Source organism: Aethalodelphis obliquidens, unplaced genomic scaffold (assembly GCF_003676395.1).
Source record: "Aethalodelphis obliquidens isolate GAN/ISIS:26980383/991018 unplaced genomic scaffold, ASM367639v1 scaffold18, whole genome shotgun sequence".
Lineage (NCBI taxonomy): Eukaryota > Metazoa > Chordata > Mammalia > Artiodactyla > Delphinidae > Aethalodelphis > Aethalodelphis obliquidens.
This window is the reverse complement of record NW_020837962.1, coordinates 30,090,420-30,234,598: the sequence shown is the minus strand read 5'-3', so window position 1 is coordinate 30,234,598 and position 144,179 is coordinate 30,090,420. Positions and strand designations below refer to the sequence as shown.

The 144,179-nt window shown below is 38.2% G+C and overlaps 1 protein-coding gene across 3 annotated transcripts; it reads right to left on the bottom strand.

Annotated features, from left to right (window-relative positions):
- Positions 1-44,115: 44,115 nt before the first annotated feature.
- GPCPD1 (glycerophosphocholine phosphodiesterase 1) lies at positions 44,116-107,381 on the bottom strand. Of its 3 annotated transcripts, XM_027118220.1 has the most exons (20): positions 107,208-107,381; positions 101,542-101,618; positions 98,240-98,336; positions 93,643-93,727; positions 87,826-87,901; positions 85,909-85,950; positions 83,786-83,909; positions 79,999-80,230; positions 77,701-77,863; positions 77,264-77,396; positions 76,443-76,497; positions 71,986-72,078; positions 68,066-68,143; positions 67,316-67,355; positions 65,599-65,660; positions 62,892-62,957; positions 61,376-61,512; positions 60,774-60,909; positions 60,189-60,349; positions 44,116-47,512 (listed from the first exon to the last, which is right to left on the bottom strand). In XM_027118220.1, exons 2-20 carry the CDS (start codon positions 101,588-101,590, stop codon positions 47,323-47,325), a joined length of 2,019 nt encoding a protein of 672 aa, XP_026974021.1. In that variant the 5' UTR covers positions 101,591-101,618; positions 107,208-107,381; the 3' UTR covers positions 44,116-47,322. The 3 variants fall into 3 exon arrangements, with proteins under 3 accessions (XP_026974021.1, XP_026974023.1, XP_026974024.1); XM_027118222.1 differs by lacking the exon at positions 71,986-72,078 and having other exon boundaries at positions 107,208-107,322; XM_027118223.1 differs by lacking the exons at positions 87,826-87,901; positions 93,643-93,727 and having other exon boundaries at positions 107,208-107,259.
- Between the last annotated feature and the right edge of the window lie 36,798 nt (positions 107,382-144,179).

Here is a 144,179-nt window from a genome sequence, read left to right as displayed (position 1 = left end):
TTTCCAGAGCTGAGGGATAGCTACATTGGGAAAGCTTCGGTAATTAGTTCCCTTTCTGTTTGTTTATTCATGTTAGCTACTGCATCTTATGTCTTCAAATAGAGAAAAACAACCACACACAAAAACCTTGGCTTCTAGTAATTTATGAGAACCTAGGCCACAGCACTCAATCCTCCTTTGGATGAACTTCCTGCTAAAAACCAATCTGGGAAAAAAACCTCATTCAAAAATAAGTAAAAAGAAGCTGGGGAGAAATATCAAGAAACTACAAAAAGCAGTGGAAAGAAAAGGCAAAGCAAGGCTTACTGAAACACTCACCAGAAAAACACTGCTTTAGAGCAAAGATACTATGACCCAAAATGTTGGAACAAATGGCAGTATAGCAATTGTGAGATCTAAGTGCTCACACACAGCAGACTGGAGACAGCAGGAGTCCTTGAGCTAGAGCTGACCATGCTGGGGTGTGAGGAGAGGGAGGGAATATAAGAGAGTATCTTTGTGGCTCAGCTCAAACATGAGAAAATGGCTTTCTAAGGGGGCAGGCAATGGGGACAGTCCAGGGAAGGAAGTGGCTATTTCCTTAAATAAAACCTTTTAGAGGTTATTTGTTCAATCTATGCTGAATGAATAAGTTTGATGTAAAAAATAGAAAATAATAGAAAGGAACCTCTGGGAATTCCCTGGCAGTCCAGTGGTTGGGACTCTGCACTTTCACTGCCAAGGGCTCAGTTTCAGTCCCTAGTGGGGAATTAAGATCCCACAAGCTGGATGGCATGGTCCAAAAAAAAGAATAAAGAAAGGAACCTATTTCCTGGCCATTACCCAGTGATGACTCACAGATGGTGTTCCCTGCAGGAGGAGTCTCAGACTTCTCTTCACACAGCCAGAGCACCCACCACCCCACCTTCCTGGTCGCTTCCAAGACAACCCCATCAAGCACCAAGGTCTTCCAAAGACAGAGCACACCCCCCCCCCCCCCACCTCTCCCAGTGTATCTTCCTCAGGCTGGTTCTAGTGCTGGCCACCAAGGACCCAGGAACATATGGGCTCCTTCAGTCAAACCTCACCCATGTTCCCCAAAGCTGCTGAGACCCTGATTTCCTGTGTTCCCTGTCACTGCCACCCTGATACTCGGGTCCAATATCTCAAGTCCTCAAGGCTTGGCACTCTCCTGGAGGATCCATTTCTCTGTGTTCCTGCTCATCACATCTGTACATATGGGCTATAAACCTGTGACGATATTATACTCTTTGCACCTCAGTTATTTTTTTCTTGTGCAAATTTGGGATGTGTAGTCAATTTCACTCTGGACAGATGGGGGTGGGATGGGGTAAGATGGAAACAAGAGCTAGAAAAAGGGAAGCTCTGTTGCTGGATTGGTACCTCTGAGAATGGGAGTTGGGCTGGGGCAGGTTGGAAGGCAATTCCCAGAATAAAGTAACTGGGGTAGGGGCAGTGATGTCATGAAGGTCCCATTGTGACACCTACCCACACACCAGGAGGGGAGCTAGGATTGGCCAGGAGGGCATAGAAGGGAATGAAAGACATTTGCCCAGCTATCAAACTAGAAATTCATAACAAATAACAAGAAAATCTCCAAAGTACTTGGAAACTAAACCATACATTCTAAATAATCCATGGATCAAAAAGGAAGTCTCAAGGAAAAAAATTCTAAATAGAGTGAAATAATAAAAATGGTAACACAACATATCAAAATTTATGGAGCACAGTTAAAGTTGTGCTAAGAGGGGAATTTATAGCACTAAATGCTTACATTAGAGAAAAGAAAATATCTCAAATCATTTACCTAATCACTCCCTCAAGAACCTGGGAAAAAGCTAGCACAAGGAAGGAAATAATAAAAAACAGAAATCAATGAAATTGCAAACATAAAAATAGAGAAGATCAATGGAGCAAAAAGTTTGCTCTTTGACAAGGTTGGTAAAATTGACAGACCTCTAGCAAGAGTGACAAAGGGAAACAAAGACTACTAATATCTCTCTGATAATAGTTCTTAGAGATTATAATACATAAAAATCTAATACTGCAGTAAAACAGAGGATATCACTGTTACCAAGCTTGTTCTGCTCACCGCATGACAGGCCAATAAATTGGGAGACGAGTTGTGGCAAGGAATAACAACTTTAATCAGAAAGCTAGCAGACCAAGAAGATGGCAGACTAGTGTCTCAAAAAAACCATCTTCCCTCAGTCCAAATTTGGGTTCCTTTTGTATAGAGGAAGGGGAGGAGGAGGGGCCCACTGTGATTCCAACCAATGGCTGAGCAGGACTGTTAATAGTTACTCACTAACAGCTGCTCCCTAATGGTAGCTCACTAATGGTCACTCACTTGGGGGAGGGGTCCACTGCAACCCCAACCACTGGCTGAGGGGAACTGCTACTGGCTGCTTACTAACAGCCATGCAACTGTCCCGCCCCTATTACAATTCCCCACTGTCAATGTCCATTTCACAATCTTGTGGGGAAAGGGGTGATGATCTTTCTGGCTACTTCCTGCTGAGCAGGGGTGAGGAGGGGGTGATTGTGAAATGGAATTGACCAACTTTGTGTTGGGAATATTCCTTAAAATTTTTAGTAAGTAATATAATTCTTTCTTTATCTACAACTATTTGAACCTGATGAAGTTCCTTCTACAATGAAATTTTTATCTCAATACTTATCCTTTTTGAAGAGCAACCTTAACCCTTCTAAGAGTTCACAAACCCATTGCTGTCTAGGCCTCTCAGTGTAATAGAGCAGGGTAGTGAGCAGCCCTTAGCACGTGGCCATCACTGGGTGCCATTACTGGGCAACCCATTACAATGTCTGCCCAAGAGGGACGTTGAGTGACAAAGATAGAAGTGAAAAGTTCAGTCATGCAGAGGGGGTCCTCTTGGTAAGTAGGTTTATGATTTTTACAATTAAACCAATCTGAAATTGAGAATGGCTTGTACACCCATAGAAACCCAGCTGGTTGGCCATCTGCATTAAGACCTCTTACAGGATATTGGCGCAAGGGAAATTGCCCTGCTCTGGAAGTGGGTCCCAGTCCAAATTGGGTGCCCTGTCAGGTCTTAGATGGTGACACCAAACCAGGCCCCTGTGCCCTGGAGGTTAACACAGAAACTTCTAATTGAGCCCCATAAGTAGGGGAAACAGGAGATGGTGAAAGGAGTGAGTATATTGGTGGCATGAGGGCAGTTGGAACAACTGCCAATGCAGCGTGCTCAGCCAGTGGGAGAGCTGGGTTTGCTGGAGGGGGGTTTAAGTTTTGAAATAACATGTCCTCAGTCTCATTTTCTCCCTCTCCCTCTTGCAGAACAGGTTTTCCCTTTAGACTGCTGTACCATAAGACAACAGCCATCTGACTTCTTTTCCTCCTGATGCAATAGCATAAATGCTTCTACGTATTGGAATCTCATTTTAACCTGCTCTTTCACAAAACAATTCTAATTTCAAGATCGTATAATAATTAGGTGAGCCATTCAAGGTCCATCGCTCTCCTGATCCTAACATATATTTGGACCACACACTATTACAATAGAATATCATCTCTTTCTTAGTCACAGGCCCACAGCAATATTTTGTCCACTTGTTTAAGATATGTCCCAAAGGCCTTTCCTTAGGGACATATGGAGTATTTCCCAAATTTATAAGTTCAAAAACAGCAAAACACAAAAAGCACAAGCAAATTCTAGTACAAAAAGCACAGATCCCATCATGAATGAATACAAAAGAAAAGCAAATAAACCAGTTCACAAATCAGGTAGAGTCCAACAACGATTCCCCTCTCCAACAGTGTACCCCAATCAAATGCAAAACGAATTGGCTTTTCTCCTAAAGAAAAAGCGAATACCCTAATATATGGAGCCCATTGGCTCCCAAATGTTGATTCCTTGCTCCAACTGCCAAGCGCTGGGGCAGCAGGTGCCACTTCAGGGAATTTTGAAGGGAAAAGCCTCAGGACAAGTGGTCCAGGCAGCTGCTAGGGCCTCACCCCAAAATTCTCCAACCAGGGCAATTGGCCCCAAGAAGCAAGGCTCCTGGCTGTCTTTGCCAAAATTGTTACCAAGCCCAGCCTCACTCTTCTCGCTGCATGACAGCCCAGTAAATTGGCAGACAAGTTGTTGGGGCAAGGAATAATGACTTTAACCAGAAACTTAGCAGATGGAGAAGATGGCAGACTAGTGTCTCAAAAAAACCATCTGTGATAAGGGCAGATCAGGCACAACTTGTAACATCCCCACTCAGCCATTGGTCAGTGTCACAGTGGACCCCTCCCCCAAGTGAGCAACTGTCAACAAGCAATGATTAGTGGTCCTACTAAGCCATTGGTTAGCACTGCAGTGGGTCCCTTCCACTCCCCCTCCTCTGTATAAAAGAAGCCTGAATTCAGACTCGGACAAGATGGTTTGGGGGACAAGAGTGAGCTTGGGCTCAGTAACACATCTTCCCTTCGTCCAAATTCAGCCTCCTTTTATACAGAGGAAGGGGAGGGGAAGGGGCCCACTGTGATTCCAACCAATGGCTGAGAAGGACTGCTAACGTTTGCTCACTAACAGTTGCTAGCTTGGGGGAGGGGTCCACTGTGACGCTGACAATGGCTTAGCAGTACCACTACTGGTCACTCACTAACAGCCATGCACCTACCCTGCCCCTATTACATCACTACAGACCATGCAGACATCAAAAGATAATAATGGAATACTATAAGCAACTCTACACACATAAATTTAACAACTATTACTACAAAAGTACAAACTACCACAACTCACCCAATTGAAACAGATAATTTGAATAGCCACATAACTATTAAATGCATTGAATTTATAATTAACCTCCTGAAAAAGAAATCTCCAACCCAGATGGTTTCACTGGAGAATTCTAGCAAACATTTAAAGAAGAATTAAATTTAACTCTACAAAGTCTCTTCCAAAACAGAATAAGAGGGGTGAACATTTCCTAACTCATTATAGGAAGCCAGTATCACCCTCATACCAAAGCCAGATAAAGACTACACAAAAAAAAAAAAAAAAAAAAAGAAAGAAAGAAAAAAGAAAAAAAGAAAAGGAAAGGAAAACTATGGGCCAATAGTCCTCCTGAATATAGATGCAAAAATTCTTAACAAAATATTGACTAATAGAATTCAGCAAAATATAGGGAGAATTATATATCATGAACAAGTAGGGCTGGTTCCAGGAATGCAAGACTGATTCAATATTTGAAAATCAATTATACAATGTAATCCACCATATCAGCAGGCCAAAAAAAAAAAAATCACATAACTATATCAGAAATTTCCTAGCAAAATAAATGGGTCCTCTTTGTGGATGACATGATGTTATACCTAGAAATTTCCAAATAATTTAAAAAAACAAAAATAAAGAAAATCCTAGAACTAATAAGTGAGTTCAGCATACAAGATCAACCTATGCTATCAACAAATATGTGAGCACTAAATTTGAAAATACAATACCATTTACAATTACTTAAAAAGATATACTTACATGCAAATGTAACATAACTTGTACAAAACTTACATGCTGAAAACTACAAAACACAGATGAAAGAAATCTAAAGAGGTCTAAATAAATGGAGGAACATACTATGTTCATGGATTGAAGACCCAATATGGAAAAGAGATTGATTATCCCAAAATTGGTATACAGGTTTAGCAAATCATATAAAAATCTCAGCAGGACTTTTTTGTAGATTTAGAAAATATTATTGAAAAATTTATAAGGAAAGGCAAAGGAACTATGATAGTTAAAACAATTTGAAAAATAAGAATAAAGGGGAGAAATCAGTCTGATTTCAAGGCTTATTATATAGCTATAATTAAGACTGTGTTGTATTGGCAGAGGAATAAAGATATAGATCAAAGGAACAGAATAGAAAACCCAGAAATAGCCCCACACAAGTATAGTGAATGAATTTTTGACAAAGGTGCAAAAGCAATTCAATAGAGGAAAGACAGCCTTTTTCAAGAAAGGGTGGTAGAACAATTGGGCATCCATAGGCAAAGAATAAACCTTGACCCAATGCTCACACCTTATACAAAAATTAACTTGAAATGGATCATGAACTTTAATGTAAAATGCAAAACTATAAACCTTTCAGGAAGAAAAACAACACAAGAGAAAATGTTTATGATCTAGGGCTAGAAAAGAGTTGTTAAATTTTATACCGAAATCCTGATAAATAAAGGGCAAAATAATAAATTTAACTTCATCATAACTAAAAACTTTTCCTGTGCAAGAAATTCTTTAAAGAGGATGAGCATCTCTAGATAGGGAGAAAATATTTGCAAACTACATATCTGAAAAAAATGACATATCTAGATTATATAAAGAACACTTAAAACTCAATAGTTTGGGACTTCCCTGGTGGTGCAGTGGTTAATAATCCACCTGCCAGTGCAGGGGACACAGGTTTGAGCCCTAGTCTGGGATGATCCCACATGCCGTAGAGCAACTAAGCCCGTGTGCCATAACTACTGAAGCACATGCACCTAGAGTCTGTGCTCTGCAACAAGAGAAGCCACCTCAATGACAAGCCCATGCACTGCAATGAAGAGTAGACGTCGCTCACTGCAACTAGAGAAAGCCCACATGCAGCATCGAAGACCCAATGCAGCGCCCCCCCCCCCGAAAAAAAACTCAATAGCTTGAAAAAAACCCAAACCAATTACAAAATGGGCAGAAGACACACTCACTGAAGGGGCTATACAGATGGTAAATTGACACATAAGAAGATGTTCAACATTATGAAACATTAGGGAAATGCAAGTTAGGACCACAGTGAGATATCACTATATAGTTATCAGAATAGCTAAAATAAAAAATAGTGACAGGAAGAGATCAAGATGGTGCAGTAGGAGGAGGCTGAGCTCACCTATCCATGAACACATCAAGAATACCTCTACATGTGGAACAATTCTCACTGAAAACAAACTGGAGACTGGCAGAAAGACTTCTATAACCAAGGCTCCCACACAGAGTTGGGTAGGAAGGGAGAAGTGATCAGCCAGGACCTGAGTCCCTAGCAGCAGACACAGAAGAGGAGGGGGACTACACAGGCTTGATAATCCTCCCTGGGGAGTCAGTATTTAGAACCACATACTGGGAACCCCAGTCCTGGGGTCCAACACACAGAAGACAAGTCCTCTTCACTGGTTTGAAAACCAGTGGGACTTAGAGGAGGGCTGTAAGAAACCTAGACTTTTCTCATGAAGTTCATGCACCTACTTGCTTACTCCCAAGAAACAGATGAAACTGCCCAGGGCTCTAGCTGGTTTCCTGCCACCACCCCAGTGTGTCCCCAGCCCATGATGAGCATCCTCTCAAGGCACTCTGGCTCCAGCACAGCTCCCTGCTAGGGTGGCTGCCATTGCTGAGGAGAGTACACAGTTCAAGGGGACAAAGCAGGGACTGCATCTGAATGGAGCAAGGGACCATTGCTGGTGCTCACAGAGGTGGTGGAAAGGGAGCTGTCCCAAGTTCTGACTAGAATTCTGGGACCATCCCAATGCACAGTGGGCACACACTCTTGCCCCTTTTGATCCAGCACTGCTCCCCCCTTGGGCAAAGGTGCTATTGCTGGAAGGGGGGGAAAGTGTACACTTAGAGGGAATGGAACTAGCTCAAACATGACCCTCAGGGCTTCTGCTCCAATACCTTGGAAACCACCCCTGCCCCCAATAGGGTGGTGATGCTGCTGAGCAAAGGAGAAGCCCTGGCTCCCACCTGGCTCTGGCTCTAGCTCCTCCTTCTCTAGCCCCACCTCTCACCAAGGTGATAGCTGCCAACACACCCTAGGAGAAGATGCAACCCATGCTCACTTCACATCAAGCTCTCCCACCAAAGCCACTGGGCACTTGTAGACTACATAGAGACACTCCCACACAAAGACACCCCTTCAAGACCAAAACAGGTAACTGTTTCACCTAATTTTATAGAGACAGAGAAAGTTAAACAAAATGAGAAGACAGGGGTATTTGTTTCAAATGAAAGAACAAGGAAAAAAACTTGAAAAAACAACTGATGATACAGAGAGAAATAATTTACCAGATAAAGAGTTCAAAGTATTAGTAATAAGAATGCTAACTTAACTTGGGAAAAGAACAGATGAGCACAGTGGAAATTTTAAAAAGGAACTAGAAAATATAAAAAGAACCAGTCAGAGCTGAAGAATACAATAACTTAGATGAAAAATACAGTAGAAAGAATTAACAGCAGACTAGGTGATACAGAATTCATAAGTGATCTGGAATATAGAATAGTGGAAATAATCTAATCAGAACAGCAAGAAGAAAAACAAATTTAAGAAATGAGAATAGTTTAAGGGACTTCTAGGACAAAATCAAGTGTACTAACATTCACATTATAGGGGGTCCCAGGAGATAAGAGAAAGGGGTCAAAAATCTATTTGATGAAATTATGACTGAAAATTTCCTGAACCTGAAGAAACAGATACCCAGGTACAGTAAGAACAGAGAGTCCAAAACAAGATGAAACTAAGAGACCCACACCAAGACATAACATAATTAAAATAGCAAAAGTTAAAGATAAAGAATTCTAAAGGCAACAAAAGAAAAACAAAGAGTCACATACAATGGAATTCCCATAAGGCTATCAGCTGATTTTTCTATAGAAAATCTGTAGCCAGAAAAGAGTGGCATGATATATTTTAAGTGCTGAAAGGGAAAATCATAAATCTAGGATACTCTATCCAGAAAGAATATAATTCAGAATTGAAAGGGAGATATCGAATTCCTCAGGCAAGCTAAAATAGTTTGTCAATATTAAACTGACCCTAAAAGAAGTGTTATAGGGGCTTCTGTAAGTGGAAAAGGCTACAAGAAGTAAGAATTTATAGGAAATGAAAAATCCCACTAGTAAAGGCAACTATATAGTAAAGGCTGTGGATCGACCACTTGAATAAGCTAGTAAGACTAAAAGATAAAAATTGTAAAATCAACTATAATTACAATAAACAGTTAAGGGATAAACATGAAGAAGTAAAATATGACATTAAAAACACAAAACATGAAGAAGGAGATTAAAAATGTAGATCTTTTAGAATGTGTTTGAACTTAAATGATTATCAGTTTAAAACAAGTAGATATAGTCAACATATATGCACCCCATGGTAACTACAAATCAAAAACCTACAATAGATACATAAAAACTAGAGGCAGAGGAACACAAGCATACCACTAAAGAAAGTCATCGAACTACATGGAAAAAATGAAAAGGAGAAGAACTACAAAAACAACCAGAAAACAAGTAGCAAAATGGCAATAAGTACATACCTATCAATAATCCCTTTAAATTTCAATGAACTAAATGCTCCAATCCAAAGACTTAGGGTGGCTGATCAAATTTAAAAGCACAAGACTGAGTACTGGCACAAAAATAGACACATAGATCAATGGAACAGAATAGAGAGCCCAGAAATAAACCCACACACTTACGGCCAATTAATCTATGACAATGGAAGCAAGAATATACAATGGAGAAAAGACAATCTCTTCAATAAGTGGTGCTGGAAAAACTGGGCAGCGACACGTAAAAGAATGAAATTAGAACATTCTCTAACACCATATACAAAAATAAACTCAAATAGATTAAACACCTAAATGTAAGATCAGAAACCATAAAATTCCTAGAAGAAAACATAGGCAGAACATTCTTTGACATAAATAATAGCAATATATTTTTGGATCTGCCTCCTAAAGCAAGGGAAACAAAAACAAAAATAAACAAATTGGACCTAATTAGAGTTAAAAGTTTTGCACAGCAAAGGAAATCATTGACAAAACAAAAAGACAACCTACAAAATGGAAGAAAATATTTGCTAATGATATGACCAATAAAGGGTTAATATCCAAAATATACAAACAGCTCATATAATTCAACAACAAAAAACAAACAACCCAATTTTAAAATGATCAGAAGACCTGAATAGACATTTTTCCAAGGAAGATACACATATGGCCAACAGACACATGAAATGATGCTCAACATCGCTAATCATTAGAGAAATGAAAATCAAAACCACAAGCTATCACCTCACACCTGTCAGAATTGCTACCATCAAAAAGAACACAAATAACAAATGTTGTCAAGAATGTGTTAAAAAGGGAACCCTTGTACACTGTTGGTGGGAATGTTCATTGGTGCAGTCACTGTGGAAACAGTATGGAGTTTCCTCAAAACACTAAAAATAGAAGTACAATATGACCCAGAAATTCCACTCCTGGGAACATATTAGAAAAAAACAAAAATGCTAATTTGAAAAGATACATGCACACCAGTGTTCATAACAGCATTATTTACAATTGTCAAGATATAAAAACAATCCAAGTGTCCATCAACAAATTATATGGATAAAGATATACATACACACACACACACACACACACACTAAATGGAATACTACTCAGTCATAAAAAATAATGAAATTTTGTCATTTGTAACATGGATGGACTTAGAGGGTATTATGCTAAATGAAATAAATTGGAGAAAGACAAATACTATATGATATCACTTATATGTGGAATCTAAAAAATAAAGCAAACTAGTGAATACAAAAATGAAGTAGACTCACAAATGTAGAGAAAAAACTAGAGGTTACCAGTGGGAGAGGGAAGAGGGTAGGGGAAGACAGAGGTAGGGAATTAAGAGGTACAAAATATTATGTAAAAAATAAGCTACAGGGATATACTGTACAACGTAGGAAATACAGCCAATATTTTATAATAACTATAAATGGAGTATAACCATTAAAAATTGTGAATTACTATGCTGTATACTTGTAACTTATATAATATTGTACATCAATTATATCTCAATAAAAAAAAGACCCATCTATATGCTGCTTACAAGAGACTCAGAGGTAAAGACACACACAGATTGAAAGTGAGGGGGATGGGAAAAAAATTTCATGCAAATAAAAATGACAAGAAAGCTAAGGTAGCAATACTCATATCAGACAAAATAGACTTTAAAATACAACAAAAGACAAAGAAGGACATTGTGTAATGATTGAAAGATCAATACAAGAAGAAGATATAACATTCATTAACATATTTGCACCTAATATAGGGACACCTAAATATACAAAGCAAATATTAATAGACATAAAGGGAGAAATTGACAATAATACAATAAAAATAGGGGACTTTAAAACCTCACTAACATCAATGGACAAACCATCCAGATAGAAATGAATAAGGAAAGAGTGGTCTTAAATAACACATCAGACCAGCTGAACTTAATAGATATCTACGGAACATTCCATCAAAAAGTGCAGAATACACATTCTTTTCAAATTCACATGGAATGTTCTCCAGGATAGATCACATGCTAGGCCACAAAACAAGTCTCAATAAATTTAAAGGGATAGAAATTATATCAAGCAGTTTTTCCAACCACAAGGGTATGAAACTGGAAATCAATTACAAGAAGAAAAACGGGGAAAACACAAGCATGTGGAGACTAAGCAACATGCTACTAAAACAGCAACAACAATGGGTCAATGAAGAAATCAGAAAATACCTCGAGACAAGTGAAAATAACAACACAACTTTCCAAAATCTATGGGATGCAGCAAAAGTAATTCTAAGAGGGAAGTTTATAGTGATACAGGCCTACCTCAAGAAACAAGTAAAATCTCAAATAAACAACCTAACCAACTATCTAAAGGAATTAGAAAAAGAAGAACAAAGTCCAAAATCAGCAAAAGGGAGAAAATTAGTAAAAAAGAAAAAAAAAAAAAAAAAAAAAAAAGAAAATATCAATGAAACAAAGAGCTGTTCTTTTGAAAAGATAGTTTTAGCAAGGCTCATTAAGAAAAAAAAAAGAGAGTACTTGCTTTGGCAACACATATACTAAAATTGGAATGATTTTCCATGTGCATTTGAAAAGAATGTGTATTCTGCTGTTTTGGATGGAATGTTCTGTACATATCTATTAAGTTCAACTGGTCTGATGTGTTATTTAAGACCATTTTGGCCCCTGCACAAGGATGACATGCAAATTCATGAAGGATTCCATATTTTAAAAAAGAAAGAAAAGAAAAAAAAGAGAGAGAGAACACAAATAAACAAAATAAGAAATGAAAGAGGAGAAATTACAACCAACATCACAGGGAAAGAAAAAATCATGGAAGAATACTACTACAATTATATACCAACAAATTGGACAACCTAGAAGAAATGGATAAACTTCTAGAAACATACACTCTTCCAAGACTGAATTGGAAGAAATAGACAATCTGAAGAGACCAATCACTAGTAGTGAAATTGAATTAGTAATAATTAAAAAAAAAAAAGCCTGCCAGCAAACAAAAGTCCAGGACTGAAAAGCTTCACAGGGAAAGTTTACCAAACATGTCGAGAAGAGCTAATGTCTATTCTTCTCAAACTATTCCAGAAAATACTGAAGAGGAGGGAACACTCCCAAATACATTCTATGAGGCCACCATTACCCTGATATGAAAATCAAAGACACTACAAAAAAAAAAAGGAAGCTATAGACCAATACCTCTGATAAATATAGATGCAAAAATCCTCAACAAAACATTAGGAAACCAAATTTGGCAATATATTAAAAGGATCATGCACCACAATCAAGTGGGATTTATTCCAGGGATGCAAGAATGGTTTGATGTCTGCAGATCAATCAACGTGATCCATCACATTAATAAAAGGAAGGATAAACTCACATGATCGTCTCAACAGATGCATAAAAAGCATTTAAAAAATTCAACATCCATTCATGATAAAAGAAACTCTCATCAAAGTGGTTATAGAGAGAACATATCTCAACATAATGAAGATTATATATGACAAACCCAAGCTGACATCATACTCAATGTGAAAAGGTGAAAGCTTTTCCTTCAAAGTTAGAAACAAGACAAAGATACCCACTTTCACTACTTCTATTTAACATAGAGTTGGAATTCCTAGCCAGCAGTTAGACAAGAAGAAATAAAATGCACTCAAACTGGAAGGGAAGAAGTAAAACTGTCACTATTTGCAGATAACACAATAGAAAACCCTAAAGTCTGTAAACTAAAAACTATTAGAACTAATAAATGAATTCAGTAAAACCATGGGATAAAAGATTAATATACAGAAATCTTTTGCTTTGTTATGCACTAGTAATGAGCTATCAGAAACAGAAAGCAAGAAAACAATTTCATTTAAAATCACAACAAAAAGAATAAAATACCTAGGAACAAACTTAGCAAGAGAGGTGAAAAACCTATACTCTGAAAACTATAAAACATTGATGAAGGAAATTGAAGATGATACAAAAAAATGGAAAGATATCCCGTGTTCATGGACTGGAACAATTAATAGTGTTAAAATGACCATACTTCCCAAAGAAATCTACAGATTTAATGTAATCCTTATCAAAATACCCATGACATTTTTCACAGAACTAAAATAAATAATCCTAAAATTTATATGGAACAATAAGAGACCCCAAATAGCCAAAGCAAACTTGAGAAAAAAGAACAAAGCTGGAGGTTCATACTCCCTGACTTCAGACTTTACTACAAAGCTATGGTACCCAAAAGAAATGAGAACTTATGTTCACAGATGTTGATAGCAACTTCATTCATAATAGCCCCAACCTAATAGCACAATCCAGATGTCCTTCAGTGGGTGAATGTCCAGAGAAGTTTGAGGGCAGATACTGCAGAAGTTTAGACTTGGATTGTTTGTGACTTTCCAGAGAACGAGTACATGACTGGGGCAGAGTTAGGGTGTGTGCTGGGAGGCTGGGAAAGAACAATGATGACACACTAGCAGAACTGAATACTTCAGTCTATAATTGGTAAATATTGAACTACATCTCTAAGGCCTTAGGTTTCCCAGATCTGCTTCAGTCCAAAGCACTTAGGAAACAGAGACTCAATAGGGCAGCCTCCTAGGCCTACGGAGGGACATGTGGTTTTCCTTCTTTGGAAGAGATGTGTCTTGTCATCTGTTCTCCTAAATTTAGAACAACCTGTGAATAACTTCATGGGCAAAGTGGCCCACTTTTTGGAACACAATTTTTGTGTGGGGATTTATGGGTGTTAATGTAAGAGGTATGTGTATGTAGTATGCAGTATGCAATGCTCAGAAAGATTAGACCTCACCAAGTGAGCTAACAGTGCCAGAACACATCAGAGAAATGTTCCTCAAAAGACCACTAGATGGCAGCACATGCACACAGCAGTTAATGCTCCTTCACCCAGAGAACTTTGCAATTAAACTGTCCTCCGGTAATACCCCTGCCACCCTGGAAAATCCTGCCCTTGAATAGACATTTCTCCAAAGAAGATATACAGATTGCCAACAAACACATGAAAGTATGCTCAACATCACTAATCATTATAGAAATGCAAATCAAAATTACAATGAATTATCACCTCACATCAGTTAAAATGGGCAACATCAGAAAATCTACAAACAAATGCTGGAGAGGGTGTGGAGAAAAGAGAACCCTCTTGCACTGTTGGTGGGAATGTAAATTGATACAGTCACTATGGAGATTCCTTAAAAAACTAAAAATAGAATTAACATACGACACAGCAATCCCACAACTGGGCATATACCCTGAGAAAACCATAATTCAAAAAGAGTCATGTACCAAAATGTTCATTGCAGCTCTATTTACAATAGCCAGGAGATGGAAACAACCTAAGTGCCCATCATCAGATGAATGGATAAAGAAGATGTGGCACATATATACAATGGAATATTACTCAGCCATAAAAAGAAACGAAATTGAGTTATTTGTAGTGAGGTGGATGGACTTAGAGTCTGTCATGCAGAGTGAAGTAAGTCAGAAAGAGAAAATCAAATACTGTATGCTAACATGTACATATGGAATCTAAAAAAAAAAAAGGTTCTGAAGAACCTAGGGGCAGGACAGGAATAAAGATGCAGATGCAGAGAATGGACTTGAGGACAAGGGGAGTGGGAAGGGTAAGCAGGAATGAAGTGAGAGAGTAGTATTGACATATATATACTACCAAATGTAAAATAGCTAGTGGGAAGCAGCTCCATAACACAGGGAGATCAGCTCGGTGCTTTGTGACCACCTAGAGGGGTGGGATAGGGAGGGTGGGAGGGAGATGCAAGAAGGAGGGGATATAGGGATATATGTATACATTATAGCTGATTCACTTTGTTATACAGCAGAAACTAATACAACATTGTAAAGCACTTATATTCCAATAAAGATGTTAAAAAAAGGTTTATGATGAAGTATATTTTTATGATAATGTGTTGCAAACATGAAGAATTCCACAGGCTCTGTACGCGCAGGCCCAGCGGCCATGGCCCACGGGCCCAGCCGCTCCGCGGCACGCGGGATCCTCCCGGACCGGGGCACGAACCCGCATCCCCTGCATCAGCAGGTAGACTCCCAACCACTGCGCCACCAGGGAAGCCCACAAACATGAAGAATTTTGAGGTAGGAACATAGATTCAAAGGATGACAAGAGATCGTGTAGTTAGAATTCTTCACCTTTTGGCGAAAAGTATCTTTCTTGCACCTGAAGCCAGAAAGTAATTATACCAGATAAAAGGTTTTGTTTTGTTTTTTTTTTTGAAGTATAGTTGATTACAGTTTTGTGTTAGTTTCAGGTGTACAGCACAGTGATTCAGTTATACACACATATATATGTATCTATTATTTTTCAGATTATTTTCCCTTATAGGTTATTATAAAATATTGAGCATAGTTCCCTGTGCTATACAGTAGGTCCTTGTTGGTTATCTACTTTATATATAGGAGTGTATATATGTTAATCCCAAATTCCTAGTTTATCCCTTCCTCTCCCCTTTCCCTCTTGGTAATCATAAGTTTGTCTTCTATGTCTCTGGGTCTATTTCTGTTTTGTAAATAAGTTCATTTGTATCTTTTTTTTTTGATTCCACATATAAGTGATATCATATGATGTTTGTCTTTCTCTGACTTACTTCACTTGGTATAATAATCTCTAGGTCCATCCATGTTGCTGCAAATGGAATTATTTCATTGTTTTTTATGGCTGAGTAATATTCCATTATATATATATATATATATATGCCACATCTTCTTTATCCATTCATCTGAGATGGACATTTAGGTCACTTCCACATCTTGGCTATTGTAAATAGTGCTGCAATGAACACAGGGGTGCATATATCTTTTTGAATTAGAGTTTTGTCAGGATATATGCCCAGGAGTGGTAATGTTGGATCATATGTTAGTTCTATTTTTAGTATTTTTTAAGAAACTAAAAACTGTTCTCCATAGTGGCTATACCAATTTACATCCCACCAACAGTGTAGGAGGGTTCCCTTTGCTCCACACCATGTCCAGCATTTATTGTTTGTAGACACTTGGATGATGGCTATTCTGACCTATGTGAGGTGATACCTCATTGTAGTTTTGATTTACATTTCTCTAATAATTAGTGATGTTGAGCATTTTTTCATGTGCCTGTTGGCCATCTGTATGTCTTCTTTGGAAAAATGTTTATTAGATCTTCGGACCATTTAAGAGGATTTGTTCGATACAGGTATCCCTCTTGGGTTCATGGTTCGAGGCTGGCTGTGCCATACACTATCCCTGCATCTCATAATTGCTACTCTTCATTTATTGAGAATTTAGCTTGATGCTGGGCATGTGCATTATGCATTAAACTTTACTGCAGCTGTCTGGTGTAGCAATTGTTATCCTCATTTTACAGATGGGAAAACTAACTATTAGAGCCACTAAGAATCTTGGTAATGGAACAGAGCTAGTAAAGACTGAGGTGCACCCTTAATCCTATGAACTTCCCAACATTCCCCCAGTACTCTTCCAGGTGGTGCTCATGTCTAAGCTTTTACTGCTTCATGATGGCTGAAGTCTAGGACAAATACTCTAACTGAAGGTGTCTTCTTTCTCTTCCACCAAAAATATCTTGGCAATCCCTATCAAGATACCAATGGCATTTTTTGCAGAACTAGAACAAATAATTCTAAAATTTGCATGGAAATATGAAAGACCCCAAATAGCCAAAACAATCTTGAGAAAGGAGAACAAAGTTGGAGATATCACACTCTTGGATTTCAAACTATACCACAAAGCTACAGTAATCAAAACAGTATGATACTGGCACAAAAACAGACACATAGACCAATGGAACAGAATAAAGAGCCTATAAGTGAATCTGCACTTACATGGTAAATTGATTTATGACAGAAAAGTCAAAAATATACAGTGGGGAAAAGACAGCCTCTTCAATAAATGGTATTGGGAAAACTGGACAGCTACTTGTAAAAGAATCAAACTGGACTACTTTCTCACATCATATACAAAAATAAACTCAAAATGGATTAAGGAATTAAATGTAAGACCTGAAACCATAAAACTCCTTGAAGAAAACATAAGTAGTAATGCTTTCACAATGGTCTTAGCAAATTCTTTTTTTTGATATGTCTCCTCAGGCAAGGGAAACTAAAGCAAAAATAAACAAATGGGACTACATAAGACTGAAAAGCTTTTACATAGCAAAGGAAACTATCAACAAAACAAAAAGGCCACCTACTGAATGGGAGAGGATACTTGCAAATGATATATCTTATAAGGGGTTAATATCCAAAATATACAAAAGACTCATACAATTCAACATCAGAAAACCAAACAATCCAATTAAAAAATGGAAAAAATAAATAAATAAAATAAAAAATGGACAGAAGGGCTTCCCTGGTGGCGCAGTGGTTGAGAGTCCGCCTGCAGATTTGTGCCCCGGTCCAGGAAGACCCCACATGCCGTGAAGCGGCTGGGCCCGTGAGCCATGGCCGCTGAGCCTGTGCGTCTGGAGCCTGTGCTCCACAACGGGAGAGTCCACAACAGTTAGAGGCTCGCATACCGCAAAAAAAAAAAAAAAAAAAAAATTGGACAGAAGATTTGAATACACATTTCTCCAAAGAAGATATGTAGATTGCCGATAGGCACATGAAAAAATGCTCAACATCACTAATCATCAGAGAAATGCAAATCAAAACCACAATGAGATATGATCTCACACCTGTTATAATGGCTATTATCAAACAGACAACAAATAACAAGTGTTGGTGATGATATGGAGGAAAGGTTACCTTCATGCACTGTTGGTGGGAATGTAAACTGGTGCAACTACTGTGGAAAACAGTATGGAACTTCTTAAAAAATTTAAAAATAGAACTACCATGCAATCCAGCAATTCCACTCTGGGTATTTTTCTGAAGAAAATGAACACTAATTCAAAATAATATATGCACCCCTATTTTCATTGCAGTATTATTCACAATAGCCAAGATATAGAAACAACTTAAGTGTCCATCAATAAATGAATGAATAAATCAGAGAAGAAAAAGAAATAAAAGGAATACAAACTGGAAAAGAAAAAGTAAAGCTGTCGCTGTTTGCAGATGACATGATACTATACATAGAAAATCCTAGAGATGTCACCAGGAATCTACTAGAGTTAATCAATGAATTTGGTAAAGTTGCAGGATACAAAATTAATGCACAGAAATCTCTTGCATCCCTATACACTAATGATAAAAAATATGAAAGAGAAATTATGGAAACACTCACATTTACCATTGCAATGAAAAGAATAAAATACCTAGGAACAAACCTACCTAGGGAGACAAAAGACCTGTATGCAGAAAACTATAAGACACTGATGAAAGAAATTAAAGATGATACCAACAGATGGAGAGATATACCATATTCTTGGATTGGAAGAATGAATATTGTGAAAATGACTATACTACCCAAAGCAATCTACAGATTCAATGCACCCCTATCAAATTACCAATGGCATTTTTTACGGAACTAGAACAAATCATCTTAAAATTTGTATGGAGACACAAAAGACCCCGAGTAGCCAAAGCAGTCTTGAGGGAAGAAAACAGAGCTGGAGGAATCGGACTCCCTGACTTCAGACTATACTACAAAGCTACAGTAATCAAGACAATATGGTACTGGCACAAAAACAGAAATATAGATCAATGGAACAAGATAGAAAACCCAGAGATAAACCCACGCACCTATGGTCAATTAATCTGACAAAGGAGGCAAAGATATATGATGGAGAAAAGACAGTCTTCTCAGTAAGTGGTGCTGGGAAAACTGGACAGCTACATGTAAAAGAATTAAATTAGAACACTCCCTAACACCAATACAAAAATAAACACAAAATGGATTCAAGGCCTAAATGTAAGACCGGACACTATAAAACTCTTAGAGGAAAACATAGGAAGAGCACTCTTCGACATAAATCACAGCAAGATCTTTTTTGATCCACCTCCTAGAGTAATGGGATTAAAAACAAAAATAAACAAATGGGATCTAATGAAACTTCAAAGCTTTTGCACAGCAAAGGAAACCATAAACAAGACGAAAAGACAACTCTCAGAATGGGAGAAAATATTTGCAAACGAATCAACGGACAAAGGATTAATCTCCAAAATATATAAACAGCTCATGCAGCTCAATATTAAAGAAACAAACAACCCAATTCAAAAATGGGCAGAAAACCTAAATAGACATTTCTCCAAAGAAGACATACAGATGGCCAAGAAGCACATGAAAAGCTGCTCAACATCACTAATTATTAGAGAAATGCAAATCAAAACTACAATGAGGGGGCATCCCTGGTGGCACAGTGGTTGAGTGTCTGCCTGCTGATGCAGGGGACGTGGGCTCATGCCCCGGTCCGGGAGGACCCCACATGCCACAGAGCGGCTGCTCCTGTGAGCCATGGCCGTTGAGCCTGCGTGACCGGAGCCTGTGCTCCACAACAGGAGAGGCCACAGCAGTGAGAGGTCCGTGTACCACAAAAAAACAAAACAAACAAACAAAAAAACTACAATGAGGTATCACCTGACACTAGTTAGAATGGGCATCATCAGAAAATCTACAAACAAATGATGGAGAGGGTGTGGGGAAAAGGGAACCCTCTTGCACTGTTGGTGGGAATGTAAATTGATACAGCCCCTATGGAGAACAGTATGGAGGTTCCTTAAAAAACTAAAAATAGAATTACCATATGATCCAGCAATCCCACTACTGAGCATATACTGAGAGAAAACCATAATTCAAAAAGACACATGCACCCCAATGTTCATTGCAGAACTATTTACAATAGCCAGGTCATGGAAGCAACCTAAATGCCCGACAGACAAATGGATAAAGAAAATGTGGTACATATATACAATGGTATATTACTCAACCATAAAACGGAACGAAATTGAGTCATTTGTTGAGATGTGGATGGATCTAGAGACTGTCATACAGAGTGAAGTAAGTCAGAAAGAGAAAAATAAATATCGTATATTAATGCATGTATTTGGAACCTAGAAAAATGGTACAGATTAACCGGTTTGCAGGGCAGAAGTTGAGATACAGATGTAGAGAACAAACGTATGGACACCAAGGGGGAAAACCGTGGTGGGGTGGGGATGGTGGTGTGCTGAATTGGGCGATTGGGATTGACATGTATACATTGATGTGTATAAAATTGATGACTAATAACCTGCAGTATAAAAACAAACAAACAAACAAACAAAATCAACTAATACTAAACTTTCTTTTTGTATTTGTATGGAAATATGTTAATATAAATGTTTCAGACATTACATGAAATTTCTAAAAATCTTATATGTTCTTGTATAATGTTATAAGTCATAATTCTAGTTATTATTTTAAAATGTATATCTCAGAAACAACTAAATTTCCTTGTCATTTGCATTATTATGAACTTTCATCAAATCTTTAACTGTGGTCATTTTTGTCTTTTGTCATTTTCAGACAGTTCTGGGTGTACTCTGATGCTTTTGCAAAAATGTTCCTATAAAAGGGTTTCATCTTCAAGGAATCCATGGAAAAGACTCTGACAAGTACGGGTTTCTGGTAACTGACTATACTGCTGAACTGAATGAATAAGCATTTTCAGAACTCTAATGGAAAACTGATGAATTCATGAAAGTGCTAACAAAAGATCAAGATGAAAAAAAATTAATTACATGGGACTGAGTGAACTGATGAGGATGATTATAATTTTTGTGACTTTCTGTTTGAATAATAATAAAAAACGATGTCTCTCACACACAACACACACACATGCAATGGAATATCACTCAACCATAAAAAGAATGAAATCTTGCCATTGAGACATGGGTGTACCCAGAGGATATTATGCTAAGTGAAATAAGTCAGACAGAGAAAGACAGATATTGTATGATTTCACTTATATGTGGAATATAAAAAAACAAAACAAATGAACAAACATAACAAAACAGAAACAGAGTCATAGATACAGAGAAGAAACAGGTGGTTGCCAGACGGGTGGTGGATGAGAGGATGAGTGAAATGGGTGAGGGAGATTAAGAGGTACAAACTTCCAGTTACAACATAAATGAGCCATAAGGTTGAAATGTATGGAGAATACAGTGAATAATAATGTAATATCTTTTTATGGCAACAGATGGTAACTAAATTATCATGGTGATCATTTTGTAATGTATAGAAATATCAAAACATTGTGTTGTACACCTGAAACTTAACATAGTGTTGTAAGTCAATTATACTTCAAAAAACAAACAAGCAAACTCAAAGTAAAAGAGATCAGATTTGTCCTTACCAGAGGTGGAGGGTGACTGGGTGGGAATTGAATGAAGGCAATCAAAAGGTACAAACTTCCAGTTATAAGATAAGTACTAAGGGTATAATGTACAACATGATTAATATAATTAACATTGCTGTATGTTATATATAAAAGTTTTTAAGAAAGTAAATCCTAAGCGTTCTTGACACAAGGAGAAACGATTTTCTTTCTTTTTCTTTTACTTTGTATCTATATGAGATGATGGATATTCACCAAACTTATTGTGGTATTCATTTCATGGTGTATGTAAGTCAAGTCATTATGACGTACACCTTAAACTTATATAGTACTGTATGTGAATTATATCTCGATAAACCTGGAAGAAGGAAAAAAATATTTGGAAACTAATATGTTCAATCTAATACCAACTGAGTATAGCCTTTAGCTTGGGATAGTGAGAATAGTAACTAGCAACTTAATATCAAGAAAAAGATTCATAAGATTCTTTACATGGTTACTTGTTGGGCTTTTTTTTTCCACATCAATAATTGTAGGACTAAATTACATTGATACCTAAAATGCCATCAGCTGACCAATGACTCACGGAAGTGACAGATTGCAGGCAAGCATATACAGCTGATTTTGCATGGCACACTTCCAGCCACATGGCTAGTTTGGTGTTGGGCAGGGGGCAGGTGAAATAGTTTGTCATGGATGGTTATATCTTTTTTTAACTTTTTGAAAGTTGGCTTTTCTCAATTCCTATTTATGACCATGGGTGGAGGCGATCAATATACTTGATGCTAAATAGAACTCAAGTAATATAATGGTGAATGGCTGAAAAGACAGGTGGGCAGGCAAGTAGGAGGGAGACAGGTAAAGTCTATTTGAGGCACGTATACCTCATCTACATAGAGAATACCCATGAGGAATCCTGCTTCCCACTGCCATGCCAGGCTTAGCAGTTCACACTCTCCCTCCTGACTCAGGCACCGACTTATTGGGGAAAGGGAAACAAGATTCAATTTGGGATAATGTAAATAGGAAATCAGAAGCCCCTATCATTTTTTTAAATTGAAAATGCTAAATCCATCTAATGCACAGCATTGTGATTAGAGTTAACAACACTGTATTGTACTTGAAAGTTGCTAGGAGACTTGATCTTAAATGTTCTCACTACAAACAAGAAATGATAGTTTTGTGCCATGATGGAGGTGTTAGATAACACTACAGTGGTCATCATATTGCAATCTATAAATGAATCAAATCAACACATTGGGAACCTTAAATATATACAATGTTATATGTCAATTATATCTCAGTTTTTTCCAGTTTTATTGACAAATAATTGACACACGTCACTGTGTAAGTTTCAGGTATACAGCATTTACATATTGATTTACATATATTGTGAAATGAAATGATTACCACACTGGGCTTAGTTAACATTTATCATCTCATATAGACACAATAAAAAGAAAAGAGCAATTTTTGAATGTATAATGTTGTAAGAGATGAAGATTTAATATATCCATCTCTCCTTCCTCATCCTCTCTCTAAAACTTTATTATCCTTTTACTTATATCAATAAGTCGTGTTTGCGTCACTTATATCTCAATTTAAAAAAGAAAGAAAGAAAACGCCAAATCCTATCAGAGCAATTTGGCATGCAGTTTTCCCCTAAAAATTATGTCTCTAATTTTTGACATGCACACTTTTGATATATGTGACATATAAGTTATGTAAAGTTATATAAAACCTTCAAATTAACCCTGTAGTTTGGGCATTATCTCTCTTTTATAAAATAGGAAAATGAGGTATCATGTAACTTTCCTAAGTGACATACCTAGGAAAAAATGCATTTAGTTAAGTGGAAGTCTTTTGTGCCTTTATAGGGGCAGTAAAATGTCATACAGGAGAATGGGAGGTTGACTGGACAGGGAACTGCAGACCAGCTGAGTTTTTAGTGGCCATGAATGCAGTGAGGCCAGTTAGAAGTGCTGCTTGCTCTTCTCCAGCCATATCCAGAGGTGTGGGTACAGACACAGACTTGGAGGCAAGGTGGACATAACCAGAGGGGTGTGATGAAGCAAGACAGTGTAGGGGCCTTGAGGGCACAAGGGATTCCAACAATTGACCATCTAATGAAAGCTTGACGAGGCAGGGAGTGAGAGCACGAGAGGAGGTGGGCTACAGTTAAAGAAGATGACTGAGGCATTAGTGGTTCTATTGCGAGGAGGGTACCAGAGGAAGTGAGCAGTGATGAGGGAGTGGGATGCGTGAAATTTCTGAGAGGTGTTAATACTGGACAGGACATGTCTGGGATGTGACCACGGGAACAAACAACTGAGGAGACAAGATCATTGGTGGAGAGCTGGGAGGCCAATGTACTGGAAATACTATCTACGAAGATATTGATCTTACCAAGGATAATGACTAGGGAGTGTTAGAGAAAGTGACAATGATCCAGGAAGTGAAACTTCAAGGAATAAACTCATCTACCCAGACTTTGGTAGATGATTGTGACCACAAGGCTGGTAGGAAAAACAATCTGTGGTGGGATGGAGGGAGCGTGTTCCAGGAAAGCAGCAAGCAGCTGTGGGACTGTGGCCCATGAGAGGCCAGCAGCCAGGACTGGGACATCCCAGTGGTGACTCATCTCAGGACTGGGTCATTAGTGAGGCCTGAAGTAGGGACATGGGTGATGCCACCAGAACATTTAGGAAGTCACTGACCCAGACTAAGTTCGTTCCTCTCTCCCTCCTACTGCTCACCCAACTTTGGAGGGAAGTCCAGAGCTTGTCGTGACACCATGGAAGAAGTTGCCTAGACTACGAGGTCAGAACAAAGCCAATGGGTGTTTACAACAAACACTCATTAAATTTCAATGTTGGCTTTGAAGGTCATCTCATCTAAAAAGACAGTTGGTGAAGCATCCCACCTCATGAAAGGGAAAGGGCCCTTTCTACCCCTAAGGCACCTCAACTTTACACTGTTCCGAGGGTCAAGGACCCTCAAACTATAGATGAAATGTGTTTACTCTGTGGCACCTAGCACATATTAAGAACTCAGTAAAGGTTTGTGGAATAAATGGATGAATGGATAAACAATGTCTTCTCAGGGCTTCCCTGGTAGCACAATTGTTAAGAATCCACCTGCTAATGCAGGCGACACGGGTTTGAGCCCTGGTCCGGGAAGAACCCACATGCCGCGGAGCAATTAAGCCCCTGCACCACAACTACTAAGCCTGCGCTCTAGAACCCATGAGCCACAACTACTGAGCCTGCGTGCTGCAACTACTGAAGCCTGCGTGCCTAGAGCCCATGCTCCGCAACAAGAGAAGCCACCATAATGACAAGCCCGCGCACCACAACGAAGAGTAGTCCCCGTTCGCCGCAACTAGAGAAAGCCCGCATGCAGCAATGAAGACCCAACGCAGCCAAAAATAAATAAATAAAATAAATAAATTTATTTTTTAAAATGTCTTCTTGGTAGAATCAGGAGCTGGAGACAGCCCTCCGGGTACAAGCAGCAGGAAAGTGTCCCTGGATCTTTAAGTTTATCCTAAGGATCTCACCTCCCCATCACCTCCTCCCTGTTTTAGGAGAATCCAAACAGAACTGCTTCCCCCACCCACGTGGCCTCTAACTGCCTGCATCCTAGACACAGGCTCTCAGGGGTTTCAGACAAAGTAGATGAAGAGAAGCAGTCTGTCAGTCCTTCCCCCGAGGCTGCCTTCCCAGAGCTTGCTTGTTTCTCACAGAGCATCACATGCCCAGTGCTGGGAAGGGATGAAGAAAGAGCCGTGACCTTCATACACTGGGGCAACATCCCTGCTCTGAATGGAGATCTCTCACAGCTACAGAGCACCATCCTCCCTGCTCCCAAGAAGGGAGGTCCTTCATTCTGGGTTACAGAGTCATGGAGTGACTTAGTGGGTCCCAGGCTGACTCTGCAGCTCTCTTGGAGCAGAAGGCAGCTGGGGCACATCACCAGGGTGAAGCATATCACCCCTTCCTGCTCGTCATATCTCCCAGTGTGGTCTCCCAGGGCCACGGCCACATGGTCAGCTCCCCAAAGGCAGTGAAGCCCTTGCCCCCGATTTTAGCCCAGGTCCTCAGCAGGCCCTCGTGAGAAGCAGCAAAAAGGACAAAGTGCCAAGTGACCTTTTTAAATGATGCTGAAAAGACTACTAAAGCAGTTCAGTTATTATTATTCCCAAGATGTACAATTCAGTGGAAATAGGCAAATTACAAGCAATAATATACTGTGTGAGCATACACACTCTTCTGTTCAGAGAAAGGTCTGAAATAGCCTAACCAAATCAGTGCCATTTCTCAGGGATAATGTGAGAAATGGCCTTTACTTTTATTTTGTAGATTTTTGCTTATCTATATTCTAAATTTCCTTAAAGTTGCAAATCAAAAAGACATTTTTAAGAGGAAAAAGAAAATGAGATTGTATCTCACAGTGTACCTTTCATCCAAAGCTCGGAGGTGTTTTTCTGAGAAGCCTGGAAAAGAGCCAACCCCGCCACTCAGACTTGCCAGGTTCTCTGGGGCCCACTCCAGGCATTCAGGAACCTTAAGGCCCTGGCCTGAGCCCACCTACAGGGGACAGACCTGATGTGTTATACTTTGGTCATTTTTATTTATTTGTCCATGTATCACCTGGGGCCTAGTGAGTGCCAGGCTCTGAACCAAGTGTTGGGGTTAAATTCTGTCCTGGTGAAGAGAAGGGTGCTAAGTATTGAATTGTGTCCCTCCAAATCACATTGAAGCCCTAGCTCTCAATGTGATGGTATTTGGAGATGGGACCTTTGGGAAGTACTTAAATTTAGATGAGGTCATGAGGGTGAGATGTCCGCTATGGGATCAGTGCCCTTATAAGAAGAAGAAGAGAAGCTCATTCTCTCTCCAAGAGCACACACCAAAGAAAGAAAGGCCATGTGAGGACTCAAAGAGAAGGTGCCCATCTGCAAGCCAGGAAGAGAGTCTTCACCAGGAACTGATCATGCTGGCACCCTGATCTTGGAATTCCAGCCTCCAGAACTGTGAGAAATAAATTTCTGTTATTTATGCCACCTCTGTCTGTGGTGTTTTGTCATGTCAGCCCAAGCAGACTAAGACAAAGGGCACATAAATCAGAAGTACAAAGCAATGTGCTAAGTGCTGTAGGTGGGGTGATGACGCCAGAAAGTTCTAGATAAACCCCTGCTCTTTTGCAAGCTGCTCAGTGCCCTGGAGCAGGGACATAGCTGGCCATATGGTGAAGGCAAGGCTGCCCAGAAACTGGGTGCAGATGCAGATGGAAGGGAAGGGAGCTTTTTGTGCAGGGTCCCAGGCTAGCCCAGCACACGTGCATGCTGCTGAACTGCGGGACACATACTATTAGTCTGAGTTTCTTGTCAAGGGGACGAGAGAATAGAGGAAGCCAAAAGACTTGTCCTTTCCTGGTACGGGGCCAAGCTAGGAAAAGTGCCGTTTATTAGTTTCTCTTCTCTTTGGCATCCTCTCAACCCTCCTCTAAATCCTGTAACTGTTTCCCTGCACTCTTGTCCCCCATATTGTCTTGCTGTATAGAGGGCAGGATAAGACCTACTTGTGCTCCAAAATTATCTGCCTGTCCTCCTAGCCAATCAGAACATCCACTCCCTCAGCACCTGCATCAGAAATTAATCCACACTGAGATGCAAATGACTGATTGGATCAAAATCTTACTAGAGAGTTTCCCAGAAAGAGTATGTAGACAAGTGATTTTTTGAAGTTGGACATTCTTCTTTATTACTAATTCCCCAGAGCTTCTGATATGCTGTTGGTCAGAATTTCCAAAGGTGTGGACTGGGACTGTCTCCCTAACCTTTTACCTAGAGAATGCTTTTTTTGTATAACACCTCTTACATCTTACCTTTGTCCCCAGAATTCCATAGTAGGCACTATAAAAACTTTGTCCCGAAGTTTTTGCATTTTAAAAATAGGTCTATGACTCTAATAAACTGCTGTTGGAATTTCTGACTGTGTAACGAAGAGTAAAGGAACTTTCCTGGCTTGTGTGTGTGTGTAGCAGTCAGATCTATGTGATGATGACTCTGAATTGTCTATCTGACATCCTGCTCAGTTCCAGACCAATATATCCAGCCGCTCTTAGGACTTTCTTCTTGGGTGTACCCAGACACTTCAGACCAGAGAGGCCCAAAGGGGAAATCACTATAGGCCCTCACGTCAGCACATGGCAGGATTATTCACCCAACTGCTCAAGACAGAAACCTAGGAGTCATGATCGACACCGCCCTTCCCCTCACACCATGCAGCCACACCAAGGTCTGCAGGTTCTGTTACTCAGTATCTTCCAGATCTGAACCTCCCCTCCTCCCCCATCACTCCTGCCAGCGCTCATGCTGAAGACCTCATTACTTCTCTCCTGATTGACCAGCAGTCTCTTCTCTGGACAATTGGCGTAATAATGGTATCTGCCTCACTGGGTGGCTGTAAAGAATAAAACACTTAATAAACATAGAGCAACAATCTTCTCACTCCTCGGCTAAATACCCACCCATTCAGTAAATATTACATGTGTGCATTACTTCTGGATCAGTGCTTGGTGCTAATGTTACAGAGTAGATATTTTCTGTTCGCTCAAAGGTCTAAGAGAAGAAACACACAAAAAGTAACTGAGGTAAAGTGTCCCAGGTGATGAAGACACAAAGGAGGAAGCAAGTGGCCAATTCAATCCCAGGGAATTGGGAAAGAGTCCACGGAGGACAGATGGGGACCTAATGGGTCAGAGCCGTTAAGCGATCAATGTCATGGTCTTGTCCATAAAATTCACTTGACGTGGCACACACCTCCTTCAACGAAGCAAGCAAGTCAGACACTGACCTGTCAGCCCCAAGTAGTTCCTGGCTTCTGCCATCTCTACCTCCTCATCTAGACCTTCTCCAGTTCCAACCAGGAGAGTCTGGGGTCCTTGGGGGTCCAAATATGCTATTTGACATTTCTGCTGACTCACTCATGATGGCTTGCTTGCATGTTTGGCAACTTTTTCGTGTACCAATATTTGGCTTGCCTTAATTTGAAGGATGAGAGTAACTTATTCCAAGTGAAATTTGGATTTACTTCTGCAAGGTATCCCAGGGTACGACCAACAAGGAAGTATTTGAAAATCATTTCTCGGTCTGGGTTTTCTTCTGATCATGTGGTAGTGTAAATTCAAACCTGGAAACAGTGTGAGGATAGACCTGTTCTAGGAAGGGGGACCCCTTCCAGGGCCTGAGAGTGGGCTCTTGTCTAACACTCTGAAATGAGTTGTCCGGGGATACACATATGCTGACAAAACAAGAGACTTTATTGGGAAGGGGCACCCGGGAGGAGAGCAGCAGGGGAAGGGAACCCAGGAGGACTGCTCTGCCATGTGGCTCGCAGTCTCAGGTTTTATGGTGGTAGGGTTAGTTTCTGGGTTGTCTCTGGCCAATCACTCTGACTCAGGGTCCTTCTGGTGGTGTGCACATTGCTCAGCCATGATGGATTACAACGAGGAGGATTCTGGGGAGTTGGTAGGACATATGGACTGATGTCCCCTCTCTCCTTTTGACCTTTCCCTAATTCTTCAGGTTGGTGGTAGCTTGTTAGTTCTGTCTTCCTTACCAGGACCTCCTGTTCTAAGATAACTCATGCAAGTGGCTACTATCTTGCCTGGCCAGGGCAGGCGGTTTCAGTCAGTGTTTCCCCTAACAGACCTATGATTTGAAATTTTAGGGAAGACTTTTCTCCCACTTAACCCTGAGCAGAGGCCTGAGAAACACTGACAGTGATTTTCTGGGAGTCATTAATTTTCTATATCACCCTTTCACCCAAACTGTAGCCTTTTGGCATCCCTGGCATTTGGAGAGTCTCAGTTCCATCCTCCATCTTGCATGGGCCAAAAACATTATGACCTGTCCCTCCCTGGGGTCTTTGAAATCCACTCTCTAGCTTTCTGGAACAGCAGACTCTTCAGGGTAGCCATAATTTCAATTTTGGTTTTGTCTTTTGTGGGGTTTTCTTGCTTTCTAGAGCATTTATTATTTTAAATAAGTTTATGTTTTGTGGTGAGAAGCTGTTTCAGTGTATCTAATCTGCTATATTTCTGGACATGGAAGTTTCCCTCTGATATAGATAGATAGATATATAGATAGATAGATATATAGATAGATAGATAAATGATAGATAGATAGATAGACGATTGATAGATAATAGATAGATAAACCAAACCACACCTTGATCTTGGACTTCTAGCTTCCAGAACTGTGAGAAAATAAATTTCCGTTGTTTAGACTACTGAGTCTATGGTATTTCATTACGGCACCCCTAGCAGATGAATATAGTAGCCATCAGTCAACTTCAACAATTATTAACATTCTACCATTCTTGTTTCATATCATATCACCACCTCCCCAGCTTTCACTTAATTTTTGGCCGGATTGTTACTTTAAAGCAAATCTATGCCATAGTATTATTTTACCTGTAATTGCATCAGTATTTCCAACAGGCAAGAACTTTTTAAACATAGCCACAGTATCCACATGGCTTTTGACTAAGAATTCTAGTTCCAGGAATTTATCCTAGGTACAGTTGCACGCGTGCTCCACTTGGCCTTTGGGAGGGAATAGCGTTCGTGTTGCGGCTTGTTCACAAGATCCCCTCTGTCACTGACCACCTTCTAACAGGCCAGGCTTCTGCTGCTCCCAGGAGCTCGCTATGCCCTCAGCAGCCAGCAGCATAGCTCAGGCTGTCTACTGAAGACCCTTCTTTCACCAAGTCTCCTGCAGTGGAGCTGTGCAACCTGTCCCAATCCCATGTGTGTGCAGCGATGGAGCCACTAGTATTCCGCAAGCCTCCCTACTTATCTAGGGGCTGGTTCGGCAGCCCTCCCTACTCTGCCTCAAGGGGAGGAAGTGAGATGCAAGGACCCTGGAATCCCACCTGCTCAATCTCCCTCTCTCTTTTTTCCCCACACATGGCTGGCTTGGAGGTGGTTTCTCTTACTTTCCTTTCTTGTTGGGAAGGGATGTCCCGTGCTGCTTCTTTCCCAGTGTCCTTGACTCACACCTTCTGTAAGGCCACATGGCAGAACAGTTGCCAGGGAAGATCATTTGAGGCAAAGAAAAATATCTGGAAGTATAATTCCAAACTGTTATCCTTGACAAACTTTCGTATGTTTGAATTTTCTGTTGCATGTGAATATTGTTTAAAAAAAGAAAAGACCTCAGAAGAAAAAAGAAAATTCAGGTAAAACTCAAGCTTCTGAATTCATTGTGATGTTGTAGTCTTCTATAGGAAAATTCTGTATCTTAAGCCTACTTATTTGATACTAGCAAATTAATGCATGCTTACTTCTTTTTGATCCAGTTATTTATTGTTTTTATTATTATTTTGTGTATGTGAACCCAGTTTGCCTTAAATCAGTCAAACAAACAAGAACAATTACTTTTCATGTCATCGGGCATCTCTGATATCTGACCAGACTGCTTCATTCCAAAGCAGTGCACTGGGCTAGTAGCAGTCCTTACCACAAGTGACCCGAAATGTGCTGAGCAGAGGCTGGCTCATGTCCACCATTAGTCCTCAGCATGACATGGGATCTGATGTGGCACAGAGCTGGGAAGATGTTTGTGGAATGCTGGTGAAATGCAGCCAGCTCTTTTCTGCTCTACAAAAGACAATGGTACCTGCTAAGCTGCACAGAATCCCCCTTTCCTGGAACTGGCTTCCAGGAAGAGAGACAGCGGCCTCCAGCTAGTTCACTTGGAGCCATTGGGGACAGAGACAGCCCTGATGGGCAGTGCTGAGTGGCCACTCTCTCTAGCAGCAAAGGCAGCAGAGACCACCTCGACTCAGAGATCTGGGTCCCTTTGAGAGAAGCAGGTTTGACTCAGTGACAGCTGGTCAGCTGCCATGATATCTGACATTAATTCGAAGAATAAGGAGGAGGTAAAGTACTAAGAGACAAGAGAGAGACAAAGACAGGACTTCCCTGGTGGTGCAGTGGTTAAGAATCCGCCTGCCAATGCAGGGGCCACGGGTTCAATTCCTGGTCCAGGAAGATCCCACATGCCGTGGAGCAACTAAGCCCATGTTCTAGAACCCGTGAGCCACAACTACTGAGCCCGCATGCTGCAACTACTGAAGCCTGTGTGCTTAGAGCCAGTGCTCCACAACAAGAGAAGCAACTGCAACGAGAAGCCTGTGCACTGCAACAAAGAGTAGCCCCCACTCACCACAACTAGGAAAGCCTGCACACAGCAAAGAAGACCCAAGACAGCCCTAAATAAATAAACTTATTAAAGAGAGAGAGAGAGAGAGAGAGAGAGAGAGAGAGAGAGAGAGAGAGACAAAGACATCTTTTCCTCCATACTTCTAGAAATACTGGTGTTTTGGTAACTGACATCAACAAAGACTGAAAAAGAATGCATTACCAGGTAGAAGCAGGCAGTCCCAAATTTCTGTCCTTTCCCACTTAATCAACATTTTTGGAAAAGGGATCCCATGACCAGTGTGGCAGGAAGAAAGCCTGGCCTGAGCCATTCAGAGGCCCCAAGTGCAGTACTGAGGAGACGGGGAGCCCCTCTCCTAGCTCTCAGAATTTAGGACTTGGGGGATAGACTTCTCCTTAGAGGATCCCTCATAGCCCCCTTTCTCCAAGATGAATTGCTGGCTACTGCTACTGCCAATCCACACTTTGTACTTGTGTGGATTCTCTGCTGTTTCATTGATGTGTGTTTCTATCCTTTCACAGTACCACACAGTCTTGATTCCTGAAACTACATTAAGTTTTGAACTCAGGTAGAGTGATTCCTCCCACTTCATTATTTTTCAAAATTGTTTTTAACTACTCTAGGTCCTTTGCCTTTACATATAAATTTTAGAATAATCTTGTGTATATCTATAAAATGCTTTGCTGGGACTACCATAAGACTTGCATTAAAACTGTGTATCAGTGTGGGGAAAATCAACACGTTTACTAGAATGAGTCTCCCAATCCATAAACCTGGAATACTCCTCCATTTATTTAGATCTTTGTTTCTTGTGTCAGTGTTGAATAGCTTTCAGCATACATGCCCTACATTTTGTTATATTTGTACCTAAGTACTTTTCTTTTTTTAGCAATTGTAAATGGTACTACATTTTAAATTTTGGTGTCCACATGTACATTGCTAGTATACAGAAGTAGTGGTTTTTTTATGTCGATTTAAAATTTTTTTTTGATTTTTGTATGTTAATCCTCTGACCTTGCTGAACTCATTTACTAGTTCTAGTAGTTTGTTTGTAGATTCCTTGGGATTTTTCTATGTAGACTATCATGTCATCTGCAAATAGGGACACTTTGATTTCTTCCTTTCCAATCTGTATGCCTTTTCTTTTTTTTTTCCTTTTTTAATCTGTTGCACTGGTTAGAACTTCCAGTACTATGTTGAATAGCACTGGATGGTGGGCATTGTTGTCCTGTTCCCAATCTTGGGGGAAAGCATTCAATCTTTCACCATTAGTATGATTTCAGCTGTATGTTTTTGTAGATATTCTTTATCAGTTTGAAGAAGTTCTCTATTCCTTTTCTTTTGAGAGATTTTATCAAGTGGTGTTGAATTGTGTCAAATGCTTTTTTCTGCATCCATTAATATGCTCATGTCATTTTTCTTTCTTTTTTCTTTTTTTTGCTGTGTTGGGTCTTTTTTGCTGCATGCGGGCTTTCTCTAGTTGTGGTGAGCAGGCTACTCTTTGTTGACGTGCAGGGGCTCAGTAGTTGTGGCTCGCAGGCTCTAGAGCAAAGGTTCAGTAGTTGTGGCTCATGGGCTTAGTTGCTCTGTGGCGTGTGCGATCTTCCTGGACCAGGAATCAAACCCATGTCCCCTGCATTGGCAGGAGGATTCTTAACCACTGTGCCACCAGGGAAGTCCCGCTCATGTCATTTTTCTAATTTAGCCTGTTAATATGGTGAATTACATTGTTTGATTTTCAAATATTATATCAGTTTTGAATCCTTAAAACAAATTCCACTTGTTTGTGGTATATAATTCTATTTATATATTGCTGAATTCTATTTGCTAACATTTCAAAAGGATTTTTGTGTCTACATTCATAAGGAATGTTGGTCTGTAGTTTTTTTTCTTTTCTTGCTTTCTGTTTTAACAAAGTACTGTCTTTTTGGTACTCTCTTCATTTGGTTTTGGTTTTGGTATCAGGGTAATAACTAATAACTAGCTTCCAAGAATGAGATGGAAAAACTTCTATTTTCTAGAAGAGATTTTGTAAAGTTTGTCCTAATTCTTATTTAAACATTTGGTAGAACTCTCTGTTTGAGCCTGGAGATTTCTTTTTCAGGTTTTTAAAATTCAATTTCCTTAATAGTTATAGGGCTATTCAATATACATCTCATTTTGGGTGAGTTGTGGTAGTTTGTGTCTTTCAAGAAATTGGCCCTTTTCATCTAAGTTGTCAATTTTATGTGTAGAGTTTTTCGTAGTATTGCCTGATTATCCTTCTGATGTCTGTTAACAGGACCTGTTTTATTCCTGATATTAATAATTTGTCTTATTTCTTTTTTTTTTTTGCCAGTCTTGCTAGAGGTCTGTCAGTGTTATTGATCTTTTAAAATAACTAGCATTCTATATCATTGATTTTTCTCTATTCTTTTTCTGTTTCCAAATTTACTCATTTATACTCATTATTTCCTTTTTTCTGCTTGCTTTGGGCTTATTTTGATCTTTTCTTTCTAGTTTCTTGAGATGCAAGCTTAGGTTATTGATTTGTTTCCTCTTTTCTAACATACACATTTAGGTGCTATAAATTTCCTTCTCAGCCCTGCTTTTGTTGTATCCCACAAATTTTGGAACATCAGCTAGATCCTGTTGGTTGATGTTGTTGAGTTCTTCATATGCTTGCTGTTTTCTGTTTAGTTGTTCTATCAGTTTTTGAGAGGAGATTGCAGTCTCCAACTATGATTGTGTATCTGTTTCAGTTTTTGCTTCACATATTTTGCAACCCTGTTGTTTTTTTGTTTTTTGTGGGTTTTTCTTTTTGCATATACACCATTAAGATTGCTGTTTTCTTGGTGTATTGACCCTTTTATCATTATGTGATGTCTTTTTTTTTTTTTTTTTTTTGCGGTACGTAGGTCTCTCACTGTTGTGGCCTCTCCCATTGTGGAGCACAGGCTCCGGATGCGCAGGCTCAGCGGCCATGGCTCACAGGCCCAGCCGCTCCATGGCATGTGGGATCTTCCTGGACCAGGGCACGAACCCATGTCCCCTGCATCGGCAGGCGGACTCTCAACCACTGCGCCACCAGGGAAGCCCGTGATGTCTCTTGTTGTCTATGGTAACTTTTGCTCTGATGCCTACCTTAGTTGATATTAATAGTTGTTGTACTTGTCTTTGGTTTTTTGCATGGCATATCTTTTTCCGTCCTTTTACTTTCAACCTGCCTTTATCATTACACTTGAGTTTCTTGTCAACAACATATTCACTCTACAAATCTGTCTTTTAACTGGTATGTTTAGTTACATTTAATGTAATTACTGATGTTAAGGCTTAAATGTGCTATTTTATTTTTTGTTTCTTACTTGTTCTGATATTTTTCTTTGCTTTCTTTTCCCCAACATCCTGTGGGTTACTTGATCATTTTTTACAATTGCATTTTTATTTGCTTATAGTATTTTGAGTGTATTTCCTTGTATAGCTTTTTTATTATTACCTTTTATATATACAACTTATCAAAGTGTACTGGTGCCATGATTTTACCAATTTGAGTGTAGAAACATCTCCTCTACATGCTTTTCCCTCTCCCAAATACTTCCCCTATATACACTGAGAACCACATTAGGCAGTGTTATAATTTTTGCCTCAAGCATCAAACATAACTTAGAAGACTCAATAGGATAAAGAAATTCTATTGCATTTCATCTTACCATTTTCTCGTTAGAGATCTCCCCCTCAGCTCTTCTTTCAGGGTAGGTCTGATGGCAAGAAATTCTCTTAGTTCTCCTTTATCTGATACCTTGATTTCCCCTTCATTTCTAGGGGATATTATTTCTGCTGGATATCGAATTCTGGTTTGGCAGTACTTTCAACACTTGAAAAATGTCATATCCTTCTAGTCTCCATAGTTTCTAAAGAGAAACATGTTGTTTGAATTGTTTTTCCCCTATAGGTAATGGGCCATTTCTCTCTAGCTGCTTTCAAGATTTTGTCTTTAATTTTCGGAAGCTGACCTACCATGTGTCTTGGTGTGGATTTCATTGGGTTTATTTTGTTCGTGGTTTGCTCAGCTTCTTAAATCTCTAGGTTTACAAGTTAGTTTTCCCCCCAAATTTGGGAAATTTACAGCCATTTTTTCTTCAATCTTTCAGCCCCACCCTATTTTTCCTCTTCTCTGGAACTCTGATGACATGTCAAGATTTTTGTTTTAGTCCCACATGTTCCTGAGGTCATGCTCATTTTTCCCCCCAGTCTACTTTCTCTCTGTTTAGATTAGGTAATTTTTTTTCTATCTACAAGTTCTCTTATTCTTTCCTCTGTCCTCTTCATTCTGCTGTTGAGCCCATTCACTGACTTTTAAAATTTGTTCATTTTCATTCTAAAATTTTTGTGTGGTTCTTCCTTATATCTTCACTTGAGACCATTTTTCACTTGTTTCAAGTATGTTTCTAATTGCTTGTCAAAGCATTTTCTGACAGCTGCTTTAAAATCCTTGTCAGATAATTCTAACACCTATGTCATCTGTGTTGTCTTTTCTCACATGGTTTGAGATCTTCCTGGTTCTTGGTATGACAAGTGATTATTAATTGAAACCTGGACATTTTTGGTATTATAAGACTCTGAATCTTATTTAAGTCTTGTATTTTTAACAGGCTCCCTCTACCACAGCGTTGCCTCATTACTGCCAGGTAGGAGAATGTTCCTGTAGACACCTGGGGACAGGAAGGGCTGGGAGTTCCGGCTTCACCCTAGACCTCCTCTGACACCACCCAGTGGGCAGGGGGAGAGGCACCTTGTTACTGCAGGATGGGGATGAAGTCTAGCCTCCCTGTGCAGTCTCCACTGACACTACAGTGCAGGCAGCTTTGTTACCTCTGTGCAGTGGTGAAAACCCTGATTCTCCATGGGGTCTCCTCTGCTTCCATCCCAGAAAGCAAGGAGGATGGAGTCCAGGCTCCTCACTAGACCTCCTCTGACATCATCCTCGTAGAGGGTTGAGGTGCTAAGTTTAAGCCTGCTTGAGTGGAATCTAGGCTCTCCCCTTAGCCTTAACTTGTGGGGGTGAGGATAGGGTTGCAGTCTTTCCTGAGGTATTTGATTGGAATACAGCAGTTACTGTCTAATAGATTTCTGCCTTCTTAGGCTGCCTTTTTCCTGGTCCTTTACCTGGAGAGAGGAGGCTTTTGCTGTTTTTTTGTTTTGTTTTGTTTTGGTTTTTGCCTATACCTACTGGTGTTTCCTGGTTGCCAACTTCACCAGTATTGTCTGGGATAGATGAGGCAGATAAGAAAACCCAGGGAACTCACCACATGTTGTTCCTTGAGTCCTGAGGTTCCTAGTTAGTCTGTCTTCTCTTCATCTTTGAGTCTTTTTATGCTTGTTTTGCATATAATTGTTCATAAAATGTTCAGGGGTTTTAGCTGTACTGGCAGGAGGAATATGGGAAGTATGTATATTCCATCTTTCTGGAAGAAGTTCAATTTTTCATTATATACGTTTTAGTCAAAAAATGAAAATACAGTAAGATCCACAATTTTGTTAAAAATAGAACATATCTGCCTAGAAAAAATACCAAATTATAATAATGGTAATATGTGGGTAGTAGACTTCTGGATAATATTTATGTTACTTTTGCTTACCTCTATTTTCCATGTTTAAAATAATGAACATGTGTCACTTTGGAAATAATAAAGTCATGTTCCTACAAGTTGATTTCTACTACTGTCTTCCCTTCATATGATGCACCCCAGGTTATGTTCACTTTTGCAACGGGAGTATGGGTTCCATTCAACTAACACCGAATAGCATTTGAATCCTTATTTTAGTGTGCTTTTTAAAACTCCCGATAAGCTGATACTTAACAGATTTGTGTCCTGGCCCCTACTTTCCAGGTATGGATCCCCTGGGCTCTTTCTGCCCAAGGGAATCAATGGAACCATAGGGGAGAAAAGTTGGTATCTTGGACAAAGGTGTAGGCCCTCTGTGATTGCCACCACTGACAAATGACACTTGTAAGTGGGCTAGTCAGCCCGACAAACATGAGTAACCCCCATCTGCCTGTATGGATACGATGGATACTCTTGAGAGTCAGAGTATTGAGAGAGAGAGAGATATATATATCCATATACATATATTTCCCACCCTACAGCAACATGTTCCAGTCTGGGGATCAGTTCTAACAGCCTTTCTTTTGAGACCTGGCTTATCTTCCAAACACATCTGGTTTGTTTTATTCAGATGGAGCTGCAGTACAAATAAAAATTTTTTCAAATAAGCATTTTCAATCAAGATACTAAACATATCCATCACTCCCCCAAATTTCCTCATGCCTTTATAATTCATTCCTCTCTCCCCACTTCACCCCCATTCCTCGGCAAGCACTGATCTGCTATTACTCTAGATTAGTTTTCATTTTCTACAATTTTTTATAAATGAACTCATATGGCATTAAATCCTTTTTTGTCTTGCCTTTTATACTAAGTAAAATTATTGTTGAGATTCTTCTGCACTGTTGTATTGATAGTTTGTTCCTTTTTTTTGTAACCATTCAATTGTTAATGGACATATAGTTTGTTTCCAGTTTGGGACTCTTACAAATGTGCTGCTATGAACACTCACATGCAAGTCTTTATATAGACATTGGCTTTCATTTCTTGTGGGTAAACAATTAGGAGTGGAATGGCTGGTTGTATGGTAGGTGTGTATTTAACTTAAAAACTGAAAACGGCTTACACATAAGGTCAAAATAAAAATAAAGTCATTGTTCATTCTCTTACAGGTCATATGAGATTTTTTTCCATTTCAGCCCAGAGTAGCACACTAACTAAAAAAAAAAAAAAAAAAAACAAACCACACAAAACTGCTACCTGTTCAGATCCAATAACTTACAACAGGAAACCTTCCTAACTGCCAATACAAACCCTACCTCCAAATCTTTACATCTTTTCTTCTCAGTCTTTAGTAGACTAAAGCAGCCATTTACCGTTGTCACCTTCAGATTAGTAACTCTTCCCAGAGACCTCATACATTCAGCTCATTTCCTATGGATATTAACTAGGTGAGATTATTATGAAGCTATTTCACCTGTTATAAAAAGTATTAAATATTTAAATATGGACATATTGGTAGGTCCCTGACCATTTGAGAAATCTATTTTCTATTTTCAGAAGACTATTACGGGGGAGGGGGGGAGGGATAAATGAAGAATTTTGGATTAAAATATAAACACTACTATATCTAAAATAGATAACCAACAAGTACCTACTGTATAGCACAGGGAACTATACTCAGTATCTTTTCATAACTTATAATGGAAGAGAATCTTAAAAAGTACCATATATATATATATATATATATAAAACTGAATCACTTTGCTGTACACCTGAAACTAACACAACATTGTAAATCAACTATATTTCAATGCAAATTTAAAAAAATAATTTAGTTAATTTAAAAAAGAGAGACTGTTACCACCTCTAATTGATGTAGGCTGATTTTGGCTTTTATTAGTTCTCAGAAATTAAAGTATCTGAGTTTCCTCACTACCAAAGCAAGAAATTGGATTTAAAAAGTTCTCTATATACATGTAAACAGAGCATTTCTAGGAGCCACCCATAGGGTGTGGCTCTATGATCAGAGGTCCAGGTTCCAGGAGTTGAGGACATGCAGGACCTCAGTCTCTCCAATTGCAACTCTCAAGAAAGTTTCTGACAGCTCAAGAACTAGAGTCAGCCATAGAAAAAATCAGCCATTGGTTGTTACTCATTGGCTAACACAAGTTAGATGATGCTGTCCCCTCTCTAATCATCAGCTGCTAGAGGGGCAACAAAGATTCTCAGTACCAGGGAGAGGTGGGAAGACAGGAAAAGTTAGCATAGAAAGTGACGGGCCATAAGGGAGGAAGGGGTTAGAGATGCTGGGAAGGAAGTTACATACTATAAGTTTCAATAAGCAGGTTTCTGAGGTGAGAGTGGAGTCAAATCCTTTTGGGGGCAGCTGGTTTCTATCTTTGGCACCAGGTAATAAATTTCCTGTGTGTGTGTGGGATCTGCTACCTTAATGGATAGAGTAACACAGATATAATTCCCTGATGGGCACTCAAAAGACAGAAGGCAAGTATATGTGTATAAAGCACTGGGACAAGCTTCTCTGATAAGCCATCAAAGCAACGTCTTGTTGTTTATATCCTGGACTCACAGACACATAAGTATACAAGGCAAGCAACTAGAAAAGAGAAAAAAAAAAAATTCTTCTTGGACCAGAAATCAAAACGATGTTGCTGGGTGACTCTAGGGTGGGGTGCAATGTCCCTAGTGTCCTTCCAGGCATTAACTGTCAGGTGCCATGATATACCTGGATCTAGACTGAGGTCTTGGAGCCCCTAAGGGAGGCAGCCACAAGACCAGCAGAGAGACTGGAAGAAGGAAGGAAAGACACAGAAACATGATCTTGCATACCCAAACTCCAAAACGCATGAGGCACGAGGAAACTCAAAGCTAAGAAAAAGCCGATAAAATCAAAATGAGAGTTCATTCCAGAACAGCCAAAAAAGGATAATATAATCAAATAGATTGAAAATGTTCAAAGAGTTAAATGGAAGTTACACTTCCATTTAAAAAAGAACTCTAAATTATTTAATAAAAATGGAAGGGAATGAAATAACATCAGATGGACATAAAGAATCAATTAGAACTCTTGCAAATGAAAAATATGTTTAATATTTAAAATACAATTAACTGAGTAAGCTGGATATAGTGAAAGGGTGAATGAGTGAATTGGAAGACAACACCGAGGAAATCACCCAAAATGCAACATACACAACTCTCAAATTACATGTATAATAGGCATCTTAAATATTTTTAGCCAAATCACATCTTCAAATCACATCTCTACTAGAAGAAATAAAAGTTATCAAAGCAGAGCCATTCCAGTTAAAGTGGAGGTGGTAGGACTGATCTATGTCGCTAAATGAGCATTAGGATATAGCTTGGAGACTTTCCTTCTATTGTTCTCTTGGACAACTACTACAATTTTGCATTTTTTAAAATATATATTACCTCAACTAAATAATTAGCATACTGAAAACAGAAGCTAACTTTATTCTACTGCCCAAGCCCTCAACAAATATTTGATTTTGGTTATGAATATGAATATAAGGAAATTCAATGCAAGCAAACTAGTTAGAAACTAAAAAGATTTACACTTTATATAGTGTATACAATATACAGTGCATAGTTCCATTATTATAGAAACATCAGCTCTTAGGAGTACATACTTTTCTTTCCTTTTTTTTTAAATTAAAATTCTTGGGACTTCCCTGGTGGCACAGCGGTTAAGAATCCACCTGCCAATGCAGGGGACACGAGTTCAAGCCCTGGTCTGGGAATATCCCACATGCCGTGGAGCAGCTAAGCCCGTGCACCACAACTACTGAGCCTGCACTCTAGAGCCTGTGAGCCACAACTACTGAAGCCTGCATGCCTAGAGCCCATGCTCTGCAACAAGAGAAGCCACCGCAATGAGAAGCCCACACACAGCAACAAAGATGCAATGCAGCCATAAATAAATATAGATAAATAAAATTAAAAAATAAAGTTCTTGTTCCATTTCCATTAAAACAGTATTTGTCTAAGATTAGTTCTATTATTCCATTGTATTTAATATTGAGGTAGATTCAACTCAAGAAGGTATAAATAAATCAAAATTAGGTAGAATTTTTAAAACTAAATTTAAGAGCAGTAATGAACAGGCAATAACTAAAGTAGAAACTGGAACGGCAGTAAAAAACACTTGAAAATATGCACATAGGAGAGTTTATCTAAACTTTCAATGAATAGATGACTCTCACAACATATAAACTGTTTGACAAAATAGAAAACCTGAAGAGCTTACTCATTTTATAAGGCTATCCCAAAGGTCTCTTAAACTAGACATAATAGCATAAGAAAACTAAGTCAATCTCATTTATGAGTGTAGATAATAAATCCTAAACAAACTAGCAAATTAGAAGTTCATAAATACATTTATACCAGTTACTGAAAGGTAATACAAATTCAGAAACTATATTAGCATCATTCACTACATTAAAATTCACAAATAACAACTAGAATTATATTCTAAATCTTCAAAAACTCACTGGATAAATTCAAAACGTATCCCTTGGGGGTCAAGGGGGGGGGAAGAGATCCTTTAGCAAACTAAGAAGAAAAGGAACATTTCTTAACTTGATAAAGGTCACCTACTAGAAACTTCAGCAGCCATCATACTTACTTCCTATGATAGGCAGGAAAAAAAACAAGGAGGCCTCCAACTGTTATTAGCTAATGAAACAAGGCAAGATAAAGAGCTGTTACTTAAAATCAGAAAAACACATTTGCAGATCAAATTTATCTATTTAGAAAATCCCAGAGACTTAATACATAACTATTTTGACTAATTGAATTCAGCAAAGTAGCTAGATAAGATAAACAAAAATTAACTGCTAATTATTAGTGAAGAACGTATTTAAGGAAAGTAGTGTTTAAAATAAACTTTAAAAAAGTATACAACACCTAAACAGTATACAACACCTACAGGAGGACATAAAAATTCTGAATGGAAACACACCTGTGCTCTAAATATTTAGATGTCATATTTTTAAATACTAATCCTTCCCTCACATTAATCTAGAAAATCAATCCAACACTGATCAAGATCTCAAGTGGACTTTGTTGGCTTGAAAAGGTGATTCTTGTGTTATTAAACAAAATATGTGAAGTTTTTAAAAATTGAAAAAGGATAAATGGACCACCGACCTATTACATATCATAGTTAAAAGTTGTACTAATCACAAGGAAATAGGAAAATAATGCCACTTACTGAGATACAGAACACTAGAGGAGGTGGGATGGGAGCAGGTTTGGTGAAAGGAGGGAAAAAGAGCTTTGTTGAGGTACATTAAATGTGAGATGCCCATTAGAACTCCAAGTAGAGAAGTGGTGACAGCTGGATATATGAATCTGGAGCTTAGGAGAGGTCTGGGCTGCAGAGAGACACATTTGAAATCATGGGAAGCCATGGAACTTTTACTAGGTTTTAGTTTTCTTTCTGTGAAATTATATAATTTGGCTTTGCAAGTAAGTTTCAGAAGTTCACCCATCCCACCTGCGTTTCTGTCTTCTATCTGAGGAAACAGGTAGACGTACGTTTGGATCAATTTAGTAGAGGACTAGACAAATTAATCTCCGTACTTCTTTTATTATTATTCCTGTACTAATATGACTTTCTTCATTATTTGAAAACACATTTCATCTTAATGTCATTTTCCTTTAAAATCACCAATAAAATTTTATCTCCTGCAAGGATGCAAAGTCTCTGACATCCCCAAATCCTTTTCACTGTTGTGATGGCCCCTTGATCCTCTCTGAACACAATACTACTCTGGCCTCTGAATTTACAAAGGCTGTGCCCCAAACTGGCTTCACAACTTCTGACCTCCACCCCATTCTGCAAGGGCTTGAGAGCCTTATGAAGTCTTTGCTCCAATCCATGAGCTCTCCTTCTTACCTCCAACACATACTCCTGTGATGTTAATCATATGCTCTCTTACTTTTTTAAACATTTCACATCCATTTCTCAAACTATATAAACCCGCTGAGATTATATTTCAATAAATTTTCACTCATGAACACCAAATAATGCAGTATTTCTAATATGCATACTTTGCTTTCTACCCCAAAAGCACATGATCCAAACCTAAAACATAAAGGAGTAAATCACTTGTATCCAAATCTAAATTAACAGGACTCCACCGTCAACCTAGAGTACCAAACCAGGAATAATGTGAAAAAACAAAATGCAGTCAAGATGTGGTGAGTCAAGGCACAAAGGACAATGATGCTCCCTCAAGACTCATGAAACAGCGCCCCCCCACAGGTCACGCAAGTTCTATCTGAGGCAGTACCTGCTTTACTTAAGGGGCACCGGCTGCAGGATTTAGGTGTACTGCCCTAGAAAGGGACAAGGCCTGGGGGAAAACTGTACCTTATCTGCCACTTATTCCCGTGACTGTCCCCATTCAGCATGGACTAGAAAATTGGTTGTGGTAACCCCTTAACTATGTGACCCCAAGAAACGGGTAGAGTGAGAACTCCATGTGTAAACATGCCAACGTACATGCACATGCAAGCACACACACTCCAGACAACACGGCCACACACACCATATGAAAACATATGTATATTGTGAAACAATCTGAGTTAAGAAACTAGGATTGTATTCACCACCATTTATTTATCTAGTTCATAACTAAGTATAGAACACTATGGTAGTGCTAGAAATGCAATGAAGTCCTTGCCCTTAAGGGGCTTACAATCTTATTAGGGAAATATAACAGGCACATAAAAAGTGGGACTACAAGAAAGCATATGCTAAAGAATGCCACAAAAATTCAGAAGGCAGCATTGTATAAGAACACGGGTTTAGGAGTCACAAAGCCCAGTTCTAGTCCCAACCCGGTAAGTCAGTTAACTTGTCTGGGTTTAAAACCCAGGCTGAAAATAAAACTGGTAAGATTTAGAGGCTGTCTGTACTTGTTTGCATCATGAGCTGAGGAATGGTTTTTGGAAGAGGTGGCACCTGAGCTGAACGCAGAAGGAAGACAAGGAAAGCGGTGCTGAGGTAGGCCTAAGCATGGGCTTCAGAGGGGAGAAGAAAGACGAGTGTCACAAGGAGCAATGGGAGTGAGGTCACGGGTGGCTGTGGCTGCCCTCAGGCACCACTGACACAGCAATGAGCTGTAGTCCTCACATTTACATCCAGGCGGTTACAGTACGTAATTCCAGACAGTGGAATTATCAGAGAACAATGGCAGCATTTTATCAAACATTTCACTCAGTTTCCAGAAAATATAAAATAATTTAACATTATACCTCTACATTTAAAACTGACATCAATAAACTGTTCCAACTGCCAAATGTAAACCAATTCAAACTTTACATTCTTAGTAAACATAACTAAATCTCTTAATTCAAAAAGACATTTGATACAAATTATCCCCACAATTCCAAAGTTTAGTTTCTACTATGTTTCATGCACTGTGGAAATAAAAATTTGTAAGACAAGGTCCCTGCCCCTGAAGTGCCTGCAGCCTGGTGAGACAAACCTCAACTATGTCTACCTAAAGTGTGCTATGATACATGGCATGATCAAGGAATGAACATTGGGCCATGGAGTAGAAAAGGTGGATTCATCCCTTCTTAAGTTTTGGCAAGGGTGCAGCGGAGAGAGGTCAATGAATGGCTTAAGGAGAAATGAGTTTGGCAGGGAGAAAGTATCAAGGAAAAAGAAGGCTTCCAGGCAGAGGTCACATGGGTACAGACAGGAAGTAGTGTAGGAATATGGCGTGGCTAAGGCCTAGCACAGGTACAGTGTAGCTGGAGCAGAGTATACAAGGCAATAGCTAGTGATATGGAAGCCAGGACCTAGTCCTATAAAAACGAGAGCCACTGCTTGCTATGAGTTAATCATCCACTAACCCTGGTGTTTATAAGGTCAGGAAGAGACAGGAAAGAAACTGAGCAGTGAGGTCCTGTCCTTGTCAGAAGCAATGGCTGTAAGCTCTTCTCAGCAAATTACACAGTTCAGGAAACTGACCCCCACATCACTTCCTTTCCTGTTTTTTCATGATCTGCAGGTCTTCAAAATGGAGCTGGAACTGGAAAGGCACAGGGGAGGAGCAAACAAACACGACTTGAAATACACATATGGCTAATCAAGTTACTGTAAGGTAATGGTAATTGTACTGTACCAGGTCTGCAGATCAAGAAAAGTAATTCTTTTTCAGGAGTTTTCTAAAAGTGCCTAATTCACATCAAGTGATGGAAAATCTCTTTCAACATGAGAAAAGTATATAAAACCCCTGCAGAAGACTCCATTTCCTAAACTATTTTCCATTAAATATCAGTGTTACAAACACAATACCATAGGCTTTTAAAGCCTATCTTCACACAATTTAGATCTGACCAAAGCTGCATTGCTTGGCTTAAAAAAATAAAAAGATACAAATATATAATCCAAGTTTCAGGTTCTCAGCTACTACCAAATCATGTCAATACATGAATAAACTGCCTAGTGAGGAACATGCAATAAAAGGTATATGCAAATAAGCCATCCTTGCAGAGTAGACACTAAATTCCAATTTCTCATAATAATAATATAGAACCAATGCTATAAAAGTAACACCTTCTTGAAATTTCATTTTATAATGAAGAAAATAAATCTGTGTATTTTATTCAACATTCATTCATAAGTTACAATTATGCCAAAACAATCTGCTTCTAATGAAAGAAACCTTGGTATAATCCTAACAACATGCATATACATTTAATAGAATCTTCTGCATTTCTAAATAAATTACATGCATGATATTCATTAACCAATAAAGAATACCGATATAAGAATTCAGGACATTTATTTTTCTGCACAGAGATTTAACTACCGTACAACACACACACAAAACAAACCCATAAAGCAACGGTGTGTAATAGGTAGTGAGAGACACTTAAGCATATTTAAAATGCCTACAAATAGGCTTTTTTTTTCCTTTTTTTTTTTTAGGCAACAAATTATTTTTCTGTCCTTGACACCTTCTCACACTCACCTAGCACCACAGATGCAAGGACTTACAGTAAACGTGTACTATCTCATGCTTAAAACAAAAAGCATGCATTCAACAGAATTTATACATTATCATCTACTGTACTAAGTCTTCAATCCATTCTTTTAATACTTTATACATTAAGTTACCCTGCAGCTTTTTGAAATTTTAGTATTTATGCAAAACAACTTTTGAAAGATTTATGAAACAAGTTTTCAAGGATCACCTCTAGGCTATTTACACAGGCATTGGTTTGGTTAAGTGGGGAAATGGCAGCAGCCTCAAGGTTCATACTGAATGAAAATGGTGTGAATGTCAATTCATGTCAAAAATACACAGATGGCACAAAGGTTTGTGCAGTTGGAATCACCAGTGCAAATGCATGCATTTGAGGTACTTATTTTTCCCATGGTCAGGTATAATTATGCATAGTCATGTTCCTTGAGTGCTAAATATTTCAGACCTGATCAAATGAAAAGCTGTAATAAGTGTAAATATGAGATATTTGTATAGTTAATTTCAAAGTGTTATGTTTTTAATGAATATTTGTTTAACATTATAACTTACATATTTAGTTTAAAATATTTACCAACCAATAAAGTTTTTCATTGTAAAGAGACTGACTGGTAATTATACCTGGCCAAGTGATTTAAATAGAATACTTGAAATTCTAGCAAGAACTGTAGTGAAATATTAAAATACTTCATTATTGCTTCACTGGACTGAAAACCTAAAAGGCATAGATAAACAATGCTCAGTGATGAAAAGTGAATACCCAGAACAGCGATGCATGCCCCAAATGGTCTCCGCCCAATAAACACTAAGCATTCTCCACATTATCTATGCCATTGGCATCCACATGGATGTCAGGCTCCCCACAAAAAGACGAGGGGACAAAGCGGCTAACAGTGGGACACAAACAGCTCTTAAGCTCTGGCAATTCTTGCTTCAGACGTTCCAACTGCTCCACTTGGAATATATTTGGCTGTTCAGGCATCCAATCATATATCCTGTGATGAAAAAAACACAAAACATAAAATATGGTAATTTTATGGTTTACTTAGGACCTGGCTTAACTTTTTCAGGAGAATTTGCTTACCGAATGCCTAAAACACCTATACTACAGAGTCCTCTTATTTTTTCTTTAAAAGATATAAGCATCAGTTCTATTCAAAAATATTTCTCTTCTCCCAGTCTTTCCAATAATCCAGAATAGCATCACTGCCTTTTGTACCCCTGAAGCAAAAGAGCTGATTATAAATTGATAGAATGTGAAATCTGTAGCTTATTAGTGATTCTTCAAGTATCTTTTCTCCAAGTTAATCAATCAGCAATGCCTCATTTGACGGAAGGAAAGTTACTACACAGTAGAGCTGGAATTCATATCCAGTTCTGACTTCAAAGCACTGAAGATCAAGATGAAAAGGACTGCCCGGGACTTCCGTGGAAGTCCCAGTGGTTAACACTCCGAGCTTCCGGATTGGTTCAAGATGGTGGAGGAGAAGGACGTGCACTCACTCTCTCTTGCGACAGCACCAGAAGTACAACTAACTGCTGAACAATTCTCAACAGGAAGACACTGGAACTCACCAAAAAAGACACCCCAAAGACAAAAGAGAAGCTGCAATGAGATGGTAGGAGGGGCTCAATCACAATGAAATCAAATCCCATAATCGCTGGGTGGGCGACTCACAAACTGAACAATTACACCACAGAAGTCCACCCACTGGAGTGAAGGTTCTGAGCCCCATGTCAGGCTTCCCAACCTGGGGGTCTGGCAACGAGAGAAGGAATCCCCTGAGAATCAGACTTTGAAGGCCAGCGGGATTTGACTGCAGGACTTTGACAGGACTGGGGAAACAGAGACTCCACTCTTGGAGGGCACACACAAAGTAGTGTGCGCACAAGGACCCAGGGGAAACTAGCAGTGGCCTCACAGGAGACTGAATCAGACCCACCTGCTAGAGTTGGGAGGGTGTCCTGCAGAGGTGGGACGGGTGGCTGTGGCTCACCACGGGGACAGGATACTGGGAGCAGAAGTTCTGGGAAGTACTCATTGGTGTGAGCCCTCACAGAGCCCACAATTAGCCGCACCAAAGAGCCTTTAGGCTCCAGTCCTGGGCGGACTCAGGCCAAACAACCAACAGAGAGGGAACTCAGCACCACCCATCAGCAAACAAGTGGATTAAAGTTTTACTGAGCTCTGCCCACCAGAGCAAAACCCAGCTCACTAGTCCCTCCCATCAGGAAGCTTGCACAAGCCTCTTAGATAGCCTCACCCACAAGAGGCAGACAGCAGAAGCAAGAAGAACTACAATCCTGCAGCCTGTGGAAGAAAAACCAATATCAAAGAAAGACAGACAAAATGAAAAGGCAGAGGACTATGTCCCAGTTGAAGGAACAAGATAAAACCCCCGAAAAACAATTTAATGAAGTGGAGACAGGCAACTGTCCAGAAAAAGAATTCAGAATAATGATAGTGAAGATGATCCAGGACCTTGGAAAAAGAATGCAGGCAAAGATTGAGAAGATGCAAGAAATGTTTAACAAAGACCTAGAAGAATTAAAGAACAAAAAAACAGAGATGAATACAGTAACTGAAATGAAAAATACACTAGAAGGAATCAATACCAGAATAACTAAGGCAGAAGAACAGATACGTGACCTAGAAGACAGAAGGGTGAAACTCACTGCCGCGGAACAGAACAAAGAATGAGAAGAAATGAAGACAGCCTAAGAAACCTCTGGTACAACATTAAACACAACAACATTCTTATTATAGGGGTCCCAAAAGGAGAAGAGAGAGAGAAAGGACCCGAGAAAATATCTGAAGAGATTATAGTCGAAAACTTCCCTAACATGGGAAAGGAAACAGCCTCCCAAGTCCAGGAAGCACAGAGAGTCCCAGGCAGGATAAACCCAAGGAGAAACACGCCAAGACACATAGTAATCAAATTGACAAAAATTGACAAAATTTAAAAATTTAAATATTGACAAAAATTAAAGACAAAGAAAAATTATTAAAAGCAACAAGGGAAAACTGACAAATAACATACAAGGGAACTCCCATAAGGTTAACAGCTGATTTCTCAGCAGAAACTCTGGAAGCCAGACGGGAGTGCCACGATATGTTTAAAGTGATAAAAGGGAAGAACCTACAAGCAAGATTACCCAGCAAGGATCTAATTCAGATTTGACAGAGAAATCAAAAGCTTTACAGACAAGCAAAAGCTAAGAGAATTCAGCACCACCAAACCAGCTCTACACAAAGGGTAAAGGAACTTCTCTAAGTGGGAAACATAAGAGAACAAAAGGACCAACAAAAACAAACCCATAACAATTAAGAAAATGGTAATAGGAACATACATATCGATAATTACCTTAAATGTAAATGGATTAAATGCTGCAAGCAAAAGACACAGGCTTGCTGAATAGATAAAAAATACAAGACTATATATATGCTGCCTACAGGAGACCCACTTCAGACCTAGGGACACATACAGACTGAAAGTGAGGGGATGGAAAAAGATATTCCATGCAAATGGAAATCAAAAGAAAGCTGGAGGGGGTGGGATAGGGAGGGTGGGAGGGAGGGAGACGCAAGCGGGAAGAGATATGGGAATATATGTATATATATAACTGATTCATTTTGTTGTGAAGCTGAAACTAACATACCATTGTAAAGCAATTATACTCCAATAAAGATGTTAAAAAAAAAAAAAAGAAAGCTGGAGGAGCAATACTCATATCAGATAAAATAGACTTTAAAATAAAGAATGTTACAAGAGACAAGGAAGGACACTACATAATGATCAAGGGATCAATCCAAGATCAATTACAAATATATACGCACCCAACATAGGAGCACCTCAATACATAAGGCAACTGCTAACAGCTATAAAAGAGGAAATCAACAGTAACACAGTAATAGTGGGGGACTTTAACACCTCACTTACACCAATGGATAGATCATCCATTCAGAAAATTAATAAAGAAACACAATAGGCCAGATAGATTTAATTGATATTTATAGGACATTCCATCTGAAAACAGCAGATTACACTTTCATTTCAAGTGCACATGGAACATTCTGAAGGATAGATCACATCTTCGGTCATAAATCACACCTTGGTAAATTTAAGAAAACTGTAATCATATCAAGCATCTTTTCCGACCATAACACTATGAGATTAGAAATTAGAGGGAAAATATGTAAAAGCCATAAACACACAGAGGCTAAATACTAGTGAATAAACAAGAGATCACTGAAGAAATCAAAGAGGAAATCAAAAAATACATACAGACAAATGAAAACAAAAACATGACGATCCAAAACCTATGGGATGCAGCAAAAACAGTTCTAAGAGGGAAGTTTATAGCAATATATCCCACCTCAAGAAACAAGAAAAATCTCAAATAAACATCTAACTTTTTACCTAGAGGAACTAGAGAAAGAAGAACAAACAAAACCCAGTTAGTAGAAGGAAAGAAATCATTAAGATCAGAGCAGAAATAAATGAAATAGAAACAAAACAATAGCAAAGGGCTTCCCTGGTGGTGCAGTGGTTGAGAGTCCACCTGCTGATGCAGGGGACATGGGTTCGTGCTCCGGTCTGGGACGATCCCACATGCCATGGAGCGGCTGGGCCTGTGAGCCATGGCTGCTGAACCTGTGCATCCAGAGCCTGTGCTCAACAGGAGAGGTCACAACAGTGAGAGGCCCGCATACCACAAAAAAAAAAAAAAAAAAAGCAAAGATTAATAAAACTAAAATCTGGTTCTTTGAGAAGATAAAACAACCTTGATAAACCTTTAGCCAGACTCATCAAGAGGGAGAGGATTCAAATCAATAAAATTAGAAATGAAAAAGGAGAAGTTACAACGGACACCACAGAAATAAAAAGCATCATGAGACTACTACAAACAACTATATGCCAATAAAACTGACAACCTGGAGGAAATGGACAAATTCTTAGAAAGGTATAACCTTCCAAGACTAAACCAGGAAGAAACAGAAAATATGAACAGACCAATCACAAGTAATGAAATTGAAAGTGTGATTAAAAATCTTCCAAGAAACACAAGTCCAGGACCAGATGGCTTCTATCAAACATTCAGAGAAGAGCTAACACCCATCCTTCTCAAACTCTTCCAAAAACCTGCAGAGGAAGGAACACTCCCAAACTCATTCTATGAGGCCACCATCACCCTGATACCAAAACCAGACAAGGGTATTACAAAAACAGAAAATTACAGACCAATATCACTGATATAGATGCAAAAATCCTCAACAAAATACTAGCAAACAGAATCCAACAAAACATTAAAAGGATCATACACCATGATCAAGTGGGATTTATCCCAGGGATGCAAGGATTCTTCAATATATGCAAATCAATCAATGTGACACACCATATTAACTAATTGAAGGAGAAAAGCCATATGATCATCTCAATAAATGCAGGAAAAGCTTTTGCAAAATTCAACACCCATTTATAATAAAAACTCCAGAAAGTGAGCATAGAGGGAACCTACCTCAACATAATAAAGACCATATATGACAAACCCATAGCAAACATCATTCTCAATGGTGAAAAACTGAAAGCATCTCCTCTAAGATCAGGAACAAGACAAGGATGTCCACTCCTGCTACTTTTATTCAACATAGTTTTGGAATTCCCAGCCATGGCAATCAGAGAAGAAAACGAAATAAAAGGAATCCAAATCGGAAAAGAGAAGTAAAACTGTCACTGTTTGCAGATGACATGATACTACACACAGAAAATCCTAAAGATGTCACCAGAAAACTATCAGGGCTAATCAATGAGTTTGTTAAAGTAGCAGGATACAAAATTAATGTACAGAAATCTCTTGTACTCCTATACACTAATGATGAAAAAATCAGAAAGAAATTAAGGGAACAATCCCATTCACCACTGCAACAAAAAGAATAAAATACCTAGGAATAAATCTACCTAAGGAGGCAAAACACTTATACTCACAGAACTATATGACAGTGATGAAAGAAATCAAAGACAACACAAACAGATGGTAAGATATACCATGTTCTTGGATTGGAAGAATCAATATTGTCAAAATGACTATAGTACCCAAAGAAATCCACGGATTCAGTACAATCCCTATCAAATTACCAGTGACATTTTCTACAGAACTAGAACAAAAAATCTGAAAATCTGTATGGAGACACAAAAGACCTCGAATAGCCAAAGCAATCTTGAGGGGAAAAAATGGAGCTGGAGGAATCAGACTCCCTGACTTCAGACTATACTACAAAGCTACAGTAATCAAGACAATATGGTACTGGCACAAAAACAGAAATACAGATAAATGGAACAGGACAGAAAGCCCAGAGATAAACCCACACACCTATGGTCAACTAATCTATGACAAAGGAGGCAAGGATATACAATGGAGAAAAGACACAGTGTCTTCAATAAGTGGTGCTGGGAAAACTGGACAGCTGAATGTAAAAGAATGAAATTAGAACACTCCCTATCACCCTACACAAAAATAAACTCAAAAAGGAATAAAGACGTAAATGTAAGGCCAGACACTATCAAACTCTTAAAGGAAAACATAGGCAGAACACTCTATGACGTAAATCACAGCAAGACCCTTTTTGACCCACCTCCTAGAGAAATGGAAATAAAAACAAAATAAATAAATGGGACTTAATGAAACTTCAAAGCTTTTGCACAGCAAAGGAAACAAGAAACAAAACAAAGAAACAACCCTCAGAATGGGAGAAAATATTTGCAAATGAAGCAACTGATAAAGGATTAATCTCCAAGATTTACAAGCAGCTCATGCAGCTCAATATCAAAAAAACAAACAACCCAATCCAAAAATGGGCAGAAGACCTAAATAGACATTTCTCCAAAGAAGACATACAGATTGCCAACAAACACATGAAAGGATGTGCAACGTGACTAATAATTAGAGAAATGCAAATCAAAACTACAATGCTGTATCACCTCACACCAGTCAGAATGGTCATCAAAAAATCTACGAACAATAAATGCTGGAGAGGGTGTGGAAGAAAGGGAACCCTCTTGCACTGTTGGTGGGAATGTAAATTGATACAGCCACTATGGAGAACAGTATGGTGGTTCCTTAAAAAAACTAAAAATAGAACTGTCATATGACCCAGCAATCCCACTACTGGGCATATACCCAGAGAAAACCATAATTAAAAAAAAACATGCACCCCAATGTTCACTGCAGCTCTATTTACAATAGCCAGGACATAGAAACAACCTAAGTGTCCATCGGCAGATGAATGGGTAAAGAAAATGTGGCACATATATACAATGGAATATTACTCAGAGATAAAAAGGAACAAAATTGGGTCATTTGTAGAGACGTGGATGGACCTTGAGACTGTCATACAGTGTGAAGTTAAGTCAGAAAGAGAAAAACAAATATCATATATTAATGCATATATGTGAAATCTAGAAAAATGGTACAGATGAACCTGTTTTCAGGGCAGAAATAGAGACACAGATGTAGAGAACAAACGTATGGACACCAAGGGGTAAAGCAGGGTGGAGGGGGGTGAATTGGTAGATTGGGATTTACATATATTCACTAATATGTATAAAATAGATAATAAGGAAATAAATAAATAAAATACCCACCCCCGCAAAAAAAAGACTCCAAGCTTCCACTGCAGTGGGCACGGGTTTCATCCTTGGTTGGGCAGACCCTGCACGCCATGCGGTGCCGCCAAAAAAATAATAATGAAATAAAGTAAAATAAAATAAAGGACTTCTCACCAGTGTGAAAATTATCCTAAAGCTATGCAGTACTGGCAGGTGTACCTAGAGTTGAGAGTCCAGAAAAAGCCCCAAGTGACAATGGCAGCACTAGCATTGCCTATCAGCAGAGAAAGGAAGGTCTTTCATGCTTTAAATGTGAAAGCCAGACAATTTATGTGAGGAACTAACTCTTTATGACCTCACAGTAGGGAATAATTTCTTAAACAAGATTTTTAAAGTACTGATTCTATTAAGTATTTGACTATTCTAATATAAAGACTTTCTGTTAAAGACATACATAAGAGAATGAAAAGTTACCTCTGGGTCAAGGTATCAGACGGAACAAAAGCATCTAAGTTCACCCCCTATATTGTGTTAAAAAAATAAAATAAAGGTATTAAAAGAAAATTCACTGAACATGAGAAGAACCAAAGAGACTGTACAACAGAATTTTGGAAGCTAGAAAACAGATGGATTAAGTAATAACAAAGTGTTTCAGTTAGCAGAATGGATAGCTCAAACCACAAGCCAGTAGTTGAAAAAATGAAAAGGGTGAGTTAAAAGCAGCCCCAAACTTCTGTAGATCTTGGGGGGGAAGGAAGGGGCTCAAAGAGGGACAATGAGATGAAGGCTTGAGCAGCAGCAAGTGGTTCCCTTCCTCTTACTCACTGCTGTGGAGGCTGCTCTTACCCCACTTGGTTGAGGTTTATTTCCAGAATTAAACAGGAAATCTGGAATGGAGGACAAGACCAGGTTAGAGAGTTTGGGGCAGTTTATAAAATGGCCATCAGCATCAGGGATATTAGAGATGGTACAAATACAACACATGCTAAATACAGACATGCCCTCCTTCCCCCATCTCTCTTCCCACACTTGACTCCAAGAAACCAGACCTGTATCCTCTAAGAATATATTATAGCGTCTTCTACGAGGAATCTGACTAGTCAAAAAGCAAAGTTTTTTAATCTACTGACAGATGTATGACCAAACAGGTCACCCAGATCACCCCATAGTAAAACCCCATAAGCCCTATTCACATGCTCAGAGCTTCCAACAAGCTTTTTAGATCTTAATTCCTTATCGTAAGAAGCAGCCAAGAATTTCTAAATATCTGAGGAAAGCTTCTAACAGGTAAGGTAGTAAGCAAAAGAAAATTTTTTTTAAAAAAGTTCCTTAATGCCTTCAAATAGTACTTTCATCAAATGAGAACAGGATTTTTTAACTATATATAGAAAAAAGAGAATCCAGAGAAAAAAGGACAGTTCTTGAAAATTAAAAACACAATAGCAGATATGAAAAACTCAATAGCATGAGTGGAAGATAAGGTTGAGGAAATCTTTGGAAGTGGAAAAGACAAAGATAGAAAATATGAGAAAAGATAAAGAACTTTAAGTCTCGTCCAGGAGTGTATAATATACAACAAAAGGATTCTATAAAGAAAAAAAAAACAAACTCAGAAAAATGGAAGAAATAAAAATCAAAGAAATAATTCACTAACTATTCCACATCTTCAAGGACATGTATCAATAGACTAAAAGGGCTACCAAGTGGCCAGCACGATGGGTAAAACCAGACCCACAAGACCATCTCTATGAAAGTTTAGAACACTGGTGATGAGAAGAATCTCCAAACTTCCAGAGAAGAAACAAAGAAATCACATGTGAGGGAGTAGGAATCAACATGGTTTCACATTCCTTAACAGCACAATGGAATTGTGAAGAGGATGGAGAAATGCTTTTAAAAGTCTAAAGGAAAATGATTTCTAACATGGAATTTTATGCCTGGCCACAATACTTCCAGACACACATGACCTCAAAAACATTTACTTTCCATCCTTTCTCAAGAAGATACTGAAGGATGTGTTCCATAAAAATGACAGTAAAGTAAAAGAAAAAGATTTGGACTACAGGACACAGAAGGTCTGACACAAGAACTGTAGCTCAGCATGGCAGCTGTGCCCAAAGAAGTCAAACAATATGTACTGGAGGAGCCTGCATGGGTGGGCAGGTATGCTCAGGGCTATCACTCCAGGAGGGCCCCTGCCCACCCTACCAGCTTTGAAACCTACAGACAGAGTGCCCTGAGCCATTTAACATGTGTTGATTCAGTGTCCACTCTACCTGACAGGTTTATTATGGGTGGCCTACTCCTGAGAACTGATAGGAGGCTCCAATGAGCATTGAACAGCCCACTCCATGTATCCATATTCCTGCTGTACTTCCAATGCCTGACCCACGGACGGATGTCTTGTCATGCTGAGCTAGAGACCTAGTGGGTCACAAAATCAGTTCAGAAAGTTAAGAAAAGCATTGAAATAGGTGTGAGCCAGTGGCACAATCATTTAAAAAGCACACACATATAAATAAAATATTCAAGGGGCATTATCTTTTTAATTTAGTTTCAGGTACACACTTGTAGATATACATATCTATGTGTGCACTGGGCTGCAACGTGAAATGCATTTCTAACTGATTTTGGGGTCAAAAGGTTTAAGTCACTGCCCTAAAGAAACTTATACACGTACCATAGGACAGCTGGTCAACGATGTTTACAGCAAACACTGTAATAGCAAAAAACCTGAAAAAAAAAAAAAAAAGGGCTTCCCTGGTGGCGCAGTGGTTGAGAGTCCACCTGCCGATGCAGGGGACACAGGTTCGTGCCCTAGTCCAGGAAGATCCTACATGCTGAGGAGTGGCTGGGCCCGTGAGCCATGGCTGCTGAGCCTGCGCATCGGGAGCCTGTGCTCCACAACGGGAGAGGCCACAACAGTCAGAGGGCAGCATACCGCAAAACAAAAACAAACAAAAACCTGGCAACCACCTCAGTGTTCTCCAATAGTAGAATAAATTGTGGTAGAATCATACAGCCAGGAAGATGAATAAAGTACAGCTAAACGTAACAAATGGATTGATTTTAAGAATATAACAAGTAGGAAAAGAGTACAAATAAAGCTTAAAGCCATGAAAAACTAAACGTTATATTGTTTAGCGATAGATATAAGAATTTAAAAACTTTTAAAAGAGAGTAATTGCTTGCTTGTCAGTTATATCTATGGGAGGAGGTAGGGGCATAGAATTAGAGAGGAGAACACAGGGGAGTTCAAATCTAATAATAATGTTCTTTAAATGTGGGTGTCTGTTACTGAATTTTTAAAAATAATTTGAGCAGACACAGTATAGAAAGAGGAAACATTGCTCAATTTACTCTACAAGGCAAGTATTATCCTCATGCCAAAATTAGACAACAACCATTTGATAAAGGTAAATTAAAGGCCACCTTACTCATTACTACAAATGCAGAAATTCCAAATATCAGCAAATCAAGCATAGCAGCTTATAATATATCACAAAACCATGATTAAATGCAAAATCTGTGTTAATGCCTTTGTAAAAGAGAACAAATTGTTTTTTGATAAACTAAAACACATCACAATGCTCCCACATGCAAAATGAAACAAAGGTTCTTCTGAATCACTATCATTCAAACCTTCTATAGGTCTAAATTTGGTAATGAAAAAGTAATAGCATAAGCACCTTAAGTACCAAGAAATAGTTCCAAAAAATATTAGGGCACAGGAATTCAGCTAGAGACAATGGAAGGGATAGGTGTAAGGGACTGCTAGTTTGTTTTTTTAAATTTTTTTTTTGGCTGCACCTCACGGCTTGTGGGATCTTAGCTTCCCAACCAGGGACTGAACCCGGGCCCTCAGCAGTGAAAGCACAGAGTCCTAACCACAGACCGCCAGGGAATTCCCAGGACTGTTGGTTTTTACTGTTAGTCTTGTAGAACTATTTGAAGTATATACACACACACACAACACACACATAAGTGTGGCTGATTATATATACATATGTAGTTCTTTGACTAAAATTGAAAAAAGAAGAAAAAACTTCCAAGGATAATAAAGACTGACTTGACTCTAACACAGTCCACCTCTCCTCTCATCAGGTCTGAACAGAAGGCCAGTGCTGGGCTGCCTCCTCAACATCCTCCACACCCTCAACACAGTCCTGCCCTGGTGCCTGCTTGCACCTCTGCCTAAAACGCAAATCCTGTCAAAGCTGATTTAACCCCCCCACCCCACCCCACCCCTGCCCAAATCCAACTCAATCCTTCCTCTTTAAAATTATTCTTGTTGACCCTGAGCCAGGAAGAACTCACTTTCTTTAGGGCCTTTTGTATCACATAGTATCTTCCTGTTCTCCCTGCAAGGTCAGTGTTTGGCTACAACCAAGTAAGGCCCTTTAGTGAAGGATCTAACTAAAATTTGTATACCCTACAACTGCCATACCTGGTATAATCTCACAATATACTTTTCTTGCCTGAAAATATTTGCAATCATCCCTTCCTCCTCCTCCAAGAAAGAAATATTCTCCCAAAATTTGCTAAATAAAGCACTTCCATCAAATTGTAATTTAAAAATTTTAATTTTCCTTTAATAAGTTGGAAACGTCTATTAAAAAGAGCTATGAATCATGCCACTTAAAGCAGTATTAACCAAACACTTTAAAAGGCAGGCATTATCCGGGTGGCAGTTTTAAAACCAGACTGATTCAGACAAAAAAGTTGGGGTGGGGAAAAGCTTTATTAAGAAAGTGATATAACTTTATAGAACAAACAGTAATATAAACTAAATCCAACGACTGTATTTTTTAAAGCAGGCCTGGTAACAATTTCATCACTTACTCTTTGTATGATGCTGCTCAAGCATTAGCAAGCCCATTAATCCCCTCAGCAGGACAAATGACATTCCCTCTAACCCAAAATTTCTTTACGCTGAGCAACCTTTTCATCTCTCTGAGATCTCAGACTTACATCCTAAACACCCAGGGAGTTTATTTAAAAAGAAAAGATTAGTTCAACAAATATTTGAGCTTCTACATCTAACCTCTGGTGATACAGCAGTGCACAAAACAGGCAAAGTCTTGCCCTCATGGAGCTTCTGTTTGTGGGGGTGTGTTGGGGGTGGGATGGGAAAGGAGGTTGGGGAGAAAATAAGTAAAATATAGTATGTATATGGATATATCACGTGGTGGTAAATGTATGGAGAAAAGTCAGGAAGTGCACTGTGAGTAGAGGTTTTGATTTGAATTAGGATATTCGGGGAAGGCCCTACTAAGAAGGTGACATTTTAGTCTTTCCTGACATCTTTATCAGAAGAGAAACAGCAGGAGGCCAATTAGGGGTGGGGGCGGGGATCATCTCACGTAGGGCCTTGTAAGGATGTGGGATTTTACACTAGGAGACACAGAATAGGGGGGGAAGGTTAAGCAGTAACATGATCTGACTTCAGTTTTCAGTCCTGCCCGCCCCCATAATGGACAGCAGGGTGTATGAGTGGACGCAGTCCCAGTAAGCAGGTTACTTTCATAATCCACCTGAGAAACGATGTGGCTTAGTGGAGAGTGACAACAGTAAAGGATTCAGGATATATTTCGAAGACAGAATCAACATGATTCTGATTTTGTCTGATTGGATTTGGGTATGAGATAAAGAACACAATCATGAAAGACTCCAGGGATCTGGCCTCAGAAACTGGAAAGAAAGTTGTCATTTATACTGAAATCAGGAAGTCTATAGGAAGAATAGGCGTTGATAGATGGATATAAAAGTTTAGAGGTCAGGGGAAAGGCTTGAGTTGGGGATATACAAAAGTAGGAAAAGGCACAGAACTGGATGAGATCACCAAGAAAGTTGGTGTAAATAGAGAAGAGGTCTAGGGCGGCCACCTTCACCCGCAAGATGACTCAATACATCTGGGTTAGGGCCCAGTCATCTGAATTTTTAAACAAGCTTCCCAAGTGACTGTGGTATAACTTCAAAATTTGAAAAATTCCACTGACAAATGTTAAGATATTTCTACTTTTTTTCTAACAATCCATTAAAATTTTTCATGAAAAACAAATACCTATCATAAATTAGACCATTAACTCCAAATTCCTTTAATTTCTTTCTGTTTTCAGGATCATTGGTATCATCACCCCAGCAGAATATGACCAGTCCCTTAGCTTTTGCCTCTTGAATATAGGATGGGTTTCTGAGAAGGTCTTCAGTATGTGCATTTATCCCCTAAAAGAAGAAAGATAAGTTACTCATGAAAGAGAAACTTATTATATGTATAAAATACATAACTAATAAGAACCTGCTGCAAAGCAGAATGGACAGGGAAAGAAAACGTTAGAATTTTTTCTTCCAATTTATGCGATCAAACAAGTTTACAATCTAACCGTTTTAGATGATTCATAAAAGCCACTCAGAAAACTAAACTACAAAACTTACTTAACCTAGGCCTGCAAGAAAATCTTTGTTGGTGGTGATCATTTAACTGCTTTTCAGTCTGAGATTTAATATCCTCATTTTAAGTAGAGCTACCTGCTCATTATACATAGGTCAAAACTAACCAAGTAGATGTTAAATTAATATATAACTTTATTTACTAGTGCTCTAAAACATTTTTAAAAAACAAATATTAAAATATTCAACCACAGCTTACCAGTAGATTTTCAAACTGTGCAAAGCTCATTGCAATGGGGGTTGTCCGAGATCTGAGGTCCATGAGTTCAGGGTAAATATCAGATTTCCCCTGAGTCAAAAATAATATGGGATATTTGTTCTGCTTTTGCCGAACCCTGAAAAAGACAGTTTAAAAAATACTTTTCATTGGGGAGATAACCATAACATATTGTTTTGAAATTTTAGAAAATACTAAAAATATAAAGAAACAAAATTTTAAAAGCATACTCATTACTGAGATATAACCACCATTAATGTGTATTGACTTTTAGTCAAAAAAAGAAAAATTTAAATTATTCTATACAAGAGTTAAAATATTCTCAGAAATGGGCAAAAAGAAATCCCTTGAGGGCTTACAATTTGGTAAGGAGGATATTATACATCTGTAAAATGAAACACAAGGCATGAGGTGCTATAACCCAGCGGGTGTGGAGGCCATCCCAGTAGAGACTATATACAATGGGACTGAGAAGACAAATCAAGGGTGAAGTCTGGGAACTTCCCCACCTCCAACTACAATCTCTGTGCCCTTAGTCCTAGCTACAGTCTAAGCATATAGGAGAAAAAGACTGAATTACTCACATTGTGCAAATATCTGCATCAAATGAAGAAAATACTATTCTCCTCTTCCCAGAATTTTCTAAGACAGTTTTTAAAATTATATCCAAAAACAGATTCATGTCAAAATATGTTGATAAGTTACCATCCCATATTCCATCCTATATAGAAGAATAGGAAAACAAAAGTCATTAAATACCTTAGAATCACAGTGCTAGGAAAAATTCTCGAGAACATTTAGTCCAACTCTTATTTTACAGATGAGAAAGCAAAGGCCTGTGTGAATTATTATCATAATCAGGTATAGAGACACTTATATACAAAGCAATTATAACATCAAAAGACTTTTGCTTTAATAAGGTTAACAAAATAAAAACTAAAACTCTGGAAATTTGAAATCTACCATGACTTTAAAATATTTTTATGCAATCTTCATAAACTATAAGTGGACAAAAAGACTCCACTTCGTTTGCTAACTCACTACCCCAAAAACCCTGGTAATTAAGAATTACCAGTTAAAAATCTCATTCTTTGAGTCTTAGGCATATCAAGTGCCCTCAATAAATAATAAAAATAATTTTCTAATTATAGCTAAGATACCAAGAGCCCTATTGATATTCAAATATTAAAAATTTTAAGTATTAGTCATTACAATAATTCTAAAAGTTCTGAAAACTAAAAATCACCTACTAGAAAAAGCATGGTTGTGCACTTGCATGTTATATGTTAGCCAGGACCGGCTTATCATAAATAGCTACATAGAAGACATGCTTTAAGGGCAGTTATAGATTATTCTGACCAGAACAAATACCAGGACTGCCCAATCATGATGCCTGGATTAACTACTTCCAATGTCCCCCCACCCCAATCAGCCCTCTTACCATGCAGCCTTATCCATTTACACATATCCCCATCTGATACATCCAAGTTGTTTTCCTCGACTAAAAGACTGTTAAGTTTCAGGAAGGCAAGGCTTTATTCTGTTTTCTTCACTACGTAAGCACAGAACTCAGAAAATGCCTGGCGCATAGCAGCTTTTCAATAATTATTGAACAAAAGAATGACTAAATTTCAGAGTGATTTAAAACATGTCTGCAGAAATTTCTTTTCCTGATTAATTATTACTAGCTACTGCCACTTAACAGAAAACTGCTTAGGCACTTATTTAAGGTATATATTGAGACGGGGGTTAAAAAAAAAAAACCAAAAAACTAATCAGAGTTATAAAGTTCTGACTGGCCACAGTTCTCACTGTTCACTTTATAAGTGTGCCCAGAAACCATCCATATTAATGTGCACATTAGACACATGTAAATTAGAATTTCTACTATAATACATTCATCACTACTTTTAAGAACTTAAATATTAGTGTAAGTGTAAGATATACTTTACTTCAAAGTTCCAACAAGCACTGTGCTTGCTGGAAGAAGCCACAATTTCAGTTTCATTTATTCCATTAAAACAAAGAGACAGGAATGAATGCATTTAAAGAAACAGGGGAGGGAGGAACGAAGAATGTGCCACATGGAAAATGACTTACCCTTTGTTGGCAGATCCATTTTATTTCTATGTTAAACCCTACATCTTCTGGCAAAGACTCTAAAACCTAGAGTTGTGTTTGTTGGTGGTAAATTTTGTTTCATTTTTGGTGAGATGAATGGTAGAATAAGAAGGAAAAAAGAAAAATGGATTAATTACAAAAAGCAAACTATAAGAAAACATATCACTAGTAAGGATAAAGTGTTTTGTGCCTTCAGCAAAAACCACTATCTTTTCTTATACTCAAACTGACAACCTGGTTGATGATTAAGTTGAATAAGAAAGTCAAAAGAAATTAAATAGCAAAGGCAGTAGTCTTTAGCAATATCTGTGATAATCGATCACTACTAACCGCAAAGATGATCCTGACCTAAAATCCTTTTCACCATCACTACTGAACAGCTAAAGTGAGCAGTAATAAGATAGGCAGCCTCATGAATTTAAAAAGACATTTGTCATGTTTTCTGAATTGCATTCAGGTATGTCAGTCTACTTTACTAAGATATGGTTATATGAAAAACCATGATTTCTAGCTTGCTGTGAAGGTGGTGATGCTTAACACCACAGTGATAACCTCCTGGAAAGATGTTAACTCCAAATTAAAGAGGCTCATAAATAAATAAGTCTATATCTATATAAATTAACAAATAATATAGTGTCAATATATCTAAATTATCTAGAAACTTTGGACTTCCCTGGTGGCACAGTGGTTAAGAATCTGCCTGCCAATGCTGGGGACACGGGTTCAAGTCCTGGTCTGGGAAGATCTCACATGCCACGGAGCAACTAAGCCTATGCGCCACAACTACTGAGCCTGCGTTTTAGAGCCCGTGAGCCACAACTGAGGCCCACACGCCTAGAGCCTGTGGTCTGCAACAAGAGAAGCCACTGCAATGAGAAGCCCGCGCATTGCAATGAAGAGTAGCCCCCGCTCGCCGGAACTAGAGAAAGCCCACGCACAGCAACGAAGACCCAATGCAGCCAAAAATAAATAAAATAAATTTATTAAAAAATAAAAACTAAATTATCTACACACTTTGCAGTAACACCACTTGGGCAGCATAACTAGAAAATCCAATCTAAAATATGAAGCTTGGGGCTTCCCTGGTGGCGCAGTGGTTGAGAGTCCGCCTGCCGATGCAGGGGACAAGGGTTCGGTTCGTGCCCCGGTCTGGGAAGATCCCACATGCCGCAGAGCGGCTGGGCCCGTGAACCATGGCCGCTGAGCCTGCGCGTCCGGAGCCTGTGCTCCACAACGGGAGAGGCCACAACAGTGAGAGGCCCGCGTACCGCAAAAAAAAAAATGAAGCTTGGTTATTAACTTACAATCAGCTGGTTTAGTCAGTATTTCAAAGTGTAGAAATCCTTAACATGTATAATATATATGGTATTTAATTTTATAATAGCAAATAGAAGAATGCTAACAGAGTAAGAACACAGCCTGGGACTCTGGTGACCTGGGATCTAGCCCGTGCTGCATGAAAAGTACAGTACCTAAAACAGGTTGTACTCAATCTCCTATGGGGCTTTTTGACTTTCTCCGAATTTCTCCGATACGTTTAGCCTTTTTTAGTTAACATACCTTCCACAATTTTACTGGACTAATGCAAAATCAGAAAAATAAGGACAATAGTGTATATTAGTGTTGAGATTGGTATACATCAAATTTGCAGGATTCCCCTTTATACTAAGATTGCGTTTGGCCTTTCTTTGGATTCAAACTTTCTGATTAAATTATAGTGATGGCAAAGTGAATGAATAAATGTGTGTTTATTTGGCTAAATGAAAGTTGCCAAACCTTTGATAAACAATTTTTTTAAAGCCTGTTTTTCTGTTCTATGAAATCACAAGTCTAGAAATCATGGAATTTCTAAGAACCAAACTATTTCAGAATTTTGGACTAGAAGGAATGACTTAGCTGGGCTTCATAAATATCTGAAAATTTATACAAATCATGCTCTAAATTCACTAAGACAATGTCTATTTTAGGGGCTCTCTTGTAGCATCCTTTTTGGAGGGTGAATAATCATGATAAACTGAAATTACCTATTTTTGCCTAAGAAGTCTATTGTACCTGACACATCACCAGAAAAAGACAGTGGAGAAGAGAAAAAATTAGGAAATGGAGCCAGCAAGAAAATGAGACTCAGCATGGCCAAAGAAGGTATCTGGTATTCGCGCAGGCTTGCCTGACGCTGTCAAAGGAATTCCTCTATGAATTGGGTCTAGTTTTTAAATGTTCATGCCAGTTTTTGTTACACATTTTCAGAATGAATACTTGAAATCTGTATTTCATTTTAAGTAACCAGGGTACTTATTTTCTTTGGTTGGGGAATTTCTCTCTAAAAGCTAAGGACCAGCCTTACATATTGTAAAAATGTCTCTCCCATCGTCACACTCCCCAACCCCTTTTCTGTGCCCTTTCCTTCCTGTTTATATACAGAAATATGTGAATTTCCTATTCTTACCAAATTAACCCAATGAGGTAGGAATTTTATTCATTTGAGCAAATAAGTTTCTCAAAAAAAAAAAAAGGCACCGTAGGCACACTTCACAAGAATGTATCTTCTCTAAAAAGCATCAAACATAAGTTTACATTAATGTTGTCTTTTACACAGCCTTTTTAGTGCCCATTTAAAAGACCATAATAAATTATTCAGATATAACAGAATAATGATAGCCTGCCCTAGTTTTCCTAAGGAACTTACCATCTTAAGAGAAGGAAATGGCTGATTTTCAGAAAAGGAATTTTCCTCCTCAACCACAGATTCTGAAAATTTAAATTACAAAAACTCAGTAGATAAATGCCATTTTATCACTAAGACCTTTTCCTAAATTCTGAAGGCAAAAAAAAAAAAGATGTAGTTATGAGATCCTTTCATATATAGTATTTTTGAAGGCTCCTGTATTTATTAATTTTAACCATTAAAACCCCCATTTTCAAAATAAGCATCCTTTATGAAGACTGGTTTACAACATTTAGTAGGAACATCACAGTTTATGACCTCAACAGTGATTATTTTCTTATAAAAACTGTAATATAATTTTAAGAAAGGAGTCACAAGCAGTGATTTGTTATTTCTCAGTGAAATTAAGGGCTGTGTAATCTTGCTAATACTTCTACTTGAGATATCAAGTTAGAAATTAAGAGAATCTATAGGTAGCATTACCATTTAATCCAAAATTGATTATGTCTCAAGGCGCACAAGAATTTTTTTCCAAAAGAGAAAAATTTTTATATCAAGATTAAAAAGAAAAATCACCCAGGAACAAACAAAAAGCAAAACAAAAATTACAACAAAAATAACCAACCCTAGTGCATTACAAATTCAAAAACTAAATCATGTAAAATTTTCCAGTCAAATAAATTAAAGGTAAAATTGATTTTACTACTAATAGTTATGAACTATTTACAAGCTTGTAAAGTCATATTTACGCTCTGAGAATAATCTTTGGAGTCTTTGGCACCTCACTAATTTCTTCATAAAGGCATTCCAACTATCCTGTTATCCTAAATGCAGATTAACATCTAATGAGTACCTACTATAACCAGAGTACTGTAAATGTTTCAGGGAATATAAAAACATTTCCCCCACCCTTGAGAGGTTTACATCCTGGAGGAAGAGAAAGGACATACAGAAAAATAAAGGGTTAAAGAAAGGACACACCAAGGCTAAAATGAATGTCACAGACTACTAAATTCTGTGGAAGTAGAAAGTAAAGTGGAATTACAAAGGGATTTTGTGGGTAGGACAAGCTTTGAGGAAACAGGCACAGAGTGGTTAAATAAAGTAACCGAGGTCACAGTTGGTAAATGCTAGAGCTGGTTTCAAATTCCTGGCTCTGGAGCCAGATTCTATACTTGATACATTCTGTACTTTGTAATGCTTAAGAATGTGTGGAAAGAGGGACCTCCCTGGTGACACAGTGGCTAAGACTCCGTGCTCCCAATGCAGGGGGCCCGGGTTCGATCCCTGGTCAGGGAACTAGATCCCACATGCATGCTGCAACTAAGAGTTCGCATGCCACACTAAGGAGCCTGTGTGCCACAACTAAGGAGCCCACCTGCCACAACTTAGGAGCCCACATGCCACAACTAAGAGGCCGGCGAGCTGCAACTAAGGAGCCCACCAGCTGCAACTAAGACCCAAATTAATTAATTAAATAAAAAAGAATGGATAGGTACAAAATTATAAAGAATTTTTGATCATCAAGCTAAGAAAATTCATAAAAGTGAAAAATCATGCTTACTATACATGACATGTATGCATTTGGCAATTAATACATATAAAGCCTTCATGTCTATAAAATTACATTTATATAACCCAGTATTATATTAAAGTCACCAAGAGTAAGTTAAAATGGATAAAGAAATTCATGATGCTAATTATGAAATGAAAACAGTGTTTTCACATTGGTACATACCTTTCAGTTCTTTAGATTTTAGTGCAGTCACATGAGTGAGCTAGAAAACACACACACACACACACACACACACAAAATGTAATCAGAAAAAAAGGCCTTAGTTTATGAAGATATGGTTAATAGAACTATAACTTGAAAAGCTAGCAAGTTAGGAGAAATTATAAAATGTAGAATCATCAGTTTAATAAGAATAAGCACTTACCACTGTACATATTTTATATTTACATACATATGCATAAGACCATGATCAAATACCCAAGTAGGGGAGAATATAAAAATTATTAGGTTAGGAAACTGTTTATACTCAATCAACCAATAATTTAGGTATCTAATGAGAATAAGAAGAGGGATCATGTAAAATTACATAGTAAAATACAGGAGGATTTTAGATAGTAGCATAGCTATAAAAATCAACAATAGCATAGAAGGCTAAGTATAAAATAAAAAAGAGCCAAAGCAGACCAGAGACAACCTAAGATTATGGCTAGCCCCTATGGCCTATAAAGACTTATAGCCCATCTCCTTCAAAAAAGCAAAAAAAAAGATGGGGTCCATAGAAACTGTTAAAGAAGACAGATGGATGAGCACGAACCCATTCTTCCTAACAGAACAGAAAACCAAAGCACAGACTCAGTACATGCTGTATGTATCTAGTCATCCCCATGCACAAAGAGAACATTACTATATACAAACAAGTACAAATAGTCCTAAAACTAAAAGCTAATTTACGTTTTACATTATTATTACTACCTTTAACAACTGGAGTTGGTCAAAGGTTAATTCTTTCACTGGAATTTCAAATAATTCAACTGGATCAGCATCAAATTTCTAAAAGAGAAAATTGGGCCCCACGTTATTACTGAATGTTTACTCTAAACTGGCCTAATATCTCAATTTACTGATGAGAATAACAGCTTGGTGGCCTCAGTGAGCCCATGCAGGGGAGCCCTTGCTACCGAACACCACCTCCCAGCTTAAATTCTGGCTTTTGTTTTTAATGTAGGTGGGAGTGCCTGGAAGAAAACAGCTGGGAAGAAGCTGTAGCACTAAAGACACACTGAGAACCAAGCCACAAGTCAGTCATTTCCCCTATTTCCTGTCATGCTGTATACATTTTATTTGACACATATCCATGCTACAGGACTAGGAAATCAACAGGCATGCAGGATCTAAGGATTAGTTTCTATCAGTAAGTTTCTAAACCTTTTAAACTGAAGTTTGGTTAAAAACAGCCACAGAAATCAACTGTCATGAAAAAATCGTCTGGTTAGCTGTAAGTAGTAATATTTAATAGGAACCCTAATCTATTATAAATGCTTTGCCAAGGAGCAAATCTGTTTTATTAGATTTTAATATCATATCAAATGTCACACTGTTTAGGCACTTCTATCTTAAGAAAATGAGTTAATGTACCACCAATAAATCATCAATCCAACAAATATATTAAAATCCGTTACATTTATATTCATTCATGTATATATAGTATGAGGCTATATACGTATAAATTTCTTCTGGAAGGACACGCAAGAAACTATTAAGAGAAAGGAGTACCACCAAGGAGAAAAAGTAAAGGAAGATTTACTTTTCATTTCATAATCTTCTGAACTACTTATAATTTTATAAATGAACATAAATTGGTTTTTTAAGGAAAATACCAACTTAAAAATTAATACTAAAAAATATATAATTTATTGCTTTCATTCTGCAATTAACTGAACCAGGTTCAACTTAAGAGCAGGACGAATTCTGGTGAAAACTGGGGATCAGTTATACTCTTCAATTAGCCCTCATGGATTTTTAGAAATTACAGCTAGAGTCATTAATCTCAATCTTGGTTAGTGAGTTCCTTCACCACTCCATTCCTTCTCATTTCGCTTTGCATTAACATTTCCCCACAGCAAAAAAAACCTGCCCCAATTCTATTAAGTAATTCTACTTCTGTCATCTAAATAGGTGCACCTCGGAAATTCCCGGGAGGTCCAGTGGTTAGGACTCAGTGCTCTCCACTGCCAAAGGCCCAGGCTGAATCCCTGGTCAGGGAACTAAGATCCCACAAGCCACGCAGCGTGGCCCCCCCAAAATAAATAAATTTAAACAAATAAATAAATAAATTTAAACAAACAAATAGGTGCATCACCTTCCTTCCTTCTCCTAATACCCTTTCACAGAAAGGGAAGGGTCCTTTTCTATAAATGATAATAATCCAAACTGATACGACTGTTTAGAATCCACTAGCAGGCAGAGCTAGGTGCCTTGTCATAGGTGCCTTGCATACTACACCAATGCAGTGTCTGATACATGTTAGCAAATCAAACTTTATTTATCTTGAAGTATACTTAAGTTACAATATTGTGTTACTTTCAGGTGTATAGAAAAGTGATTGTTATACTTTTATATATGTGTGTATACATATATAAGTAATTATGTATCTATTCTTTTTCAGATTCTTTTCCATTACAGGTTATAAGATATTGAATATTGTTCCCTATGCTGTACAATAGGACCTTGTTTATCTATTTTATATATAGTAGTTTGTATCTGCTAATTCCAAACTCTTGATTTATACCTCAGCCACCCCTTTTCCCCTTTGGTAACCATAACTTTGTTTTCTAAGTCTGTTTTTGTTTTGTAAATAAGTTCATTTGTGTCATATTTTAGATTATACATGTAAGTGATATCATATGGTATTTGTCTTTATTTTTCTAACTTACTTCAATTAGTATGATAATCTCTAGGTCCATTCATATCACTATAAATGGCATTATTTTATTCTTTTTATGGCTGAGTAGTATTCCATTGTATGTGTGCATATCTTTACACATTCATCTGTATCCATTCATCTGTCCATGGACATTTAGCCATGTCTTGGCTATTGTGAAGAGTGCTGCAATGAACACTGGGGTGCATGTATTTTTTCGAACTATAGTTTTCTCCAGACATCCCAGGATTGGGATTGCAGGATCATATAGTAACTTAATTTTTTAGTTTTTTGAGGAACCTCCATACTGGCTGCACCAATTTACTTCCCACCAACAGTGTAGGAAGGTTCCCTTTTCTCCATACCCTCTCCAGCATTTATTATTTTTAGACTTTTTGATGATGGCCATTCTGATTGGTGTGAGGTGATAACCTCATTGCAGTTTTGATTTGCGTTTCTCTAACAATTAGAGATACTGAGCATCTTTTCATGTGCCTGTTGGCCATCTGTATGTCTTCTTTGGAGAAATGTCTATTTAGTTCTGCCCACTTTTTGATCGGGATTTTTTTTTTTGATATTAAGCTGTATGGGCTCTTTGTATATTTTGGAAATTAATCCCTTGTCAGTAGCATCATTTGCAAATATTTTCTCCTAGTCAGTAGGTTGTCTTTTTGTTTTGTTTATGGTTTCCTTTGCTGTGCAAGAGCTTTAAAGTTTAATTAGGTCCCGTTTGTTTATTTTTGTTTTTATTTCCATTAGTCTAGGATACAGATCCAAAAAAATATTGCTGCAATTTATGTCAAACATTCTGCCTATGTTTTCCTCTAAGAGTTTTATAGTATCTGGTCTTACATTTAGGTCTTTAATCCAATTTCAGTTTATTCTTATATATGGTGTTAGAGAATGTTCTAATTCATTCTTCCACACGCAGCTGTCAAGTTTTCCCAGCCTTAACTTTAGATCAACACAACGGAAAATGATACCCAACACAGTTTTAAAGAAAATGCCAAAGAAAAGGGTTTTTAAAGGACCCTCCTAGTTTAAGTCCCTGAGAAATCACTTGGTTAACTTGTATACTGAAGTCCAGATGCTATATAATTATTACAATTATTTCCGTACAACAGTAATTATAATTTTAAAGAAATTATATGCTTTTTAAATCTCCTTCTGGACTTTCTCCTCTATCATGCCCTCTTTTCCATTCTCACTGTCTCTACTCCAGTTCTGGCTTGTCTTAAGGTTTGGCCCACATTTCCACTCCCCTTGTCTCTAGTCTCTGTCCTCTTAAGTTGTCCTTACATCAGGTATCAAAATATTCATCTGAAAGTTTACTTCTAAAACATTTCCCTACTTGGTTCAAAAGTCTTTCAAAAGAAGTCCCTAGCTCCTAAGTCTAAACCCCTGAGGCTCTCCACTATCTGGCTCCGAAGCACTTCTCCAATTTTATTTTTCACTGTGGCTCTTACCACTAGTCAAATCATATAAGCTTATTAACTTGAGAAAAAGCTTGAAGCAAAAAGAGAAAGGAGCCTGAAAACAAACACTCTGATAGCTTCCTTTCCTGCCTCAACAGAGGGACAGTGGCAGAATGATACAGAAACCACGTGTAATATCCTTTTTGTTAAATAGCATTAAAAAAAGAAAATTCAGCCATACAGAGAAAATACTCTAGAAAATTAATTCCTGACTCCTCCCTCTCTCTTGATGTTGTAGGAAGGAGCTTGAGAGAGGAAAGAACTGGCAGTAATTCCCTAAGAAAATGAACTAACCAACTCTATTAAATAAATAATTAAATATATAGTCATCCATCAGTATCTGCAGGGGATTGGTTCCAGGACTCTTCACAGATACCAAAATCTACAGATGCTCATGTCCCTTATATAAAATGGCATAGTATGTGTATACAAAACTTCCTAGTTTTAAAACCTACTGTCTAACTGTAAGAGTTTAAAATAAAGGAATTTCTACATACCTTTTTCATAGTCAAACAACAGGTCAGATCATGATACACTACAGGCACAAAATCTTTTGAAAGATGTACATCAAATTCTACAAAGGCTGCACCCTGACAGAAATAGAAGAAACAAGTATTTGAAAAATATTATCTGGCCCACGATACATCTAAAACTATAAGAACATGAGAAATTTATTGTTCACCATAAAATTACAGACTTGTACACACAAAACTTCTTCATGAATCATTTAATGCTATACTTCAAGCTTTTCTAAAAGGTAATTTCTTCTTTTAAAACAATTATAATTTCTTTTTTGCAATAGCACACCAATTTTTTCCTGGCAAAAAAATGGGTTCTGATCCTACTCGAACACACCCTGGGGCCCTTCTGTGGCAGTGGACAGCCTCCACCAGTGTCACCTCTGCTATTGCTATTAGCAGAAATGGCGCCTGGAGCATGGCTACCTCGCACCTCATTGCCCCTACACACCTCAGATGGACAGGGGAACCTCAACGGTGAGGTGGGAACAAGAATAAGCTTCAGTCTCTTAGCTCTGCTCCTTGGTGCACTTGAGCAGTACACTTTACAACCTTTCTTAATAAAACCTCAATAATCAGATTAAAGAGGAAACTGTAACTTCTGCTGAAAAGAAAGAGAAAGCAGAAATGGGCAACAAGAATGATGCATATGCCAAATTTCCTAATAGAAGCCTAAACAGAAGAAAGGTGGACACAAATTAGACTTAAGTCAGATCCATCATGACATATGAATTAATCCAAATAAAGGCTGAGAACATAAAGTGACATACAAATTTGTGCATTCACTAAAAGAAAGCCAGCTGGGATCAAAGAATACAAGGTTTGAGGATTCTGTAATGTGTCTATGGTCCAGACAAGTGCTGTATAAGAATGGATGGACACGTTTCCATCCCTTACCCTAGCTTTAGGTCAAGGAAGATGCTCAACTTTTCAGTACGTATGGATCAGAGACTAGAACAAAAGGAGCCTACTTCCTCAATGACTTCTGAAGCAGGAAATAAGCTTAGCTCCTTCTATTGTCAACAAGACAATGACACAAATCATTTTTACCAAAGAGAACAAACCCTATGTCCCCTAAATAGTTACAATGATTAAAAGAAATTATAGCTTTCCAGTTTAAAAGTTTAATTTTACATGATCACCATCCTTTAGAAAGATAAATTTACTAAGAGGTAAAACTTGATCTCAAAATTCATGTGTAAGGGACTTCCCTGGCAATCCAGTAGTTAAGACTCCACGCTTCCATTGCAGGGGTGCAGGTTCGATCCCTGGTCAGGGAACTAATCCCGCATGCCGTGCAGTGCAGCCAAAAATTTTAAAAAAAAGAAAAAATTCATGTGTGAGCAAGCTTTAAGAAATAAGCCAATAATAACCAAAATCTCTTCAAAGATGTCTTTAACATTAAAATCAAACCAGATTTTCATAACTAACATAAGATCCATAAAAGTACAAAGGGTTTCGACAGAAGAAAAGGGCTTAATGAAATCCTCTCTCAAAAAGCAGAGACCCTAGGGCTTCCCTGGTGGTGCAGTGGTTGAGAGTCCGCCTGCCGATGCAGGGGACACGGGTTCGTGCCCCGGTCTGGGAAGATCCCACATGCCACGGAGCGGCTAGGCCCGTGAGCCATGGCCGCTGGGCCTGCACGTCCGGAGCCTGTGCTCCACAACGGGAGAGGCCACAACAGTGAGAGGTCCACATACCGCAAACAAAACAAAAAAGCACAGACCCTAAAAATTCTTTATCAGGGATCTTCATGTGTTGACAGCTAATAAAACCACGCTTAGATTACTTAGCTACAGTGAACTAAAACTCGTTCCAAATAATGACCTACAGCACAACATACTCACAGATTTAATATCCTTTCAATACAAAAACAGAACTATCCACTATTAACATTTTTAAATATCAAAATAATTATGATAATCAATCTAATATGTCATGAAATATAAAATGCATCATTATTTTATATACCACTAAGAGGGAGAAAAAACAATGCCAATCAAACCATGACAAGCTAAAACAGCTGTAAAACTATCCCAATTTTAGAGATATTAAAATATGAAAAAAGTATGTCTTAGAATAGATGTTTGCTCATATAAGTGATAAAGTTAAACATATGACAAATCAAATTTATTTGGTGAACTATTTTAAAAAAGGCTAAGTTTAAGGCATGTGGAGGACACTGGGGAAAAAAAACAAAATAAAATGAGATGTTCCTCCATTTTTCCCTTAGTTTAACTTGAGAACATGAGGCTTAACTTGAGGTACAGTGGAATGTGGGGGGAAATAATGCAGGTTCTTGATTAAAAATGTCAAGTTTCAGGTGCTGAAAAAACTAAAAGCTGAAAAAAGAAAAAAGGACTATCTCTGAATAATTACATAAAAGGAGTTAAGAAATTCAACATAATCAAGTTGGTATACAGGATGCAAACTGACAGACTTCAAAAAGTGTTACATAAAATCACTATCAGGGCTTTCCTGGTGGTGCAGTGGTTGAGGGTCCGCCTGCCGATGCAGGGGACACGCGTTTGTGCCCCAGTCCAGGAAGATCCCACATGCCACGGAGCGGCTGGGCCCATGAGCCATGGCCGCTGAGCCTGCGTGTCCGGAGCCTGTGCTCCGCAACGGGAAAGGCCGCAACAGTGAGAGGCCCGCATACCACACACACACAAAAAAAATCACTATCAAATCCTTCTGTAAACATTATTTCCAAAGTGAGTATCTAAATAAGCATAGTAATTCAATTGATGAAATGCAGTGCTTAATGCGGAATGTTTTTCATGCCTCAAACACTTAAAATGTTATCTCAAAAAAAAAGGATGCTTAAAAAACAAACAAATGGGACAGAATTAAACTTAAAAGCTTTTGCACAGCAAAGCAAACCATCAATGAAACGAAAAGACAACCTACTGAATGGGAGAAAATATTTGCACGTGATTATGACTCATAAGGAGTTAATATCCAACATATATAAAAAGCTTATGCAACTCAACATCAAAAAAACAAACCACCCAAGTAAAAAACTGGCAGAAGAAATGAACTGACATTTTTCCAAAGAGGAAATGCAGATGGCCAACAGGCACATGAAAAGATGCTCAGGGACTTCCCTGGTGACGCAGTGGATAAGACTCCGTGCTCCCAATGATGGGGGCCCAGGTTCGATCCCTGGTCAGAGAACTAGATCCCATATGCATGCCACAACTAAGAGTTCGCATGCCACAACTAAGGAGCCTGCCTACTGCAACTAAGACCTGGTGCAACCAAATAAATACATAAATATTTTTTTTAAAAAAAGATGCTCAGCATCACTAATCATTAGGGAAATGCAAATCAAAACTACAATGAGTTATCACCTCACAACTGTCAGAATGGCTATCATCAAAAAGAACACAAATACAAATGTTGGAAAGGATGTAAAGAAAAGGGAGCCCTCCTACACTGTTGATGGGAATGTAAACTGGTGTAGCCACTGTGGCAAACAGTATGGAGGTTTTTCAAAAAATTAAAAACAGAACTACTATATGATCCGGCAATTCCACTCCAGAGTATACAAAGAAAACAAAAACACTAATTCGAAAAGGCATATGCACTCCAATGTTCACAGCACATTAGTTACAACTGCCAAGATATGGGAGCAACCTAAGTGAATGGATAAAGAAGGGGTGTGTGTGTGTGTGTGTGTGTGTGTGTGTGTGTGTGTGTGTGTGTGTGTGTGTGTGTGTGTGTGTGTACACATACACACACACACACACACACCAATGGAATACTGCTCAACCACAGAAAAAGGGTGACATTTTGCCATTTGTAATAACATGGATGGACTTGGAGGGTATTATGCTAAGTGAAATAAGTCAGAGAAAGACAAATACTGTATGACATCACTTAGGTGGAATCTAAAGAACATAACAACGAGTGAATATAACAAAAAAGAAACAGACTCACAGATATAGAGAACAAATTAGTGGTTACCAGTGGGGAGAGGGAAGGTGGAAGGAGGGGCAATAAAGGGGTAGGGGGTTAAGTGGTACAAACAATGAGGTTTAAAATAAGCTACAAGGATATATTGTACAACATGGGGAATACAGCAAATATTTTATAATAACTATAAATGGAGAATAATCTTTAAAAATTGTGAATTACTATATTGTATAGCTGTAATTTATATAATATACATCAACTATACTTCAAATTAATTAATTAATTTTTTTAAGAGGATGCTTAGGATTCCATTAACTTCAATCTTCACCATGAATCTAAATAAAAATGCCTAGAAATACTTTACCTTCACTTAGAAATATATTCAGAAAAAGCATAAATATTCTCCCTTTTAACCTATTAATGCAGACTGAAGGAAGCTCTCCAGGCCTACATTTCTCTACCTTTCTACCTTTGGACCATCAGTCCAAAGTTGTCTAAAGAAAGAGAGATTCACTTACATGACTAGCAGCATTTCTTAAAGAAGCAATAGTATTTTCCTGAACTTTAGCAAGCCTGCAAGAAAAGAAATATATAGAAATATAGTTATCATTACTATAGAAAAAAAAAATTTAGTAAAGAAGTCAACTACATTTTAAACAATGGACATAGTACTTATTCTCCATTTTGAGGCTAACTTTGCCATCCCCAAAATAAGACTGTGACCATGACTTAGTTGGTGTGTGCATTCATTCCATAAATCAAGCTCTAACAATTTTAGGTATTTACAAGCTGAATACAGATATATCCTATACCACCCCATACCTCCCCAAGTGAGGTGACCAGTTAAGGAAAACAATCCTTTGCAATGGGCATGAAGTAGTGGAGAAACTTGCTCCCTGCATTGAAGCCTCAGGTGACTTGATACTGGCAGACCAGGGAAGGGTGGAAAAAGGCAGACACACCAACAGGGTGAAAGAACGGAAACTGTACTGAGAACTGGTGAGGAAACTAAGACCCTGAGAGAACAACATGCTGAAAGTCAGGACCACAACACAGACACACTGATATCATCAGGCTGACTGCATCAAGCTCTCCCCTCCTGGCTTTCTAGTTTTAATGTCTCTCTCATCAATTCAGCAGAATACTAAAAAGACTGACCAGAATCTTACAAGAGAGTTAGTCTCTAATTAATTTGAACTGGAAACCCCAATTACCAAATTACATTTAAATCCCAGGGTAATAATTAAAAGGATCGTTTGACCTTTTAGTTGGTCAAACCTACTTAACCTTATCAAGCATGAGCTACCAAATGCTAGTACTACTCAAATATTCAACCTACTGAGCAGTTGTTGTAGAATTTCCTGCACCTCGATGTCCAACATCCAATGGTATTCTTGGCTTCCAATACTTGGAAAATGAAGATTTCATGTCACAATTGTATCCTGGTAACGGCTTAATAATTATATAGTCAACTTTCATATGAAAAAAGGGGGAAGGGAAATAAAGACAATTAAAAAGGCTATGATGAGCTCAATTACACTTAAAAACCATTCAAAACAACTTTATCAATCGATCAAATAGAAAGAAATCAAGTCAAAACGCATTCAAATTAAAGCTTCCAGAAAATTAGGTATGTCTTTATTGTTACTGTGTTTGTTAATATTCTAAAACAATTTATTAATTCTTTACCATTCTCAAAAGCTCAATTTGAAACTAATTGAAATCCTAACTTAATCTGCTTATTTGTAAAGGGTCACCCTGCTTCTCCAGGCTTACCTCTCACTTTGCCTATTGTTTTTCTGGAATTTCTGCTCATGATGGGAAGAGTAAGGATTCCAGCACTCTTCCCACTCTCTGCAATGGTGGATGATAAGAGGCACGCTGTACCCACATGTCCAGGAAGAGTGTCGCCCTGAACTATGTGTTCACTGAGATCTTCCTGAAAAATGAGGTTAAGAATAACCCAAATTCTTATACTTCAATATTTTCCATTTAAAGATCAAAAGACATCCTTTAAAATCAACTCAGAATCTATGGAGGAAGATCAGTATGAAACACAACCAAATTTATATTCAGGTACTTTAGATAGCTTTGTTGTAATGAGTAACACATTTTCTTTTAGTATATAAAGATATTTAGTATATAGTATATTTAAGATTTTATGTGTTACTTTATTGATCAAAACTGTTGATTTGCACTTCTGATACTCTAACATGTATTAGGCGAATATAAAGCTCAGACTGAAAGTTTCTAAGTACTTTTACATTCCAAGACTAAGATATACCTGTAGTGACTTTTAATGTATATTTTATTCTTTAAAAATGCATCTACACAGATGACACAGAGGGATAGGACACCAAATACTCAACTTTGAGATTATACAGCATATTTCATCCACCTAGTCTATGAATAAATTTGTATTTCCAAAACTGCTAACCAAATGAAAGGGAAGTTAGGCTGCTCGAGAGATTATTAAGAGGTAGGTACTAAAAGAACAAGGAAATGTTCAACCAAAACCTCATATTTTTAGAATAAAATTCTCCCAGATCTTATTAATTAGGCAAGATCTAATTATAAGGTTATAACTTTATTATAAGTGTTACTTACTGGATTCTAATCCATCCTGAATTTTGCTTTTTTAAGAAACGGTGGCTAGGTGCTACTGTTGGGCAAGGAATATTCCCTACTCTCAAAAAGCTAAACTCTAATCTAGTGGAAATGAGAGTGGAAACACCAAAGAGCCAGGACCTTAGGGGAGGACCCAGTGTTATTCGTGAGGAGCAGCTGAACAGCCCATAAGCAGAGAGCTCTAGTGTAAAGTGGCACAAGCAGCTCTGGAAAGTTGGCAGCACAGACTCTGAATAACCTGGCACAATTTTCATAGCAACTATTTTTTCTTACATATTTATACTATCAAGTAAAGTTGCAAAAATGGGTCCACTGTTACAATGAATTCTTATAAAATGCTTCAATAAACCACAGACTTCAGTCATAAAGGACTCAATCATGCTAGTTACATCAGTTTGCCACCAAAAGTTACACAGCCTGCACTTCTCTCTATCCTTGGAAGCTCCTCTGGATACAATTCATTTATATTTAGAATAGACACAGACATCAAGACATCTGGTCTTGATTTAAAACATCAATTCTGAATTCTGCAGCCTGTGGAATGAAACCCCATTCACAGAAAGACAGACAAAATGAAAAGGCAGAGGACTACGTACCAGATGAAGGAACAAGATAAAACCCCAGAAAAACAACTAAATGAAGTGGAGAAAGGCAACCTTCCAGAAAAAGAATTCAAAATAATGATAGTGAAGATGATCCAGGACCTCGGAAAAAGAATGGAGGCAAAGATCGAGAGGATGCAAGAAATGTTTAATAAAGACCTAGAAGAATTAAAGAGCAAACACCTAGAAGATTAAAGAACAAACAAACAGAGATGAACAATACAATAACTGAAATGAAAAATACACTAGAAGGAATCAATAGCAGAATAACTGAGGCAGAAGAACGGATAAGTGACCTGGAAGACAGAATGGTGGAATTCACTGCCACAGAATAAAATAAAGAAAAAAGAATGAAAAGAAATGAAGACAGCCCAGGAGTCCTCTGGGACAACATTAAATGCACCACCATTCACATTATAGGGGTCCCAGAAAGGTAAGAGAAAGAAAGGACCCGAGAAAATATCTGAAGAGATTACAGTGTAAAACTTCCCTAACATGGGAGAGTAAATAGCCATCCAAGTCCAGGAAGCACAGAGAGTCCCAGGCAGGATAAACCCAAGGAGAAACATGCCGAGACACACAGTAATCAAATTGACAAAAATTAAAGACAAAGAAAAATTATTGAAAACATCAATTCTGAAGTTCTCAATTATAATTTTAATAGTACCTGAATCTGTCAACTCTTGCGTTTTTAAAATCTGCTAACATGTATAGAGGAGTAACATCTAAAAAGTTGTATGAATCATGCATTTATACAAATTAACCTATGATAAAAATCAAAGCATATGTAAAAATAAGCTCTTGTCTGCGTTGTCTCTCACCCCTCTCAGTGAAATATACTCACCTCAAAAAAATCAAATATTAGTTCCAGGTTATCTGGTTCCATTGTCTGTATACTATACTCTGTCCAACGATCAGGCTGTAAGCCATACCCACACTCCGGCTGTGAATGCCTGCACTTGAACTCATTGTCGCTTATTAAGGATATCTCCAGACTATTGGACATTTTGTGAAGAACAGTGGGAGATACCCTATCATCGTCATCTTCCTCCAGACCCTCTAGTGTCAACTTTACCCTACATAAAAGGAAAAAATAATGAAATGCAAAAAGTGAAAAAGAAGGAAAATCCATATGTTACCAAAACATTAAATTTAAAAATGCTCCTTGTATATGCTAAACCCTCAAATAAAAATATTACGCAGACTACACATACTACAGGTTAAGGCATTAGTTATACTTTATAAAATAGTGATTTTTTTATCTCCACACATTTCTGCAAAGTATTAAAATGAGATAAATGCTCATTATGCCTAAGGCTGTTTTCATTAATTCTTTAGGTTTTTAAAAATGAATCTAAAAGGGCATTTACTATTATCCATTTATAATTGGCTATCTCAATTTCTTACGAGAAGTTTCACAAATATATATATAAAACAAGTACAAATTTGAACCATATTCTGTTAGTGTGCATTAAAAGACTGTTAGAGTTCGTAGTTGTAAATTTTTAAATTTCCTCTTTCTTCTCACCACGGTGAGTCCACGTACTTTCTGAACAGTACATCATTAAAGAAAACTATTGTATTAAATATATATATTTGCATGTATTCATGGTTTTTATGTATGTATATTTATATGTATGTACCTTTTTAATGAAACAAATGAATAAAAAAATAAACCAAGAGTCTAAAACTCTTACAGACTCCACAGCAATGAAAACAAAATACAAGTTACCCAAGCTACTGGGTCACAAAGACTAGTTTACTCCCAATGAGAAGCGATTAGTTGCACACAGCACTTGTAATGCCAAACAGTCAACTCAATTCTAGAATATTTCTTGCACCAACTGGAATGTATATAGATTAAACAACTTTAATACCAGTGATGTAGAAGCAACGTTATTGTACAGAATACAGCTGCGCTAGGAAAACTTTTCATTCTAGATTTAAATGAGATCCACTTAATAATACAAGTAACAGAACTGTATTAGTGAGGCCTGCTCTCTCCGAATGACGCTGCTGCCTTCAACCACCGTGCAGACTTGCCTCATAGGCACACACTCTGAAACCTTCCAGAGGGGATATGAACACAGGTTATTCAATTAGTAATAAGGTTCCGTAATCATACTGTAAAACCAAAAGCAGCACCACTTTAATAATCCAAACAAAAATGATCATCTCTTCTCTCCAAACTTTTAGGAACAGTTCTGAACAACTGATTTTGTTGGTCAGCCTGAAGGAACAAACATTCTCTACCAGGACATATGAAAAGCGACCACAAGTGGATAGTAATGAACAAGCAAGGAAGAAATGGAAGATTAAAAATGCCTATTCCAGGGACTTCCCTGGTGGTCCAGTGGTTAAGATTCCACGCTCCCAAAACAGTGGGCAGGGGTTCGATCCCTGGTCAGGCAACTAGAATCCCGCGTGCCATAGCCCCCCCCCCCCCAAAAAAGGGCTACCCTACAAATAGCAATGTGCATCTATGCCCCCCCAAAAAAATCAAGTTTAAAGGGATCTATGAAAGAATTTAGTTCTAAATGAACTAAACATTAAAGGTTTTACTCAAATAGCTATATAAATGTTATAGTCTATCATAAGTAACATTGCTTTCCAAGTTCTGGTGGAATCAAGCGAAAGAGAAACTTGTGTTGTTGAAAATGTGGTGGTAATGAGATAAAACATCATGTCTAGTGTTTTATTTAAAATTTAAATGCTGTTGCTAAGTTTTTAAAAGTCCTGATAAACCTGCAGATAAATTTATTTTCTAGCCACTGAAGGCTTAACCTATTGATAATATGAATTTTGGGGGAAAAAGATGGTCAAAACAACATTGGTTTCTAGCTATGCACAATTATTTCAGTAGGAATCAGTCACTTAATTTGTAGAGCCCAACTAAGTATGGTTATAAAAATCTTCCAGTTTAAGCTTAAGCAATACAATAATATAATCAATCACTATATAAACAAGAACAGTACAGGACTCAGGATGCACGTACAATGCAATCAGAACCCCATTAATTATCTATTAATTTTTTTTTTTTTTTTTTTGGCCACACCGCAGCATGCAGGATCTTAGTTTCCCAACCAAGGATCGAACCTGTTCTCCCTGCAGTGGAAGCACAGAGTCCTAACCACTGGACTGCCAGGGAATTCCCTCTATTAATTTCTTATAGTCAAAGAAAAAATAAATCCTAATAAGCCCAACCAACCAAGGCTTTATCTTCTACTGCTACCTTTATTTCAAGGTCTTATGCTAATAAAACACTTTACAGCGGTTAACACAATTTATTTGCTTCTTTTAACATGTAAATAAAATATTCAGTTATTTATGACTAACTGGTTAGAGAATCTCTGTGATCAAATGGATCTTGCAGATCAGCCACGTGGTCCAATTACCTAGGTTTTTCAGAAGCAAAGCAGAGGCCTAGAAAAGCTAATGAACAGAGGCAAGGTACACCCAACACTCTTTACTCACAGAATAGCCAATGGAAAGGGCTGTGAAGTGTTACCCACCCTTTCCCTTATGTATTTTATTACTGGTATAGGTAAGTACTATAATATTTTCAGCAGTTATTGTAAAACATTTATGGATTTACAAACTGCAACATCATTATCAATTTTATTCTGAAGATAATAAGTATTACTATTAATTACTTCAGTTACTGAAAATGGCCCTTTCAACCCAGCCCTGACATTTTGTCAGAAAAAGCTGCATAACGTATCAAGACTTAGAACTCTCAGTCCCAAAGTTATAAAAATTCAAATGATAGGGCTGCCTCTGTCGTTGAGAAATCAGTTCACTCAAAGATATAACATGGTAGGGCTTCCCTGGTGGCACAGTGGTTGAGAGTCCGCCTGCCGATGCAGGGGACACGGGTTCATGCCCCGGTCCAGGAAGATCCCACATGCCGCGGAGCGGCTGGGCCCGTGAGCCATGGCTGCTGAGCCTGCGCGTCCTGAGCCTGTGCTCCACAACGGGAGAGGTCACAACAGTGAGAGGCCCGTGTACCACAAAAAAAAAAACATTAAAAAGCCCCACATATACATGGTGACATTACAGAAAAATTAAGTTACTTACTATTCTGTTATTTATACAAAGCTTGACACCTAAATCTTCTTAAATTAAGATTAAAATTAAACTAACCTGGAACTGCTATGGTAACTGTGACCTTCTTAACGGAAAAGTTTCTCATTTTCAAGCCACCGGAAAATTTAGGACACTGAAGTATATTTCCAACAATCATTTTTCTCTGTTCATGCCACTCTCCCTTCATTTAGCTCAAAATCATTTCGTTATGTCAATTTTAAAACAAAATATTTATTGCTACACTAAGAAATTTTAAATGGTAGAAACTACAAAGATAGTAAGCCTAGAAATCACTTATCTAAGTAAAAACAAAATTTTCTTGTTTCCAATTTGGAGATTAAGACTAACATAAGTACATTTAACTGTAGCAATCTTCAGGCAGGGAAGCAGTTCACTCTCACAAGACACCGCATTTATTAGAAAATGTGACATTATCTGTGTTTATTTTCTTAGTTTATACACATAAAGGCTATAACCAGATGGATCAGAAATCTACACCATTAGTGAAAATAAATAGGCTAAGTAACAAATACACATGGTCATACCTAAATCTAGATTTTTTTAATTTTTTCTTGGTTATTGAGACAGGAGGTTTCTCAGAATAATGCAAACGTAATCTGATTTCAGTCTGACACGTCAGCCATCCAGAATCCAGAGTCTCAACACCATCTGGCAAAGTAAATATGAAGAACAGTAATTAATATACATATTTTTTAAGCCAATCCAATAAGTACAATATATATTGACAATTCTAGTTCACATTCCGTTTAATATACTCAGGTTATCTATCACTGGTATTTCTCTCCAAAGCAAATATATAAGTAGTCTTACTTGTCATTGAAAAAGAACTTTTATATCAAGTAGGAGGGAAAAGTTAAATGAACATTAACAACTAGCCAAACTTTAGCACTAAAGTAAATTAAAATACTCTTGTTGAATATATTATTGAAGTAATACAAATCTATCTCAGAAAGAATACATATTGCAAGATGGCTTCTCACCTAGCATTTGTTCCACTGGCAGTGGATCACTACTACACTTCCAAAGTTTCACATGAAATATTCAGCTGAAACTAGTTATTCCACTAGTGCTGGCAGCGTAGATATGAGGTGGTAATAACAAAACAAATGTATTCTCTGTTTACATATTCTGCCATAGATAAACTGCATGATTGTGATAACACTGTTAGCACTGTTTAAATTAACTTGAAGTTTCTTACTAACAAAGGTAATAACATTTTCATAAATACCAGGGAGCTGACAACTGTTTTGGACCTAAGTTCTTCATCAAGAGAACTTCAAAAAAAAAATCAAGAAGCTTTTCTCCTTAGGTATGATTTCATAACTATCAAATTTCATACATGAAGAGAAACCACTACCATCTCTTAATTTTAAACTGTTTTCAGAAATGGACAGAGTTGGAGAAATGGCTTTCTATCCTGAAGGCCAACTAACGCTGAATTTAGGAAGATGATGACAACAGCAACAGATGACGAAAGAAATGCCATCCGTTTATAACCATGCATAGTAACTAACATATAATAGAAGGATATAATGTCATCATTACAGTTGAAGAAATGAGAAAACAACTTCTCCATTAAAAAAGCTCTCCAAAACATGTAGCATAAATTTTGTGTAGTCTCTAAAACACTAAATAAAACTATTCGAGTATGTTAGACTACCTTATGATGTGATATAAATAATCCCAAACAAAATCAAGAAAAATAAGTTAAATTCCTGCCCAAATACTGCAAAAGCATGTACATTTCTAAAGTAGATAAACATATGTACTTAGTAAAACCACAACCAAAACATTCAGGCCCTATTCCTTCCTGTACTCAACAGGAATGCAAACTGGTTATGAGCAATTATCTCTGGTTCACAGTCAATGCAAGCACACATTCTGTCCACCCCCTTTACACCTTTTGACTCCTACAGTATAGTATCTAAAATGAAAATGCAGTTTAGCATGATAATGCTGATACACTGTGAGAATTCCAGTCATTGAAGAAAAAACTTGAATCCTTAGGATAAAGTATTTACTGATGCAGAAAGTATATGAATGCATATTCCACTGTAAATTAATTGTTTAAATACTCAGCCATAATTACTAGAACATTCTGCTACTTAATCTTGATTTTACTATAAATGCACATACAAACACAAAATGCACAAACATAGCTTATGAGTAACATTTCACACTTTAAATGTTGAGAACAATTAACATCATTTTCAAACATAGTAGTGTTAAGTGATGATATAGTAACAGTTAAGTACAATACTTTTAAATTGATTATATTAATTCATATACCTAAAGTCAACAGCCAAATAAAAACTAAAAAATAAATAAAATTTTAAAGCATAAGAAGTATACTGGAGGGAATTCCCTGGCAGTCCAGCGGTTAGGACTCTGCTTCCACTGCAGGGGGTGTGGGTTCAATCCTCCTGGTTCGGGAACTAAGATCCCACAAGTCACGTGGCATGGCCCAAAATAATAATAATAATACTGGAAACTATTATTTAACAGAATGCATTTGTTTTTTGGATCTAGTCTTCTAGTCTCTATTTTCAATATCATACTGTCATATTTCCCTGTGCTGTTTCTAATGAAATGTAAGGTAACATCTCAACCATGTGAATAAAAATTTTCAAAACTCAGTCTCACTTACTGTGGATTCCAAATTGTCCATCGTCAATAATAATTTCACTTTCTAAAATTGAAGGAAAATAGAAAATCTAGTTAAAATTCATGATGTATATACAGAATGAACAATTGAGAAATTACCTACCTTAAGGATTTTTTAAAAAATTAATTTAGAATTTAAAAGCAGCCCAAAGTGAATAAGCATATTTATTGTAGCCCTCAATAAAGAAATCCCTTTTAAGGAGGCTATCAAACAATAATGGTTCTTATATTCATGGTGATTATTCACAATGTTGTAAGGAAGAGAAAGAAAACTCCTCAGAGAGGTGCTCTAGAGGCACTGGGACAAATGTTTATACCAACCAATGCATGAGACTGACAAGTTGCTGGACAACAATATCTCCTGGTTGATTTTTCAAACCAAAGGTCTTGGCACAATTAAAATGCTTATTCTTACGTAGTGCGTATTCTGAACTTACCTAAAATATAATGCTCCTCAAACCCCAACTATTCTCTATAGCCAACTAAAAGCTTTTTAAACAGCATAAACTTACCTGTATATATAGAGCTATGAGGAATTACCAAAAAGTAAGTGTTTGCACATTGCCTCCTAACAGAAATTTCAACTAAATGAGAGAAGCTGTTAAGCCCCACCCTCTGAGTAAAATACTAATTATCTTCCCTGCTATTTCCTTTCCCAGTTTACTTTAAACATAAACCTGAATTTGTTAAAATAAGTGTGACAGTTCCCAATAAAGATTCTCTGGTATATTTCACACAGTTCTTAAGTTCAGAAGTTTTATTTTCCAAAAGTATAAAATACATTTATTAAAAAGACCAGAAACAAAATCATCCTACTTTCTCAAAATAAGAAAATATATTTAACTGCAAGATGCTTCAAAATGCAATTTTTTAAATATTTAATTCCTAATAATTTCCAACCTCAGTATGGCACTCTTTTAATTCTAAAGTACACTACATAAAAATTCTAAATATACTATCAAAAATGTATTACAAAAATGTATATACAAAAAGAAAATCCAATAAAGAGGATGGAATGAGATAGCTGTTTAAACAAGATGTGTCCTTGCTATATACAGGGAAAAGCAGAATCTCTCACTACTTTCTAATCTAAGCTAGTAAATAACAAGCCATTTATTCTTTAAATTCTAATTTTCTCTGGAAACTAAAACAGAGTTTTCAGCACTAAGTCAATTTATAGATGAAACCAAGTAGGTAATTTAATGTATGTGAAAAGAACTTCAAATTTTAATCTCAGTATGGAAAAGGAAATTCAAAAATACTTGTATGAAGAGAAATGCCATTTTTAGGCACAAGAAAACTAAATAACGTTTAAACAAACAAACAAACAAAAATTATCTGAATAGCAACTTTAACATAGCCAGCAGGGTATTGGGGGAAAATGTCTGCTACAACGAAGAAATCTGAATTCATTCATACAAGTTTATTCAAGTATTTACTAGTTTAAAAAACACACACAAATAGAATAACTTATTCTATTACTATTCAAAGTTAAAAATGTAAGGATCATTGTTTTGGATTAATTCTTTCCTCAAATGTTCTAAGTTCTCTGAGCAAGTAATATCAAAGCCACGGATGGATGCTCAGTTAAAAAAAATGCTATTTTATAAACTTTTGTAACTACTCCAAATATAAATGTATATTCCACCATAAACCCATCTAATTCAAGAAATTAAAAATAACTAGGCAAGCATTTCTAATAAAGTTTATGAAGAAAGGCAATTAAGAACTGTTTAGTTTTGAAAGTAAGACCCATGATATGCTCAGTGAAACTTGTAGTACTGACAATGCATTGACCTTAAACTTTAAAATAAATATTTATTAAATCCCACTAAGCCATTGTGCAGCATATTAGTAACTTTATGCATATGCCTCAAACAGATGCAGTTAATGCCCATACCTAAAGGGGTTATTGATCGTGGTTGTAGATGAGTCTCCCACTTGTGAACTATGACTTGACATGGACCACCGATAGTCTGCAATTTAAAAGTTAAACGTCTGCAATAATTTCTTGTATCTTATTTTCTACCCATGATGCCATTAGATGTTTGTGGCCTAAGTCTTATACTAATTATGAAACCAAGAGATTCATCTTGTTAATATCAATATTATATGCGAAAAATCAGGAATGTACCAGGTCAAAAAACATGATGAATGCTGGAAGAAAATGAGGGTGAGGCAGTAAACAAAAATAAGATGAACTGGCAAATAAAACCATTTAAAACCCATTCTTAAATCTGCCTACAATACTCAGTTTTAATCTTTAACTGATACTCTGTCGTAAGTTAAAGTTAACAGCAAATATACTTTATGTTTGGTATGTCGGAAGTCAATGAAGTATTACTGGAAGACTGAAGTAACTCCTCAAGTGTTCGGAAAAAGCCTAAACTCTCTGATAGTAGAAATACTGAGAACAAATACTTCAAGATCAATTATCACAAGTTACTCAAGGAACTAGAGGGCATAATTAAGTCCTTCATTACATATATTTAACTAGTAAGTAGGTAACAGGAAGAATATCAGATTCTCGTATTTTAGTAACCAGTGTTTCTAAGGAGCACAGGAAGCCCTTTCCTTTAGGAAAGGACACATGCATGGGTAAATCTGAAGAACAAGTTTGATTAAAGGGGAATGAACATCCAGTTTTACTCTTACTGCCTTAAAGTTTATAAATTCATACAGTGTGAAAAATTTTAATACTGTCTTCTGTTATCAAATTCTCTTACTAAAAAAGAAAATAAAGCTTTATGTATTGTTGATAATGTCTACAGCAATTTAAACGCAAGAATGAACTACCACAAGGATTCTCTTGTGTGTTCCTAAAGTACTGAAGTATATGAAGTGTTTCCTAATTTTCCTTGAAGTATTTAAAACAAAACAAAAAACCCTACACTTGTCTAATTAAACTTATGTGCCAAAATACAATCCTTAAATACATATTTTAAAAGAAAATTTTCAAACTATATCCTTACAAGGTATTTTTTTCCTTCTTCTGAAGAAATTTAGTAAAATACAGAGAAGCAAAAAGAGACAAAAATCACCCATTATCACACTACTTAGGGATAATCACTATCAATATTTTCACTTATCTTTAAACCCTTGTCTAGGCACATATATACTCTTAAGTCTGGAACATATAAGCTTCTCTCTTTATTACATCTGTAGATGACATTAAATACTCTTCTATAACATTTTATAGGATTTCAATATTGATTTTATTTAATAACAAATGAGCCAAATGATAACAAATAAGTATGTAACAAATTAGGCAAGAGATAATTCTGTCATTTAAAATAACCAGAGGTTAAAATCTTTTTTTAAAACTTGCAAACTTTTGAAGATTGAAAACTAAAATTGCATTAGATATACATTCAATTCCTTAATCCTGGGATAATACAGGAACTCATTTTCTCTAGCTGAATACATCCTTGTTATAAGGGTTCACTTGTGAATTGATAATAAACTGTGTAGACATTTTTAAAAATGTAAATGTGAAAGTACTAATCTTAAAATATGGTGAATTACGCTAAAAAAACAAGAAACATCTGATCCTGCATCTGCTAGACGTTTTTTACTATAACTTTTTGCTGTCACTTTTTTGAATTTGTTTTCACACATCAAACTTTCTAACCCTCAAAAGATACAAATGTATATAATAAAAATAGGAATGTTTCTTAGCAATAATGGGCAACCAGAAATAACTAATCTATTCCCTTCTTCCACCCCTCCCATGTCCCCTGCACTCCCCTCAAAAAAAAAAAAAATCCTCTTTGCTACAAAAGTGGTGTAGATCCATATTCTTATAAAAGTTACTAATCAAATGTGACTTGAAAGGGTGCCATGAACATAATAGTAAATATCAGCAGGGATTAAAAGTGGGTTGAAGAAAGGAGAGACTTTGTTTTTGTTTTAAGTTTTTGTTTTAATTCAGGTATCAGGGGAATTTCACAAAAAGTGTTGATTACAGTATCTATACTTAATCATGTAAGAATAGTCCTGTGGATTAAACACTTGAGAGGGAACATATTTTAGCAGTAATTTTTAAAACTCCACTCCTGTTTACAAACCCAGTAACCATAGCATAAAGCTAACTAGGCTTGAACAGAATGGAGTCTTGAGGAGCAGTCCAAAGGGTCAATTCAACAGATGGCTTATAATTGTGTCTACTGGCGTTCACACTACAAATTCATGGTTGGTACATAAAATGTGATAATATTGACAAATGAACCAAGTTTTAAAACACACTGAATTTCCAAAATTGTTGTGACTACTTTATTAAACTTTAGTAGGTAATCTTAAATTTTAGCTTACCAATGTTCTTTAAAACAAAAAAAAAACCTTAACACCTGAGCATTGGGAAATTAAAGATCTTAGCAATGATTCCAAAACATGCAATCCTTTTTAATATGCTAAATGCAGTAAGTCATTCTTCAAGATCTTAGGCAAAAAACAAGAGTTCCGTTCTGTAAGACTGCCACAATTTTAAGCACTTTGGAGACAAAAGTAACAATATCAGTCCAAGACAGTACTCCACTAACAGGACTGGTAGAGTTATTTCACATTTTAGCATGTATTAAATCAGAAGATTGCTGGAATGTTTCTCATACAAAAAACCTGTTTCTACAAAAAAGTCATAATGACTGCTTTCTTAAACAGTTATTGATTGACATCACTCAGCTATATCAAGCACTGAGAAAAAGAAACAAGATTATATAAGAGGTAGACTGGGGTTTTTGTTTTTAACAGACCACCAAGCAAAACTATCACTATCATGGAATATCACTGCTTTCAAATATCATAAAAACTGTTAAGCGTAAACTGTAAAAATTTCACTGTTTCCTTTCTACGATTTTGAAAAAAATGGAAAAAAAATGCCCATGTGAAAGGGGCTCTGAATTTTTAATCTATGTCAGAGGCCAGAACCAGTTAGTTAAAAATCACTATTTTTAACAAGACCAGGAAGAAAAACGGTCACTTAGGAGTGAGTAAAGCAAAGAAGGCTAGGCCGACATACATCTCTCAGATGGTTCAAATTCATAGTTAACAGCTGAGGGTATTTAGCATGCAGAAGAATTTTATTAAGAAACCACTGTACAAAATGACAACCTGGGCTATTACGAAAATAAACAATTGTCTGCCTACCAGATGACTGATTCTTTTGTTAAAGGATTTAAATAAAAATCAAGGGACGTTAAGAACAAGGTAAAAGAATTTGTAATGAATCTATTATGAGTGAATGTTAACACCTGTAAAAATTAAAAGCAGATGTTACTGAAAAATAAGCTATTTCACTGAAATGAATGAAAAATTTCAAAGACAATATAATTAAAAAGTGGCTAACATCTCAGTATGAGACAACAATCCCTAATTCCAGCCACAAATAAAAAGGGGTGAACATGGATTAAAAAATGTTTAAATTACACATTAATTCAAAAATTATCTTTGGTGAAGATATGAAATTAATGGGTTATCTGCAGACTCACAGCAATGTTTCCATTCCAGGAATATCTACTACTTTTGTTTGCTATGTTTAAATAAGATAATATTTGTCACCTGTAAAAAATTATTTTAGAATTTAATATATTAACACCTTATTCTAATTCTACAAAGCATAAGAAGATACAGCTGTGAGAAATTAAAGAGAAAAAGGACTTCAAGAGTCTTTAACTTCTAAACTAAAAGGAATATGCCAGAAAGAGCAAATTACGGAAGAGAAATTATGAATGGTAAAATTTTATTCATAGAAAAATTTTAGCAATGGAAGGGATGTAAGAAATCTATAGTTCAAACCCTTCATTTTATAGATGAGTAAGCTGAATTCTGAAGGTCAAGTGACAAGATCACAAGATTTTTAGCTTAGGTTCTACAACTGCTTGGATAACCTAAAACTTTTGACCCAGTAAAATTAACCTTATTACCCATTTCAGTTTTTCAATGCTTTCATAATCATTTTGCTTTCCAATCATTCTTTATATTCATAAAATATATACTCCAATAATTTACATCATTTCACGATTTAAGATTCCTTGCACATTAGTTCTATCATTTGACAATGCACAATTGAGACAAAGTTTCTAATTCTATTAAAAATTATGATTCATTTAAAAAGCGCCACCAACTTTAAAAAGAAGTGTCACTTTAAGCTGGCATGTGGGAAAAAAAAAACCTCTAGCCATATGCATGGGATTTTATGTGGCTATTTACTCTATTCCATGAAAAACATACTTACCATGGCAGCCCCTGCATCACACGGTACATGTGTACACGATACAGAGCACCTACTTAAAGAAACACACTCACCAACACATACTGTAAACTTTTGCAAGTATTACAAGGGGAAAAACTTGTTTCTTACTGTAAGCAGACTTTGTGCCAATTTTTTGGAAAAGGCATTTTGGAAGGATTTGCTGCTTTTGGTTACATTTTCAATGAAAAGAGAAAATACTGTAGGTTGGCTTAATTTGACCTGTGTTGACAACAGTCTTACTTTAGGAAACTACGCCCAAAGGACTCATGATTTTTCTTGTCCAAATGCCCCCGTAAGTAAAATTTAGTTAATTTCACATACCAGGATCCTCAAATATGCTTTCAAACTCACAAGTGCTATGATCTACATAACTCTGCACAAATGTTCACTTTATACTAAAGAACTTTGCCACAAGGTACAACCCCTATGCCAAATAAATGATCTTTTCCTTAGTCATTAAAGTGAGACTATTGTCAAGATAAGCCAACATAATGATCAACTATAATGTAATTTAATTTTAATTACTGAGTATATTCACAATATATTCTTGGAATAAGAAACGTAATAGGTGCAAAAGACAGCTGAAGTGGGTTTGTCAGTTTTTCTCTTTTATATAATGGTGGCTAAGAGACTGAGGTAACAGTGGCTGCTTGCAATTTTTTTTTTTTTACATGTAACAAGTATTCAAGGACCCCAAAGGGAAATAAATTTTTAAAAAGATCTAATCCATGTTTGCTTCCTAGACTCCTGCCTAAGCCCTTGTTCACATGCAGCCCAAAGTGTGCTCAAAGGTAAAAATCTGAAGGAAAATAATCCTTTCAGCAAATAAGTATCTTTAAAATAAAGAATCAACTTTTCTAAATATGAAAATGTTCCCAAAATAATAAATAAATCATTGTGAGCAAGCAGATTTAGATCTAACTGATATTCCAAAGGCCTTCAGAAAAGATCCTGGTCTATCAACACTATCACTGAAAAAAAATCTAAAAGGCATGACTTCAGTTTTGATAGGAGTTAATGCAGCCACTAAGAGATGGCTGCGTTGAAATAATTTTTTCGAAGTTACTCACTTAAAGTTGGCTATATACACTTCTAAATATATCTTTACCACAGATGAATTAAAAAAATGAAACAAAAAGAAAAACCCTTACTACTGGTTACTAACTAGTTTACAAAAGTTATAGAAAATGCACACCTATCAAGAACACTTATCATTAAAACCAATTTCATGATAAGAATATTGCAGAACATACTTACTATTAGTCTTTTAAAAATTCCATTGCACACACTATTTGCCTCTGAAGAGGCTACTTCCTTTCTTTTTGGTACTAAAATATTATTAAGCTAGAGTTCTTTTTTCCTTATTTGATCTAAACAAACTCATTTTACTTTTAATGTTTCCAAACTTAAGTTAGTTGCTTTTGAAAGAAGTCTTCTAAAGAAACTGGAAACTAGATAAAGAAAACATACCTTTGGTTCTAAAAAGCACCCTTTGAAGTAGCGGTACTGAACTGATACTCCTCTACTAAGTACAATGGTTGCTTTCCATAACATGCTGTGAGAAAAAAGAATTAAAGTAGCAGCATCAGTATCAAACTAAAATTCATAAAGTCTTCATTAATTCATAAAACCCCTCAAGTAAGGTCTGTGATCAATACCATTTATTTATTCCTACACAAAATTTTACTCCAGGCCTAATCTGAACCAGGTACTGGGAACACAGTGATGAATAAGGCAGAAAGAGCTCCATCTTCAAGGAGATTGCTTGTTTATGTGGATAGACAAATATATAAGCAAACAGCATACATAGGAAGGGCTAGCTGACCTTTCTGAGGTGACAAGAAGTTTTGGAGGGAGATCTCAACAAGAACGAACTGTCTGAGCTGAGACCTAAACGATGAGCCATACAAAGAAGCAGGAGAAGTAGTATTCCAAACAGAAAAGGCAAGCAGTGCAGACCTCTGAATCTCCTCTCACTTTCCACTTAGCTAGGGATGTTACATGGCTGCTAAGAGGCTTTGAGGCCAAGGTCACAAACTTAAATGCCTGTTCCCAACTGTCCCTTATTCTGTCCTGCCCAGCCTCTGGCTATTTCCCTAGCCAAGCAATCAGTGTCTGTATCTTACTTGTACTTGTATCTTACTCAACATCTTCCTCTGAACTATGTCATTCTACATATTCTAATGCTAATTCTAAAGCTTAGACTCAACAGTGAAAGAATTCACTACAATTCATGATTATAACTGATTTTTAGCTTCAAATCATAGGCCAATGTTATTCAAAGTGTGGTCCCAGGACCATCAGTATCAACTGGGAGCTTGTTAGAAATGCAAAATCTCAGGCCAGGGCTTCCCTGGTTGCGCAGCGGTTAAGAATCCACCTACCAATGCAGGGGACACGGGTTTGAGCCCTGGTCCGGGAAGGTCTCACATGCCGCAAAACAACTAAGCCCATGTGCCACAACTACTGAGCCTGCATGCCACAACTACTGAAGCTCACGCACCTAGAGCCCATGCTCCACAACAAGAGAAGCCACTGCAGTAAGAAGCCTGCGCACCACAATGAAGAGTAGCTCCCGCGCAACGCAACTAAAGAAAGCCTGCATGCAGCAACGAAAACCTAATACAGCCAAACAAACAAAAAAAATCTCACGCCACATCTAGACCTATTGAATTTGAAACTCTGGGGGAGGGCCCAAGCACTCTGTAATTTAACAAGTGTCCAGGTGACTCTGATGATGAACACAAGTTTGAGAGCCCATGTCATAGACCATTACCCAAACATTAATTCAGCATGAATAGTTCAGTGACTAAATGGCAGCTCCAAATATTCTTCCATGATACCAGATGGCTAGCACTGCTCCCCACCTGGCTCTGCCAAGACAGACTTAGGGCATTATCCTCACTCTTACTCAATTCTGGTTTCTAACAAAATATCCACAACCAGCTGTCACCCCTGGTCCTAGCTTCAACAATCAGATTAACCTGGTAATAATAAAATACATATGCCCTGGCTCCACCCTGGGAAACTCTGGTTTCATAGGTCTGGGGTGGAGCTTTGTCTCGTGGAGTTTGATAAACTGGACATATGTGATTGGTTGAGAAACACTGCTGCACAACAAGGACAGCCTAAATGCTCGGAACATGTGCCCTTCTACTTCTCCCTGATAAGCCTCAGAATCCTTTTCAACACAGGGCTCCAGGCAGATTCTACCAACTCTGAGATGAAATTTATTTCCCATCTCTGCTACCCAAAAAGAAAAAGGCAAATTTCCAGTATTATTTCACCCATAAAACCAGCCAGAGTATGTGAAACTAGCCCCAGATGTGCACAGTAGAATTAGTGGGAAGCTTTAAAAATGTGCTGGGGCCCCTCTCTCATGCACTATTTATCAATCTTACAGGAGCAGGGTCTTGGCATTTTTTTAAAAGCCCCCTTTTAAAGTGCTTTAAACCAGTTAAAGTGCTTTTTAAATCATTTTTTAAAGTGATTCCAATGTGCTCCCCTGGTTAAGAACCACCAAATGAAAAGATCAGATGGTGAGAGCAATAAAATGAGTCTTTTTACTTTACTTCCCTAAGCAAATATAGCAAAGTTATAAATGAACCAGAGGGACTTCCCTGGTGGAACAGTGGTTAAGAATCTGCCTGCCAATGCAGGGGACACGGGTTCGATCCCTGGTCCGGGAAGATCCCACGTGCCACGGAGCAACTAAGCCTGTGCGCCACAATTACTGAGCCTGTGCTCTAGAGCCCGTGAGCCACAACTGCTGAGCCCATGGGCCTACAGCCCACGCTCCACAACAAGAGAAGCCACCGCACCACAACAAAGAGTAGCCCTGGCTCAGCACAACTAGAGAGAAAGCCCGAGTGTAGCAACAAAGACCCAACACAGTCATGAATGAATGAATGAATAAATAAATAAAATTACTTAAAAAAAAATGTACCAGAACTGTTCAGTGACATCAAGAATGAACGTAACCTGATGAAACTGAAGAAAAACCAGGAAAGAGGGGCAGTGAGAAGGTTTAGTGCACCTGTCTAATTTTGAATTGCCCTAATATCCTCCCCACAAAAATACCATGAAATCTCCAAGAAGGGCAAATAAAATCATAAGTGACCCACATTTTCTGCATTATTAGGAAATAACACCACAACCTTCAAATTGTTTGTAAGAAAAAAATTCCAACAGAGCTCTTGTCACCACAAACCTGTAGGTACAGAGAGACTTAAGAGACTGAAAAGGAGGAACAGAGGACTTAAATGCAGAGTACACTGAAATCCCAAAGAAACACAGTTCTAAAACACAAGACTGGGGAATTTCCTGGTGGTCCAGTGGTTAGGACTCTGAGTTTTCACTGCAGCGGGAAGGGTTCAATCCCTGGTCCGGGAACTAAGATCCAGCACGCTGTCAAAAACAAACCAACCAACCAAAAACCCCCAAGAGACTGTTGTTTACAGGCAAACAGATTTGTTTACCTTTTGTATCATCTTGTATCAACTACTTATATCAACTGTGTCATCTACTTCCTTTCTCTTTGTGAAGCACTGTTTATCTGCCATATATGAATCAATTATACTTCATTGTACAGCGATGTCAAAATGGCTGCTTCCTTAAAATTAAGAAGTTAACTGTTCTCATTCTGTTCACATCACTTTGACCAGGTTGGCTAGAATGGACTTAAGACAGGTAACAGGGCAGCTCAAGAGTTCAGAGCAGAGGTAAACAAGTTTAGAAAGACATGAGGTTTCACTTCAGACATGAGTGACTAATCCACAAATCAAGGAAAAAATAGGCACTAGAAGAGAATAAACATCTCGTTTTTCTGTGATCCCAATATCATTTGTCAACAGAACTTAACTTATAAAAACAGAAGAGAATTGGCTGAGAAAATGTGTCACACTAATGACAAATAGAGAAACGGGTATTCTATGTATGCTTTTTGTTTTCTTTTCCTGAGCTTACATTATGGTATTGTTTTACTTTCCTTGTTACTTCCCTCTGCTTTGCCATCAGTGCTCCTCAAACTGTCTGCTGTGAAGGACCAGTTTCTGTTTACTTGTGTTACTCTACTTGTCCCATGACCAATACTTCTGGTCTATGATGTACCCAGTTCAATGAGATAAGTCCATGACATGCATGGGTATCCCAGCAATGTCAAACTGTCATAAACATTTCTAAATGCTTGCTCTCAATCTTTGTATTTCTCACATTGTGCACTGATAAAAAAATGTTTTTTGTCTAGCACTGAGTCCACAGGCCACATTTTTAGTAGCACTGCTTAACAATCATCTAATCTGATGTTTCTCCCTGGGGGCACTGCATGTATTTGTATACTATTTAGAATCTCCTCATCTTTCCTTTACCCCCACGCATACATCCTGACAATCCATAACACTTCAAAATATCCATACAGAGAAGGACCACCTTTGTTGACAACACTGATTCTATCCTAACCCCTTTACCATGCAGATAAAGGAACCAAGGCTTAGAGATGTGAGATCTGCCCAAGATCACAGCTAACTGCGGAACTGAAACTGGCACCCAGATCCTCCTTTCCCCACTCCAATGCACCAACACACCCATGCTAAGTTTAGTGCTGTATTTAATGTCAGTAGTAAACTTATTTCATTACATTAGCTAAAATTTCTAAGGATGTGTTCCACCCTCTGCTACTTTTAAAAGAATATATGTCTCAAGAAAATTATTTCATAAGCTAAAGCAAAAATTAGATCTTTTATCAAGAATAGTACTGAGAAGCAAAAAAATGCCTTAATTTTTTTAAAAATAAGAAATAACAATATAAGCCTGTTTAGAAATATGGTATTAAGCATCAAAAGAACCAGCCAACAGCCAAGAGTTGAAAATGACTTTTTGCGAGGTGGAAATTGAGAAACAGAGGAACTTGTTTTTTCACAGCAAACTCTGTAAAATGACTTCACTCTTTATACATATGTGATAAGTTTGATAAAAATTAAAAGAAAAATATACCAAGGTATCTTAGAAACCCCCAAGTTTATAATCTGAATGTCACAATTATTCAGTATTATGACATGCCCATGCTTACCTTTCACCTGTCTCGTTCTCTGGAAGAAGAGCCACAGCATTTTGAGGATTCCAGTTTCCCAAAGCATCAGAGCTTCCACATATTGCAAAAACCTCTCCTAAAGAAACATAATGAGTTATAGTGGGTTAAGTAGGAACATCTCATTTTAGTTTTAGGAAACTGCACTAATTTAATGGGATGCAGAGTCCCTTTCAGTGGAGATGGAAGAGCTTCAGTGGAGAAATGCGTTTGGACCCAGGTGCCACTCACACTAGCACCTACGTTATTAACCTGACCCACCTCTATAGAACCAAAGGCAGAGAAAAGGAAGAATGTACAGGGACAGACTTTTCTTCATTTTTCAACTACTTACTGAGCCAATAATGAGTACCAAGACAAAGTGATCAAATGGCAGTCCTTGCCTTCAAGGCAGCTTCCAATTTAAAGGAGCATATAAGTATCCTACAGAACCAGTACCTGATATTTTCCAGGAACTCAAACAGTAGCTACCAAGAAGCTAAAGATCAAGAAAATTATCAATGGGATATGAGCAATGTAACAACAACAAACAAAGAAAAAAAAGTCCCCAGAACAAAGACTAGTGAAAAACTAGACAAAAATCTCGTATTCCTTACTAAAATAAAGACTATCACACTTCATCTGAACACTTGTCATCAACACACAAACCAACATATAGTCATCACCTATATTTGCTAAATTCCATATATTTAGCAAAAGTCTACAACTTCTTGAATATAAGTATGCAGATATCTTTAACTTATATATCAACACATTCTGAATTACTATAATTAAAATCCATAAAGAAAAAAACAAGGAACTGAGCCCAAGTGAACAAACTTCAGGACAAACTCCTCCACACTCTGAGAGTAGCTTGGTTTCCAAGCTCTGGGCACTACTATAGTAAGACTAGAGTTCTAATTGGCTTTAGCCACCTGCATGGCATTTTATATGCTTGGACTGTCTAAAACCTAACTAAAATCCCAAATGTGGTAGTCATTCAGGAGTTTTCAGGGTTCTAAACACATGTCTGTAAAAGCATAAGGTGGTTATGTATAAAGATTTCATGTTAAAATACTCACCAATCCTTTAAAGTAACCAGATTTTTTTTTGCAATTAACTTAGGTTATCACTACCTCTTAGCATTAAAAAAAAAAAAGATAAACACTTGCTAAATACAAGGCACAAATATTTATTCTCAAGATCATATATGTTGCTCTGCATATGTACAGCATATGCAGTGGCTCCTAGCTCAAAATACAGATTACCATCAAATCACTGATTCAGGCCGGTTATACTTCCTTTGTAAAGGAGAGTCTCATTAACCTTCCTCATGGAGTCAGTTATTTCTTATCCCCATACAAAACAGCAGCTACTCTCTGCTCTGGAAAGAACATGTATCCCACATGGAAAAAGTGAAACTTGGACAATCTGTGGTTACTTTCCTTCTATATAAGTGCTCCTGCATTTTACCAATTCCCTCCTGCAATGTTACTCTGTCTTTCTGCTGATTGCCTTTGAATATGGTTTCTATGAGGAAAAACGGGAAACTTTTTACCAGAACAGACCTATTTCTTTAATTGGATTTCATTTATTGAAGATTATAAAGACCTGAATGCTAACTAAAGGAATCTGCAAACAGCACCCCCAAATATTCTTTTTACTTGTTCCCTCTTACTTCACTTCTCTCTGCAGTCTTTCCACTTTCAGCAGAGAACACTTCCTCCTTGCTTTGGGGAGGAAATCAAGGTGACATGAGATCTGGGGGGGAGGTGAAAATCCACCCCAACATCCCCTCCCTGCCCCTCTACCTCCCTTCCTTCCCACCTACATTCACATCTGCCACTAGTCCTTGAGAAGGAGTTCCACCTTGTCAAGCTGACCCTTCTGTGGCTAATTCTGTGGTCACCACATTTGCCTGATGTGGCCAGCTCCTTCTAGCTTAAACTGCCTATGCACAAAAGTATGATATAGGTCTGCAGTCTTCTCTCCACAGAAGAGGTTACACACAGGACAAGAGGTGAGTACTAGACATAAGGGAGCAACCCCATCAACTGACTAGCAATCTTCAATCTGCAGAATCTTGCCTAGAGGTGGAGCTGTACAAAATCATCTTGGCTAAGAATCTGAACTTGGACAAACACACACCGTCAGGTGCTGTGATGGATGCTGTATCAAAGATGCCTGACATACAGAATGAATCATTCATTCATTGTTCGAACACATACTTACCCCTGCTCTGAGCCAGGCACTGTGCTAGGTACAGGAATTCAGCATGAATAAGATAAAGTCACATTTTTTTTCATAGAGCTTACAATCTGTCCACAAGAAAAATTACTCATGTGACTCCATAAAACTCATAAGAGGTACTACAAAAAAGAACTTTGAATTTCACAGGGACCTTAACCTAGTTGAATACGGGAAGCTGGGATAAGGAGAGTTAGGGGGGTGGCGGGTGGGGGCACAGATCTAAACAAAGGAAACAATCTGAGAAAGCCCCAAAGGAGGAAAGGAATGCAAAAGATTTGAGGAACTGGCCAGCATAGCCAGAGTGTATTAAACAAGGAATTTTTAACCCAGGCGTGATACTGTTTGTTTTTTTTGTTTGTTTGTTTTTTGGGCCGCACTGTGCGGCATGTGGGATCTTCGTTCCCCAACCAGGGATCGAACCCGTGTCCCCTGCAGCAGAAGGGAGGAGTCTTAACCAGGTAAGTAGCAAGGTGTGATACTGTTTTGACATGTTACCTTACACTAAAATTATTTCACACTGCTTCAGTAGACAGCTAAAAAATACAATAAAGCTTAAAAAAATAGATGTACAAGTAAGGAACAAATTTACCTTCACCAAATATTTCACCAACTCCTCAACACTAGAAAAATTTCCTTCATTTTCATGACTTAAAAATCATAGCTCAGAGAATTCCCTGGCGGTCCAGTGGTTAGGACTCCACGCTCGCACTGCCGAGGGCCCAGGTTCAATCCCTAGTCTGGGAACTAAGATACCACAAGCTGCGGAGTACAGCCAAAAAACAAACAAACAAACAAATTACGGTTCAATTATCTGTCCTGTTCAAAATTCACAGCTTTCCTGGAAAACATGAGACTAAGACACTTACTATTTGGGAAGTTTTTTTTTCTTGAATTTGTTATGCTCCGAGCACATTTCTGTTATCAGGCATGTCCTAAAGATACTTTCATCTAATAATTAGGCTCACTCTAGTAACAACTCTATATTTAAGGTAATCCAGATAAGAAAAACACTCATTTATTTTTTTTAAATGTTTAAAAGTAAAGTTTTACAATACCTGGTAAAAGAGCTCCTCTTATTTCAAAGGTAACCTGAGAAGGTGTCATTCTGATGGATTTATTTTAGGACGTTGTGCTAGAAAGAAAAAGATGTCATTTATAGTACATGAATATCAGCTCTAGATAGCTACCACCAAGAAACAAGTTAAAACACACAAAAACAAAAATGAATCTCAACTGTGAGCAAAAGATTTCAGATACCTTATATATAGAATTATTTAGGAAGTATCTAGCAAGTTTTAGGACCTAGTGTTACGAACCTATTCTGTAAGAATGTATGGACCAGAAAAATCTGCAAAACAAGTGTGTCCAAACTTTTTTTAAGAATTCAAGATTATCTTGTCATATACCTTCTCCTCTAATAAGCAGCTGTTCTGAACTCAACCTATCTTTCCTGACCAGGCTCATGTTTATAGTGTAGGGAAACACACACAACCAACAACTAGAGACAAAAAAACTTGGCTCAAGAGAGCATTTCTACTTTAATTAAGAAGGTTCCAATTTTAATAACAAGAAAACAACCAAAGAACTTAAGTACCACCCACTGAAACAAACTAGTTAAGTTCTGAAACAAGTTTGAGAACCTGCTTCTAAGTGACCTAACCAATGGCTTAAAAAATACAATAACAAAAACCCCTTCCCCCTCACAAATCACTCTTTTCAAGTTTCTCTTTATTAACCACAGGCCCATCATTACTGTAGTTCTGCAGACGTGAATTTAGAGTCTCAACTCCGCAATCTATTGGGTTGGCCAAAAAGTTCGTTCGTTTTAAGTAGACTTTTTTTTAATATATTTATTTTTGGCTGCATTGGGTCTTCATTGCTGCGGGCGAGCTTTCTCTAGTTGCTGGGAGTGGGGGCTACTCTTCGCTGCAGTGTGCAGGCTTCTCACTGTGGTGGCTTCTCTTGTTGCGAAGCACGGGCTCTAGGCGTGCAGGCTTCAGTAGTTGTGGCTCAGAGGCTCTAAAGTGCAGGCTCAGTAGTTGTAGCACACAGGCTTAGTTGCTCTGCGGCATGTGGGATCTTCCCGGACCAGGGCTCGAACCCATGTCCCCCGCATTGGCAGGCGGATTCTTAACCACTGCGCCAGCAGGAAGTCTGCCATTTTTCATTTTCACCAAGAACTTTATTGAACAACATATTCATTAACCGAATGAATTTTTGGCCAAGTCAACATTACCAAATCCTGTAGATTTTAATTGATCTTATATACATGCCTTTCTTTCTAAGTTTAAACTTCATTAAAAACCCTAAGTCTCCTACTTATATTTTGGCCTCTCGATCGCTTCCCAACAATACATTTTATGTCAATTAGAATATCCCTCACATCCCTGGCTTGGAATCACTTCCATTACTTATAGAAATCTAAATCCCGAAGTCTTTGATGTCCTTTATTCCTTATCCACATTTTCTCTCCAGCTTTTCATTTCTTCACTGTTTTTCCCAGCCTAACCAACCTATTCACCTTATTATCCCTTAATTTAAGTACTTAAGAAAAGACTGGAAATTTAAAATTGTTTTTAGTTTTATTTATTTATTTATTTATTTTTGGCCACAGCATGCGGGAACTTAGTTCTCCGACCAGGGATGGAACCCCATGCCCCCTGCAGTGGAAGCACGGAGTCCTAACCACTAGACCACCAGGGAAGTCCCAAGATAGGAAATTTTTTAAAAAAATTAATGTACATCAATTCTCATGCAGTTTATAGAATTTAAATATAGAAAGAATACATACTCCACACAAGGTCACATCATATTGTACATAACTACTCCAACACCTCCAAAAAAACTTTCATACCCCCAATCCATCAATGTTCCTAAAATAATTCCAATGATGTCTTTACATCATTTCCTTTAATTTACCAACTGAAATTGCTTATCTTCATTTACACATTATTTTATTCAAAAAAAAATCCTCAAGTACCTTTCCTAGCTATTCTTTCTTCCATTTTCGCTATGTTCCCCTCCCTGTGAACACATGCACAACTCTGCAATGGTCATTTAATGAACACTAATACCCACAGTTAACCACGCTTCCAAGTCAAGGCAGATAGATCGATAGCAGCAATTGCCACTGGAGGCAATTTTGTCCTCTAAAGGACATTTGGCAATGTCAGGAGACATTTTTGGTTGCCACAACTGTGGGTGATGCTCCTGGCATCTAGTGGGTAGAAGCCAGGAGTGATGCTCTACACCGTACAATGCACAGAACAGCTCTCCACAAATAATTGTCCAGCTCCAAATATCAAGAGGGCTGAGGATGAGGAATCTCTAATATCTAACCACAGGGGGGCTGCAACGAGGATCATAGTTTATAGCCAATGTTAGCTATAAACTATGCATCATCCCACCTACATCAATTACAAAGTGTAAATACAGTATATATACTAAGCAAGAACACCAGTCAATGTGGTTTCATGTCACTTGGCTAAAGAATTCCGTATCTGGCGACTCTACCATTTCAGTTAGAAAACCCAAGATTCCACAGTGGAGGAAAAAACACCTGTCCTTGATACCTTAATCTACTTTCTGTGTCTAAGAGTAAACATGATCTATTTAAAGCATATACATCCAGTTGTAGCATGGCCAAAGAATGTTCCAAATCTAAAATTAGCTCTAGATTGTTACCTCACCTTTTACCTATTTAACCCAAATATCTTAATAGTTGTCTTTTAATATGACATCTGATATGAATCTGAGTATAACCCTAAGATAATAAGACTATTTCCTTTCCTAATAAATAAAATGATTCATTGAAGCACTGCAATCTTACATTTATCTATATCTTACATTTAATTTATCTGTATCAATCATATCAAGAAGAAACCTTAAGGCTAGCAAAAGCTTGGTTTTTTAAGTTACTGAATTAATTTTGAGACATAGCAAAAAGCCCTATCATCCAGCAAATTGCTTAATAAACAACCACCATCTCAACATATAACCTGTACTTTCACCCAGTGTTTACTGCCACAGTTACTAAGAGCAATCTCATCTACATAATTAAAAGCTGGTGTTCAGTTATTTGTTGATCAATTTTAAGTAACTATTTTAACCAATTTTAGGGAAATCAGATGTAATTATTCCTATGTATTAAAATCAACACCTAGTACAAAATTATCTCTAAATTTCTACTGTGTTAAATGTGAAACATGTAAATTTAATGAAAAGGAAATCAACTGATTAAAATTGAGCTTCTCATTCTTAAGGTTGCTTGTAAAAGTGGCTATAGTAACTTGACTGGAACCAGCTGCAGTATCCAGTATTTACTACACCAAAGCTACATACACAAGCACAAAATTACCGCCCCCCCCCCAACCTCCCCAGTCCTCAACAAAGCATCATCTCCAACTTGGATTGCCTTAAGTCATATAATCTGGTTAATTTCCATTCCCCCCATTGCCCAAATTTAATACCGTACCAAATAAGAGCCTGCAGAGCTGCTCCTACAGCAGTTTACTTGATCGTGGACAGAGGCCAAAATTCTGGTGCAGAATTGAAGCGTACAATTTTGGCACCCTGCTACCACCAAAGTAAAATACTGTTCTGTTGTGGAACGAAAAATTTATACAACCAACACTTCCTCTTCTTCCAAACAAGCAAAGAAAATCTCAACTTGGACAGGGGAGGTCTTCTAGATATACATACAACAAGAATAAGATGAAAAATGCTAGTCATTTTTACATACATGAGCTGACTGCATATGTAATTTAACCAATTCACCTATAACCTCACGTACAGACTTTCTGAGATAGGTTTTTGGTTTGGTCTGGTTCTTAAACATAACCTCCACTTTGTGCTTTTTGAAGATAAGCATTAAACAGCATACTCATCTGGGACTTTGAATAGCATTTTACACTACTTTAACTTTTTTAAGGACTCACGTAATTTGCAAAATGACATTGTAATTTACATTTAAAAAATATTTCAGAGTTTACACTACCTGAAATAAGTTTTACTCGATTCTTTTTGTCAAGTAAACTATCCCAACACATTCCTTTACTGGTTTGCCAGCTTGGGGAACAAAAGGGAGATTTAAGCAAACAAAGGTACAGGAACATTTACTTTAGAGCTAAACTGAAGTCACAGATATTTTCAGCTAAAATGTGTTTTTTTCTAGCCAAAAAAATTCCACTGTTTTCCTTCAAATACTTTTTCAAAGAAAAAAGCTGTTTCCAATTCTCCTTGCTCTTTCCTAGGCTCCAACAGCCTAAGTGACTATAGGAAAACAATATATGAAATGCCTGTATTTTCCTGAGTTAATTCCTGCTCATCCTGTTGGAGGATCATTATGACCCCACTATTCAGACCCCAGTATATTTTGAGCCAGTATTTTAATCAAATGTACACAGACATGAATGGATTTTTATTAAGAAAGCAGTTCTGGAGATTTCATTAAGCCGGTTAATTCTTTAATCACCTTTCTAAACAATGTCATAAAACTATTCCAAATTTTTTCCATTTCATCTTGATATTATTTTCATATGCATTTCGTTTATTTTTCCTGGTTAAGTTATACACAAAGATTTGATTCATCAACTTACTTTTTGTACATATCAAATTTTACTCACTCTGACACTGAGATTTCCTTTGTGGTCATTATTGGAGTCCAACTTTCCTAATCTTATTTTGTCTAGAATACTGGTTCTCCCTAATGAAGTTGAGAACCACTGAACCACCATGTAGTTTTACGTGTTTGTTTTATCTTGTGTTATTTGTATCCAGAATGTTAGGAGTTGGAAAAAGGACTGATAATTTGTATTTATTTCTTAGCTAAGTCACAACTGTCAGAAACGTAGCAAGACACACAAGGGGGTAGGGGGGGAGTAGTGGATAGGAACTGGGCAGAAATAGGAAGGGCTAAAGAAGAGTATGAAGAAAACATCAAGTCCAAACATCCTGCTTCGTTCTATCAGTTCCTCTATGTGTTACAGACTAGGCAGCTACCTCAATGGTGAAAGATTTCTCTACAATTCGTGGCTGAATTCACGCCTAATTTCCTTCTAACCGGGCAGTGGGATAAGAGGGGGCCGATGAAGCACCTAACTGATGAAGGCTTTCTCCCAGAAGTCAACAAGGCAATTTGAAGAGCTTTGGAAAAAGAAGAGCTTTATAAGAAGGGGAAACTGTCTTAAAATTGTATCAAGGGCACTGATGACTGTTCCTGGAACCTTTTCCTAAGAGACTAAGGCACTTCGGTTTCTTGGAATAACTGAATTATACAAGCACACCCTAGACTACTTGGTTAGGCAATTTCAGAAAATAAGCAGTTGTCAAAACACTATGAATTACTTATGGATAAAGCCAGAGAGTGGTGGTGAGCGAGACTTGTTTAATACTCATGGTGGTCCTACGGTTTAAGCATTCTCGTATATCGAAAACGCTGCAAAATTTTTGGAGGGGAACGAAGCACCAGCAGCCCAGCGGAATCGCGGCAGCAAAGGATAAATACAATAAACATGTGTCACCCACCGACTTACCGGGGCGAACGTCCAGGCCGCTGTTTCCCCGACGGGCAGAGCCCGCCCGGGCTGGGGAACCCTGCCCATGCCTCGCCCCCCGCTCCGCCCGCGTCCCCCAGCCGGGTCGCCCTGACGACTCAGCCGCCACGTGAGCGGCCACCACGGCCCTCGCACCGCGCGCCCGGCCCCCCGACCTCCCGCCTCACCTGCCGGGTCCGCGGGTCCGCGCCGCCACCGACGCCGCGCCCGAGAGGCAGTGCCGCGGGCCGAGGTGCCGGGCGCCCGCTGTCCGCGCCTCGCCAGCGCTCCCCCAGGCGGCCAACCGCGGCGCTCAGCGGCAGGAAGCGGCTCCGCTCAAACCGGTTTCAGCTGCTCCAGACCAAACCGCCAGGCCACTCCGCGGGGCGGGGCCGGAGAAGTGGCGAGGCGGGGACTGACGTCACGCCCGGCGCCGTTGGGCCAATGGGCGGCCGCGTGCGGGGGGCGGGCCCGCGCGTTCCTGGAAAGGGCCTGCGTCCGAGGCCGAGGGCGGCCGGGCCTCCCCGCGATACCCGGCGTTGGGTTTTTCTCTTGGCCGGGAGTCGTCGCAGAGACCTGGCCTGGGTTCATGGATGCCTACCTTGGTCCCCTAAGCCGTCTTAGGACAACCTAGTTTGGAAGGTGGAGCTGCGATCCTGAACTGCGTTTTTTTCCCATTGGAAAACGAGGGAAATTAACAGGCCTGACGTTCTGTGGAAACTTTCTTTCGTTACAAAATAACAAGCACACTTGGATCAAATCTTTAGCGTTAAGAAGGAGAATTAGGTGACCTAAGATGGTTGAGAGTTTATACCTCTGCTAAGCAAAGTATGGTGTTCGGACCGGCAGTATCACCTGAAGGCTATCAGAATTTGCTCTCTCAGGACCCTCTCAGACCTGTCTATTGGAATTGCGTTTAACAAGATCCCCAGGTTATTTGTACGTAAAGTTTGAAGGAAGCTTTCTGGAAGCTAGAAAGAACCTCTCTGCAAAAGTTGTAGTCATTTATTTTCTGGGAAAAAAATTGGCCCTACCAAGTAAAAAAAAAAAAAGGCAAGAGTTGTTCTCTCCTTTGACGGTTCCAAAAAAATTAATCAGCATTTGCTACTCACCCAAATTAAACTGTTACTTTCCAGTATCAAGGTTAACTGCTGGTTCACGCGTAATAGAAGATTGTTATCAGATTTCATTTAAATCGAGTGAGATACTAAAAATTTAAAAAGAGATGTTGAAGGACTCTAAGAGATAGCTCGAGCAGCAAGTTGTGGTCCTATTGAAAAGGCATTTGAGTTAGATAAGCTCTAGCTTTTAGACAGCTTCTAGTTTTATAAATCGGATCATTCATGACGGAATTTGATATTTGAGCTTGGATTAGATCCCAGAGCATGTCTGTTATCCATTCAGTTAATAAATAATTACTAAGTGCCTGCTTTGTGCGAGGCACAGAATGCAATGGTTTCTTGATGGCACTCGTTTTAATCCCAAATTTCTTAAGGAATTAAAAATTCCTCCCAGGGCTTCCCTGGTGGCCAGTGGTTGACAGTCCGCCTGCCGATGCAGGGGACACGGGTTCGTGCCCCGGTCCAGGAAGATCCCACATGCCGCGGCTGGGCCCGTGAGCCATGGCCACTGAGCTTGCGCGTCCGGAACCTGTGCTCCGCAACGGGAGAGGCCACAACAGCGAGAGGCCCGCGTACCACAAAAAAAAAAAAAAAAAGAAAGAAAAATTCCTCCCAATTTTGTACTATAAAGTCTGCTGTTGTACATTTCATAAGAGCTTGGAGTTGATTTCATTCCTCTGCTGTTAGTCACACTTCAGTGATGAATTTCTTTCACATGAGTTTGCTTCTTTTAAATGTTTATAGTAGATCTTTATTTTCCTATAATCACCATTTAATCAAGCTATTATTTGCCTAATGTTTATAGTCCAAGTTGATGATCTAATCCATGCTCCTTCCCCAAATCCTATTGAAATAGCAGGAGAATTACACATATTTGAAAGTTGCTATCAGAGGGCCAGAAACTGAGGAATTTCTAGAAGATATAAAATAAGCCAGCAGCATTGGATAATTGAAAAAATGAGAACAGAGAAACCTGGACCCATGCAGGGGAAGAAGGGACTCCTGGAGCTGCCACTTTACACAGCCTTGCTTAAAAACTCTTTAATAATGCAATATATTTTAGATTATATCATGTATACCCTGTTTGGTTGAGATATTGGAGTAAAATATAAACAATAAATTCCTTCTTCCTACCTCTGTGGAATGTCATAACTATTCCGAGAAATGTTTAATGAGATTAAATTGGATCTTACCTCATTTAAAAATATTTTACATTATCTTATTTGATTAAATAATGAAACATGTTATCTCATTTGTCTAAAATCAGCTGCATGATCTCACTTTATACCTTCATTTTTTAAAGGTGGTAGTGGCATTGGTGGAAAAACCTCTAAACTTAGGTCCCAGACTTGAACGTAAATCCTACCCCTCACTATCTGTGATTAAATATAAGTCTTTGGAAAAATTTTTACCACTATTGACGAATTTTGAGGCTTTATTCTGGAGAAAACTCTATTAAGCCCATTTACTTTCTTACTTAAATTTTCTAGAAGGTAGAGTTAAGTTGTTGCTAGTTCCATTTTTATTTTATTGAAATTATTTTTATTGGGTTCAGTTTTTGTTTTGGGGGGTTTTTTTGCGGTACACGGGCCTCTCAATGTTGTGGCCTCTCCCGTTGCGGAGCACAGGCTCCGGACGCACTGGCTCAGCGGCCATGGCTCACGGGCCCAGCCTCTGCGCGGCACGTGGGATCTTCCCGGACCGGGGCACGAACCCATGTCCCATGCATCGGCAGGCAGACTCTGAACCACTGCCCCACCAGGGAAGCCCTGGGTTCAGTTTTTTTCATATAAATTTTACTGCAAAAAAAATGCTTTATGTTGGTATCATTTTCTTTTTTGTTTTTAACCAGCTATAGCTTCTACCATTGTGAGTTTACTTTTGTGGCCCTTATTTTACCAAGTCTAGTTTTGCAAGCCTATATTTTTGTCACAAAGTATTGGTTCCTCCAACAATATTTACATTAAAGCACATTTTACTTTGGTGATTTTAAACAGCTTTGTTTTGTGCTGAGCCTTCTCCCAGAAATACTCATTATGACTTGGATAAAAGACTGATCATTTCATTTGTACTTATCTCTTGATCAACCCATGAAAATATTATGAGTATTCTCCTGAGATACTTCACAATTGCTGTACTGTCAGAATCTTTTTACAGACTCAAAAGGCTATCAATTTTGTGTTTCATTCACCTCACCGGTGGCCCTGTTCTTCAAAGGTAAGGTCCATGCCTTTCATTCCCTCTACATGAGTCCATGAGCAATTCCCAAGTTATAGGAGGTGCCACTTATTCATCATATAAGTGAGACAATTGTTATAGTTCATTTTTGCTGTTAATTTTTCTTTCATATGAGATCAACCCTACATGGAGGAAACCAAGGAAATTGCTGATTTCCAAAGAAATTTAAGGGCTGCAAATGTGAACCTTTAAACCAATTTCAAATTGGCTGCAGCTTTTGTGGTGTATACATTCCAAGCTCTCAACTGTACCATTAGATCAAAATGTCTGTAGTGGGAAAGATTCAAATGGGAAGCTCAAAATGCCTTCTTTGACCTGTTTTTTCATCAATGAAGTGGAAATTTAAGTACCATAGGTTATTTCAAATGAAGTTTGAGAAGGCACCCAGCACACAGTACACAGTACCTGCTGCTACCTAGTGCTTGTGTCCCTCCTAGACTTTCTCTGTGCCTCTATTCTATGAAAGAACTACCAATTTCATCAAACCTAAAAAGTTGATTTGTAAGACAATACTAAGAATCAAAAAGTGCTGCCCTTTAAACTATGCCAAAATACTTATATTTTATAATGTTTCATTTTACTTACTGAAAGTGTTCTTTTATACTTTTTTTTTTTTTTTGCCTTTGACTGCTTTCACATTGCAACAGGATAGTTGGGTACTGTCCTGTCAACAAAGACCTTGGCCCACAGCCACTACCTGACTCTTTTATACCTATTTAGACATAAATTTTATTACATATTATTCTTGTGCATATATACGAGAAGGAAAATATAAGTGAAATAAATGGTTTAGGTATTTTTCAAACTTCTTCACATTTATAGTTCAACCATAAATAATATTGTAATGCCCTTGTTTTCTAAACAATATTATCCAATAACATTAGTGACACAACATTTTTCTAAGTGCTCAGGTATTATCTCTAGGACATAAACCACTGATAGCCATTGGGCAAGTTTTGATGCCATTGTTATTTTTGATCCTAAGAGAAGTTATCAACAAAGGTCTACAGATAATAGCCTGGACACCTACTCCATCTACAAATGGTATTCAGGGAAAACAACCGCATTCAAGTGTGTCTAAGGCATGACAACAATGTCAGGGCTGCTGCCTGGCCATCAGTGATTTGAGAGGTTATATTTTAAAAAGGGGATGGTAGAATGGATGAAATAAGGTAATGTCCACCCTAACTCACAGAATTGTGGCAATTAAGCTAATTGTTTAGATAGATACTATTATTTACCATTAGCTTTCCTTATCCATATTTTATTGTTTTTTTTGTTTTTTTGCGGTATGTGGGCCTCTCACTGTTGTGGCCTCTCCTGTTGCGGAGCACAGGCTCCGGACGTGCAGGCTCAGCAGCCATGGCTCACAGGCCCAGCCGCTCCGCGGCATGTGGGATCTTCCTGGACTGGGGCACGAACCCGTGTCCCCTGCATCGGCAGGCGGACTCTCAACCACTGCACCACCAGGGAAGCCCTCCTTATCCATATTTTAAATGTATGTAATCAAAAAGGGAGAGCTTCAAAAAATCTTTTTTAATTTAATGGAAGAATCATCTAGAAAGATTTGTCAATTACTACATAGAGTCTCCTCCACAAAAAGGGACAGTAGAATAACCATTTTTTCATGAATGACTGGGAAAGTCTTTCATTCGATTTTGACTAAATTAACTTTTCATCCATAAATAAGTCATCTGTGGGCCAGCAACCCCATTCAAGGATTAGTTCAAATTTTCATGTTTAGCTACTGTAGTATGCTACAGAAACATCCTGAGTAGTGAAGTACTGTTTGTAAATGACTAGCATATTGCTAAAACTGGATATAATGAAGCAATCTCTAAAGAAAAATTACCATGTGTAACATAATTGTAATTCTGGAAGTCTTCTGTCCTATGGAATCTTCAGGAGTTAATACCTTGTAAAGCTCAGTAGCAAAAGTTATATCATATTGAAACCACAAAACTCCTAGAAGAAAATAGGCAGTACCTCTGACATATGTCTTAGCAATATTTTTTTGATCTATCTCCTCAGTCAAGGGAAACAAAAGCAAGAATAAGCAAACAGGACTACATCAAACTAAAGAGTTTTTGCACAGTGAAGGAAACTATCAACAAAACAAAAAGGCCACCTACTGACTGGAAGAAGATATTTGTAAATGATATATCTGATAAGGGGTTAATATCTGAAATACTTAAAGAACTCATACTACTCAACATCAAAACAAAACAAATAAACAAACAACCCGATTAAATAGCGGGAAGAGGACATGACTAGACATTTTTCCAAAGAAGACATACAGATGGCCAACAGACACATGAAAAGATGTTCAACATCACTAATCATCAGGGAAATGCAAAACCACAGTGAAATAGTGCATCACACCTGTCAGAATGGCTATTATCAAAAAGACAAGAGATAAGTCTTGGCTAGGATATGGAAAAAGGGAAACCATTGTGCACTATTGGTGGGAATGTAAATTAGTGGAAAACAGTATGGAGGTTTCTCAAAAATTAAAAATAGAACTACCATATGACCCAGCAATTCCACTTCTAGGTATTTACCTGAAGAAAACAAAAAATACTAATTCAAAAAGATACATGCACTCCTATGTTCATAGCAGCATTATTTACAATAACCAAGATATGGAAGCAACCTAAGCATTCTTCAAGAGAGGGACAGATAGGGGCTTCCCTGGTGGCACAGTGGTTAAGAATCTGCCTGCCAATGCAGGAGACACACGTTCAAGCCCTGGCCCGGGAAGCAACTAAGCCCATGTGCCACAACTAGTGAGCCTGCTCTCTAGAGCCCGTGAGCCACAACTATGGAGCCTGCATGCCACATCTACTGAAGCCCGCACACCTAGAGCCCATGCTTCACAACAAGAGAAGCCACTGCAATGAGAAGCTTGTGCACGGCAATGAGGAGTAGCCCCCACTCGCCGCAACTAGAGAAAGCCCATGCACAGCAAAGAAGACCCAACACGGCCAAAAATAAAAGTAAATAAATAAAATTTTAAAAAAAGAGGAACAGATAAAGATAATGTGATATATATACATACAACAGAATATTACTCAGCCATTTAAAAACAGAAAAAAGAAATCTTGACATTTGCGGCAACATGGATGGAACTGGAGGGTATTATACTAAGTGAAATAAGTCAGACAGAAAGACAAATACTGTATGATCTCACTTATATGTGGAATCTAAAAAACTAAGGAAACAAAAACAGACTCATAGATTCAGAAGGCGGGAGGGTAGGGATGAAATAGGTGAAGGGAATTAAGAAGTACAAACTTCAAGTTATAAAATAAATATGCCATGGGGATATTAATGTATAGTATAAGGAATATGGTCAATAATATTGTAATAACTTTGTATGGGGATGATGGTTACTAGATTTATCATGGTGATCATTTCATAACGTATGCAAATGTCAAATCACTATGTATTACATCTGAACTAACACTGTATTTCAATTTTTTAAAAATTATTTATTTCTTTATTTTCTGGCTGCATTGGGTCTTTGTTGCGGTGTGCGGGCTTCTCATTGCAGTGGCCTCTCCCATTGCGGAGCATGGGCTCTAGGCGTGTGGGCCTCAGTAGTTGTGGCATGCGGGCCTAATTCCTCCACGGCATGTGGGATCTTCGCAGACCAGGGCTTGAACCCTCATCCCCTGCATTGGCAGGCAGACTCCTAACCACTGTACCACCAGAGAAGTCCCTCAATTTTTTTAATGCACACAAAAAATATTATATCAGAAAACACTGAACATTTTGTCCTCAGCCTGTTCCACTTATTACTATTTTTTGTCTTTCCAAATGACTCTCAGTCTTGTGCATTTGGCTCTAAAATGAATGCCCCAAAGGAGTTCCCTTTACTGCTCAAATTGTTCCACATTTGACTGGCTATCATCATTTTACCATTTTAGTGAACATATTGATGACTCTCCACAGAATAAGCTGCTGTTTTCAGGGCATATTCTTACTCTGAACAAAATAACACTAACAGTACTACTACCACACACCAGGCTCACAAGCCCAGCTGCTCACTTCAGGCTGGCAACAAGCCAAAGAATGCTGGAACTGGAGTCAGGAAGGCAGAGGTTCTTGGCATTGGTGGTGCATTTATTATGTGAGTGATTTAGAGGTGATGATTCTACTCCCTGTTATGCTATCTCGCACCATACCTTTGTTATTTTACCTATAAAATGAAAACAAGCCTGAGAACTAACACTTCATTGCTTTTATCTGTTGCATTTCTGTTTTGCTCTCCTGTAATCAGGCCTTCCAGAGCAAGAATTATTGATCCCAGCATAATGCCAGCATATACCTGGCACATAGCAGGTATAAACATGCTTATAGGAATAACTGAAAAATTCAGGAAAAAATATTAATTAGTTTGTCAAGGCAGATGTCAATATTTTATAATAAACAATGTCACGTGTACCCATTGGAGAAGTAGGGACTCACTGCTACATGTTCCATACCATGACCTCCCCTTGCACCCATATCACCGTGTCCAGTTACCAATAATGACATTTAGTCATATGATATATTTGACCCACAACTGTAGATATATAGTGATTTTTTTAAATTTAATTTTGAATGCACACCCTAACCCAACACGGAGCCAACTCCCTGTTACTCACCCACTGTACTAATCAGACATGTCATATGTCCTGCCTGGCCCAGATAGGCCTGGAGTCTGGGTTCCAGGACAACAAAACAAACTACTGATTATCCTAGTCCTGCTGGGTTAAAGAGATCCTTATTTTCCTTTTATGAAAAGAGGCGGATGCCATAGCTATGCTCCTTACTGCATTTCCCTGCTAAAAGAACAAATGTAAATCCCAACCCACGGGGCATGGAGAGAGGGTGGAGATCATCCACTTGGAATTCATCAACATGGCCATGCAATCAATTAATGTGATTATACATAAAAATGCTAAGACATCAAGAATAAAAAATAAATCAAAAAATAAGAAGAAAAATAAAAGTAATCAAAATACTTTCCTTAAGGAAAAGAAGAAAACCCCAAGGACCTATGAAAATGATGGTAGAATCCTGAGGCCATCTTTTTTTCACCAGATTTAGTTAACTACCAGGTATTTTTTTAAAAATCTGAATAAATGACCTTTAACACAAATATTATATCTATGATTCATGGTTAGAGGACTCAGTTATAGTGTGTGGAGTCAACCAAAGTCCATCAGAAATGGAAATAATCTCCCAAGTTATTTTATTACCCAGCCAACTAAAGAAATGAGCATTAGTAAATACAACTAATTAGTTGGTTTCAGAGATGTTTATTTTACTGGATTTGGGGAGAGAAGTTCCCAGTTGGGAGATTATTACAGAAAGGTTCTTTAAGAAAATGGCACCATGGTCTCATAAAACTTATTAAAATCAGTCATTATTCTTTTAGATCCCAGATCCCTGTCCAGAGAATCCACTGTCAAGTCATCAATGCATGTTTCAAATCATAGAATTGAGCAGGACCCTGTGGGGCACTCCCAGGTACAAATCCTTTCCATATCCCTTTTATTTATTATTTATTTATTTATTTATTTATTTATTTACTTATTTATTTATTTATGGCTGCATTGGGTTTTCACTGCTGTACGCGGGCTTTCTCTAGTTGCGGCGAGTGGGGACTACTCTTCGTTGTGGTGCGTGGGCTTGTCATTGCGGTGGCTTCTCTTGTTGCAGAGCATGGACTCTAGGCACATGGGCTTCAGTAGTTGTGGCACGTGGGCTCAGTAGTTGTGGTGCACAGGCTTAGTTGCTCAGTGGCATGTGGGATCTTCCTGAACCAGGGCTTGAACCTGTGTCCCCTGCATTGGCAGGCAGATTCTTAACCACTGCACCACGAGGGAAGTCCCATATCCATTTAAGGGAGGGAGTGCAGGAACAAAGGAAGGGCAATCAAGAAACAATAGTGCAGGGATGGGGCAGGGTCCTGGTTCCTCCTTAAGGAATATACATAACAATATATCTTTGAGTTCTTCTGTAGGAACTAAGGGTCCCACCCAGGTAGAGGATGGTAACTTTCTCTTTCAGTAACATTAATGCCAAAGCAGGCACCCACTTTATAAGGCAAACAGCCAAAATTCCTTTTGTAGGAGATCAAAACTCATCTTGGAAATGTTAAGGAATTCAGAGACCTAAGAATTCTGTAATAGCCAGAAATTCTGTTTGTCTTCAAGACAGAGGAGCCTTCCTCTTTGCTTGCTTCATGTAATTCTCCACTTTTATGACTTAAATGAAAGATGAGGAGGAAGAGGAGGAGGAGAAGACAAAGAAAGGGAAAGGGTAGGAGATGTATTCTCATACTCTGCCTCTCTGGATTAGATTTCAACACCACCCCCAATTAAGCACTCCTCTTTTTAGTATCCCAATGGCTCGCCACAATTAGCTGGATTCTACCTAACACTAAAGCTTTATCTCTGATACAAGCCACCCCCTTCCCTCCCACTTATACCAAAGGATTTAGGGCCACCTCAGCCTAGAAATTTGCCATTCTAAGTGTGGTCCTTGAACCAGCAGCATTGATGTTTCCTGGGAGCATGTTAGAACTGCTGAGTCTCGAGGCCCCACCCCAGACCTGTTGAACCAGAATCTGCATTTTAACAAGATTACTAGGGGTTCACTGAACACAAAGTTTAAAAAGATCTGCTCCAGAGAAGCCTTCTCCTCTGCCCATACCCACCCACTTGAACCACTATAAAATTAGCTTCAAGAAGCCATCAAGTTATCTGCCTTATCTTGGAAGCCTTTCCTTACAAGCCTTTTCTTTCCTCCTGCTTTCATCTTAGTTATTGTTTTTGTGGGTGTGACAAAAATTTACATGGGTAAATTTGCATAGGCAAATGTCAACCACAACTTGATTGGTATAGCTTTTGGTTTTCAGTCTCCCCCACCCTCCCCAGCTAATTTGTAAACTCCTTGAATTTACTGAATCTTACCTTATTCTATTTGGAAGCCCAGTGTCTAGAATGATGCCTATCAAATGGACTTGATAACTTCTGTTGCCTGAGTAAATAAATAATTGACTTCTAAAGCCCACTCTTTCTTGTAATTAGACTCAGCCACCTGAAGGGCCATCTAATCCTTAGTAGAGTTTGAAGGGATTTCAGAATCACACATCTTTAATCTCACATGACTTTTTAAATTTGGCACTAAATTATTCTTAGAGATGCAACCCCTCCTCATCCTGTTTCTAGTAGAAAGGATGTTGGCCTGAGCCAAAATGAAGGGATCTGCCATCTTACTATGCCACCACAGGCTTACACTCTGTATAATCCTTTGGTCTAAGGGCAAGCATGAGTCTCTTTCTGCCCAGACCCCAGAATGGCCCTCTTTGACTCTGAAGCCAAAACTCTCCTAGCAGCCAACAGAGCAATCCATTCCACCACATCTAGTTCTGTGACCTTCAGCCTCCTGGGTTTCCAAGAATCCTTAATAAGGAGAAATCACAGGAATTTATCAATAATAGAAGTAAGAATTTATAACACCCAGTTTTGGAAGGATGTGAGAAAATGAATAATCTGGCACATTAATGCTAAGGGTGTTCATTGATAACACTCTTGGAGAGTATTTGAATCATAGCTGTGAAAAATTTGTGTGCATAGCTACCAACCCAGAATTTATATTTCTAGAAATATATATTTACAGGCATATAAAGATATACCAAGAGTATTCATGTAATGTAGCTTGAAATTGCCACACACACACACACAAATCCACAAAAACAAACAAACAAACAAAAATTTAAAAAGTAGAAACAAAGTAGACATCCCTCAATGGGATGTTTGACAATGGTTACATAAACAATGCTCATTTATTTACATGAGAAATAAACAGCCATGAAAAGAATTTGATTATTCCTTATGTACCCACGTAAAAAGATGTCCGCAGTCTATTGTGGTTTTTTTGTTTATTTATTTATTTATTTGGCTGCGTTTGGGTCTTTGTTGCTGCGTGAGGGCTTTCTCTAGTTGCGGCAAGCAGGGGCTACTCTTCGTTGCGGTGTGTGGGCTTCTCATTGCGGTGGCTTCTCTCGTTGTGGAGCACAGGCTTTAGGTGTGCAGGCTTCAGTAGTTGTGGCTTGCAGGCTCTAAAGCACAGGCTCAGTAGTTGTGGCACACGGGCTTAGTTGCTCCGTGGCATGTGGGATCTTCCTGGACCAGGGATCGAAACAGTGTCCCCTGCTTTGGCAGGTGGATTCTTAACCACTGCACCACCAGGGAAGTCCCTCATAGTCTATTGTTAAGTAAAAAAAGCAAATGCTAGGTTATATAGTATGAGCCCACTTTTTAATAAAAGTATTTGTTGATGTATGTATATATGTGTTTATAGAAATATATTTTTGGTATACTACTTTTAAAAGGCTGAGTGAATGCACAAAAAAGTAGTGGAAATATGTGATGTTGTTGCTTTTTTGTGTGTTTCTCAGTTTTTCAAATATTCTATGTGAATATGTGTTAATTTTTTAATCATGCCTGAGAACAATAGAAAAGACAAACAAGCAAACTAAACTACAAGCTCATCTTCTACTGAATTACAGAAACAAATTGTGGTAACACAGATAAAATAAGAAATTTATTTGTTTTGTTTTGTTTTTTGGCCGCACCACATGGCTTGCAGGATCTTAGTTCCCGAAACAGGGATTGAACCCATGCCCTCAGCAGTGACAGCACAGACTCCTAACCACTGGACTGCCAGGGAAGTCCCAAGAAATTTGTTTTGAACACAAAAAAAATTGTGAAATTTTCAGAACAAAAAAAGTATCACTTCCTGGACTTCCCTGGCAGTCCAGTGGTTAAGACTCCACACTTCCACTGCAGTGGGCACAGGTTAGATCCCTGGTTGGGAAGTTCCTCATGCTGCTGCGGTGCAGCCAAAAAAAATCACTTCTTGTTTCCCCTGAAATCCACTGAAAATCCTCAGTCAAATCAGGAAGATAACTGTGATTTGAAAATAGCCCACAGCTCCCCTGCACCCCCTCCCCACCACCCCCAGAGGAGAGGCTCCACTATCCTTTCCAACACAGTGCTCCAGGGAGGTCTCACAAATGACTCGGCTTGGAAGAAACACATTAGCTCTCCCTAACTGTGAATCTGTCTGACTCAGTTCTCTCCCCATCTTTCTTGCAGCATTCACCAGGGATATAATTTACAGCCACCATGTGCACCCATGGATGTCCCATCCATGGTTATTACATGGCCTGGACCTTGGCTTCATGTTCTTTCTTAGGACTCCCACTCCAGAGAGAACATCATATCATACTCAGAGTGACAATGACATTATTGTTCTTACTCTAATTTATTTTTAGAAGTAATTTGCATACATTCATATGCAACTTAAGCTTCCATCATGATCCAAACAGAATTGCACTTAATAATTGCTCAAATGTTTCATCATTGAAAAAGTATTTTCTATGCTTGGATTGCCCTTCATAAATCATATTAAGCCAGAACCAAAATTCTGCACCAAGATTGCTAACAGTGAGAAGTATTTTAAATTTTCTTCTTTTTTGCATATTGGTACTTTTTAATGTTCCACACTGAATATTTATTGCATTTGAAATAGAGAATGACTGCACAGCAGGCAATGTGCTAAGAATTTTACATGCATCATCTTAGAAAATCCTCCCAACCGTGTTTGAGGTACTATTATTAACCCACATTGCAGAAAAGGAAACAAAAACCACTGAGGTTAAATAACTTGCCTAACATCCTTACCTGACTTTATACTCATTCTCTTAGGCTTTCAATTTTATAGCCTATAAAACTAAGATAGTATCTACCTCATCAAGTATAAGAATTTTAAAAGAATGACAACTGTGAAGGAGTTCTTATGTGAGACACCTGGTATAAAGAAAACAAATTCTGGGAGTTTCCTGGTGGTCCAGTGGGTAAGACTCCACACTCCCAGTGCAGGGATCCTGGGTCTGATCCCTGGAAAGGGAACTAGATCCTGCATGTATGCCACAACTAAGAGTCCACATGCCACAACTAAAAGATCCCACGTGCTGCAACTAAGACCTGGTGCAGCCAAAATAAATAAATAAATACTTTAAAAAAAAAAAAAGAAAGAAAACAAATTATTTTAAGTTCTCTAAAGATGTCAAGTACAACTATTAAACAACCCCCTAAGGAATCCTGTGCAGGAGCTAGCTGTGTGTAGGTGGTACACATCTCCCAACTTCAAGTTCACTGTCTTCAGGTTGGTGACTTGAAATCAGCCACGGTGGGAGTCTGAAACCAGCAAATGCTGCAAATCAGGGCCTTTCTCCCAGGAGAACTGGTTTGGGGTTATTTACCAGCACACCACACCACAGCTCCCAGATTGAAAGAAAATGGAGTTACTGGTCTGGCTCAAATTCAGATTTTATTTATTTATGTAGGGGGAATGATTCATAACTTGGATCTGCAAGTCATGAGGCCTATTTTCCCAGCTGCAGTGTGAGGGAATTCCAAGAACGGCAAAAAATCCCCAGAAAGTGATTTTTCCCATTTCAGCTGTTTCAATCTGATTAGGAAAACACAATATGCCAGACACATCTTTGGGTGTTGGTGTGGGTTTTTTTTGGTTTTTTAAATCTCTATTCTGTTTATTACTACCATAAAGGTCCCAGATTAATAATTTTATGAATAGCCCATTTTGTTTGGCATACTTGTGTCTTGGGGTAGTTAGTAGTAGTCATTAACTAACTAAGTAGTAGTTAGTAGTCATTAACCAGTGTTTCTTCCTCTGTAGAACCATATCTTGCAAGAATGGCTGGCATGGAGAAACTGAGATATTTCGTCAAAATAAGGCACTATTGGTCAACATTATTTCAGTGGTTGGTGTTCGACCCCAGAAAGTTTCCCTTTCCTCCAGGATAAAATAATGAGACTACTTTATTATGGCTGAAGAAATGGGAAACTTTCTGTTGGAGTTCACTGTGCCCTCCTGAAACTCAAGCTTCAACCCAAGGGGTTACTGAAGGTAAGTCCTGCTTCCCCCTCTACGTCGTCCAGGAATGGGCACCTTCACAGGCCTTTTTCCCATGAGTCCTGCCAGCTTTCCTGTATTAGACATGTAGGTCAGAGTGTCCCACTCATAGTTACCTAGGCTGGGAAGCAAAGCTAGGCTGGCCTCTAACTGGACTAGGGTTAGGCACCCAATCAGAGGCAAGCTTCTCTCAGCAACTTCAGTTAGGATGCCACATGTTTCCTAGGTCTACTGTAACAAAGTACCACAAGCTTAATGACTTAAAAGAACAGAAATTTATTCTGTCACAGTTCTGGAGGTCAGAAGTGCAAAATCAAGTTGCCAGCAGAGCCATGCTCCCTCAAAAGGCACTAGGAGAGAATCTGTTCCATGACTTTCTCTTAGCTTCTGGTGTTGCCAGCAATCCTTGCCATTCTTTTCTTTCCTTTTTTTTTTTTTTTTTTTTTTGACTGTGTCGGGTCTTAGTTGTGGCATGGGAGATCTTCATTGCTGCGTGCTGGATCTTCATTGAGGCATGCAGGATCTTTAGAGGCAGCATGCGGGATCTTTGTTTTTTTCAGTTGCAGCATATGGGATCTTTAGTTGCGGCACGTGGGATTTACTTCCCTGACCAGGGATCGAACCCAGGCCCCCTGCAGTGGGAGCATGGAGTCTTAGCCACTGGAACACCAAGGAAGTCCCAATCCTTGGCATTCTTTAACTTGTAGATGCATTACCCCAATCTCTGCTGCCATCATCCTAACCCTGTGTGTCTGTCTTTACATTGTCTTCCCTCTGTGTGCATCTATCTCTGTTTCTTCTTCTCTTCTAAGGACATCAGTCATATTGGATTTCTCACCCTAATGACCTCATCTTAGCTTGGTTGTATCTGCAAAGCCCCTATTTCCAAATAAGATCATGTTCAGAGATACAGGAATTGGACTTGAACATATCTTTCTGTGGGACACAGTTTATCCAATAACAGATACTAAGAAGGAAGTCCTCAGTGAGTGATCTGTAGGCCAGGAGTTTGTAAATAACCAGGCCAAGTCGAGATGAGTCAACAGGGGAAGGCAATGGGAAGAGGAAGACACAGGCAGAACAGATATAAAGCGGGAAACAAAGGGAACAATCTCTGAAAGATGGACAGTATGGCCTCCACTGCATCCCTTCCATTAACTCATTCATTCCCTCCTTTGGTTTTTGTTTTTTTTTTTTAATTTACTTATTTATTTTTGGCTGTGTTGGGTCTTTGTTGCTGCACACTGGCTTTCTCTAGTTGTGGGGAGCAGGGGCTACTCTTCATTGCAGTGCGCATGCTTCCCATTGCAGTGGCTTCTCTTGTTGTGGAGCACGGGCTCTAGGCATGCGGGCTTCAGTAGCTGTGGAATGCAGGGTCAGTAGTTGTGGCTCACAGGCTTAGTTGCTCCTTGGCATGTGGGATCTTCCCAGACCAGGGCTTGAACACGTTTCTCCTGCATTGGCAGGCGGATTCTTAACCACTGTGCCACCAGGGAAGTCCCCCCTCCTTTGTTTTTGTTCACTTGAGAGACTTTCTTTTTCTATACTGTAAACCTTCAGAACCTTGATGAGAAGAGAGATTGCCCCAAAGTCCATGTGGATTCCTGAAGACATGTTTACCAGCCACAAGAAAAGTGAGAAATGCAAAGGAAATGTCATTAGTTCTTCATGAAGCCAAGTTTATCTCATAAAAACATATCCTATGATGAATGACATTTATTTCTACTTTTTAAAGGTTAAAACATCCTTTGAAAAAACAAGAGTTTGTTTCATTTTATAAAGTTCTCTTTGGGGCAAAATGATAAAATGGCAATCCTCTGTCTAAATCCAGAATTTTTAAAAATTTACTTTGTTAGATCAAAATTTCTAAAAGTCTGATAAGCACTGACCTAAAGCACACTGAAGCCCGTGAAGTTCAAACACACAACATCCACAAGCTTTGCTGAGTAGGAGATTCAATTCCTTTCTCTGATGAATTCCACATCAGCTTCTTTCCCCCCAAATGTCTCACTTCATATAAATTTTCACCAGGCTGAGAGTTACTTCAGGTTCCCTTGCAGTGACTATGGGGCTCACGACAGTTCTTTGTTGCTTAGAAACTGCACTCATCTATAAGGGTGGATATTCAATGGCCAGCTCTGTGCTAAGAGGCCAGCCTCCCTGACTATAGCTCATTGTTCCAACAGCAGTGTCAGCTTGGAATCACCTGATTTTTCTTTCCTATTATTTTAGTTTGCATTTCTCTGAGACAAAGAATTGTGTGCGAATGGCTTATTTGCAAGGTGATCTCAGAAAGTATTGTGAGGGAGGGGGAAGGGGACAGGGGAGGGAGAAAAGCCAATAAAGAATATATAAGTCAGTGCTTTAACAGTTGGTTCTCCAAAAAAAATTCTGATTTGTAGCATTTGCCAGTTTCCATGGTACAAATACTCTCACCCACCATGGCCATTTTTCATCTACCTGTGCAACATGACTGAATGTTGAGTTGGGATGAGATGCATAACTGAGGACATTATACAGTATTTCCACCATGCAAATATAATAGTATATGCACCCCAAAATATGCCGCTTTATTTTGAATTAAAGGTACTTGAGAAACAGTGGTGCAAGGAGGACACTCTTCTTTGTCCCCCTGAAAGCAAGAGATGAATCTCCCCTGTGAAAGACACCTTCCCTCTATCAGGAGGGTAGATGGCATCCTTATCAGCAGAGATAGGGAATTTAGGGATGAAAGCCTATATTAAAAAAATTGTTACTTCTTCACCGATTTACTACCCAAAGCCAAACCCCTTTGTCTTGTCAATTCTTCACAAATTTGTTGTCTCTTTGTCTAAAAGGTAGTCCTGCTGTGGTCACTTCTTTGAGTCTTATATCTTTGTGGGGCTCCCATATGTAGTGTTGACAAAAAAATTAATCAGTCCATGTAGGAAAGAAATGAAAAATTTTATTTAAGCCAAATTGAAGAGAATCTTCTTGTTCTTAGGAAATATACACTGAAGTATGAAAGGGTAAGAAGCATGATGGATTCAGCCTGCTAACAAATGGTTCAGATAATAATAATTTGCATATATGTGTATGTGTGTGGAAAGAGAGAGAGTGTGCGAATATGGCAAAATGTTAAAAATAGTGAATCTGAATAAAGGATGTATAGGAGTCCTTTGCATCATTTTTGCAATTTTCCTTAAGTTTGAAATTATTTCAAAATAAAATGGTAACAAAAGAAAGCAAGGGGGGCAGAGTCACAATGTCTAGCCTCCTCTTCAAAAGCTTGAGTAAGTGATGAGACCTCAGTGACCGACCTCAGGCTGATTTTGGACATATGCAGCAGTAAGCAGCAGCTTGCAGAAAGCAGCAGTGAGCAGTAGCTGGAAGTAAGATCTTAGTTCCTGGACAGGGAGTCCTAACTGCTAGACCACGGAGGCCACCGGCCAGGGCCTAAACCCCCAGTTCTTGCCTGGCTTGTCAGGAAAGAATTCAGGCGAGGAGGCAGAAAGTAATGAGAAAAGTAAAAAGTTTATTGGAAAAGCAGTGTACATGCGGAAAGACGCACAGGCTAACCCTGAGAGAGAGTTGTGCCTTTAGGAAGTTTAAATCCTTTATAAGGAGGCAATTTTCCGGGTCTTTGTCTTCCTTCTGGCCAATCATTTTGTTTCCTCCCCCACACCTCCCCCACTCCCTGCTAATTTGTCTCAGGACCTTCCCCTTAGGTGCGCACCTCTCAGCCAAGATAAATCTTGACATGAAGGCGTCTGGGGGAAGCAAGGCTCACTACGGCCTGGCATTGTCCCCTGACTTTTGATCCCCAAGGAGCCTTTCTGTGCATGTGTAGTGTCTCCCTTGCCTCAAGGAGGGGGGAAGTAGAGATCCCTTGATCCTTTATTCAAACAAGGTTTTGTCCCTCTTTGCCTTTGCCATGACGGCTATCTTAAGGTGTCCATAGGAGACAAAGGCTGGCTATTTACCCTGTTTCTGTTGTTACTTCCATTTCGGAGAACAAAGAGGAGGCTGATTGTAAATGCCTAACCTGGAGCCCACCTATCTTCTGTCTCAGGAAATACAAATAGGAGGCTAGTTGTAAGAGTCCAGCCTGAAGCCCACATTTTTTCTACCTCAGGGCTGGGAAAGAAGGGAGGCAAACCCCACACCTTCTGGCTTCCACCTGTCATTCTCCTTCCTCACTCTGTTGCACTGAAGAGAGAGCATCTCAAACTCAGTGGTAAGAAATATAACCCCACATTCTTCACCACTCTTCCAAGACCCAGTCTCAGCTCCTTTACAGATTCATGTTCCATATAAGCTGAGTTATTTGGTTTTGTGAATATGCATATGTATGCGTGAGTTAAAAGTCTCTATTTTCCTAGCATATATTCTATAGATGAGAGAAAGAGGAGAAAGAGGATGGGGGTGGCAGGGGGAAGAGAGAGAAAGAGAGGGAGGAGGAGAAGAGGGAGGAGGAAGAGAAGAAGGAAGAGGAGGAAAAGAAGATGGAGGAGAAAGAGGTAGAAGAGGAAGAGATGGAGAGAACAAAAGAGAAGTGGGTAGAAGGGAGAGAGAGAGGATTGTCATGGGTCACTTGGATAATTAGCAGAAATCAAATATAATTATGGAATGCCCTAGAATCTAGGACCTAGAGCAGTGCCTCTCAAACTTTAACTTACCCTTGAATCACTGGGGATCTTGTTAAAGTGCAGATTCTAATTCAGCAGGTCTGGGGTCTGAGATTCTGAATTTCTAACAAGCTCCCAGGGGATGCCGATGTTACCAGTCTCTTTTAGTAGCAAGTACTCTTTGATCAGCAAGGCTCACCACAGTCTAGACACAGTGGATCAATGCTCAAAGAATACATCATTCTGTAGGCCTTTGGCATCTGTGATCCATCTCTCATCTGATGTTCTTGGGTTAGTTCATATATTTTCAGGAGTTCTATCAATAGATGGTAGAACACTAACAGAACTTGAAGGTGAAACCAAGACAAGTCATCAAAAATTACATGCACCTAAAATCGTAGGGTCATTTCTTAAACAAAACAATTTGTCACTGCACATGACCTGGTGCTGCAATACTGAGTTTAAATTGCCTCCCTGCAGGCAGAGACTAACTGATAATTCACACCCCACTGTTATGCAGTCACCTTAGCATAATGACTCATGAAAGCAAACAAAATGTGGGAAAATATTTACACAGAAGGTAAATAACAAATATCAGGACCGTATTCAATATCTTTGCTTCCAATTTCATTTACTTTTTCCCACATTACATTTGTGGAGAACTTAGATAAATCACCTAACTTCTTATGTTATTTCTATAGCTAGTAAGCAGAGAAAATGATATTTACAACCCATCAAAGATGTTGGAAGCAAGTGGGTTCTGTGCTCTCCCTCTCCCACCAAAAAAAAAAAAAAAAAATTGTAACAGCTGGATGCAGAAGTCACAAATTCAGAGATAAATTCTATAAATTTCCCAAGTCAAGTAGAAATTAGGGTGAACTAAATTATACCATGTCATTTTTACCTACACAAATCTTTGATATGAGCTTGCAGATCCCATACATCTTGCTTATTTGGGGAAAATGTCCTCCTATTTACAATCTCAGTTGCTAAAAAGGATAGCTATTTGCATTAAATGTGTATAATCAAAACACTAATTTGGAAAGATGTACGTTACGCAATGTTCATAGCAGCCTTATTTACAACAGCCAAGATATGGATGCAATCTAAGTGCCCATTAACAGATGCATGGATAAAGAAGATGTGGTATACATATATACACACAAAATGGAATACTACTCAGCCATAAAAAAGAATGAAAATTTACTATTTGCAACAACACAGATGGACCAGGAAGGCATTATGCTTAGTGAAATAAGTTGGACAGAGAAAGACAAATATTGTATGTGATCACTTATATGCAGAATCTAAAATATAAAACAAATGAGTGAATATAACAAAACAGCAACAGACTCACAGATATAGGGAACAAACTAGTAGTTACCAGTAAAGTGAGGGATGATGGGGAGCAAGATAGGGGTAGAGGATTAAAAGGTACAAACTACTATTATAAAACAAATAAGCTCTAAGGATATATTGTACAGCATAGGGAATATAGCCAATATTTAAAGATAACTTTAAATAGAGTATAATCTATTAAAAATTTCTATGTTGTACACTTGAAACTAAGATAATATTGTAAATCAACGATACTTTAATAAAAAATAAAATATAAGATTTTCTATACAGTAAAAAAACGTATAATCATAGCTTAGAATCTAAACAATTGCAATGTAATGTGTTAAAAATATTATTGCTCAAACAAATGGAAAGCTAATTAGGTGAAGTTTTATTTGAACATTTAGTTCATAACTATTAAGATTCATTTTAATTAATGAGGATATTTAGCTTCCAGAGGTATTTATCTGATTTGTGCTTATTGCCATTGATGTGGTTCTGGGCAGGCCACTCCAGAATATGCCACTTTGCCATATGGATTTTTTCGATCTGAAGGCAATCAAGGCCCAGCAGACTCAAGAACAGCTTTATACCTTTCCTTAACTGCATAAAAGAATTTAGATAGAGAGCCTGTACCAGGAAGAGTGTTATTACCAAACATAACTTTTAAATTTTTTCATCATAAAGACTTAACTGTAGAGAGCAGCCAAGATGGCAAAGTGGGAAGACCCTGAGCTTCCTTCCTTCCATGAGCACACCAAAATTATAACTATTTATAGAGCAGCTATTGATAAGAAAAACCAGAAGACTAACAGAAAAGAACTTCTAACACTAAAGATTTAAAGAAGGAACCACAATGAGACAGGTAGGAGAGCAGAGGCATTGTATAGTCAAGAACCATAACCCTGGGTGGGTGACCCACAAATGGAGGGATAATTATAATTGCAGAGGTTCTCCCCAAGGAGCGAGGGATCTAAGTCCCACATTGGGTCTGGGAGTCCTGAACAGGGAAGACAAATCCCCAGAATATTTGGCTTTGAAGACCAGCAGGGCTTACTTTTCAAAGAGCCAGAGGGCTATGGAAATAGAGACTCCATCTTAAAGACACACACAAAACTCACACACTCTGAAACCCAGGTCAGAAGCAATAATTTGAAAGGACCTGGGTCAGACCCACCTGCTGATCTTGGAGCACATGCCTTCTGGAGTTCACACTGGAACTCACACTGGGGACATGAACACTGGAGGAAGTCATTGTTGGGAACTCTCTACCGAAAGGACACTGATCCTGAGAAGCACCATTTTGGAATCCTCCCTCTAGCTTATTAGTATCTGGACCCAGCCCCACCCACCAGCTTGTCAGCATCAGTACTGGGATGCCTTAGGTCAAGCAGATAGCTGGACAGGGACACAGCACTACCCACCAGTAGGTTAGTTGCTTTAAGACCCCCTGAAACCACAGGCACCCCAGGACCTGGCCCTGTGTACCAGAGGGCCCAGGACCTAGCTCCACACACCAGTCCTCTGGCACTATCCTTGGGACTCCCCCAGAATCCTGCAGCCAGCCATTGGGACCCTGTCCCATGAACCACTTGGCCAATACCAACTCCTGGACACCCAGGGCCCTAGAGTTTGAGATCCCAGGACCCAGCTCCACTCACCAGTGGACCAGAACTAGCCCTGGAACCAGTATCACCCACCAGTGGGCACGCACCAGCCCCATGCCCCATGCACCAGTGAATAAATACATCAATTTCAGGATACCTAGCGCCCAGCATCCAGAGATCCTGGGACCCAGCTCTGCCCACCAGTGGGTTGGACCTAGCCCTGAGACCAGACTTATACACCAATGAGCTGGCAGTAGCCCCAGGAGTCCCTGGGACTTGGCCCTGACCACCAGCAGGCTGGCACCAGCTGCAGAACCCCTGGGCCCTCTAGGCAGAGAACCCAGAACCTAGCTCTGCTCACAGTGGGCTGGCACTAGGGCAAGGACCCGTCCACACTCACCATGACAACAGCAGCCCCATGGCCTGCCCTATCAGGAACAAGCCTACACACTAGCAGGCCAATACCAGCTCTGAGAAAACTTGGACCTCTCAGTCAGTGCCCCCAGGAACCAGCCCTGCCCACCAGCAGGCTGATACTGGATCCAGAAACTCAGCCCCACAACCACCCACCCCAGAACTTGGCTCTGCCCACCAGTAGGCCAGCACTAGCCCCAGGACACGCCCCCACCCCCGGGCTCTGCAACCAGCTGCCTCATAACCCAGCCCTGCCCACCAGTGCTTGGCAGCTCCTGCAGAAGGTGGGACCTGGCAACCAATCAGACCAAGGGCCAGTCACAATTACCAGGCCACCCACAATAGTAAACCCACCCCAACAAAAGGACCTATGCTGTCCACATAAGGGGCACCCCTAGAGCATACAGCTCTACTGACTAGAGGGGAGTGTGCTACAGAGATGCATAAGATGTCTCCAAGGATGGGAAATGTAACCAACCTCCCAAATACATAGAAATAAAAACAGCAAATTAGGCAAAATGAGGCAACAGAGGAATATGTTCTAAATGAAGGAACAAGATAAAACGCAAGAAGAAGAACAAAGGGAAGTGGCAATAAGCAATCTACCCAATAAAGAGTTCAATGTAATGATTCTAAAGATGCTGAAAGAATTCAGAAGAAGATTGGATGAACAGAGTGAGAAGTTAGAAGTTTTTAACAAAGAGTTACAAAATATAAAGAAGGTCCAGACAGAGATGAAAAATATAGTAACTGAAATAAAAAATACATTGGAAGGAATCAGCAGTAGATTGGATGATACAGAGGAACAGATCAGTGAGCTGGAAGACAGAGTAGTGGAAACCACTCAAGCTGAACAGAAAACAGAAAAGAGAATAAAAAGAAATAAGGACTGTTTAAAAGACCCCTGGGACAAGATCAAGCATACTAACATTCACATTATAGGGGTCCCAGAAGGAGATGAGAGAGAAAAAATGGCAGAGAACATATCTGAAGACATAATAGCTGAAAACTTTCCTAACCTGAGAAAGGAAACACATATCCAAGTCCAGGGATCACAGAGAGTTCCATACAGGATTAACCCAAATAGGAACACAGCAAGGCACATAGTAATTAAAATGGCAAATTTAAAAATGAAGAGGGAATATTAAAAGCCAGCAAGGGAGGGACTTCCCTGGTGGTGCAGTGGATAAGACTCCATGCTCCCAATGCAGGGGGCCCAGGTTCCCTGGTCAGGGAACTTGCAACAACTAAGAGTTCACATGCCACAACTAAGGAGCCTGTGGGCCACATCTAAGGAGTCCACCTGCTGCAACTAAGGAGCTCACGTGCTGCAGCTAAGAAGCCAGCAAGCCGCAACTAAGGAGCCTGGCTGCTGCAACTAAGATCCGGCTCAACCAAATAAATAAATAAATAGTTTTTTAAACATCTAAAAAAAAACCCCCAAGGCACTTGACTTTTCAGCAGAAACTCTCCTGGCCAGAAGGGAGTAGCATGGTGTATTTAAATTGATGAAAGGGAAAAACCTACAAGCAAGGCTGCTATACTTGGCAAAGATTTCATTCAGATTTGATGGAGAGATCAAAATTTTTACAGACAAGCAAAAGCTAAAAGAGTTCAGCACCACCAAACCAGCTTTAAAAGAAAAGTTAAAAGGCCTCTCTAAGCAAAAAAGAAAAGGCTACAGCTAGAAATATGAATGTTATGAAAGGGAAAAAATCTCACTGGTAAAGGCAAATATACAGTAAATGTAGTAAATCATACACATATAAAGTTAGTAGGAAGGTTAAAAGACAAAAGGAATAAATCATCTGTATTCTCAATAAGTAGTTAAGGCATACACAAAACAAAAAAATAGAAAATATTAGGTCAAAAACAGTAAGTGTGGAAGGGGAAAGTAAAAATGCAGTCCTGTTAAAATGCATTTAAACTCAGAGATCAGCAACTTAAAATAATCATGTATACATAGAGATTGTTATATATAAACTTCATGGTAACCACAAACCAAAAATCTATAATAGATACACACACAAAAAGAGAAAGGAATCCAAACATAACACTAAATATAGTCATCAAGGACTTCCCTGGTAGTCCAGTGGTTAAGACTCCACAGTTCCACTACAGGGGACAAAGGTTTGATCCCTGGTCAAGGAAGTTCCACATGCTGTGCAGTGCAGAAAAAAAAAAAAAAGATAGTCATCAAATCACAAGGGAAGAGAACAAAAGAAGAAGGAAAAAAGAAAAAGAATCCCAAAATAGTTAACAGAACAACAATAAGTACATACTTATCAATAATTACTTTAAATGTAATGATGAATTAATGTTCCAATAAGAAGACATATAGAGTATCTGAATGGATAAAAAACAAGACCTGCCTACAAGACTCACTTCAGATCTAAAGACACACAAGAACTGAAAGTGAGAGGATGGAAGACAGTATTCTATGCAAATGGAAATGAAAAGAAAGCTGGGGTAGCAATACTTGTACCAGATAAAATAGACTTTTAAAACAAAGACTGTGACAACAGACAAAGAAGGACATTACACAATGATCAAAGGATCAAACCAAGAAGATTTAACAGTTGTAAATATATATGCACCCAACATAGGGGCATCTAAATACATAAAGCAAATATTAACAGAAAAAAAGGGAGAAATTGACAGTAACACAATAATAGTAGCTGACTTTAACACCCCATTTACATCAATGAACAGATCATTCAGACAGAAAATCAATAAGGAAACAGTAAAACAACTGGCCTAGATGGAGATTTTATATATATGTATATATAATTCTTTTCAAGTGCCCATAGAACATTCTCCAGGATAGATTACATCTTAGGCCACAAAACAAGTCTTGGTAAATTTAAGAAAACTGAAATCATATCAAGCATCATTTCTGACCACAATGCTATGAGACTAAAAATCAACTACAGGAAAAAAACTGCAAAGAACACAAACATGTGGAGGCTAAACAATATGCTACTAAACTACAAAATGGGTCACTGACTAAATCAAAGAAGAAAATTTAAAATATCTGGAGACAAATGAAAATAAAAATACAACTATTCAAAATCAATTGGATGCAACATAAGAGGTTCTAAGAGGGAAGTTTATTGTGATACAAGCCTACCTCAGGAAACAAGAAATATCTCAAATAAACAACCTATCCTTATACCTAAAGGAACTAGAAAAAGAAGAACAAACAAAACCCAAATTTAGTAAAAGGAAAGAAATCATAAAGATCAGAGCAGAAATAAATGAAATAGAGACTTAAAAAGCAATAGAAAGAGCAATGAAACAAAGATCTGCTTCTTTGAAAATATAAACAAAATTGATAAACTTTTATCCAGACTCATCAAGAAAAAAAGATAGAGGGCCCAAATCAATAAAATCAACAATGAAAAAGAAGTTACAACTGATACCACAGAAATACAAAGGATCATAAGAGAATACTACAAACAATTGTATGCCAGTAAAATAGACAACCTAGAAGAAATAGACAAATTCCTAGAAATGTACAATCTCCCAAGACTGAACCATGAAGAAATAAAAAATATGACCAGTAAAGAAACTGAATTAGAAAGAAAAACCCAGCAAACAAAATTCCAGGACCAGATGACTCTACCGGTGAATTCTACCAAACATTTAGAAAGAGTTAACACCTATCCTTCTCAAACTTCCAAAAAACTGCAGAGGAAGGAATGCTTCTGAACTTGTTCTATAATGCCAGCATTGCCCTGATATCAAAATCAGACAAAGATATCACAAAAAAAGATAGGCCAATATCACTGATGAATATAGATGCAACAATTTTCAACAAAATATTTCCAGATTGAATCCAACAATACATTAAAAGGAGAATAAACCATTATCAAGTGGGATTTATCCTAGGGATGCAAGGATAGTTTAATAACTGCCAATCAATGTGATATGCCACATTAACAAATTGAAGAATAAAAATCATATGATCTTCTCAATAGATGCACAAAAACTTTTGACAAAATTCAACATCCATTTATGATAAAAACCCTCAAGAAAGTGGGTATAGAGGAAACATGCCTCAACACAATAAAGACCATATATGATAAGCCCAGAGCCAACATCATACTCAATGGTGAAAAGCTAAAAGCATTTCCTCTAAGATCAGGAAAAACACAAGGATGCCCATTCTCACCACTTTTATTCCAACATAGTATTGGAAGTTCTAGCCACTGCAGAAAAGAAAAATAAACAAAAGGAATCAAAATAGGAAAGGAAGAAGTAAAACTGTGATTATTTGCAGATGACATTATACTACACATAAAAAACCTAAAAATGCCACGAAATAACTACTAGAACTCATCATTAAATTTGGTAAAGTTTCAAGACACAAAATTAATACACAGAAATCTCTTGCATTTTTTTATTAGATCCTGACTGTTTCACTTCTGTACACTATCAATGAACTATCAGAAAGAGAAATAAAGAAAATAATTCCATTTACTATCACATCAAAAAGAATAAAATACCTAGGAATAAATCTAACTAAGGAGGTAAAAGATGTCTACTCAGAAAACTCTAAGACACTGATGAAAGAAATTGAAGATGACACAAACAGTTGGAAAGATATACTGTGCTCATGGAATGAAAGAATTAATATTGTCAAAATGAACACACTACCCAAGACAATCTACAGATTCAATGCAATTCCTATCAAAATACCAATGGCATTTTTCACAGAACTAGAGCAAATAATTTAAAATTTGTATGGAAACACAAAAGATCCAGAATAGCCAAACAATCTTGAGAAAGAAGAAGAAAGCTGGAGATATCATGCTCCCCAACTTGGAACTATACTACAAAGCTACAGCAACTAAAACAGTATGGTACTGGCACAAAAACAGATACATAGATGAATGGAACAGAATAGAGAGCCCAGAAATGAACTCACACTTATTTGGGCAATTAATCTATGACAAAGGAGGCAAGAATATACAATGGGGAAAAGACATCTTATTAAATAAATGTTGTTGGGAAAACTGGACAGCTACATGAAAAAGAATCAAACTGGACTAATCTCTCACACCATGCACAAAAATAAATTTGAAATGGATTAAATACTTAAACATAAGACCTGAAACAATAAAACTTCTAGAAGAAGACATAGGAAGAGCACTCTTTGACATTGGTCTTAGTAATAGTTTTTGGATATGTCTCTTCAGGCAAGAGAAACAAAGCAAAAATAAACAAATGGGACTACCTCAAACTGGAAAGCCTTTGCACAGCTAAGGAAACTAAACAAAATGAAGAGGCTGCCTACTGAATGAGAGAAGATATTTGCAAACTTTATGTGTGATTAGTGGTTAATATTCAAAATATATAAGAACTCATACAAATTAAAAAACAAAAAAATAATTGAGAAAACAACCAACCTGATTAAAAAATGAGCAAAGGGTCTGAATAGACATTTTTTCCAAAGAAAACATACAGGCATGTGGAAAGATGCTCAGCATCACTTCCTTTCCTTGCATTCAAGGAAATGAAAATTAAAGTCACTATGGGATATCATCTCACACCTGTCAGAATGGCTATTAGCAAAAAGACAAGCGATAACAAGTATTTGCAAGGATATGAAGAAAAGGGTACCCTCATGCACTGTTGGTGGGAATATAAATTAGTGCAGCCACTATGGGAAACAGTATGGAGATTCTTCAAAAAATTAAAACTAGAATTACCATAATGATCCATCAATTCCACTCTTGGGTATTTATCTGAAGAAAATGAAAATTAGAAAAGATAGCTCATTGCAGCATTATTCATAATAGGCAAGATATGGAAGCAACTTAAATGCCCATCAACAGATGAATGGATAAAGAAGATGTGATACACACACACACACACACACACACACAGGAATATTACTCAGAGATGAAAAAGAACGAAGTCTTGGCATTTGTGACAATATGGATGGACCTAGAAGGTATTAGGCTAAGTGAAATAAGTCAGACAAAGACAAATAATGTGTGAGTGTCACTTACATGTGGAATCTAAAAAAATAAAACAAAATAGAAACAGAGTTATAGATACAGAATTCAAACAGGTGGTTGCCAGACAAAAGGGATGAGAGGAGAAGAAAGAAATAGGTGAGGGAGATTAAGGGTAAGTTGCAAAATAAGTAAGTCACAAGTATGAAATGTACAGTATGGGGAATATCGTCAATAATTGTGTAAGATCTTTGTATAGTAACAGACATAACTAGACTTACAGTGGTCATCAGTTTGAAATGTATAGAAATACCAAATCACTATGTTGTGTAATATAATGTTTTAAGTCAATTATACTTAAAAAACAAACAAACTCATAGAAAAAGAGATCAGCTTTGTGGTTACCAGAGGTGGGGTTGAGGGAAGAGGGAATTGGATGAAGGCAGTCAAAGGTACAAACTTCCAGTTAGAAGATAAATAAGTACTAGGGATATAATGTACATCATGAAAATATAATTAACACTGCTGTATGTTATATATGAAAGTTAACAGAGTGAATTCTAAGAGTTCTCATCACAGGAAAATTTTATTTCATTAATTTTTTATCTATATGAGATAATGGGTGTTCACTAAACTTATTGTGATAATCAATTCATGATGTATGTGTGACAAATCATTATGCTGTCCACCTTAAACTTATACAGTGCTGTATGTCAAATATATCTCAATAAAACTGGAAGAAAAAATTTTAAAATAGACTTAAATGCATGGCATGGTGGTTTACCAAACATTTGCTCTTCCCATATTTCTGTGAATTGTTTTCTTCCCATTTGAAGTCCCAGACCCCTACTTCCTTCTCCTTAGCTCAGGATGGCATGTAAACCTCCATAGCCTGACTGTCAGAAGGTCTCTTATCTTTGGGCTCCCCCTATGTACAAAGTTAAATTAAATCTGTTTTTCTCCTCTTAATCTCTCTTTTATTACAGGGGATGTCTCAGCCAAGAATGTAGAAGGGTAGAGGGAAAAGTATTTTTCCTTCCCCACATGATAAAAATCTACCTGTTTTAATTTCACAATGCCATTTTTTTCAATAACAAAAGGATTAAAAGCTACTAAAAACTACATATGGAAGAGACATATTGGTACATCTTTAAAGTGTTCTTTAAATGACAAAACACAAAGTTTTCCAAGTTGAATGAGAGAGTCACAAAATATCCTACACATTTATTTTATCTGAGATTATAGAATTATGGTTGATTTGGTTTTCAAGATAAGTTATCTATAAAAACTTTTTTCAAGGTATGTAGAAAATAACGTTTTGTCTTTTACCTTTTTAATGAAATGAAAGCCAGTTTTCTCTACCCCTAAGCTCTTGGTGGATGTGGTAAGGTATTTACATTTGATTGTTTCTGCTCCAAATCTTTTCTGAGTTTCTGGGTATTTAGTGAGATTAAAAACCCAGCTCTGTAGGCACCTGTAGTACTTATTTTATGCCCAGTCAACACAGTCATAGGATGAAAGCTTGGGCTTGGTCTGCGTTTACTTTTCTCACTTTTGTTTTGTGAAATTGTAGCTACTTGCAAGATAGGATGGGTTTAGGCCTGTTTTAATCATTTGGGAGTGGTTGTTGTGGAGTTTGTAACTTATTTGCCAACACAGACTGCTTCTACAGAAACACCAGACAATGAGTCTCACACTTTGTTCTCCAAGTAGAACACCCTCAAAATAGCGGGTGGTACAAGTCAAGAAAATAAACTTCAGTCCTATGAACTCTCTCAATAGCATGTCCGTGCATGTTCTGATAATAACACCCCTTATTCTTGACTATCCAGTAGAAACCATCCACTTGATAAGCCTAGGGACACTTAGCTCCAAAACTCCTTCACTAACCTCTCAGGGGCCATCCTGTTGCCAGCCAGAGGCCCTGCCAAAGGCTCATATTGATAAAAACCATCCTGCCTTTCCCTACCTCCCTGAAGAATAAGCATTTTCATTATTAAATGGTATACTTAACATCCAAGTCTGAAGTATTTTCCATTAAAAGTCTGCACCAAAGTCAAGAGCTACCTCAAGACTGAGGAAGTTAACCTGACCAAGAAAAGTCATCATAGTGACCAATGACAGTGATGGAAAGCATATCTTTAGTTGTTTTGAAAGCTTCCAGCACTCCGCTTCATGATCAATAAAAATATTAATAAGAGCATGTTGATGTTTCTTCTTAAAGACCAAATACCTAGCAGCACTACAAACTTTTGTTGAAGACCTGTTTAAAGCATAGGGCATGAAGCTACTATGATGTTCAAAAGAATAAGACAGCCCTTGTCCTATTGGATGTCACCATTTCATAGCTGGGATAACTCAAGTGCCCAAGTAACTATAATAGAAGACACAGAAGTGTGGATGAAACAAGAGTTCAGAAGAGAAATGCTAATGGTCTGTGACTAGCTTTTTTTTTTTTTCTGTAAATCTTGTAAGATTTTATTTTATTTATTAAAAAAAAATATTTTACTTTCAGCACAGTTTTATTTATTTTTAAAATATAGCAGTGTGTACTTTTTTTTTAAATAACTTAATTCTTTGGGCAACACTGGCTCTAGACAACAAGTCTTTGGGCACCACAGCTCCATTTTCTGGATTCCTTTTCTCCTTTTAAAATCAAACCGAGTCTTGTTATGTGCCCATTTATCACTCCTTCGGTGTTTAATGTCTCTTCATGCCATTGGCAAAATAATAATCTTGCAAAGCCTTGCAGCTTCTGCCTGTGTCTCATAGAATGTTTGCTCTGAGGGATGCTAGCTGTTATGTAAGAAATCTGAGTACCCTGAAACACTATGCTGTGAGGAAGCCCAAGCTAGCCATGTGGAGAGATTGGGTAGAAAAAGAAGCCCTCTGACTGCCACCATCTGAGACACTCCAAGTAAGAACTGCCCTGTTGAGCACATCAGGCCCAAAATTCTAGAAGATAATAATAAATTGTTGTTTTAGCTACTAAATCATCATCATCTTTACCATCATTATCATCATCATCTTGCATAAGTGCTACTATCAATTCCCTCTTCCTGAAACTAAGAAGCTGAGCTAGAGAAAGTAACACAGCCAGACAAATGGCATCATTATAAACTAATGATCACCAGAATAAACAGGCATTCCTAGTGTTCTCTGATCAATTTCCTCTTTCAGTGTTCTAATTATTTTTGCTGCAGAACAAACCATTCCAAAATTTGGTGGCTTAAAACAACCATTTTATTATCTCTCTAGTTCTGTCGGCTGACTGGGAGTTTCTTGCTCAGAGTTTCTCATGCAGTTGCAGTCAGTTGGCAGCTGGGGCTGGAGTTGGCTGAAAGGCTGACTGGACCAGATATCCAAGATGGCTTCTCTGCTCGCGTGTCTGGCACCTTAGCTGGGATGACTGAACAGCTCAGGCACCTCTCTCTTTTCAAGTACTTCTTCAGATAGATAGTTTGAGCTTCCTCCCAGCATGGTGGTCTAAGGGTAGTCAGACACCTTACATGGTGGCTGACTTCCCTAGAAAAGACTATGTTTAATCTGCCATGATAATCTACTTCAATGAAATACTTTTTTAAAGGGAAGGAAGGAAAGAAGCTCTGACAAGAAGTACAGGTTTTATTAGAGGTTTGATCTAAAAGCAGGTTATCAGGACCTACTTAACTATGTATTAGTATCTTCTGCCCTCTCCTATTTCCCAAAACATACATATGCCCAGAAAATTTATCTTCTCTCCTTTTTCCTTGCCTTAAATCTTTCATTGTACTTTTTCTGTTGTCTGAAAGTGGATTCAGTAATTCAGTTTCAGTGATGCATTAGTTATCTATTCCTATGTAAACTCAAAACTTAGTGTTGTAAAACAATTTTATACCACAGTTTTGTGGGTGGGTAACTTAGAAGCAGCTTAGCTAAGTGGTTCTGACTCCAGGTCTCATAGGAGGCTGCAGCAAGATGTTGTCTGGGGCTGTAGTCTTCTGAAGGCTTGGCTGGGGCTGAAAGATCCATTTCCAAGATGGCACATTCGAATAGCTCTGCTTATAGGCAGGAACTTTTAGATCCTCCCAATGGGGACATCTCCCTGAATTGCTTTACTGTTCTCATTACATGGTGGCTGCCTTCTCCCCGAGTAAGCAGTCCAAGAGAGAGGAAGGGTGGACGCCACAATGTTTTTTGTGACCTAGCCTTGGAAGTCATCCTCTGTTGTTCCCATAATATTCTATTGGTCACAGAGGTCAGCCTTATTAGTGAGAGAGGAGACTACACACAAGTATGAATACTAGGAGGTGGGGTATCATTTGGGGTCATCTTAGAAACTGAGCTCAGTTAAGCAAAGGAAAAATAAGGTTCAAAGGAGAAAAGAAGAGACAAAGGAGATATGTAATATTAGAACCAAGAGCATTTTAAGGAAATGTCAAATAATAATTGGGTCCTGGAGCTGGGAATGGGGTAGGGAGTCTTGAGATAGTCCCTGACACATCTTGCTGAACAGAAGCTAGAAGAATGACCAATTTCTTCTCTTCCAAAGTTATTCCTGCACCAACAACAGGAGACAAACTGCTCCATGACCTTAAAAGGTCATTTTCAATTTCTTGGCTGAACTATAAGGGGAATATTTCTTCTGAATAATTAATTGGTTTTCTGAGACAGAAAGATATTTTAAGCTTCTAACAAGAAATCAGGGTTGCCTAAATGACATCTTTATTCAGCAAGGACACAGTCTTTCAGGAAGTTTACTTTTGCCAGTGTAATTAGTAGTTACTTTACAGGACAATAATGTCCAGGTTTCATGCTGTGTTGAAAGGTGGTGACTTTCCAGTCAGTGCTAATTGAAAATTGAAGCAAAGAGAACTTTGCAATCAAAACAGGAAGGGAAAAGCAGATTGTAATGTGGCAAGAACCTTAGAGCTTTGTTCTTTCATAATATGTAGGGAAGCAAAGAGTTTTTAAACTACTTTCAACAGAGTCAAATTTCTTGGAAAAATGCCCTCTACATGCTGTTTCTACTTCTTCACCTCCCCCATTCCCTCTGACCTGGATTTGCCCCCACCATTTCATCAAACCTACCTCCTTGTTGCCCAATTTGATGGACATTTTTCTGTTTTTGTACTTACTGATCTCTAAGCAACATAACCCAGTTGACCACCCTACTGTTTCTGGAAATACTCTCCTCCTGGTTTCTAGGATATCATTTTCCTTGTTTCCCATCTCATTGCCATCTATGTAAGTTCTTTTTCCAATATCCAACCTCTAAATTTTGGAGTTCCTGATTATTTCTCTTGTTTTTCTGAACTCTTTGTGCATAATCTTATCCAGTACCATGGCTCCAATACCATCTAGATGCCAACATTAATATCTCCAGCAATGATCTCTTCCTGGAACTCAAGATTCCTATATCCAACTGCCTTCTTGGTATTTCCACTAGAGAATTTCAGAGATATCACAATGTATCTCCTGGTGCTTTTGGTTCCTCTCCTACCAACTTGTTGCCCCAACCTAAGCCTTACCTGTCTTGTAAATTGCATCATCTCTCATTTAGACACCCTGGCGAGAAACTTCATTGTATCTTGATGCATCCTTCTCCTCGTTCTCTATATTTGGTTCACCGGAAGTGCTGTTGATTTTATCAACCTGTCCTTCATTACCACCCAATCTCCTTGCCCTAGACAACCCATTCTCTACATAAGACAATAGGTGCATCTTGAAATAAAAATTTGTTCATGTCATGGTCTATTTAACCTCCCTCAATGGATTCCTACTACACCCAGAATTAAATATAAACTTGCAGTGCCCTCCAATCTGCTACAGGACCTGGCTCCCACCCACCTTCCCAAGCTTATTTCAAACCACTCTCTCTTTGGCTCATTACACCAGGCTGTCCAGCCTCAGGATCTTTGCATATGCTGTCTTTTCTTCCTAGAAGCTCTTCCCATACTTTTCTTATTCTGGCTTTCTCTTCCTTTAGGTATTAACTGAATATTGTCCACTCAGAGAGGCTTCCCCTGACTATCCTACCTGAAGTATGCCTCTTTGTTCCCTTTATTCTCTTTTTAGCAGCTTTTTCCTTTCCACCATCACAGTTATTCCCATAGTTATAATGCCAGCCCAATTTTTCCAAAAGGAGGACATTGGAAGACTTTTATGCAAGTTGTTAGATTTGAAACAAATCAGAGGCCACATAAACAATGAACTACTTCTCTCCTAACTGGGGATCCTGCTGGATGTGACCAAGCCCACACAATAGCACCCATATCTGAAAATGGATAAAGTGACTCCACATCTGAAACCAAAAATAAGGACATTCTTGGGACCTCTTCAGTGGAAAGTGTTTAGCAAAACAGTTCCTGTTTTGCTGTGGTCATGGTCCTCTGTGACACAGCTGCAGTCAACCTAACATGCAGGGACTGGAAGGATTTTCTCACGACATCTCATTTCCTGTGTTTCTCATTGGAGTTTATTATTGTTCTCTTTTTTCCTCCTCTAAGACCAAAATCCCATGAGATGGACATTGTCTTGAAGGAGTAGGAAAAGAAAGTTTGAACTCAAATTCTTCTGTATGAGCACATGAACAAAACTCCAGATTAGATCTTGGCACTTTAAAATTCTTACTTTCATAGAAAATATCAACATTAAGAAACTATAGTCTTTAGAGTAAAACTTCTCACTTTTATGTCTATGGCAAAACTTTGTGTCATCATATACACTGAGCTGAAAATAGATCTTCTAATAATTGTGCAATTGAAGTTATCATTTACATGACTAAAACTTACCCAGGAATTTGAATTCTGTTCTAATACCTTAAACAGCTTCTCTTTTATTTTGTTAATAAATCACAAATCACCAGCAAGTTTTCAGTAGAATTTAATCCACTGAAGCTCCTACTTTCCAACATTCATAAAAGCCATAAATCACTTTTACTGAGTTACAGATCCTGAAATTCTAGCTCACAAAGGGGCCTGTATTCTGTTAAGTGAATTCAAATCATCCCCCAAGGAACCAAAACTGTTTCAAGTCCTTCAAAATAAATCATAAAACAGTGAGTGGATAGATAAAATTCTCTGGGAAGAAATCTACTTTTCAGGGAATAGACCTGTATTGGAAAATCTTCTTCAGGCAACTAAAATGTTTTTTGAATATAAAGAGTGAGTCACAAGATACCACAAGGGTCAAAGATCCCAGGTTCATCTGTTCCTGAGGAAACCATGAGGAGGAAATGTTCTCAGTTGTTCACATTTGTTTCTATGAGGAATAAAGCTTGTTTTAGAGCTAAAATACCTTTTATATTTTCTCCTGACAATTTACTAGTCTCTATTCAAGACTCAATTAAAAAATTTATATGATATCAAGAGAAGAAGTTTTGTTTGGTTTTTTAACTATAAGGATCTAAGAGATTGTCCTAAACGATCCAAGCATGCTGTATCTGTTAAGACCATATTCTTGGCTGCTTCTAAAGGGAGCTGTTTATATTGAGCCCTGCATTGAGTTGCCCAGCTTAACTTCTATGTAGAAAATTACATCAGTTCCATCTCTAATTCACAGTGTCTGCTGAACTTCTGGAAGAAATTATGAGATGCTACTAATTATAAGACATAGCTCTCCTTGTATTGCTCAAAAAATTCAGAGAGGGTGCATTTCTGCTCTTGATGGGTCAGCCAAATTGGCCAGCCCTGAGCTCGGTGCCTTTTCCTTTAACTGGGTCCTGTGGGCATGACCTCCTTCAAATAACTCCACTTTCATGAAGTAAGGCATGACACACAACCAAAATATTTCAGAGCTGGAAGAGACCTAAGGGATTACATCCTCAATGCTCTTTTTTTGGGGGGTGGGGGGCTGCACTGGGTCTTCATTGCTGTGCATGGGCTTTTCTCTAGTTGCAGCGAGCAGGGGCTACTCTTCGTTGCAGTGCGCAGGCTTCTCATTGCGGTGGCTTCTCTTGTTGCAGAGCACGGGGTCTAGAGGCACAGGCTTCAGTAGTTGCAGTATGCAGGCTCAGTAGTTGTGGCACATGGGCTCTAAAGTGCATGGGCTTCAGTAGTTGTGGTGTACAGGCTCAGTAGTTGTTGCTCACAAGCTCTAGAATGCAGGCTCAGTAGCTGTGGCACATGGGCTTAGTTGCTCCGTGGCATATGGGATCTTCCTGGACCAGGGATTGACAGGCGATTGGCAGGCGAATTCTTAACCACTGCACCACCAGGGAAGTCCTCTCATTTTTTAAAAAAATCATTGACCAATCTTTTACTTTGGAGTTGATAAAACACTGTAGAACTTTCTTACATTCTCAATAAATGACTTAATTAGAAAATGATCATCAGACATACATTTTAAAGGGGAAATCTGAAAGAAAGGAATTAATTGTCCTACTCTGAAGCATAACTGGCAATCACACCACAACCCAGGAAGAAACCCAAGGATGATAATTTTGTATTCCGGGATTTTAATCAGCACAGCTAGCAATTGCTTTTCAGTGGGACAAATATTTAGTAAAACTCAACTCTTACTGTGGTGACATGTATTCCCTCTTACCTTGACAAGGCAACACTGTCAAAACTCTTCATTTTTTTTTCCCTCTTAGCTGATTAGTTCTAATGAAAAATGTATGTTGGCTTGACCGTCCTCCCCTTTCTGTGCTCTTTCTCCACATCAGTAACCCTTTCCAAAGCCTGTTCTTGAATAAATTCACTTTACCATAAATACCTGATAGTGGTTTCTGACAACACTCATAGGAGTATGTGTATTTTAGCAGGAAGAAACACTTTAGGCCAAAATAATGAATCTCTAATAGTGGAATTTTCAAAGCTCATTTTAAAGAGAAATCTGAGGCTCCAAGAGGCCAAGGAGATATGCCCGAGAGTACCCTGCTGGCTGGTGGTG

What these genes read in the sequence shown, in the direction of transcription:
- GPCPD1 (XM_027118220.1), bottom strand. Translation starts at nt 101,590, where the DNA reads ATGACACCTTCTCAGGTTACCTTTGAAATAAGAGGAGCTCTTTTACCA. An exon ending in AAGAGGAGCTCTTTTACCAG is followed by an intron (nt 98,337 to 101,541) that starts GTATTGTAAAAC and finishes ATGTTTCTTTAG; the next exon opens with GAGAGGTTTTTGCAATATGT. An exon ending in GGTGCTTTTTAGAACCAAAG is followed by an intron (nt 87,902 to 93,642) that starts GTATGTTTTCTT and finishes TTTAAATTGCAG; the next exon opens with ACTATCGGTGGTCCATGTCA.